This window comes from Lynx rufus, unplaced genomic scaffold (genome assembly GCF_022079265.1).
Source record: "Lynx rufus isolate CCGP_SWC_20201006 ecotype Redwood Valley unplaced genomic scaffold, mLynRuf1.p SCAF_26, whole genome shotgun sequence".
NCBI classification, from domain to species: domain Eukaryota; kingdom Metazoa; phylum Chordata; class Mammalia; order Carnivora; family Felidae; genus Lynx; species Lynx rufus.
The window spans coordinates 6,212,337-6,356,515 of record NW_025814841.1 but is presented as its reverse complement, the minus strand read 5'-3'; the positions used below and the strand labels follow the sequence as shown (position 1 = coordinate 6,356,515).

The 144,179-nt window shown below is 43.8% G+C and overlaps 1 protein-coding gene and 1 pseudogene across 1 annotated transcript; both read right to left on the bottom strand.

The window, feature by feature from the left end:
• Positions 1-70,081: 70,081 nt before the first annotated feature.
• Positions 70,082-94,881, bottom strand: LOC124518967 (60S ribosomal protein L37a-like; annotated as a pseudogene).
• Positions 94,882-109,601: 14,720 nt separating this feature from the next.
• YWHAZ (tyrosine 3-monooxygenase/tryptophan 5-monooxygenase activation protein zeta) lies at positions 109,602-142,361 on the bottom strand. The gene is made up of 6 exons (XM_047088817.1): positions 142,064-142,361; positions 138,785-139,089; positions 115,483-115,606; positions 114,618-114,781; positions 114,444-114,539; positions 109,602-111,644 (listed from the first exon to the last, which is right to left on the bottom strand). The coding sequence occupies exons 2-6, from the start codon at positions 139,076-139,078 to the stop codon at positions 111,585-111,587; spliced, it is 738 nt and encodes a 245-aa protein (XP_046944773.1). The 5' UTR covers positions 139,079-139,089; positions 142,064-142,361; the 3' UTR covers positions 109,602-111,584.
• Positions 142,362-144,179: the final 1,818 nt, after the last annotated feature.

Here is a 144,179-nt window from a genome sequence, read left to right as displayed (position 1 = left end):
TATTTATTTATTTATTTTTGGGACAGAGAGAGACAGAGCATGAACGGGGGAGGGGCAGAGAGAGAGGGAGACACAGAATCGGAAACAGGCTCCAGGCTCCGAGCCATCAGCTCAGAGCCCGACGCGGGGCTCGAACTCACGGACCGCGAGATCGTGACCTGGCTGAAGTCGGACGCTTAACCGACTGCGCCACCCAGGCGCCCCTAACTTGACTATTTTCAACAAGGGATTGATGCAGTTAAAAATAAAAGGCCACATATAGATTCATTTGTAGTAACTCCTGGTGACTCTTAATGATCAACACTGCATTTTTAAGTGCTTACAAACACTGTTAATAACACTGTTATTTCCAAAGTTTTGCTGGAAATCCATATAAAACTGACAATTCTATATTTTCTCAAATCCCCCTTTTTGCCGCCTAATGGCAACCAGTATTTGCCTATCTCCAAGTTTCTAGTGATTCTGCCATTCTCTAGGACGGCTTAAAGATTGATGTTGATGTTTGTATGATCACATCTGCAAGTTATTTTATTCTCCTAAATGAATTCCGTCAGATTTACAGAATTAAACCCATTTGAGGAAGCTGGTACTCTCTTATCATCTCCTCATTTATCTTGGACGTCATTTCCTTATAACTGTTATCGTTCTCTCCATAAGAGTAGTGGTTTAAATCTTTAGAGCATAATCACAATCGCTTGGAGGAAGCAGAGTCTATTAGAAATGCATACTCACAGGCTGTTCCCAGAGATTTAGGCTTAGTACCTCTAAGATGGGATCAGGGAATACACAGTTTAACAAACATTCTGATGCACCACCTTGTAGACACCTTACATAGTGAAAAATTATGGGAAGTTATTCGGTAATTATGATTTTTCTTGTAATGGTCTTACACAATGTTCTTACGTTCTTATATATGTTAGTGTTACATATCTCTCCCAAGAAGTGATCGTAGTTTGTTTGTTTGTTTTTTCTTAAGAGGGGGTAGGGGTGGAAGAAGAGGGAGAGAGAATCTTTTTTTTTTTTTTTTTTTTTTTTTAATTTTTTTTTTTTCAACGTTTATTTATTTTTGGGACAGAGAGAGACAGAGCATGAACGGGGGAGGGGCAGAGAGAGAGGGAGACACAGAATCGGAAACAGGCTCCAGGCTCTGAGCCATCAGCCCAGAGCCTGACGCGGGGCTCGAACTCACGGACCGCGAGATCTTGACCTGGCTGAAGTCGGACGCTTAACCGACTGCGCCACCCAGGCGCCCCGAGGGAGAGAGAACCTTAAACAGACTCCAGGTTCAGCACAGAGCTTGACACATAGCTCAGTCTCACCACCGTGACATCATGGCCTGAGCCGAAATCAAGAGTTGGACGCTTAACCAACTGAGCCACCCAGGTGCCTGAATTGATCATAGTCTTATCTCGTTGGTGGTTTTAATCTAAATATGGCTTGTAAAAAGCCTTTTGTTTAGCATTTCTCATAAACCTCATATTATCCTGGATTTTGATCTTCCTGAACTACTCACAAAGCAGGTGTCTTTTAAAAATTATTCTCTTGTGGGGCGCCTGGGTGGCGCAGTCGGTTACGCGTCCGACTTCAGCCAGGTCACGATCTCGCGGTCCGTGAGTTCGAGCCCCGTGTCGGGCTCTGGGCTGATGGCTCAGAGCCTGGAGCCTGTTTCCGATTCTGTGTCTCCCTCTCTCTCTGCCCCTCCCCCGTTCATGCTCTGTCTCTCTCTGTCCCAAAAATAAATAAACGTTGAAAAAAAAATTTAAAAAAAAAAAAAAAGAAAAATAAAAAAAAATAAAAATTATTCTCTTGTGAATGAATAAAGAAGATGTGGTATGTGTGGATGTGTATATACACACAATGGAATATTACTCAGCCATAAAAAGGAATGAGGTCCTGCCATTTGTGACAACATGGATGAACCTAGAAGGTATTATGTCAAGTGCCAGAGAAAGACAACTCCCATATGATTTCACCTATATATGGAATCTAAAAAGCAAAACAAAATGAACAGACAAAAAATTAAATACAGGGAACAAACTGCTGGTTGTCAGAGGGGAGGTGGATAGGGGGATGGGCAAAATAGATGGAGGGGATTAAGAGCTACAAGCTTCCAGTTATCAAACAAATAAATCATGGAGGTAAAAAGCACAGCATCGGGAATATAGTCAATATACTGTAATAATATTGTATGGTTACAGATGGTGACTACCCTTCTTGTGTTGAGCACTGAGTAATATACAGAATCGTTGAGTCAATATGTCATACACCTGAAACTAATATATCACTGTGTGTTAGTTATACTTCAATAAAAAATTAAAAATAATAAAGTTAATTGTTCTCGGTTATGGGCCATACCTGTCATTGTTAGCATGTGTACTTTAACAGTTTGAGGTCTTTGGGGTACTCTCTGTGCAGTCCAACCTTGACTCCTTCACATGCTCACAGGGCATAGCCTTGTGACATTCGGCCAGTATTCAGTAATAATGAGAGGAAGGCTATGGACAACACAGAGAAGACTGTATGGGCTGCTTATTAGAATGCCTATTGGGGGGCGCCTGGGTGGCGCAGTCGGTTAAGCGTCCGACTTCAGCCAGGTCACGATCTCGCGGTCCGTGGGTTCGAGCCCCGCGTCAGGCTCTGGGCTGATGGCTCAGAGCCTGGAGCCTGTTTCCGATTCTGTGTCTCCCTCTCTCTCTGCCCCTTCCCCGTTCATGCTCTGTCTCTCTCTGTCCCAAAAATAAATAAACGTTGAAAAAAAAAAAATTAAAAAAAAAAAAAAAAAAAAAAAAGAATGCCTATTGGAAGCCTTCCCAGAAACTGGCAATATCCTGGTGGTCTACCATTTGGAAGTGACTGAGGTAAGAAGGGGTACATCCAGACCAAAACTGAGACCATCCAGGCTTCTGAAACTGCTGACATCTGACCTTGCTTTAGACCTCTCCCTTGATGCCCCCATCTCACTTCTTCCTCTCTCCCTGCTGGTACAGTTTCATTATTGGCTATTTCCCACTGTAGTTTCGTTGTTTGTTCATGTGTCTGCCATTTATTACAGCTTTGTAAAGTCAGAAACCATGTCTCCTTTATTGAAAACAAAAGACAATAGAAAACAAATAAAGAACCTGCACCTTACATTCAATGAATATTTGATGAACTAAGCCAAGGATAACAAATATTTGACAGGCATGTTTCAGCCTCTGTCCTGTGTTGGGACAGACATTGATAATGGATCTTAGAACTCTTTCCTCTTGGGCCTGGAAGCAGTTTCAATGTTCTTTAAAACATGGTTTTCCATGGGAATGCAAGCTGGTGCAGCCACTCTGTCAAACAGTATGGAGGTTCCTCAAAAAACTAAAAATAGAACTACCCTATGACCCAGCAGTTACACTATTAGGTATTTATCCAAAGGACACAGGTGTGCTATTTCAAAGGGGCACATGCATCCCCATGTTTATAGCAGCACTATCAACAATAGCCAAAGGATAGAAAGAGCCCAAATGTCCATCGATGGATGAATGGAGAAAGAAGGTGTGGTATATATACACAATGGAGTATTACTCGGCCATCAAAAAGAATGAAATCTTGCCATTTGCAACTACATGGATAGAACTGGAAGGTATTATGCTAAGCGAAATTAGTCAGTCAGAGAAAGACAAATATCATACGATTTCACTCATATGAGTACTTTAAGAGACAAAACAGATGAACATAAGGGAAGGGAAATGAAAATAATATAAAAACAGGGAGGGGACAAAACATAAGAGACTCATAAATATGGAGAACAAACAGAGGGTTACTGGAGGGGTGGTGGGAGGGGGGATGGGCTAAATGGGGAAGGGGCATTAAGGAATCTACTCCTGAAATCACTGTTGTACTATATGCTGACTTGAATGTAAATTAAAAACAAAATTAAAAACAAAACAAAAACAAAAACATGGTTTTCCAGGGGCACCTGGGTGGCTCAGTTCGTTAAGTGGCTGACTCTTTATTTTGGTTCAGGTCGTGATTTCACAGTTTGTGAGATCAAGCCCCAAGCACCATCAGTGCAGAGCCTGCTTGGGATTCTCTCTCTCCTTTCTCTGTCTCTTCCCTACTCACACACACACACACATTCTCTCTCTCAAAATAAATAAATAAACTTAAAAAAAACACACACACATGGTCTTCCATCAAATTGACCAAAACTGGCTTGCAAAATGAAACTTTTGGCCAATTCTAAACAAAACACAAATCCTTTCTACCGCAGTTCAGTTGTTAACCGCCTTTGTGAAATAAAAAAAGAAAACTCACAAATATAAATCAAGTACTTAAAAAGTCAAGAAGGTATGATAAATACTCAGGGAAAATACAGGGCATAACATTGGAAGGATATGAAGTAGCCAGCATCTTGCAAAAAGCTGAGTTTTCCAGCTTCTGAGACCTTAGAATGATACCAATGATACAATAATGAAAATGATACTAAACTCAGGCTCTCATCTCATGGGATCAGCAAAGTCTGAAACCTTTTAAGCAATGATTCTAATACACCACAGAAACAGGGATCTCAGTAGGATCCAAAATCAATGTGTAAATTGAGAGCCCTGCCTTCAATATCAGGAGGCAAGGGCAGCATTCTTTGTGCTAAAAGGGAGGTAAACAAAAGCAAGACCATCTGGGAGAATTTTCTTTCCTTTGACTCCCTTCACTTCCCCTTCCTTATGCACCTTTTGAACCCTGATTATTTTTTTAATGTTTATTTATTTATTTTTGAAAGAGATGGAGAATGAGTGGGAAGGGGCAGAGAGAGAGAGGGAGGCAGAGAATCCCAAGCAGGCTCTGAGCTGTCAACACAGAGTCCGATGCAGGGCTCGAATTCACGAGGATCAGCACCGGGAACATGGATGTTTGTTCACAACGCTGTGAAGAGGTTCAATGAGCCTCCCACGAGCTGTTGTTGAATGTTGGGCTAAATGTCTCCATTGTTCCTTTCCTTGACCTTTTGGACACATTTTATAGTCCTATCTACTCTCTACTCATGGAGCCATCAGATGCCATTCCTGGCTTTTATAAAGAGCCCACCTTTCAAAATGCATGTGTTCTTTCAAGTTATTGCTTCTAAGAGTTTATGGGCTAGAAACCCAGAGAATGAGGTTTCTTTGAATTGTGTAGGAAATAAGAGTTAATCAACACTGAATGAGGCCTTAAGGACTTTCTGATGAATAAATTGAACTATGTAGTCATTTTATATTTACTCTTGGATTCTTGGGTGGCTGTTTGCTGGAAAAGTAACTTCTGGATAAAATGTTGCAATTTTTAAATAATGTAGTAGTGAAAATTTAATTTTGGGGGGGGGGAAACATTTCTTAGAAAATTTTAAATATGTCCCCAAAGAGTTTTATGTAGTTCAATTTTTACAGTCTATTTAAGGGAATCTTGCAGTGATTCTTTTCCTGAAGTATAAAAGACTTAAAAAAACATATGGTTGCTTTTCCATATGTTAACTGTCTTAGAGCAGGTCATGTTAGTTTTTTAGTTTCTAAGCGTGCAGTTCAACCAAACCTAGGAAGATAAGGGAAGGACTTTCATTGCAGGAACAAGACAGGATAGGAATGAAACCAACCTCCTACTAGAAAACAACCCAAACTGCTGACTGGAAAAAAAAAAAATTTAAAAAATGTTTAAAAGCATCAAAGATCTGGCAAGTTAATAAGAAACTCAAATCCAAAATCAAAGGATCTCTGAAAGTTAAGTGGCACCCTAAAGCTATTTTTGAACTAAGGGCATTTGCCAATTTAGGCAAACTTGAACTTAGGTTTTGAGAGCTTCTCAGGGCAAGGGGGACAGGATCAAAGCTCAGGGCCTGCCCTTCCCCTCACTAATAAGGGTCAAACCCTCAGGAGCAGGGTGAAGCTAAATGTAAATGTAACTCCCCCACTAAGGCTCAGGAGATCACAGGACAAGTTGCCTTTATGATGATCAGAACAGGATAGTTGATAATGGTGGGAACATGCTCTAACAAGTGCAAGTTAGTAATTTTACTCCTTCCAAGTCCTTATCACTCTGGTTACCAATAAATAAATAAAAACAAAAAGAAATTATATAACCCTCTCAAGTTGTAAACTTAGTTTAAAGGCAAATGAAAGTTTCCTTTTTTTTCCCTGGAGAAAATTTGTGTCATCCTGGACTTCAAACAATCCCCCTGAAATAAATTTTGAAAGACAATGAGCAGCATATAGTCAAAAGTAGCTAAGCCTACAAGGACAAGCCATAAAGAACAAAAACTGGATATAAAGAGGCCTCTAATCACTTCAGATTTTGGAATTACTAGATAGAATCTATAAAACCAACCATACTCACTAAATTAAAAAAAAAAAGAAAGAGGGGCGCCTGGGTGGTGCAGTCGGTTAAGCGTCCGACTTCAGCCAGGTCACGATCTCGCCGTCCGTGAGCTCGAGCCCCGCGTCGGGCTCTGGGCTGATGGCTCAGAGCCTGGAGCCTGTTTCCGACTCTGTGTCTCCCTCTCTCTCTGCCCCTCCCCCGTTCATGCTCTGTCTCTCTCTGTCCCAAAAATAAATAAAAAACGTTGAAAAAAAATTTTAAAAAAATCATTTAAAAAAAAAAAAGAAAATATATGTGCAGAAAAGGAAACAATATAAACTGACTTAGCAGATTTGAAAAAGAAATAAATAGAACTCAAAGTAAAAAAATATAATAACCAAAGTTAAAACCTCAACAGATATGCTCAAGCAGTTTAGACACAACTGAAGAGAGAATTAGAAAATTAAAATATGGATCAGAAGAAATTATTCAAGAGTATATATAGTATAGAGACACAACAAAGCAAATTTACAAAGAGAGATTAGGAGATATGAAGAACAGAACGAAAAGATGTAGCATTCATTTAATGAGACCCCTAAAAGCAGAGGATAGAAAGGCTTGGATAAAGATAATGTTTAAAGAAATAATTACTCAGAATTTTTCAGAACAGATCAAAGATATAAATCCACAGGTGCAAGAATAAGAATCATGAAAAATAAAATGAAATATACACCTAGACTCATCGTGAGGCTTTAATAAACCAAAGACAGACAAGATCTTAAAATCAACCAGAGAAAAAGATTATCTTCAAAGTAGTGGCAACTAGACAATAACTGATTTCTCAGTAGTAACAAAGGAAGTAACAAAGGAAGCCAAAAGCAAGTGGAAGGAAACCATCAATGCATGTAAATAATTGCCAACCTAGAATTCTATACCCAGCCAAAATGTCTCAGAAATAGGTCAAAATAGAGTCATTTTTAGACAGATAAAAGCTGAGAGAGTTTGCCACCAGCACATTTTAATTTAAGACGGTTCCTTTAGGTAAAATGAAGGTGATCTCACAGGGAAGACCTGAAAAAAAAGAAGAAGGAAAGAGCAAAGAAAATGATAAACATATGGATATATCTAAGCAAACATTAACTTTATAAAATAATGATAATAATGTCTGGAAGGACAAAACTTCTAATAAAAACAAGATAGAATTAAAATATCTGACAACAAAAACACATCTGGGAGGGCAAATGGAATTAAAATGTTTAACAGTCTTTAGGAGTAGCTCCATTGGGTAAGTGTCCGACTTCAGTTCAGGTCATGATCTCATGGTTCATGAGTTTGAGCCCACTGTCAGCTCTGTGCTGACAACTCAGAGCATGGGGCCTGGTTCAGATTCTATGTCTCCGTCTCTCTCTGCCCCTCCCCCACTTATGTTCTCACTGTCTCTCAAAAATAATAAACGTTAAAAAATGCCTTTAAATTATGTGGGAGAAAGGTAAAAGTATTGATTATTTTCAGACTTTAAGTTAAGGATGTATATTAACTTATTGGATAATTGCTAAAAAATAGTATATAATTTTCATACTAGTAGAAGTAAAAGAATGGAATAATTGGTAAAAATAAACAAAAAAACAAAACAAAACAAAGTTTTTGTTTATTTTTACCAATCCAAGAAGAAAGAAAAGACAACACATAATAAATGGGCCAAATATAAATGAGATGGCAGTTTTAAATTCTAGTCTTTAAATAATTATATTAAATGTAAATGGATTACTGAGCAAAGGAATATATACCATATGATTCCATACATACAAAGTTAAAAAACAGACATAACTAAAGGAAATTATTTAGGGGTTGTTTGTGATAAGCTGAATAATGGCCCCCCAAAATGTTCATATCCTAATTCTTGGAACCTGAAAATATGTTGCCTTACATGGCAAAAGGAACTTTGTAGATGTGACTAAGAATCGTGAGATAGGGAGATTATTCTGGATTATCCAAATGAGCCCAATGCAACCACAGGGGTCCTTTTTAAGAGGAAGGTAGGAGAGACAGAGTCATAGACAGATGAAAACAGAGGCAGAGGGCAGAAAGGAGAGAAGATGCCATGCTGTTGTCTTTGAAGGTAGAGGAAGGGGCTACAAGTCAAGCAATGCAGGCAACCTCTAGAAGTTGGAAAAGGCCAGATAACGGATTCTTTCCTAGAGCCTCTAGAAGGAACACAGCCCTGCAGACCCCTGGACTTCGGACTCCTAGAACTCTTAAGATAATTTTAAGCCACTAAATCTGTGGTAATTTGTTATAGCAGCAATAGGAAACTGTTGAAAGATATACTACATGTCTATATCTTCTTTTTTTAATGTTTATTTATTTATTTTTGAGAGAGAAAGAGAGAGCACAAGCAGAGGAGGGGCAGAAAGGCAGGGAGAGGAGGAGACACAGAATCCAAAGCAGGCTCCAGGCTCTGAGCTATCAGCACAGAGCCTGATGCACGGCTCAAACCCACGAACTGTGAGATTGTGACCTGAGCCCAAATTGGTCGTTCAACCAACTGAGTCACCCAGGTGCCCCTATCTATACCTTATCTATACCTATATTTATCTATGTAGCAAAGCAACAAATAAAAGCAAGGAAATAATTCTCACAAAGTCAGGATAATGGTTTCTCCAGTGCTCAGGAAGACAGACAAGAGGCCCTGACAATTCTACTTCTTGACATGGGTGGAAGTTACACATGTAATGATTATTCTGAATCCATACATGTTTTATGTACTTTTTTTTCTGTAATAGCAAATATTTCATAATAAAAAATGTAAAAAGTCAAAATAAAGACCAGGAAGCCTGGAATTAAATATTTACAGAATATTTAATTAATAATGAGTTTCTAATAACTGAGAAACAGATTATCCAATCTGTAGAATCTCCCTGTTCCTTATAGTGCCTTTTAAGGGCTCTTTACATTTGACCTCTCCTCTGCCCATTAATACCCCCACATAGTTGAGAATGGAAGAAATCTAGAGGAACAAAAGCCATTTGTGGGCTGTATCACTTACTGACTATGTAGATTTGGCAAGTTGCTTAAATTCTTGGTTTCTTAATCTATAAAATGAAAGTGATAGTAATATCTTTTTCTATAGAGTTGTCCTAAGAAAGAAGTGAGATAAATCACCTAGGACAATACCTATGTAAAAATGCCACTTCTTTATTTCATTTATCCATCCCCCTGCCCCCAAACTAATGTTTATGGAGCACTGGCCTCATACCAGGCCCTTTGCTAGGTTTTAGGGATACAAAGCCAAATAAATCACAGCCCCATCTTCAAAGGTTCTTAGTTGAGTAGAGGAAGCAGATGAAAAGCACCTAATTATAATGCAAAGAGTTAGCAGTACAATTAAGGTATAAACAATGTGCTGAGGCCTCTCACAGAGGAGTCATTAACAGGGCATGTGGTGGAACGAGGAAGGGGACTAGGCAGAGAAGCCTGCCCAGAGGTAAGGTAACACTTGAACAAGGTCACAAAGGATGAGTAGGAATTTGCCAGCTGGAGAAGATGAAGGAGGAATATTTGCATAAAGAGATTAGTACAGGCTTAGAAGGAGATAATGGTACAGGGAAATGACAAATGGGTGTTAGAGTACTGAGAAGGGAAATGAAGTTGGAGCAGTCAGCTGTGGTCAGAAATCAAAAGGCCACATTTACCATGTTGAACCATCTTCTCCAGGCAGTGAACAGTTGTCACGATCAGGGGCCATCTTACGACAGGATGGTTGGAGCCATACTTGAGAACTGCCACTCTGCCTCTGTGCAGATGGGTGGGAAAGATTCGGAGGACCACTACCTCCAGTCGTCCACGCAAGAGGGCTTGAACTAGACCACAGCCTTGTAATGGATAGAGAGGACATAGATTCCAGAGACACGTAGTAGATAGAACTGAGTAGACTGTAGCCTGTTGACTCAGGGTGGAGGTAATTACCAGATTTCTAGCTTGTGCTAATAATAATAATGATGGTAGATAACAATACCATTAACCAAGTTTGAGGAGACCTACAGAGCAGGTCGTGGGGCAAAGATAATAGGAACTTTGGTTTGTGTTTGTTGAGTTTGAGGTGCCTCTGAGACATCTAGGTGGAGATTTCTAGTAGGGAGTTGGAAATTTCATTCTGAAACTTAGGAGAGAAATGAAATGTGGACATGGTGATTTGGACGCCATAAATATATACACGGGGGTGGAAGCCAGAGGGGTTGTGTGGGATGACCCAAGCAATCAATGTTTGTTGAGTCTGCTTGGAAAGAACAGATAGTATGCTCACCTAAGTGCCTTTTTCCTCAGCATGTATTTTGGGCCTATATTAAGAATATTTCCATAAAATGTCTTCCTTCTACCCAAGATCATATTTATCTCTCCTTATAGTAACTCCTAATGACTTGAGTTCATGTTAAAGCTTTGATTTAGCTTGTTGGGTTTTACCAAAATCATTTAAGGACGTGAGACACGTGGAAAATTCTATTGGAGTATCCTGACAGGCAAATCTCATACCTGGATACTAACTAAGTAAAAAGTTGGGTCAAAATATTTAATGTAATAGCAAGAGTTCTGAGGATGTCAAGAGTTGTACTCTTCCCAGGTGGATATTCGGTAAGCAACGTACAAAAATGTTCAGCATAAATAAAAATTCCTGATGTTTAAACATTTTTCCGTCTACGCTTGTGATTTTAGTAACATACTTCAGAAGTTTCAGACTTTTTGAAGCTAGAGTCATGGCATTTTTGGCCTTGGAAGGGACCTTAGAGGTCATTTAATCTAATGCTTTAAGATTTCAAACAGAGTCTAAAGACAGAGTACCACACCATGGCCACTCGCCTGTTGAGTCTCTTGATCTCTAGATCACTCTCCTCTTCACCTTATCCTTCTCAGTGGAATCCAATCTTGCTAAAGTTTCACGATAAAAATGAACCAAACCTCAGCTGTCCAAGTGAACGGTTTTCATTTATTTATGAATTTAATGCAGATCCGTGACACTTGGAGCTAGATAAGAACAAAAAGCCAAGTGTGATTAAGATTCTTCCTTTGCCTCATTCTGTCTCAGGCTTCTTGGCAGAACGAATTACTGGAGTCCCACAAGGACAGACCTGGAGGATAGAACGATGATGAGAGTCTGATCTCAAGTAGAGTTGCCAGATTTAGCAAATAAAATAAGAGGATGCCTCGCTAAATTTGAATTTCAGATAAATAATGAATCATTTTTCAGCATAAGTATGTGCCACACAATAACTGGGACATACTTACACTAAAAAGGGATTCACTGTTTTTCTGCGATTGGAATTTAGCTGGGAGCTGGGCATCTTATCTGGCAACTCTAATCTTGAGGTCAAGGACAGACTTTCAAGTGCTTGGAGAGGACTTCGGCAGATCGAGTTAGCCCGACTAAAGGTAACATATGTTTCACAAAACGGCAAGTTTCAGATCGCCCTGGAATCTGCTACTCTTTGTGCAAAAGTGAAGGAGGTGTCATGCTGTGCCCCCACCCCCAAACTGTAGTACAACGTGAGACTGACGTTTCATGAGATTAACAGGGAGGGTGGAGGGGTGGGAGGCACAGAGTCTCCATCTCTGTGTGTTCCAAAGCAGCTATATTCTCTCCTGTGTCTTTAACAGTGCAGACGGATTTTGCAGGCACGGAATCAGAATTCATTATATAATCAGTGATTACAAAACCAAAGCTGAAATGTGGAACAATACAATTTTCCACCACAGAAAACCATAAAACAGAACTATTCTGCAAGACGGTGTCTCACCCCAGCCTCCAAGGCCAGGACCCTGCACGTAAGCCTCATTTAACAAAAGGCTGAGCATTAAAGTCTCACCAGGCAGCGGCGAGCCTGGTCAGAAAACGGGGCTGAGTGATAAGGGCAATGAAATGCCAGCCGTGTGTCAGCGGATTAGTGGAGTTTGGCCACACGCTCAGCGGCAGTAAGATGTCATGAAAACACTAACTCTAAGAGTGCTTTTCAAGTTCGGCTGCAGAGGCCACACAAGCAATGCCAAACCTAGGCTGTGAGCCTGGGTATGAAACTACCTCCCCGGGGGGGGGGGGGGGGGGCTCAGGTGTCCTTGGTTGCAAGTGGTGGCAGGGACAGTGGCAGTGGAGGCGGGGAGAGGGTTAGAAGTGATCGGGCAAATCTTGGAAGGGACATGATTGAATTCATCAACAGAATTGCAGTGTAGCTGCAAACATATTGGTCAAGTTGCACCAAGAGCCGCGGTCACGTGCCCCCAGAGCAGCGCTGTGAATCACGTGGTCACTTCAGCTTTCCCTTTTGTTCTAAACGGAAACGTTCTTACAGGATTTTCAAACCTACTATTTTTTAAAAAATTCCTCTTTCAGTTGCCTAGAGTAAAAAAATAAATTTTGAAAACCAGGCCATGGTGGATGAAGAATGCGGTTAGTTGTAAAAATCGTATGTGACCGCCATGGTCACAAATCACATTGAACAACTATGTAATAGTTCTCTTAAAAACTTCAGTGAAGGAGGAAGACGAATGGTATCTGAGGGCCCACTCTGGGCCGGGGCTTTCTGGGAGCTCTGCATTCAGCTCAGCTAATTCTTTCAATTAAAAAAAAAAAAAAGTGCTTATTACATAAGATATGTGAAACATAAAGATTACCACTTTCACCATTTTTCAGTGTATAATTCAGTCTCAGTACATACATTCGTAATGTTGTGCAACCATCAGAGCTCTCCCTCTCCCGAGCTTCACCATCCCAAGAGAAACTCTGTATCCGCTGAGCAGTAAGTCTTCATTTCTCCCTTCCCCCAGGCCCTGGTGATAACCACTATTCTTTCTGCCGCTGTGAATTTGCCCCTTTTAGGTACCTCATGTAAGTGAAATCACGCAATACTGATCCTTGTGCGTCTGGCTTATTTCACTTAATATAATGCTTTCAAGGTCCATCTGTGCTGTACCATAGATTATCTCATCTAATTCCTACAACCTGCAAAACAGGTTCTATTATTACTCCAAGGAAATGACCCTGCCCCCAAGTATGCATGCTGTCTCTGGAATTAAGGTTGAATGGTCTATCCTGGTGCGATTGCCTGACTGACACCATAAAGTATGGCCATGCCCTGGGGGTCAGGAGCCCAAACCCTGAGAACCATCCAGGAAGAGGGTGTGGTAATACAGTAGCAGGTGTTTCTAAGTTCTTTGAGTCTCCAGGGAAGGAAGAAATGGGCTTGGGTAAAGGATAGAACCGCCTGGTGACTTTCTGGGGGAAAAATCAATTTGCCCACAGCAGCATTTCCAGGCCTTGAGCCCAGAAATGAGCTTAGTGCCTCATCTTTCCTCCCCCATCCCCAAGATGGAACTCACAATGGAAATAATGTCAAACGGGGGTGCCTGGGCAGCTCAGTCTGTGAAGCATCCGGCTCTTGACTTCAGCTCGGGTCGTGAGCTCACGGTCGTAGGACTGAGCCCCGAGTCAGGCTCTGTGCTGACAGTGCAGAGCCTGCTTGGGAATTCTCTCTGTCTCCCTCTCTCTCTGCCCCTCCCCTGCTCCCACTCGCTCACATGTTCTCTCCCTCTCTCTCTCTCTCTCTCAAAATAAATAAATAAACATTGTAAAAAGAAAAAAAAAGATATAATACCAAAGCACTCAACAACGTGAGGAGGTCCTACAACAGTCCTGTTACTTTATGCTTCAAAGAAAAAAAAAATTTTGCAATAATGTTTGACTTAGAAGTTGCACAATAATACACAGTCTTCCCCTATGTGCTTCCCCCGGGGCTTCCCTGAATGTTAACATCTAGCAATAACCACTGTATAATGATCAAAATTCACAAACTAAAAGCACTATGTTATTACCTAAACTACTGACTTTGTTCAGATTTCACCAGTTTTCCACAAGTGTCCCCCTCCCGTTCCATTACCCAATCCAGATAATCCCATGCTGCATTTAGTCACCAGGTGTAGTTGGGTCCAATCTATGACGGTCCTTGTCTTTCCTGGTCTCTCACGGCCTCGGCAGTTTTGAAACACTGATCCGTTGTATTGTTGAACGTCCCTCAATTGGTGGTTGTTCAATGTTTTCTCGTGGTTGAGTTAAAATTGCGCATTTTTGGCAAGAAAACTTTTCCCGGTGCAAAATTTCAGGGGGTACATGGGTGTCGATGTGTCTTACTGGTGATGTGAACCTTGGTCACTTGGATAGGGTAGTGTCTGCTGGATTTCCCGACGGTGAAGTGACTCTTTTTGTATTTAATAAATATGATGAGAAAACTACTTTGAGACTACGCATTTATCCTGTTTCTCCTCAGACTTCTGCCTAATTTTAGCATCCATCAGTGGATTGCCTGCAGCAATGATTACCGTGGTGTTCTAACAGTTATTTTCGATTCTCTTCGTTCTTTCTACAGATTACAAGGAATTTTTTATAAGGGGGATATGTCCTTCCTCCTACATGTATTTATTTTTTTCAGTTATTTATTTGTACCAGTATGGACTCATGGCTATTTGTTTTACACTTTGATGCTTTAAGGAATTAATCGAACGTCAAATTATTTCTAAAAAATCCCCTTCCCTAAAAAGTTTCTCTCTCCCGTGTTCGTTTTCCATCCCTTCTGCGGCTGCCCCGGCCTTGTCGGTCATGCTGTCGGTCTGCCTTTTGAGCCATCTTGCTCTCACGTGACAGGAGTGACTTCAGGGTGAGGCGCCATTCGTTGGATGGTTCTGGAAGCCTCTTCACGCTGGGGTGGGGGGACAGGCTCTGCGAAGGTGTGTTCCCAATGCTGCTGTGACTCACCTAGAATGACAAGCTGAGCCCCTGAGGTCCATAGTTGGGTGGGAGAGAGGAAAGTCCTCACCGCCAGCCGAAATGCGCAAGAAAGTGGAAGGTAATTGTGCCGAGGAAAGCCATGAGGCTGAGGGTGTTTCACACCTGACATTTCTCAAGTCCCATGGCTCAGGTCTGAAAGAAATGTGATTACGCAGGTCAAGGTCTCTGACTATAGAAAACCAGCCATTGGCTGGGGGTAATCTCAAGGCCACTCGCTATAACGAGTATCTGTTTGCTTTTTGTATGCTGACTGGGGCATATGAGGACAAGGTAATAATTTGGGTAGATGGTTTCCTTCATGAAAGGATTCACTTTGACAGAAAAAAAAAAAAAACCCTCTTTTCTCCCAAGTACACTTTAAAATTATTCCTTTTATAAGGCTTAGAGTCAAACCGGGATTTAGTAATCCGGCCAAAACCCGGATTCAGGGTGTGAATGAGCTTTGTTGACTACCTGTGTGTCCACAAATCACCTTGAAATCCCCAACCTGATGTGGTGCATTCCTGTCCTGTTGAATCAGAGGTCCCCAAAGACGGCCCCGGGGGGCCAGCTCGTCTTGGCAAAAAGGAACCCAGGCCGAGTTCCCTCCACAGCGGGCTTAGAACTCTTCAAGGATGGAGAGCCCCTTCTGCCTGGCCCTCTTTGCTTCACTTTCGCAGGAGGGATAAGGCTTTAACCTTTCCTCGGGGGAGCCCTGGCCGATTCAGGGCAAGACAGAACCGTATTTGGTAGTGACCTCGGTTTTCCTTGTCACTCAGCCTACGTGGGGTGTGCAGGTGTCCGTCTGCCTGTCATTTGTCGAGCATCTTCTACGTGCCAGGCCCCACGTGGAGTGCTTTACCGCCTTGACAAAACCTTCAGCTGCATATGATTTGCCCATTTTACACATGAAGAAACTGGGACCCAGCAATCCCCGCTAGGGAGGCTGGAGCCAGGACTGAGGTCTCTCTGGCTCCAAAGTTGAGCCTCCTTCCATCAGGCCGCACCAACTTTGGGAGGCAGTATTTCCACTTTCAGGCCTTCTTTCAGTCCCTATTCTTGTCATTCTTGGATGTTGTGCACTTGGAACTTTTTTCTTGGCTTTAGGCTCTTGGTCTTAACTCCACGGTGCCAGCCAGAAAGAACACGGTTTCCCGAATGTTTACAAAGTGCCAGGCGGTGTAACAATCACCTCACACACGTGATTCTCCCTCGGTACTTCCGACAAATCCCAAAGGAACAGGTCTTCAGTCTCTCGTCCAGATTCCATCCAGATCCCCGGCGTGCTTCAGAATTCAGAACCGTTCAGATTTCGGAGAGGCAAGTCTGCGTATAACACATTTTTCGTAACACTCACTCGTACGGTCTGGGGCAGCATCCATCGAAAAACTAACATTTCTGCAGCAAACGTATGGATAATCACGTTCAACGGGATAAATAAAAACCATACAAGAGGTCACATCAATTCAGATCAGGTTTTGCCGTCAAATGAATTTCCCGCAAGCTTTTTAAAAAATCTGTTTTGTCTCTGTCAAAAATAAATAAACATTAAAAAAAATTAAAAAAAAAAAACAGGGGAGCCTGGGTGGCTCAGTCGGTTGAGCGTCCGACTTTGGTTCAGGTCATGATCTCACAGCTCGTGAGTTCGAGCCCCGCGTCGGGCTCTGTGCTGACAGCTCAGAGCTTGGAGCCTGCTTCTGCTTCTGTGTCTCCCTCTCTCTCTGCCCCTGACCCCCTCGCATTCTGTCTCTGTCTCTGTCAAAAATAAATAAACATTAAAAAAAAATTAAAAAATCTGTTTTTCAGCGGCTTTGGGTTTCAAAATTGCTGATACAGGATTATGTATGGGTCTGGGGTATTATTATTCCCACTGTACAGATGAGAAGACTGAGGTTTGAGATATTAAGCGCCTATCTGAAGTCATACCATAAGTGTTGGGACCAGGATTTAGACCCGGTTTGATTGTGCTCATTCTGTTGCCCGTTTTAACCTCTGCTTTAACTTCAAACGTCCACACAGCAGGAGATAAAAGTACTGAGGCTGACCTACGTCACTTCCACATGAGAAACCACTATTGCTGACAGTCAAATACATTTCCCGTGGGAATGACAAATAGATTTTCTTACGAACGGATACACTAGAAAGCATTTCCATATTGGGACACCTTCTTAAAGAGCTTAACGAAGCAAGACCCCAGTCATGCTGGGAAGGAGAGGAGAAGGGCATGTGGCTTTTCCATTCTCACTTAGGAAATACTTTGTCTTTTTCTATTCTTTCCAGCTCCATGCGCTTTCTTCTTTGGTTCCACTCTGCTCTGATTCAGGGGCTAATGGCCTCAGCTTTCTGTTCACACGGGCTACGGAGCCGCTGGAGTTTCCCATCTCCATCCCGGGCTTCTACTGCTGCTGCTTTTCTTCATAGGGCCCCCCTTGGGTCCCTTGACCATGTCATTGGCCCTATTGTTCAAGGGTCTCACCAATTTGTCATCCCCTGTGAGCCCAGGCACAATAGCTACTTGCTAACTAGCAGAGAAGTAGGATAATTTCACATAAACATCCTTAGCCTCATTCTAGAACTTAATTAAAGGTTTGTCATTCCAAGTGAAGTAAACAAGTCTGTTTCAGGGATTTGTAGAGAACCAAAATGAGTGTACGTGTGTGTGTGTGTGTGTGTGTGTGTGTGTGTGTGTTATTGCTGTTTTGCCAAAGCTTCTGCCTCCTCCAAGTCACCAAGAATGTGAATACCTGCCCAGCCACTCAGCAAGATATCAGACTCCAGAAAGCAGAAGAAAAAGCGGGGAGAAACTTACTTTTTGGCACTTGTATCCCTGCATGTCAGTAAGGCTGGGCCTTGACTGACTCATTCTCCTTGGGCACCGGCTCTGGATAACGAGGTCTGAGATGGTGATGAATTGACATCCACTTGGTTGATTTTGTCTTTATATGTATTTTCAATTAAGTATATTGTCCTTATTTGGATATGTCTGAAGCATATCCAAATTTTGGTGGGGCAGAGCAATGGGGATATTTGTTCAGGTTCCTTGGTGAAGACTGAGCATGAGCAAAGTAAAACTGAACAGAAATGGATCTGTCCCTTTTTAAAATTTTGTTTTTCCACAGTGATTTCTCTTCTTGTGAAATTCTGTTTACCCTTGATGATCTTATGAAAGATACTCTTTTGTTCTTCAAGTTATGAGCAAACAAACCATGGAAAGTTAACAGGAACACCACTGATTTTCATTAAGGGCTGATGAATACTTGCGTCAAATCTCTTCATTACAGAGATCAAAGCAGAATAATATATTTTAACTCAAAGTTCTTTTTTCTTCTTCTTCTTCTTCAAAAAAAAAAAGACCTCAATGAAAACAAGCATTTCCTAACCCAATAAAGAAATCTGCAACAATCTGTTTTACCAGCTAATTTACTTAGAGTTGTGTGTTTGTTTAAATGACATGTGGTGTGGTGGGTTTTGCCTTCTCTGAATTTTTTACAACTCAAGCCAGTGAAACACCAACAAGGATTTTCATGGGCACAATTTCTTCCGACAACGAAGCAGCCCTCTCCTTTCTTTCTTGTTTGTGTTCTGACCTAACTACATATACCCAGAGCCACAGTCCCCTCACAGCCTCACAAGTCTTTGACTTCAGCTCAGGTTTTCTGCCCCTGACATTGCAGAGTTGGGGACTCATGGGTTTCTCCTCAGCTTCTCTATTTTCTTACTCTATGCCCTGTCCCTCTGTGATTATCCATTGCTGGGATTTGATGGCTCACGTAGGAGCTGGAAACCCTGATGTTTATCCAGCTCTGTTGAGCTCCAGAGCTAAGAATTCAACTGCCTCTACTTGAACTTCTCTGTTGGGATATTTGATAGGCACCACAAACTCAACATGTCCCCAAATAATGCTTGTTATCCACAGCCATCCTTTTCCAACCACCGCCAACCCTTCCTCTTCTTCCTCAAACCTATTCTTGCTCTTAGACTTCAAGCTCAATTGGGGGGGTCCCGTCATTTGTCCCCATCCTAAGTTGGAGTCAGCCTCAGGTTAGCCTCCATAACTCCTTGGTTCCTCAAATCCATTAGGCATGCTGTTTTGTCAACTCTGCTTCCCAATCAGCTTTGGAAGCCATTCTTCTTGTCCATCCCACAACCAATGTCTTAGTGTAGTTCTTCCTTCTCCCTCACCTGCACTACAAGACAACCCAACACGAACTCCTACAGCCTTGGGTTAACTTCCCTCCCATCCATCCTAACCCTCACCCCAAACCAGCCTTCATAGTGTGCTGTAACTTTCTCAAACACAAATCTCATTCTTTTCACTTTCATAGAACTCGCCAGTCTTCCCCTTTGTTTATAAATAAAGTCCTGCCTCCTTAGCATAATATTCAAGGCCCTCCATGTTCTGGCCACATCATTTGCCTCTTCTTTTGCCATATCTTGCCTTGCCTGTTTAAATAATCTGATCTTGGGGCACCTGGGTGGCTCAGTAGGTTAAGTGTCTGACTTTGGCTCATGAGTTCAAGCCCCATGTAAGCCTCTGTGCTGACAGCTTAGAGCCCGGAGCCTGCTTGGATTCTGTGTCTCCCTCTCTCTCTGCCCCACCCCCGCTCATGCTCTGTCTCTGTTTCTCAAAAGTAAATAGGCAAACATTATAAAAAGGAACGGTGGTATCTTTTTCAAAAATAATAATCTGATACTTCTCACTGATCTTGAACATAACATGTGGCTTCAAATCTTTGGGCCTCTATACATGAAATCCTATCTACCTAGAATGTTCTTTCCTTTTCTCTGCCTAGAAGACACTTACATGGTCATTCACATCAATAAACATTTATCAAGCAAGAGTCTACTGTGTGCCTTAAGATTCTGCTAGGCAGTGGAGACAAAAATGCAAAGGCATGTTATTTTTCCCCAAACATCCAGTTGAAACATCACTTCTTGAAGCTGCCCTTAAATATTCTCCCACCAATCTCACCTATGCATAGCAGACCATTTTTTTTCTTCCTATTTTGTGCATATGTCTTTCATTGCACTTCCATGTATAATTTTTTGTGTGTCTACCTAGGCCCAGAACCAATGTCCATAACTTTGGGCCGAGGAATTGAGTAGTTTAAAGAATGTGGGCATTGACATCTGTAATAGGAGACAGATTTCTAAAATGGTCTTCCAAGATTCCTGCCCCTTGGTATATGTGCCCTCCCCATGAATGTGGGCAGGACTTGAGAATATGATGGGGTTTTACTAGAATAAATGGGTCAGGGTTACACAGCAAAGATGAAGGAGTTTTACAGATGTAATTAAGATTAGCTTGGAGTTTCCTAGAAATATCTAACCTACCAAAACCAAAGCAGGAAGAAACAGAAAATTTGAAGAGACCAGTTGTTGCAATGAAATTGAATCAGTCATTCACCACCTGCCCCCACCCCCCCAAAAAGTCCAGGACCAGGTGGCTTCACAGGCAAATTCTAACAAATATTTAAAGAAGAGTTATACATATCCTTCTCAAACTATTCCAAAGAATAGAAGAGGAAAGAAAACTTCCAAATTCATTCTATGACACCAGTATCATCCTGGTACCAAAAACCAGAATAAGACACCACAAAAAAAGAGAACTACAGGCCAATATCTCTCATGAATATGGGTGCAAAAATCCTCAACAAAATATTAGCAAACTGAATCCAACAATACATTCAAAAAAATCACATAGCATGATCAAATGGGATTTGTTCCTGGGATGCAACAGTGGTTCAAAATAATCAATGTGATATGTCACATCAATAACAGAAGGGATAAACACCAAATGATCATCTCAATAGATATAGAAAAAGCATTTGACAATGGACAACATCCACTCATGATCAAAACCCTCCACGAAGTAGCTCTACAGGGAACATATCTCAACATAAGAAAGACTTTATATGAAAAACTGACAGCCTTCATACTCATACCCAATGGTAAAAAACTGAGAGTTTTTCCCCAAAGTTCAGGAACAAGACAAGGATGTCCACTCTCACCACTTTTATTCAACATAGTACAGGAAGTTCTAGCCACAGCAATTAGAAAGCAAAAAGAAATAAAAGGCATCCAAAATGGTAAGAAAGAAGTAAAACTCTCACTAGTTGCAAATGACATGATACTATATACAGAAAATCCTAAAGACTTCACAAAAAAACTACTAGCACTGACAAATGAACTCAGTTAAGTTGCAGGATATACAATCAATGTATAGAAATCTGTGGCATTCCTATATGCTAATAACGAAGGAGCAGAGAGTGAAATTAAGAAAACAATCCCATTTACAACGGCACCAAAACCAATAAAATATTTAGGAATAAACTTAATCAAAGAGGTGAAAGACCTGTACTCTGAAAAATATAAAACACTGATGAGAGAAAGTCAAGACAACTCAAAGAAATGGAAAGACATTCCATGCTCATGGGTTGGAAGAACAAATATTGCTAAAATGTCAATACTACCCAAAGCAATCTACACATTTAAAGCAATCGCTACCGAAACACCAAAAACATTTTTCAGAAAACTAAAACAAACAATCCTACATGTAGACAGAACCACAAAAGACCCCAGAATAGCCAAAGCAATCTTGAAAAAGAAAAACAAAACTGGAGATATCACAAGTCCATACTTCAAGTTATGTTACAAAACTGTAGTAATCAAAACAGTATGGAACTGGCATAAAAATAGACACATAAATCAGTGGACCAGAACAGAAAACTCAGAAGTAAACCCACAGCCCTATGGTCAATTAATCTTCAACAAAGGAGTAAAGAATATCCAATGGGAAAAAGACAGTCTCTTCAACAAATGGTGTGGGGAAAACTGGACAGCTACATGCAGAAGAATGAAACTGGACCACTTTCTTTCACCATACACAAAAAGAAACTCAAAATGGATTAAAGACCTGAATGTGAGCCCTGAAACCATAAAAATCCTACAAGAGAACTCGGGCAGTAATTTCTCTGACACTGGTGATAGAAACTTTTTTCTAGATATGTCTCCTGAGGCAAGGGAAATAGAAGCAAAAATAAACTATTGAGACTACAACAAAACACAAATCTTCTGTACAGTGAAAGAAACAATCAACAAAACTAAAAGGCAACCTACGAAATGGGAGAAGATATTTGCAAATGACAAAATGTATAAAGAATTGATACAACCACTCAATACCCAAAAACCAAATAATCCAATTTTAAAAGTGGGCAGAAGACAGGAACAGGCCTTCTTCCAAAGGAGACATACGGATGGTCAACAGACCCATGAAAAGATGCTCGATATCACTCATCATCAGGGAAATGCAAATCAAGACTACAGTGAGGTATCACCTCACACCTGTCAGAATGGCTAAAATCAAACAACACAAGAGGGGTGCCTGGTGGCTCAGGTGGTTGAGTGTCCAACTCTTGGTTTCGTTCAGGTCATGATCTCATGGTTTGTGAGACTGAGCCTGTGTCGGGCTCTGAACTGACAGCATGGAGCCTGCTTGGGTTTCTCTCCCTCCCTCTCTCTCTGCCTCTCCCCTCACTAGGGCTCTCTCTCTTTCTCTCTCAAAATACATAAATAACCTTTTTAAAAAAGAAAAAAAATCAACAACACCAGAAGTAACAGGTGTTGGTAAGGATGTAGAGAGAAAGGAACCCTCCTGTAATGTTGGTGGGAATGCAAACTGGTGCAGCCACCGTGGAAAACAGCATGGAGGTTCCTCAAAAAACTAAAAATAGAACACTAACTCAAAAGGACACATGCAACCTTGTGTTTAAAGCAGCATTATTTGGAAGCAGCCCAAGTGTCCATCAATAGATGAATGGATAAATATAATGCAATTATCATGGAATATTATATAATATATAATGGAATATTATTCAGTCATAAAAAAGAATGAAATCCTGGCATTTGCAACAATACGAGTAGAGCCAGAGAGTATAACACTAAGTGAAATAAGTCAGAGAAAGACAAATACCATATGATTTCACTCATATGTGGGATTTAAGAAACAAAACAAGCAAACAGGAGAAAAGAGAGAGAGAGAAACCATGGAATAGACTCTTAACTAGAGAGAACAAGCTGATGGTTATCAGAGGGGAAGTGGGTGGCCACATGGGTGAGTTGGTGATGGAGGTTAAAGAGTACACTTACCGTGATAAAAAAAATAAACATTTTCTTAAAAAGATTGGCTTGGAGTTCATTGAAAGAAAGATTGTCCTGAGTGGGTCTGACCTAATCAGGTGAACACCTCAAAAGAAAATCCAGGCCTTTTCTGGAGGAGAGATTTGAAACAGCGTAGATCTCTCGGTTGGCCATGAAGAAGTAATGTGCTATGTTGTGAAGGGGATGATAAGGCAGGGAACCGAAGGCCCCAGGAACCGAAGGCCCGAGGGGAAGGCCCCAGGAACTGAAGGCCTCAGTTCTACAACCATAATGCACTGAATTCTGCCAACCAGGGAGCTTGGAAGAGGACCCCGGGCCTCACCAGAGACTGCAGTCCTGACTGACATCTCGATATCAGCTTTGTAAGACCCTGAGCAGAAAAGGCAGCAAATCTGTGCTCAAACTTCTGACCTACAGAAACTGTGAGATAATCAATGTGCATTGTTCTAAGCCACTAAGTTTGTGGTCATGTGTTGTGTAGCAAGAATAAACGAATGCAATCTGATAGGCATGTGTTGAATTCCTGCTTTCTTGCTACTATTCATATGATTTGGACTTAACCTCTCCGAACCTCAGTTTTCCCATCTGTAAAATGGGGATAGTAATACCTACCTTATAGTATATCTCAGTTCCTCGAAAGCAGGGATCACGTCTTTTCCTAGTATCTTTGATGCCTAGCACTGTGTCTACACATGGAAGATGCTCAATTTTAGCTGAATGAATAAACAGTGCTCAGAGTGTCATTAAAAGCAAGTATAAACCCAAGCCTTTTCTTCTTGAAATTTTTTTCTAATTTAGTGCTGATACAATCCTAGTTCGCTCATTTGTGAAATTAGGACCCATTTAGATGATCTCTCAGGGGCCATCTAGATGCAAATTCTGTGATGTTGATGAATCTTGAAATAAGGTAACAATCTTAAAGTTGCAAAAATATTAGTACTCTTAGCGAGTATTTCAAAGGAGTGTATTTGTTAGTAAGATGCTCTCTTCTCCCAAGCCTCTCTTCTGAGCCAGTCTCTCTCTCCCACCACAATCAAGTATTAATATCCAGATGTCTGTGTTGAGGGTTTATGGTATTAGTGTAGTGTTTTGCCAGCTGTGAATGCAAAATCTTTTTGATCAAATGATAAAGATAAATTTGGGTCTCTTACTTTGGGTATTAATATACAGTTTAATCTGCCATATTCAAATTCCTCGTAATAGGAGAAATATTATTGCCTAAAAGTAGAAATAAAGAAGCACTTATACTGAACAGGTGCTACAATTTCATTTTATTCACGTTTTGTCCAGAAATGGTATAGGAGATTCAGTCACTGACACTGACAGGGGAAGGCAATAAAGAATCTTGCCAGAGGGGCACCTGGGTGGCTCATTTGGTTGAGTGTCTGACTCTTGATTTCAGCTCCTGTCATGATCTCATGGTTTGTAGGAGCATGGAGGCAACACGGAGCCTGCCTGGGGTTTTCTCTCTCTCCCTGTCTCTCTGCCCCTCCCCTCTCACGTTCTCTCCCTCTCTCTCTCTTTCTCTCTCAAAATAAGTAAGTAAACTTAAAAAAAAAAAAAAAAGGAATCCTGCTGTAACTGTTGTAGCTGTGGTTTGCACAAGTGAGATACATACGCGCACACACATTTTATTATAAACGTGATCATAAATTCTGACTTACCGTCGGGATATTTGGCAGTGGTCTTTGGATTAAGATTTTAGAGAGATGCTGGGTTACTATCCAGGGACCCAACAGAATGTTTGTCCTCAGAGCTACTTTTTAACATCAAGGGATGTCGCTGGCCGATCCTACCTCTTAACAAGAGGAAATAAGGACATGCTTTCTCGAAAGAGCAAGCCCTGTGGGGAGGGCCACGAGGAGCTCTGTATTGGACACAGCACTATCTCTCTCCTGAGCCGTAAGTTTTACATTAAACTGCTCAGTTCAGAACAGAAGGCTGTGGTCCCCGAGAAGCCCCTGATGCCCATACTATCTGAGCAAGTTTGTGGAGAGTGAGGTCCAGGAAGATGACGAGATGACTAGTTAACGCGCGCTCACGTGCGTGCGTGTGTTTGTGCGGTGTTTCCGTGCCTCTTAGGTTAAGGGGTTAGCCGATTACTACTAACCCACTGCTGCTCCCAGCAGACCCTCGGCTGTCCCAGGGGGTAGCAGGCGCAACAGAGGATTTTGACATGATTGCTAGGATCCTGAGGGAGAAAAAGACCCAACGTCCCTCCACACGGCACTGCCTTCCCTCCAAGGGAGGAGGGAAACTTGTAGGCCTGTGCAGGAAGTAGAGAGAGAGAGAGATGTCCAAGATTATCCAGGGGGAGAAAAGAGAGGCTGAATGTTCTTAGGTCTCTAAAGACGTAGGGACCTCACATAGACTGCAAACCCCACTCCTCTGCGGGGGTGACCACAGCCAGAAGAGCCCAGAAAGGTGTCACTCTTTCACTGCCTACCGTTTTTTGTTTTTGTTTTTTTAAAATTTTTTTTTAATGTTTGTTTATTTTTGACAGAGAGATAGAACTGCCTACCGTTTTAACCACCGGGGTCAGAAATCAGACCCAGGCAGAACACCAGCTCCTGGGACATCTTTGATTTATGAGGGGCACTCCCTTCTCCTTCACAGGCAAAAGTGGAGTAGAAAAGGCCCATGCCCCGCGCTCTGGGCACTGAGTCACCAGCAGGTGCTTCACAGTTAACTAAGTACCTTCTTCCCATGCCTGCCCTCACTGAGTTAGCACAATAGCCCCATGGGATAGAAATTGTTATTCCTACTGGGATTATTGTGCTCCACAGGAGGAAATGGAGTCTTAGTGAGATTAGGGGTCTTTTCTAGGAGGACACAGCCAGCAAATGGTCAAAATGACTACTACCTCAGGTCTCTGGAGCTTGACCCTTTCACCCTGTGCTCTGTCTTTCCGACGTTCTGGGCTAGGAAGGAGAAGCAGGGATCATGTCCCTCCCCAGGCAGGGACCTTAAGCCCCTCTTCATCGCCATGCTTGTCTGGGCCACACTCCAAGTCCACGTAGGCAGCGGCTCTTGGGCTCGTCCTCTGCCTAGCCTAGCTGGTTCTGTGGGGTCCCGACTGAAGTCTGGGGGCAGCTTGCACGGTGAGAGAAGGCATAAAGGGGAGGTAAGGGCCTGTGCATGGCAGTGGACGTGAGGCACTCAGTGGGAGCATCACCAGCGAGGCCTGCTGACTCCAGCCAGGTGTGGGGAAGGAGGAGGCAGGCAGGGCCAGGCCGAGAGCATGAACTGTGCAGCGTGGCAGGCCTGGGCCGAGCCCCACCTTGACCGTTACTAGTTATGTGACCTTGAGCAAGTTATTTACTTTTTCTAAGTCTCTGGTTCCTCAACAGTAAAAGTGGGAAAAATAATTGCACCTCCCTCACATTGTTGAAAGGATTACATGAGATCAGGAATGCAAAGCACTTAGCACAGTGCCAGACCCCGTGATAGAATTCCTTCGTGATATATAATACATGCCATGGAGGACTCATTCATCCATTTATTCGGGAAGAAGGTATTAAATGCCCAGTCTATGTCTCGTAGTATGCTAGAAACTCAATACCTGAGGGCTTTATTACTACTAGTATCTTTAGTATAAAATCACACAAAGGGTCCTTTATCCATAAATACTATAGCCTTAGCTGGTTTTGCAAACATGGAACATGGGTTTTGATGCACATGTCATTTTTGCCCTTGACTCTTCCTTTATGTGCAGCATGAGGACGCAGCTGGACGCACCTGGGAAGTAGAGCGGGTGAGGAATATGTGCTTAATGGTGCACACTGGGCCAGCCGCCTCCCTCCTCCGAGTCTGAGCTTCCCGTCTGCAAAATGGGAAGAACCATGCCTTCCCTATAGGATTGTCAAAAGGAGTAAACGGAAAAGGAATCGGGTAAAGCATCTGACTTTGGGCAAAAGCTCAATACATACTGGGTGTCTTCCGACATTGCAAAACGTTTGGATGCTCGGAACTTCCGGTTTCTGGTCTAGCGTGTAAGAAGCTGAGAGGCTACCACACCAACCAAGCAACAAGGAAACAGCTGACCAAATGGAAACATTAGCAACTCTTTTTAGACCCAGAAGAGAAGTGAGGTCACAGGACAAGACGCTGCCCCCTCCCCCCCAAAATTGGAGGGAGTGACAGGCGAACACAGAGAATCACGATTCCCTGCAGCAGAAACCTCCGTGGCACCAGGGGGAACAGTGACAAGGGAGGGAAACCTGAGCCACAATTGAGGCATCGCCGTAGGCTCAGCGTGCACAACACCGAGAGTTAAAAACTCCAGGGGGAACCAGTCACCGGGGACTCCCACACTTTTGTGAGTTTTTGTGAGTTTACTTCTTGGAGCTCTATCGGATTCTCACAGCAAAAACTGGAGGAAAAATCCCTCATGCTCTGGCAGGGGAAGAGGAAAAGGAACCATTTAAAATACTTCAGAGCATTCTGTACTTCTTAACAAACTGTTCTCAAAGAGAAACTGTTTAACCAGAACCTCGCTCGCTAGGGCTTTATCAGACCCTGACTGACCTGAGAGAAGAGAAATACCCACCTGCAGCCCCCTGCAGCCATCCTGCCCCCCTAAAGTGGGGGGAGCACTGAGATGCACCTGTGAAGTCCACAGTTCCTGGGCACAGGCTCACTAAAAGACCAAGACCTGATCACAGGACTACAGACTGCTTCTCCTCCCCGTACACCCACCACATCCCTAAAGCCAATTTATAGCAGTTCCTTTAGCCAGAACATCATGTCTGGCTACCAAGAACAATGTACAAGGCATAGTAAAAGACAAAAACACAGTTTGAAGAGAAAGATCAGGCATAAGAACCAGACTCAGTTATGGCAGAGATGTTGGAATTATCAGAACTGGGAATTTAAAACGACTATCATTAATATGTTGAGGGCTCTAATGGATAAAGTAGTCGGCACTGCAAGAACAGATGGGTAATGTAAGCAGAGAGAGAGAGAGAGAAATTCTAACAAGAGTCTTTTTAAGTGCTAGAGATCTAAAACACTTTAATGGGCAACAAAACAAAAACACTTGACAGAAATGAAGACTGTCTCTGATGAATTTATTAGTAGATTGGCCATGACTGAGGAAAGACTATCTCAGCTTGAGGACATCTCAATGGAAACCTTCCAAACTCAAAGGCAAGCAGAAAAAAAACTGGGAAAGAAAGAAAGAAAGAAAGAAAGAAAGAAAGAAAGAAAGAAAGAGAGGAAGAGAGAAAGAAAGGGAAAGAAAGAAAGAAAGAAAGAGCAAAAGAAAGAGAAAGAAAGAAAGAGAGAGAAAGAGAGAAAGAGAGAAAGAAAGAAAGAAAGAAAGAAAGAAAGAAAGAAGAAATAAAACAAACAAACAAACAAAAAAAAACCCAGAACAGACTATCTGAGAACTCTGGGGACAAGTACAGAAGATGTAACATATGCATAATGGAAATATCAGAAATGAAGAGAAGAAGGAACAGAAGAGATCTTTGAAACAATAATCACTGAGAATTTTCCCCAAATTTAATGGTAGACACCAAACCACAGATCCAAAAAGCTCAGAGAACACCAAGAAGAATAAATAGCAAAAAAAAAAAAAAAAAAAATTATACCTTGGCATATCATTTTCCAACTAGAGAAAATCAAAGATTTTTAAAAATCCTGAAAAAATCCAGAGGGGGAAAAGATAAGAATTATATCTGACATCTCCTCAGAAACCATGCAAAGAAGGGAACAAAGTAAAATATTTAAAATGTTGAAAGAAAAAAAAACCATAATTCTGTACCCTGTGAAATTATCCCTCAGAAGTGAAGGAAAAATGCTTTCCTGGACAAACAAAAATGGAAGGAATTTGTTGCCAGTAGACCTGCCTTGCAAGAAATGTTAAAAGAAGTTTTTTAGAGAAAGAAAATGACATAGATCAGAGACTTGGATCTACATAAAGCAAGAGCATAAGAGAAGGAGAAAGTGAAGGCACGAAACCTTTTCTCTTTCTTATTCTTTTTTTAATTAAAAAAATTTTTTTTAACGCTTATTTTTTGAGAGACAGAGAGAGACAGAGCATGAGTGGGGGAAGGGCAGAGAGAGAGAGAGAGAGAGAGAGAGAGAGTCACAGAATATGAAGCAGGATCCAGGCTCTGAGTTGTCAGCACAGAGCCTGACATGGGGCTCGAACTCACAAACCACGAGATCATGACCTGAGCCGAAGTCAGACGTTTGACCGACTGAGCCACCCAGGTGCCCCATTTATTCTTTTTTTTAGAGTTTATTTATTTATTTTCAGAGAGACACAAAGTAAGAGCGGGGGAGGGGCAGAGAGAGAGGGAGAATCCCAAGCAGGCAATCAGTGTGGAGTCCAACATGGGACAGGAGTCTGGAACCCACATAACTGTGAGATCATGACCTTGACCTGAGCTGAAACCAAGATTTGGGGACACTCAACCACCTGAGCCATCCAGGTGCCCCTCTTTTTCTTATTCTTAACTGATGTAACCGCTAACACTCTCCATACGGCCTCACTACCCTGTCTGGAAAGTTCACTTGGGATTCCCCAGGGATTTGGGAATCCTGCACATCATTGCACTGTAATTCCTGTATGACATGAGCCTCGGTGCCCCTGTTACTCTCAGGAGACACGGAACAACTTGGGAAATCTAGCCCTGGGCCCTCTAGGGCAACAGAGTCCAGAAAAATTCCCTACTAAGGTGGCACCCATGGCCATTTCCCATGGGGTCAGAGGCTCTTGGCAGGGGAGGCAGCAGTGCAGCGAGGCCCAGATGAAAGAAGGCCAGGAAGGAAAGGGATCAACGCTCGCAGAGTCTCTCCCCACTGCCTTCCTCCTGCTCGCCCGCCACGCTCTTACCTCAACATCCTTTACCAGGCTGCTCCACGGGGTATTTCTGAAAATGAAGATGCTTTTCTTCACTCACTCACTGAATGTAAGCTGAACAACTACTCTGTGCCAGGTGCCTGAAATAATAAAATCAACCACCTAGACCAGCGGGAATAATCAGGGAAGGGGTTGGAGAGCAATGGGGAGAGAGGGGAAGGAGGAGAGCGCGTTCCGCTGGGTCTCCTACGCTTCCGCCAATGATGGCATCTTTTTGTAAGAAGTGTCTTCCTGTCCCTTAATTCTGCCTTCCACATGAAAGTGGATTAGAAACCTTAGCATTGCCCTTGGGCAAAGCTGGGCAGTTGGCTATGCCATCAGTAAGTCCCATATATGGCTACCAAAGTATCCTGTGATAAGGGACAATGGTCACACCCCACATTTCAGTGTTTATCCCTGAACTAGGCTCTAGCTGTCTCTTACTGGCTGGTGGGAAAGTCTACACCCAGCAACCTTCTTGCTCCTGTGCTCTCTCCCAATAGTAGTGTGATTCCCGGACCCATCCTTTCAGAATACGCCATAGTCCCCGTGCCGGGTGTCTTCCACTGTAGTCTATGAGAGCCAACGGCTCAGGAACCTTGCTCACCCTTCTGCTGGCCACCAGCAGGTTTATTAACGCGCGGGCACACGCCATCTTAGAACTGACTTAATGGTGGTAGGCGTCCATTTTGACACTTCCTTCTTGTACTTTCAAAGGCAGAGTCTGAGTTGGCAAGAAAGCGCCTGCGTGCGCACACACACGTGTGCACACCTACACGTGTGCCACTTCAGTATAAATTATATTTTGGATCGGTCTCTTAGATCACCCAGAACACAGCCTAATCTACGGCTGCCGTGCAGGTCACACTGAGAAGCAGTGCTCCGGGAGGAAGGACAACCTCGGCGGAAAGTGAACACACCGGGGCTCTTTGGTCCTCAGGAAGGCCGAATCTCAGCTCTCTCGAATGCACGTCTTACCAAAGGATTCTGACAAGCTTTGCTCGGCATCCTTCTATGCCCCATTTATTATTGTAAACAGGTATGTGACATTGCCATCCTCTTCCAGACCCTATTTATAGCAACCCCATACCGAAGAGCTAAGGGATAATGATACTGCCTCGCCCTTTTGAAGAACATCTCACCAAAGATCTCAGGGATTCACCAAACAATCTCACCCTGTCCTCCTCCCATTGGACAGGTGGGGAAGCTGAGGCATAGTGAAGCCAGAAGAACAGAGTCAGAAGATGAGTCAGAAACGGAGCAGGGCTGTACCTCGTGACACCTGCTTCCTCACCTGTGGCTTAACCCCTGCCATCACAGACTTCCTGGAGAGGTGTAGCTTCTGCATGGCTTATCTGTTGAGTAAACATTGCTGTGAGCTCTCAGCTATTTCCCCAGGTCTGAGGCGCTTGTGCTCTGTATGATTAGAAGGGCCTCTTGGCCAACGCTGGCTTTCCTGTGCAGGCTTCTTTGCCTTCAGTAGAAGCAGCCCGCCTCCCGGGTCGCTCTGATGCAACCCCTTTTGACGGTTCATTGGTGAGATTCCCGATTAGGAAGCCTACAAAGTCAACCCCTTTCTCCACCCCAGTTTGTAGCAGCAACACTTCTTGGGGGTGTTGGGATCATCTGTTTCACTTTTAGTTTCCATGAAGGTAAGCTTTAGTAAACCTTCTGCCCCTGCCCCACTGTCCGCTCGCCACCAGCTCTGCACCTGGAATCTCTTTCCCACGGAAGCTTTTTGTTCTACCCTCGTCTGCAGATAGAATTTGGAGCGTTGACACTCCTCCCTCTACTGAGAATGAGATGTAGGTTTCAAGATCCCACAGAATTCAGGATCTTATAGAGTTAGGAGCGAAGGAGAAATGCTCCCAAGGATAAGAAAACAGAGGGACCTTTGATCCCATCAAAATAACCATTACACCAGACTCCAAAGCAACGTCTTCTGTTGCCAGCTGGCTGTGATCATTCCTTTCCATTTTCATAGTAAGCAACTGTATGAATATATTTTTAAAAGGTAGGTGTGAGTGAGAGCAGGTTTGGTTTCCATTTTTCCTTTGGTAGATAATAAGCTATGAATGCTTTCTTTAAGAATATTTGTAAATGTGCCCAGAGGTTAGTGAAAAATGAGAACATTTGATACAGCCAATAATACCAGCTTTGTGTGTTCTCCCGGAAGTTTCCTAAGCTTGAATCCTAAGCTGGAACAATTTTCTCCGATATCCTAAAAGACTGTATAAAATAAAGGGCAGAGAAACTTGGTATAACCTAGAAAAGTAATGTTTACAAGCAAATAAAGGCACTCGTCAATTATCTGTAGATAAACGGACCTTCAGAAAAAAATCACATTCAAAAAAAAAAAAAAATCTCTGAGCAGTTCAAATAGTTGACCAGCCCTAACACTTGAGTAAATCCTGAGAGGACCTTCGATCATTCTTCATGACTTACTCACTCTTCGTTCGTACACATTTCTACAAGACATAGCTGTCTGACTTCTCAGACCTTGGCCAATGGAAACTGGAAATTTTGAAAAAGGGAGATTTGAGCAAACAAGGACCAGGCAACAGAAGGGACAGCTAGAAAAGACACAAAAATGATTTTGTTAAAGCCTAATTTAAAAATTGTTAGCCATAACCATAGTGTGATTCATTAAGAAAAAAGTTAGATCTCATTCGTCATCCTCCCGTGTATATATATACGTCCCTTTCAGGTCTACGGTTGAAAGGTGGTTCCAAGGATGGGCTGGGAGAGGGTGAAACATTCTCCAAGGTGGAATGTGACAGGTGACTTTGTCTTCAAGGAAGGATTCCCCAGTTTACCACTGTCATGCTAATAGGGTGGGCGAGGCACTGGCTTCCTGCCTGATTCACAGTTTTATAGGCAGCCGCTGGCTTCTCGGACCTGCTTCCCCTCCAGTAAAAAGGGGGAAGAAGCTCACAGTACTCGGTGGGGAGCCTTGGAGACCTTTGAAGGCTGGTTCCGAAACAAGGCCCGCCTTTATAATAGGGCAATTATGCTGTAGGCTGATGGGTGCAGAGACGCTGTAAGGGCACTTTTTTGGAATGGAGAGAGAATAGCAGGAGGGTGTTTATGTTTGGGGGTAATGCGACAACCGAGAGGCACAGGAAACCCACAGGAACCCTGTAGATGGGCCCTGGCCCAGCACAGTGCCCCAGTCCTGGCTAAGATGGGACCACCCAGAAGCACAGCTTCTGGTTGACCCCTTGCTTGTTTCTGTGCGCATCTGTACCTGCCCTGGAGAATTGGCACACCCAAGCAGCCTGCCAGACTCCCTGGTAACATGGGGCAAGCGGTCAAAGCACAGGGTCAGGGCCAAGTGCCTGAGCACCCCACCTCCGCCGCTCACCCCCTGCCCACCTGCCATCCCCCTCCCACAGCCACACTGTCTTCCTGGGCCGCGTGTGAGCTTCTGGAGATACCAATGTGAGGGTAGGAGGTGACATTTCAACAATGTCAGCGCAGGCTTCTCCAACCTCTCCTTGCTCTAATCTGCTCTGTCCAATAGGAAGCCACCTGCCTCGGGTGGCCGTTGAACACTTGCAATGTGGCTGGTGCCAACGGATGTGCTGGAACCACAGTTACTTCTCCATTCACCCACTGACGGACACCTTGGCCACGAGTTTTGGCGACCACGAATAGAACGGTTGCGAACATTGCGCGCAGGTTTCGGTGCAGAAATACGTTTTCAACTCCTTTGGGTCAACACCAAGGAACATGGTGGCCGGATCACAAGATAAGGGTATGTTCAGTTTTGTAGGAGACCGTCAAACCACCTTCTAAAGTGGCTTGTACTATTTTCTATTCTCTGCAGCAACGAATGAGGGCTCCTGTTACCGTACATCCCACCCCCACCCACCCCAGCCTGCGGTGTGGTCGGTGTGCCGGACTTCCGTCATTCTAGTAGGAGTGTCGTGTCCTCTCAATCTTTTAATATGTATTTCCCCGATACATATGATGTGGGGCATCTTTTCACATGCTTAGGTGTCGTCCACATATTTTCTCCGGTGAGGTGTCTGTTACGGTCTTTGGCCCACTTTTTTAGTCAAGTTGTTTGTTTTCATATTGTTGAGTTTCAAGAGTTCTTTGTGTACGTTGGATCACAGTCCTCTGTGAGACATTCTTTTGCAGGTATTTTCTCCCCCTCCGTCGCTCGTCTGATGGTTCTCTCGACGGTGTCTTCCACAGAGCACAAGTGTTTAATTCCAGTGAAATCCAGCTTGCCGATTATTTCTTTCTAGAATGTGCCTTTGGTGTTGGGCTGAAAAAGTCATCACCAAACCCAAGTTCATATAGGTTTTCTCCCATGTTCTCTTCTGGGAGTTTTGTACTTTTGTGTTTCACATCTCTGTCGGTGATTCATTTTGAGTTGATTTTTGTGAAGGGTGTAATCTCTGTGTCTAAATTCATTTCTTTTACATGTGGATGTCCAGCTGTTCCAGCACCATTTGTTGAAGAGGACCGTTTATTTATTTATTTTTTAATTTGTTTCACTGATTTGTAAACGTATTTTATTTACTTATATCTTTCAACTTGCGCTTTTGAATGTAATTTCCCCTTGGAGATTTTTACCAACACACCAACCCAGGGAGTCTACCCTTTAAGCTTTAACCAACACTTAGGTTTTCTTGCTATAATTAAAGTTAAAAATGTGTTGTTTAATCTGCCTTGCAGAGAAGCAGGAACCCCGCTGGAATTCTTAAAATGTTTTGTAATAATCTAGTTAGCTTGATACTAGAATTTTCCCTTGTGTTTATAATTCAGGTTTTTCCCTTTAACTTTATTTCATTATGTCTGATTCTATCTGTTACACGGTACTACTTAATTTCTCCGCCGTTCTTTGTGTTTTGAACTAATACATGTTTAACTACTATGTAATTATTCTGCATCTCTCTAACTATATTAGACTGCCCCTGGTCTTCCAGATCTCCACCTTCAGAGCCAGCAGGAACATCTGTGGGCTAAGCTCTGGTCTCTCGTGGGAAGGAACAGGCATTTAGGGCTTTCTTATTAGAAAGTGGAGCCTGTCCCCCGCCAGGGTGCCTACTGCGGGCATGTCCCCAAACATAGAAGGGAGTTAAAATGGCCCCCGGCCTCCACCTGGTAGAGTGTGACTGTCCCCTGTGGTTAAGAAAGCCTCGAACAGGTATAACTTAACGCCTCCGTGACAGGATGGTGAGGGGCCGATGTGTGATCTGTGGTCTTTCTTTTTTACCTCCATCTGCCACTTCTGGGAAGGTAGAAAATGTGCCATTAAGAGTGTGTATACCTCATTGTTTAAGGGAAAGACCTGGAAATGGCAAACATGACTTCTGCGCACAGGCTCACGGGAGGCACTTCGTCACATGACCACTTAGTCATAAGGAAAATGTCATTGGGTGATCATGTACTCAGTTTATCCCTGTCACTGTGGAAAGAAGGGGAGAAGGGACAGCGGGACAACCAGCAGTCAGCCACAGCCATCAAGACCCATTCCCAAAGTCCAGGAGTCAGGAACCCAAGGAGTTAGACACGTTCTCAGAACATCGGCCGCTTCCTTCACCTTGCCTAGTGTCATCTTAAAAACAACAGTTGGGGGGCGCCTGGGTGGCGCAGTCGGTTAAGCGTCCGACTTCAGCCAGGTCACGATCTTGCGGTCCGTGAGTTCGAGCCCCGCGTCGGGCTCTGGGCTGATGGCTCAGAGCCTGGAGCCTGTTTCCGATTCTGTGTCTCCCTCTCTCTCTGCCCCTCCCCCGTTCATGCTCTGTCTCTCTCTGTCCCAAAAATAAATAAACGTTGAAAAAAAAATTAAAAAAAAAAACAAAAAAACAAAAAACAACAGTTGGCCTCTGAGGCTGTGGCCACTGAAGGATTATTTTTAGGAATGGCCAGTGGACATGTTCTCCACCAAGATTTTTTGAGGATTTAATTCTTTGACGTATCTTAGGCATTCTGGCACACCTGATACCTTTTATCTGCTTTTTCCTTTGCCTACAATGACCTTATTTTTAGGAAAACAAGGCACATGCCCCACTGACACGTGGTTTGATACTGGAACAGAATACCTAAAACTGTGAACAGTCCTGAAAAAATTGGCACGTATGGTCACCCTGCCCACACTCAGATATTATGTTACTCCTGTGACAGCCCATTGAGGGGCCTTTGGGAGTCACCTTCTTTCCCAATAGAGTTGTTATCCCCATAACTCCACACACCTTCTTGGCAAGCCATGCTTATGCAAAAACGCGTGGCATGAAAGCATGAAAGAAATAATAGTTGCCTAAAATAGATTGCTATCCAGTTAAAATGTTTGCAAGTCAATATGGAATGCATCCTTTCTAACACAAAGGGAAAAGGAGAGGTTTTGCAACCACAATAGTCATTAAACAATACTGTCTAGAATAAGACAGAGTCAGAAATGTTCAGCAGTAGAGGGCAAAGAAGAGACCCCGACAATTAACTGAAGAGAAAGTCTCATCGTTGGACTGGTTACAGGAAGATTTTTCAAAGGTGGTAAAAATATTGATCAAACCTTCATTGTTCCTCAGCCTTCCTCAGCTAAGAAGTCCTTAGCCTGTCATTCAGGGGACTTCAAAATGAAGGTCCGAATCACACCTACGAGCATAGATGCAAAAATTCTAAATTAAATATTTTTTAAATAACGCATTATGACCAAGTAAGTTCAATTTAGGGACGCAAAATGGTTCAACATCAGGAACTCTATTATATAATTCAATATGTTAAGAGATTAAAGGACGGAAGTCATTTGAGTATCTCAGTAAATGTTGAAAAGCTTCTGACTGAAGCAAATACCTACCGCTATTAAAAACTGGAAACAGCTACTGGGAACACAGAGCAAATGTGATACTTAGGGGTGTGAAGTAATATTTCCACAAAGACAGAGAAGAGATGGTGTTATCTTCTACTTGTGCTACTGTTCACTGGAGCCTACTAAAAGTCTTACTAAATCAGTAAAACCGGGGACGCCTGGCTGGCTCAGCCCGTTAAGCGTCCGACTTCAGCCCAGGTCATGATCTCACAGTTTGTGGGTTCGAGCCCTGCGTCGGGCTCTGTGCTGATGGCTCGGAACCTGGAGCCTGTTTCGGGTTCTGTGTCTCCCTCTCTCTCTGCCCCTCCCGTGCTTGTACTCTGTTTCTCTCTCTCTCAAAAATAAATAACATGAAAATTTATTTTTTTTAAATCAATAAAACTGTACAAGAAAAGTAGCATAAAGACTGAAGAAAAGGATTTGACTGTCGCTATTTGTAAACAGGTTCATTGTCTCGATACAAAGTGCAAGATAATCAAATGAGAAATGTTTAGAAATTATTAGACTAGTAAGAAATATGCAAAGTCACCACCCCAAAATTCCATTCACGATTGTCAGACACACACAAAAGTACTAATCTAGTTAGGCATAAATATTGCCGGAAGTATGCAAGATACTAATAAAATTATAAAAGTTTATCAAAGGGCGTAAAGAAAGACCAAAAGAAGCAGGAACACATTCTGGCTGCTGAATAAGAGTTGTTACTACATAGATGTCAATTGCCCCTCAAATTAATCTATACGGTCAATCCGGGCCTAATCGAATGTTAATTGAATTTTTTTTATAGCACTTAATAAGTTTATCTTAAAGTTCATATATCTGGGCTATTTCTAGAAGGGCAGATAAGAAACTGATAACATCAGTTGTCTCTTGAGGGAGAACCGAATGATAAAATACGGAGGAGGAAGACTTACTCATTCCCTATTTACCCTCCCGTGCCTTTTGTTGTAAATTACCACGTGTGTTTATTCCCTCGACCACAAACCAAAGAAAATTAAAATGTACGGGGAGATCTCATTTTTTTTTCAAAAACATTAAGACGTTTTGAAAAAAAAAAAGTACAATGACACCAAATAGGAAACAGTACAATAATAAAAGGCTTTGGTGTCGAGGTATAGAGAGTTGGACACGCCAATGGAGAGAATAAAGACTTAAAAACAGAGCCTCGTGTATCTGGCAGGTCGCTTTATGATAAAGGAAGCATTTTAAACCAACGGGTAAAAGAATGGACTATTACGTAAATATCGAACTCTTCAGTCCCTTCTCTGTTAACCTTCACGAGGTTCCTGGGAGGATTAATTGAGATGAAGTATGAAGTACTACGCAAAGTGCCCGACTTAACAAATACTACGAGGAGTAGTAACAGTCTTACTGTGATTAGAACTACAAACAAGAATAGTGTAAGAGCCAAACCATGTGATATGTATTATTTCCTTTTATGCACGTAGGCTATTGGAAGGCTACAACAAGCCCCAAATGTTTAATGCAGCCTTGCATTTCTACCGTGATTTTTGTTTTAAGGCACTTTTCTTGCATCATCTCATTTAGTCCTCTTGATGCCTGATCGACCGTGTTTTCGTTTTTTATCCCTCGAAGTATCGTTAACAGGGCACAGACAGCAAATGCTCAGGCTCGGGAGGGCATGGATGTAAGGATGGGATCTAGTACCATACTGAGAAGCCCTTCCCCGTTTTTGCTTAAAGATTTCCCCAGGGAGTCTCTGAAGTTGCTTTTCTAAAGGCGGAGATGGGGTGGAGAAGGGGCTTCTGGGGCGGTCACCTAGAGCAGCATTCGGGCTGCGTCTCTACCGAATGACTGTGGGTCTTGATGGCAAAAATACTGGGGAGGGTGGGCAGGTGGGCAGCAGGCCAGGCCAACCCCCCCCTCTCAGCAAGGTTGCGATTAGCATGTGACGAGGAAGGAGGAGAATGGAGCAGGTGTTTGTCACGACTGCCCTTTTCGTGACACTCCCTTGTATCATCACCTTCTCCTATTATTCAGTTTTCCCTCTGGACACTGAGTTTCTTTGTCAGGGTCTCCGGCACTGAATGAAGAGGAGAAAGCAGACATCTTCACGCAGGTCTTGACCTTTCCCCATGTGTAGGACTGAGTCCATTTCCTACCTCTGGCTTCCTTCTCTAGGCTGCGTGTCAGCTTTCCCATAGCCTACCTCCCACCTGCTAAGCCTTCTGGCCCATGGCCCACCCATACCCAAGGACCCCTCAGACTCTGACGTCCCTCCCGCCGCTCATCGTAGTAGGGTATGAACTCACAAAGGCTCTCTGGCCACATGTGTCCCAGGACCCAAGGAGCTCTGTGGACTGTGGGATTTCCAAAGTGTTTCCCAATCTGAAAGCTGTTGGCTATACTCAATTTACAGAGGGGTAGGGGGTCACAAAATGACTTAAAAAATAATTGCTCTGGCATCTTTTCCTTTGCTAAATGACATTCTCAGCTCTCAGCAGGGAGTTGAACTAAACCCAAAGTAGGAAACTGATATTTTAATTTGAATTGAAACTGAACTCAAATAATAATATTATTCTCTCTTTGAAGTTTGAACTGGATCTGACCTGGACAAAATCCAGAAAATTTCCCACCCTATTCCTCCTCTCCAAAAACAACCCACAAGACAAGCCGGGATCTTTCTGAATTCTAAACCTGCTTCATGTTTTGTTATATTTTTCCAACTGAGTAGAGGAATATGTTAAATAATTTTTTAAAAAGTGTTTTATTACCATGATGGAAGCATGACTTTCTAAAGACAGATTCTATCTTCACTGCTGAAAGAATAATAAAAGGAGTTGGTAAGCTTCAAGAGTTTCTTTTGGTAACCAGAACACTGTTAAACACTTACGTGGAATTTGAGGTTCCGTACTGTTTTCCCAAGTTTTGTGTTTCTTTTTTTAAGTGATGAGTTCAAGCAGTTACACAGAAAATTTTTAACTTGGTGAACATTATATTTGTTGCTAGGTCCTTAAGGAATTTCGGGATGAGAGGGTAAGGCGATAGTAAATGTGGGTTTCTTTTTTTTTTTTTTTATGTTTATTTTTGAGAGAGAGCGTGCATGAGCGTGGGGGAGGGGCAGAAAGGGAGGGAGACAGAGGATCCCAAGCAGACTCTACGCTGACAGCAGAGAGCCTGATGCAGGGCTCAAACTCATGAACTGTGAGAACATGACTTGAGCCGAAGTCGGACCCTTAGCCGACTGAACCACCCAGGCGTCCCGGATCTTACCTTTTTTGAATAACTCTTTATTAGAAGCTTCAACATCATTTTCTCATATGCAGTTGTGGGGTTGTTTTTAAATGCACAAGAATAAAGGGACTATGTATGATTGAAGAAATTTCTTTTTTCTTTAGACACCTAACATAGGCCAGCTCTTAGACTGAGCTCAGATTGACTTCGCACATTTTTGAAATTTATTTCTTCCGTAGTTATCTTTTATCTATGGTTAGCGCCAGTGCCTTCCCTTGGGCATAGCTAACTGGGGCATTTTTCCAAAATCATAGACGGAAACTCTGAAGAGCGGTGAACAGGAAGAGAAGTGACTTCCCCCCCCTCTTCACGCACATACCTTCTGCCTTCAGGTGGCTCTTCCTGACATTTCCTCCCACCTCTTTTTACTCACAGTGCTTTCTCGATTTCTAATACTTCCAATCTTAATTCTAACGACCAGTGCTGCTATAAAATTCACTCCAGTGAGAGCCTACAGGGAAAGCCCAGGTGAGAAAATCTACAAGTGTTCATCTCTTGCACAGCCTCCGTGTCTCCCATCAACCTTCACCGAGACGTTGCCCCCACCCGCTGCCCACAAACTTGTTGGGGCTGTCACTCAAGGGGCCCCACACCCAACCAAAGATGCACATGTGATCTGAAGGAAGCAAATGAGGATCTTGCCCTGTAGAAATTAGAGCTCGAGCTATGTGACACAAGGGCCCCAAATGGCAAAACAGGTTCAGCCCAAAGGGCAGGGTTGCTCATTAGTTCTTAGTCCCTGCATCTCTGGAGCTGCCCTACTTCCTGTCCCTGCTGGGGCTTTTCCCTGTGATTCTCTGGGCTGCTGATAGTCTTTCAAGACACTTCTTTTTGTCTTCAGTTATCCAGAGCTTATCTCTGTTGTTGGCAACCTAAGAGCCACAAGTGATACAAGTGTTTGCAATTATTTGAGAGCTTCCTCTGTTTCTTCATTGTTGTGTGTCATCCAAGATTCTGCTGCTGCCACATAGATCGGTGTGGATCTTTATCCTTGGCCACCAGGGTGCTGGTCTCTTAAGTCTACTTCCACCGGCTCCTTTCCAGACACCTGACCACCCTCCTTCGCTTCTCTTGAGCACCATTTCCTTGGGGAGATGTGGAACTATATCGCTTACATTAAAATCGGCTCTCACCCGGGGATGACGGGCTACATTTCGCTGCCATTTGGAGATCAGTTGGAACTCTAGCTCTGTTTATTGACTTAAAGAAAAACCAGCTAAACCAGAATGAAATGAGCCTACCACAGTCCTTCCCACTTTGCTTTCCACCTGGGCTCCTTCTGACAACAGGTGACCTTCGGGTGAAGTTGACACAAAACAGTGAGAGACAGGATTCCCAGTGGGATGACATTTTTAGCACAGAGCAAGGCTTCGTGAGGCAGCCCTGCGGAGCCCTTTCACAGGGACCGTCAGGCATCTTGTCTGGGACCCGCACTGCCCGCCTTTCCCTCCCTCTTGCCTCTATCCCTCTTCCAGGATCTATTTCTGCCTCTCTGTACTTTTGGACGACTGAGGTCCCCTCTCTGGGAAAGGCTCAGGGACTCCTCAAAGGCCTCAGATCAGAGTCTGCAGAACCCTTCTGCTTGGCTCTTAGCTAGGCCTCATAGACTTCATGGCCTTCAGCAATAATGGTGGTAGTTTTTGTTTTCAATAGTCCCACAGCATCTACCCTGGCCGTCCTGAAGCTTTCAGAGCAAAATGCTCAGTGTAGCTTCGTGTAGCTTCTGGAGGGCAAGGCCTGGGTCTGGTTCCTCTCTCCCCTGCCTGAGGGAATAAACAGTTGGCTGCAGTACAGCAGAGCACGCACACTATTTAACTTTAACCCCTGACCAGCACGGGGACACAAGAATCATCTAAGCAAAGTGGAGACAAAGAACATTCCAGGGCCTTCCAGAGGAGGAAGCGTTTCCCGGCGAGGGGCTAAGAGTGTGAACGCTGCACTCAAACACATCTGTGCATCAAGTTCAGCTCTGCTACTTCACTGTTAATTTAGGTAAATTACTTAGGTTTTCAGAGCCTTGTCTGTCACGGGGAGATAACATGAGTACTTATCTCCTAGATCTCCTGTGATGATTAAATGAGATAGAACCAGTATGGAGACTAGTTCACAGTGAGAGCGCCAGAAACATGAGCTATTATTATTAGTAGGAAAATCATCAGGAACTCACTTCTAGGGAAGGAGCACTCGATGTGCATTTGGCCAGCGCCGGGCCCTTCTGGGAGCAAAGGCCTCCCAGAGAGCTGGGACTAGAGACCGCAGGGGGGGAGGAACCCCCCCATCCCCACCCCACACATCACGACAGAGACCAGCCGCGGACACATCAAACCAACAAGACTTTGCCCTTCGCCACCAACGTCACGCTACTGCACGGGCCCCGAGGGGTAGAACCAATCGCAGGGAGAAGGAAGAGGAGAGGCTGAATCCCGTAGTTGCGTGAAGTTTGTGGGCGGAAGAGAGCCCTGCCTGCTACACCCGCAAAGGTCTGTCCTCGCGGAACGGAAACAGATGCAGAACTATTTGGCCCGTGCAACGAAGCAGCCCGCCCCCACCTCCTCGCCACCCTCCTTTGCCATCATGCTCTCCTCAAGGGAAGAAGGAAGTCTGGTCAGAGGAATAGCAAGGACCTTGCTGCAAGGGTTCACCGCGATTCAGATATAACAGACTGCACTTGATCCTGTAGGTAAAGGACCCCGTCGCTGGTGGGGATGGACAGGAAGACATGGGTTCTGCAGACATTCCTGAGTGAAAGCTGTAGGAGACGCACGGAGGGGAGAAGGTAGAAAAGACCGGGATTTTGAGCGAGATGGCTGAGAAAATGAGGACGGTGGAAACCGAGATGTCAGGGCCAGTAGCACGGACGACTACGCTCTCAAGTCCAGCCGACTTAAGGTGCTGACGGCACGTCCGCGTAGAAATATCGGGAACACTATGGAAAAAGGGATTATGAGTCCCCAGGAGCGTTTCTCAAACGTTCGGTCTCAGGATTCTTTCACGCTCCTAAAAATGATTGAGGGCCTGAAGAACTTTTGAGCCAGTGGGTTTTATCTATCAGGGTTCATTGTATTAGAAGTGAGAACTGGGACATATAAAATATTTAGTTATTTGTTTAAAAGTAACAATGACAAACCCATGCCACCTTAGCATAAGTAACATTACCGTATTTACCTAACCAAAAGAAAAAAAAAAAAGAATAATCGTGGCAATTGCTTCATATTTTTGCAAATCTCTTTAGTGTCCAGCTTACAAGAAGACGGCTGGCCTCTCAGGTCTGCTTCTACGTTCAATTGTTGTGACAAACTGTTTTAGCTCAAGTATATGAAGGGAATCCGCATTCGTGCAGGTGTTTAGCTGCAAAAAAGGAAGGGTCTCCTCCCTCCTCAAGGATCCCGGAATCCTACTTTGAGAACTGCTGGTCTAGAGAGAGGTCAGGGCTTTAGAGGCATGTTTTGAAGGTCTCTGCCCAGAGATACAAATTGCTGATGTCAGAGTTCTGGCCAGGAGAAGAGAGAAAGAGAAAAGCGCCTAAAGCCAGCGTCTGAGCGTTGGGCACGTTTGTGCAGTTGGTCCTTAGTATTTACCAATTCTGTATCTGCAGATTTGCCTATCTGCTATTGGTGACCCCAGAATCAATATGTGTGACACTTTGGGGTCATTCCCAAACACGGTGCAGATAAGAGAAAATTTGAGTCCCCTGATGCACATGTTCCCAGCTGAGGTCACACCAGGCAAATCCTTGCTTTCTTGTTTTCTGTTCTCATCCCGTCCGCAAGTGTCCTTTCTGAGTCTACTTAGTGCCACTTTTTTCACCCTTTTGTGCTTTTTGTTTGTGATCGTGCTGCTTAAATAGCCCTCAAGGGTGGCGCCGAAGGGCTGTCTAGTGATCCCAAGCACAAGAAGATGGCGATGTGCCTTCTGGAGAAAATACTTGTTTTAGACGAGCTTTGTTCAGGCACGAGTTACAGTGCTGTTGGCCCTGAGTTCAGTGTTAACAGTATATTACATGTAATATAAATCAGTGTAAAATAACAGGTCACATGTAAATCAGTATCTTAAATAAGGGGCCTCTGAACAGAAATTAACACATAAAACAAAGTTATTTATTGGCCAGTTGATGAAACTGCTATGACCAGGGGCTGGCAGAGACCTACACTTGAACTTCCCCAGGTGCTACAGTCCTGTATTCCCGGCAGCTTTATGGAACACAGCTACCATGAATGATGAGACCGTCTTGTACTTGGAGGAGAAGGCAAAGCAGTGAAGGACGTGGAGAGCCCACGGAGAGTCGGGTCCTGAGGCGGGTCCTGAGGTTGTGACACTTTTTCCAAGGGCAGGAACTCTTCACTTTCTCAGGGATGGACCGAAGGTGACGGTTTTCGGCCAGAATGCTTTGGGTTACAACGTAGACCTTTAGACCCAGGAATTGCCAGAAGGGCGAACACCTTTTGACGAACTCCAGGTTGGAAACGGCTGAAAGGAAAGGCAGGCAGAGCCGTCCCTAGTTTGAAGGTGAGCTCGGCTCCCCCCCACCCCAACACCACTTAGACTCCACGGTCATGGCACACTTCCACCACCTGGTGACCACACGCTTGAATTGCAAGGCCTGCTTTTAGAAGCCCGAGAAGAATCCCTTGGCAGAATGGAGAAAACCAATGACCTGAGCTTACAGCAAACGGCTTGCTGATTCTTTTTTACCCGAAAGCAATACTTGATCATTCCAGACCACCTGACAGTGATTCGGTGAGTTGTTTCACCAATATCTAGCAGACGCTGAACTGTCCCTGACTTGACAACGGATGTTAAACAAAAGTCAACTGGCTACTCAACGGCAGGGAAGACGTCCAAGCATCTTCTCCTTCCGGGTCCCTGGAGACTTTTAAACCAGGCCCCCAAAGAAGCTGGCACCTGGCTAGCTTCCCCCAAAGACAGAGTTTCATTTTGCCCCCCTGGTGTGATCGGAAAAGCCAAGGTGCCAAGAGCCCTGACATCCCGGTATTAGTAACTAACTCTATTTCCTTTATGAGTCTTCTCTTTGAAAATGTAGATACCCATTGTAAGGTGGGAGCTGTTAAGTCGTTAACACTTTAGTGTGAATAACTGTCTTAGCCATGCTCTTGGGGGGGGGGGATGCCCAAAATGAGGAGGTAAGGGCTTCAATTAAGGTCTCTTGGATGATCCTGGGACCAACAGGGCCAGGGAGGACCCTTGGCAAGAACTTGCTTCACTCCAGCCTTCAGGAACACTGACAGAACCCAGGTTGCCAGCTTACCAGAGGAAGCAGTGTGTGATGTGACAGGGAGGACACTGGGGGAAACGCTAAGGAAACTGACGGCCTGAGGATCCCAAAGAGGGAGTCGGATCTCCTAGCTGGGGGACACCTATTTCTCTAAAGTGTTGTGTGCAAGGCTTGTGGGCCCAGTCCTCTCCACAGACAGGATTGGTTTAATCCTCAGTATTTAAAATTGGAGGATTTCACGCGGAAATCTTGATTTCCAGCTTTTCCTGAAGCAAGGATAAGAAGGAGGAGGAGGAGGAGTCTGGCATTTTTCTGTCACAGGAACTTGCTGGAAGTGCCTGGGGGCTGCTCTGCTGGGAAGGATGTGCACGCTCCATTTTGCCACAGTCCCCATAAAGCCCAGCTGCCTCATTTACCTTCCTGGGCTGGCTCCTAAAAACCTTTAGGGTGCCATCTCTGCCTTCAAATATCAATGATAATAACAAAAACAGTAATAACATTATTAAAAATAATGAACGTATCAGTATGACCAGTTTTTTTTTTTTAATGTTTATTTATTTTTGAGAGAGGGAGAGTGCACACAAGCAGGGGAGGGGCAGACAGAGAGAGAGAGAGAGAGAGAATCGCAAACAGGCTCCGAGCTGCCAGCACAGAGTCTGACACAGGCCTTGAACCCACGTACTGTGAGATCATGACCTGAGCTGAAACCAAGAGTCACACGCGCAATGGACTGAGCCATCCAGGCACGCCAGTAACGACCAGTTATTTAATGCCTACTGCAAACCAGACATTGGGCTAGTGCTATTGCCCACAAATTTCCCTAATTCTCACGGAAACACTGGTGTTTACATTCCCATGTTAGAGAGACGGAAACCAAGGAACAAGGAAGAGTGTTAGACTCGCGCGTTCCTTTTCGTAAATGTGTTAGAGCGATGGCCGCCGTACGTTTTCCTAGCTATCTATTACCTATTTTGTATTTATTTGTCGTTAGTCTCCTGAGAGAGTCACTACATTCCCTTTCAACACTAGCAACCATCTGGCTCTGTCGGTAGCACCAAAATTGCCACCCAACTGCTGTCCTGCCGCCCTCCCCTCTGCTCCGATTCACGATTCTGAGCAAGATCCGTCCAGCCTTCCGACCCGGCCCAGGAGATACTGGCATTTCTGTTTAGCTTACCCAGACTTGTTCTCTAAACTACAAATATTCACGGCTTTCCGTGGTTTGCTAATTCACGAACACCACGCTGTATTTCAGATGATCATGTGCATTTGTGCCAATAGGGGGGGAAAAAGGGGTGTTTCTGTGCATGCCCGCTCATTAACAGTGGAAATCCATTTAAGCTGCTGTTTCTCTGACTATGAGGGGCGATCCCTAGGGAGGCCGGGGAGAGAGCCTCAGAGGGCAGCAGATAAGGTTTTCCTTTGAAGATGGAAATAATCCTAGTCAATTATTTGGAGTCTCCACCCCTTCCCATAATAGAGACAGACCTCCGTGGGCTCTTCTACACGCCATCCTGGAGAGCCATGTACCCAGAGGCATGCATTTCCTCAATCTCTATGCTTTTCTTTCCAGGGAAAAAGCAATGTAGGAGAAAATGAGCCTGTTTTCCCATCACATTAAATTAGTTTGGCCGGGGGCGCCCGGCTGGCGCAATCAGAGTGTGCGATTCTTGATCTCAGGTTTGTGAGTTCAAGCCCCAAGTTGGGTGTAGGGATTGCTTAAAAATAAAAATATATGTATTAATTAATTAGGCCAGCCAATTAGTTTGATCACATATTCTGAGTTTAACTAAAATAATAAATTACCCCAATGACACGTCTTTTGATATTCTGCAAACTTCATAATGCCCTTTCCTTCCTTCCCTTTTTATTTGTGTCAGCCCCAGTGATTTTCTTTTTATCAGTTTTCATTCCTATCAAAGTTATCTACGATCACAAAGAGGCCAATACAAGACTTATCATCATAAAAAACAGTGATGTCTCTCACTCCATTTCCTGATCAGTTTTAGATCTTATTTATCCACTTCCTACTATGGAAGATAAAGGTTCAGTTCTTTTCTCTGTTTCTCTCTCTCTCTCTCTCTCTCTCTCTCTCTTGCACTTGCGCGTGCACGTGCGCACGCACGCGCGCGCGCGCACACACACACACACACTTTCCAATTTCCCCTCCTCCCCAAATAATTGCATCGATTTTGGTTAGATAAATATTCCATGCTGAATTCATCAAGGTCCAGGAGATGGAAACCATGCCGCCATTTGTAGAGGGAAAGTATAAGAATATAATATAAGGAAGTATAATATAGGAACTATTAACACAACATAAGGTTATCTTAGAGGAGAAAGAGAACTCTAAAGAAAGCCCTAGAGATGAGCAAGGCTACTGGAGGAAGGAACACCCCTCCCTGAGGCGGGGCTGGCAGGCCAAGGCTGAGAAGCCAACCACTGCGCTGCTGGCACGATTCGCTGGGAATCCGCTCACCGGAGTGCAGTGGAAACCTGATGGGAGGCTCTCTGTGAGGTGTTGCTGAAACTTAATGGGGGCGAACGCCACCCTGGACGTCTCCCCAACCCACCTGCTGCTGGGAACCAAACAGTGGGAGCAATAAGAAGGAAAAGTGTTCACCTTTTATGATTGGGAACGTCTTACTGACAGCTGAGCCATGCAGCATATATGGCAATCCCCTTCCCCACTTGACTTATGGGTTCCTCTTGAATTAATAATTGACTTTGATGTTTTTATGTCGTTAATTATCATCAGTCCCCAAAACTCTCTCCCTAGTGATTTAAATCTCCCCTCCCACAGGGCAGCAAGAGTCTCAGTCCTAATTCTGGCAACCTTTGGCGCCAGGTTCACAGTTAGGGAAGGGACACATGGCAGCAGAGAGCACTGTTGTGATTTGAGGACGTTTAGGCCTCTTCAGCAGGATTCCCCATAGTGGCCTTGGGGCCAGTTCATGGAGTCTTCTCTGCCAAAGGTCATCTCACAAATGCCGTGCCCTCTTCGTCGTTAACTCACTGCCCTCCTGGCTTCTTGGCATCCCATTTATCAATTAAAACACAACTATAAATATGGGCTGAACCGTGAGGCAACACGTTGTCTTAAAGGAGGGGAACGAATGTGACATCATTCAGGCCCACACCATCCACCTCTAGCTTCTTGAAAAGGTCCCCAAACCTTTCTGAAATTTCCAAAACAGGTCTGTTCTTCGTACTAAACGTTCAGCTTCCTTAAGAACTATCATTCTAGATAAATCAACCAGGTCTTATTTAGTAGTATCGCTTTTCTCTTGTAAGTGCCAGTGTCATATCCGGAAAGTATTTCTCGTAACAAATGTATACAATTTCAACTCCTTCTCATGGAAACCACATATAATTTTAGCCAAACAAAAAACGTCTCTAGTTAGCCTGGCTCTCACCTTTACTTAGAATCTTATTTTTATAGTGACATGATTCCTGACTTTGGAACAACTGATTTAAAAACCAATCTTCCAAATTCAACACACTTGTGGCTCGGAAACTGCTCCTTTTCAAGGTCTGACAGTGAAATACTAAAAATTGCTTTTATAGTGTTAATTAAAATGTATCATGTTAGCATCACAACATATACAAAACACATAAATTTACGTATTAAGTCACCAATTTGTATTGTCTCTCAAACTGCTTTCATCACAAATACTTGTTTTGTGGCCATGCACACTTTTTAGTCCCTCGAAACCCAGGGCAAAGGCACAGAGTAGGGCATACGAAAGATTTTGGATCCAATGGAACTTTTAATCCTGTTGAATATTTCATCATTAAGATTATTTTACACTTGTACTTGTTATATTATTAGTGTCACCGTTTTATAACGATAATTATTAATGTATGATATGCCAGTATTGCATGTAGCTATTAATCGTTGAGTCTGTTTTACAACATTTAGAACTCACTCTTCTGCTGTATGAAGCTTTGCCCCAAACCTTCACTCCCAGGCACAGACATTTCATGCCAGCCTTGTGCAGGACACTGAGTGGCCCTATCAGATGAAGTCCAAGTGTTTTAAAGTCCAAATATCTAGATAGGTTTCTTCCACAGATAGGTTTTTGCCATGGGTTTCGAAGAGCAAATAACTTTAGGATTCAAAGGAATGTGAAAGCCGTAAGTATACGTTCAGATGAGCTGATCGTAAATGACTATACACAGAATGCTGTTCAAGCTTGAAATATTAAGGAAACTCATTGTTTCCTTAAAAAAAAAGTTGGCTTTAGTTGTTGCTCCTTTACCTAATGAATCGATTTTCCAGAGAGACAAAAAATAGTTTTTCTTCAACGAGCACAGAAACGGGAGGAGAAACAAATTTCAACAGGCCAATCTTCGCATAATGGCAAATCCAGAACTCCAGTCTCTGGTCAAAGGCTTATGTGCTTAGAGACTATTTTGAAACTGGATTCAAAGGATAAAATGTTAACCGAAGTACTCTAAGTGGGCAAAAAACAGAGTCAGACCTTACCCCAAACTAGATTCCAGAATGATCAAAATTTGCATGTAAAAGAAGGCAAATCTCTAAAAGTTTAAGAAGCAAGTGTATATAACATGTTTATGGATCCCTGGTGGGAGAGGACTTCCTAAGCTAAACATGCCCCTAAAGCCAAAAAGCCTCAGGAATATGATGGATAGATGTGACCGCATGAAAGTCCAAAATCTTCCTGCTATGGACCAAATGTTTGCACCCCCACAAAAGTCATATGTCGAAGCCCTAACTCTCAGTGTGATGGTATCTGGAGATGGGGCTTTGGGGAGGTAGTCAGGGTTGAATGAGGTCATGAAGGTGAGTCCTCATGATAGAATTAGAGCTTGCTTCCTCCCTGTCATGTGAGGACACAGCAAGAAGGTGGCTGTTTGCAAGCCAGGAAGAAAGCTGTCACGGGAAATTGACCGTGCTGGCACCCTGATCTTGGACTTCTAACCTCCAAAACTCTCAGAAAATAAATTTCTGCTTTTTAAAGCACCCAGTCTATGGTCTTACGTTATGGCAGCCTGAGAAAACTAATAACACAGCCTAAGGAAAATTTAAAAACCAGAAACATGGTGGGGCGTCTGGACGGCTCAGTCAGTTAAGCATTCAACTCTTGATTTCAGCTCAGGTCATGATCTCATGGTTTGGGAGTCCGAGCCCTGCATCAAGCCCTGCTTGGGATTCTCTCTCTCTCTCCCTCTTTCTCTGCCCCTCCCATGTTCGTGCGCTCTCTCTCTCGCAAAATAAACAAGCATTAAAAATTTTAATTAAAAAAACCCAGAAATGTGGGGAAAAAAATTGCAACATATGTAATAGGCAACATGGTTATAGTCTAAAATTTATTTTACCAATCAGATAGAAAAATACAAATATTGTTTCAGCAAAATGAGTAAAGGACACAGAGATAATTTATGAAAGAACGATAAATTGTCCATCAACAAAAGTGATGGCTTTGAAGATGGAGGAAGGGCCCACAAGCCAATGATGCAGGTGGCTTCTAGAAGCTGGATAAGACAAGGAAGTAGATTCTATACCGGAGCTCCCAGAAAGGAACACAGCCCTGCAGCATGTTGACAAGACCCGTGTTGGATTTCTGAGTTCCAGACGTGTAAGATAATAAATCTGTGTTCTTTTAAGCCAACAAGTGGTAATTTGTTACTGCCACAGTAGAAAACTAATACAGCTACTAATCAAAGAAATACAAATTAAAAGAGTGATATTTTTGCCTTTAGAGCCTTATAACTGAGAAGTGTTGCTGTAGGGGAATATAGGCACACATGCTTTTGTAGGAACGTGTTAGGATGCCCTTTTAGGGGAGAAGTCATTTGGCAGTATGTATCAGATCTTTAACATGCATACCCTGGCCTAACAATTTTCTTTTTCTTTGGCTATATCCTAAAGCACTGGGTTTCCAGCTGCATTGAGTGGTGGATCTCTTTCTTCACACCAAAAAGAGCAGAGAGAAGTAAGCCTGTGACTGCTGAAGCAGGGTTAGGGGCTGCAGCCCTGATACTTGGCCTTTACCTCACCCCTGCAGGAGCCCCTCAGGTATTCCCATGGGCTCCATGGAACACACTTGGAGAACCACTGTCCTGGGGGAATAACTACACAAGCAACCCAAAGACCCCAACACACAAGGATGTTTATCACAGCATTGCTTATAATCGCAAAAAAAAATTAGAAACAACCTCCATGCCCCTCCAAAAAGTGGCTAACTTATTATAGTTTATTTATAAATAGTATACAAAACTATGTACCTATTTAAAATGATGACATATAAAGAAATAAAAAAAAAATAAATAAAATGATGACATACATCCGTATTGAAATGTAAAGAGTTATGCAAATTATTGAGTGGGAAAATAATCTATAAATATCTCTGCATGGTAAGATTCATCTCTTATTTACACAGACATGTATAGGAAAGATGTATAAAGGACATAAGAAGATGCTCAGCATCACTCATCGTCAGGAAAATACAAATCGAAACCACAATGAGCTATCACCTCACAGCTGTCAGAATGGCTAAAATCAAAACCACAAGAAACAAGTGCCGGTGAGGATGTAGACCTAAAGGAACTCTCATGCACTGTTGGTGGGAATGCAAACTGGTATAGCCACTGTGGAAGACAGTATAAATGTTCCTTAGAAAGTTAAAAGTCAAGGGGCACCTGGGTGGCTCAGTCGGTTAAGCGTCCGACTTCAGTTCAGGTCATGATCTCACCGTTCTCAAGGTCGAGCCCCGCATCGGGCTCTGTGCTGATGGCTCAGAGCCTGGAGCCTGCTTCAGATTCTGTGTGTGTGTGTCTCTCTCTTACCCGCCCCTGCTCACATTTGGTCTCTCTCTCTCTCTCAAAATAAATATTTTTTAAAAAGTTAAAAATAGAATTACCATATGATCCAGTAATTCCACTACTGGGTATCTACCCAAACAACATAAAAGAACTAATTTGAAAAGATATATGCACCCTTATGTTTACATGATCTACAACAGCCAAATAACGGAAGCAGCCCAAGTGTCCATTTATCGATGGACAGATAAAGAAGATGTGGTATATATACACACACACAATGGAATAATACCCAGCCATGGAAAATAATGAAATCTTGCCATCTGCAACGACATGGTCGGATCTAGAGAGTTATAATGCTACGTGAAGTAAGTCAGCCAGAGAAAGACAAATACCATAGGATTTCACTTATGTGGAATTTAAGAAACAAAACAAATGAACAAAGAAAAAAGAAATAAAACAAATAGCCTCTTACCTATAGAGATATTGTGATGAGGAGTGAATAACATATATAATTGCTTAATTACTGCATTAAATACCTGAACCTAGTGCAACACTATGCATTAATTATACTGGAATTTTAAAAAATTTTCAATACATTTTTTTTTTAATTTTTTTTTTCAACGTTTATTTATTTTTGGGACAGAGAGAGACAGAGCATGAACGGGGGAGGGGCAGAGAGAGAAGGAGACACAGAATCGGAAACAGGCTCCAGGCTCTGAGCCATCAGCCCAGAGCCTGACGCGGGGCTCGAACTCACGGACCGCGAGATCGTGACCTGGCTGAAGTCGGACGCTTAACCGACTGCGCCACCCAGGCGCCCCTCAATACATTTTTTTAAAACATAGAAAATAATATAAAAACCCAGTGACTGTAAAAAAAAGAAGAAAAGAAAAGATGTATAAAGAGATATTAGATGAAAGCATTAACAGAGGCCAATCTCTGTGTGGCGCAATTAGGATGAGTTTTTCTTCTTTATACCTTTATGTATTTTTAAAAATGAATACATATTACTTTTGTAATCAGAAAAAAATCTGGTTATACACTGAAACACAATGAGCAACAAATGAATGAACGGCTAGAAATGTGTGTATGACAGAGAGAGAGAGAGAGAAGAGGGGAGGGAGAGAAAGTGGGGAGGGAGGGGTGGGGTGAGACATAGATATTTTATGTGATGAGGTTTGAACAAAGCCATTAATGTTGGGTATCTCCTATTTGCCCCACTAACTCCACTTTATCCCTTTTTCCTTTCTACTCTGTGCCTGGGGAGGCTGACCGACGTGGATGCTATTGATGATCTCCTTGCACTTGGCTTCCACCTGGGTTTTCCAATGGAAGTGCACTGGCAGAGATTAGGGAGTGGGAGCGTGAGATCAAGGTATATGCCCCAAACTCTTTCCCCGTATCAATGCCCCGTATTAATGCCAGCTCCTGTTTGGATGCCCTGTCCATGCAGCCGTCCCCTCCACGTCTCCCCCTCTACTCCCTTCAAGTGTGGCGGTGGTAAAGTTTCCTGCTTTGGTTAACCCCAGGGTACCGCATGATCCATTGGTTTCTGGGAATTCTACCCATAACTTTGTAAGTTACTCAATTTGAGCGTGCTGCTTCCAGCTGGGATCCTGACGTGTGTGTGTGTGTGTGTGTGTGTGTGTGTAATAGTTTTCTTCCAAATATCCTATAGTCATATCTAAAAGTCCTATTTTGTTCTACAAATATGCAGCCAATACGTAACATACAGCTCAGTCCACAAATACAGATATTAAAAAAAAATATTTTCATCGTTTCCTGTAGCTCAGTTTAATTCCTATTTTGCATCTCCATTCTACTGGGGTGGCAAAATTTAGGGTCACCCAGTTTGGGGCTTGCTCTTCCATCTACTCCCCCCAGTTTCATATCTAAGGAATGGGGAGCTTCCCTGGTGCAGAGGCACTGGTGGGTGACATGTCACGTGGCCACACAGGCAACTGCCGGGACACCCCATGCCCCACGCTATTCTCAGTGAGCAATTCAAGAGTTTTGGTGAGCCCTCCTACCTCCATGCTATCCACACACTTCTATGTTGATTTTGAGTTATTCTGGGGTGTAGGAAACTCTGGGAGGCTGCCCAAGCCCCATCCGTCAGGTCCTGTGTTACAGCCACTTTTTCTCTAGTCCTGCCACTTCCTCCGTGCTCTGCCAGCCAGGGGAGCATGACACAAGTCCCATGGCTGCTTTCACTCTGACACTCTACGGTGTCTCCCCAGGTCTCAGTCTGTGGTCTCTCTGAGACCCAGCAATGCCCACCCTTAAAGTGTTTCCCTTGCAGCGTTATTTCCCCTCCAGCCAGAGAAACTTCTAGTCTCCATCGTGGGGAAGCTTTCTCATGATGTATTCTCCTAAATATTTGGTTTAATAGTTGCTCATGCTATGTAGGTTCAACTGGAAGGCTAATTGGTAATAATTAGGACGTTGGTACAAAACCTCATCACATCAAAGAAGTTGAGCTTTGTGACAGGTGAGTATCTAGAGGATGCTAGAGTCATTATATCCTCATTTTCTCTTTCACAAACTGTACACAATCATGTACATTTAAAACTTTGGGAAGAACAGGCTTAAGGCAGGCGGTACGTTTTATGAAAGGCGGTACAGTACTTTTTATGAAAGACAATACTGTACCTTCCTTTTCTTTCAAAGGAGTTTAATGCAAGGTCTTCCAATTTGGGCATGTACAAAAAATTCACAACTTAGGGCTTTTTAGAAGTCCCTTGCAGAGGCTAGGCCTGCAGATATAATTTTCGGCCACTAGATGTCTCTAAGTCTTAAAGTAGCACAATAATGAGGTTTGTGTCTATTTATATACGCACATCACCTACCCCCCAGTTAGAGTTTCATAATCCTCTTATGTAATGCTGGGTCTTCAGCTACAGTTGATTATCAGTTGGGAAATGGGCGGGGGGGGGATCCCAAAGGCTCTGTGCCCCCAAGACAGGGCCGGAGCTGTTGGGGGGGGGGGGTCTGTGCCTGTATGACCACACAGATCCCCAAGATTCTGAAATTTGCCCATGCATTGGGCAGTGAACGCGTGGGCAGGGAAAGCAAAGAGCTGCCTATGGTATGTGACCAGCTGGCTGGATTCACAGATTAACTCATCCTCTTTCTTACAGTTTGGAACCAGCAGAGGAGCTAGCGGGCCGAGTAATATCTCAGCCCTGCATCTCTCCCCAGGCCGTAGCACTGCTTAAAACCCTCATGTCGGCCACACCTGCCCCCAAACCCCTGACCCACCAGGGAACCCCACGGCCAGCAAATGCCACAGGACTGTCCCCAGACAATGTCCCCCGCCCTGTCGTCAGGGCATCTCATCAGTCTGTTTTCTGTGGTGCTTTCCTGTATGTGTCTGTCTGCCAGCCTCGACAGGCGCTCCCAGAGAGCACGGACCACTCCTGTTCGTCTTTGCAGCCCCCCCCCACCCCCAGCCTCACATCCAGTACTTTCTGCAAAAGGTATACAGTGAATGTCTGTTGCAACCAATGCGCGGTCACAGAGGGTGTGAGAAGGCCGGTGAAATTACTCACCACTGATGAGTTTTTGAATCTTAAAAAAAAAAATCACCCAAAGCCTCTAAGGACAGAAATCACCTTTAATGAATGGCCCTCCCCTGGTTGTTTGGAGGCTGACTTAATGCGGGTCCTTAAACCTATCGTTTCAGTGCGAAGGTTAAGTGTGTGAACCCTACGGTAGGACTGTCTGGCGTAAACCTGAGCCTCCATATTTGCCAGTTCTGTGGCCTTGTGGCAAGAGACACTGGCAATCTCCAGCTCGGTTGTGACTTTCATAAAATATGCATAATGACAGTGTATTTATTCATTTCATAGATTTGTTGTGAAGATTCCAGAAGTCAATTCTTTTTTTTTTTTTTAATTTTTTTTTCAACGTTTATTTATTTTTGGGACAGAGAGAGACAGAGCATGAACAGGGGAGGGGCAGAGAGAGAGGGAGACACAGAATCGGAAACAGGCTCCAGGCTCTGAGCCATCAGCCCAGAGCCTGACGCGGGGCTCGAACTCACGGACCGCGAGATCGTGACCTGGCTGAAGTCGGACGCTTAACCGACTGCGCCACCCAGGCGCCCCCAGAAGTCAATTCTTATCTGTCGCTGACAGCAGTCGCTCAATAGTGGTTAAAAGTTGGGGACCAAAGTGAGAATGCCTCCAGTTCAAACCTGTCTCTGTGGAACTTGGACACATTACATAAACTCTCCAGGCCTAAGTTTCCTGTCTGTAAAGTGGGGATAAAGCTACTTAGCTCAACAGGGGGGAGTTGGTACAGGGAGTAACTGACATAGGAAATTTACCAACACATATTAACTAATATCATCCTCGCACTTCAGCACTTACAACAGTAAGTAAACAGCCTGCGGACTGAGTGGTCAAGGGATTGGGTATCTGCCATTCACTACATTCACAATACTGTCAACTCCTAACTTTTCTTTAACTCCTCGCTTCTGTATAATTTTGTAGAGGCTGTTTATATTTATTATTTTACTTGGATCCTAAAACCCTTCCAGTTTATTTTAATCCAGAGGATGATGGTGATTAGTGAAACACATGGCTCCAGGCTCGTCACACATCAGATGACAAGGAAAAGCCAAGAATGAAGAGAGTTGGGCAGAGGGAAGGGGGTGGGGAAGAGAGGTGAGGCGTTGGGAGCTTCCTCTTAGCCAGTGGGTCCTCCTCTGTTCCAGTTGCTGGGGTCGTTCAAAGCTCTTTTGAAAATGCAACAAAAGCTATGAATACTCACCCAGAAAACTACACGTGAACACAACACTTTCAAGCATTTGCACGGGGTCAGACTGAGATGTGTTGCAAGCGATAATTTCGCATCCCTTTCAAATTAATCTTTTAACAAATACTTGTTGAGTAGTTATTGCTGGCAGCAGAGAAAAACAAACTTTACATTCATAAAACTCATGTTCCTCTTTGAGATTAGAAGTTATCACATCCATGCAGTTTTCTGAACTTCTGGAACCTCTTTAAAAGTTAGTTAAATAAAGGACTAATTTCTGGTAGTCAGTACAACCCCATGGAAAATTCTATTGACTGTGAACAGCGAGCAGCTGCCCGCTGGCTGAGCACCATGCAAAAATGCTCAACAGAAAGACCTCCGGTGAGGGACGTTCTCTTTGTTTGTTTGAGGCTGACAGCAAGGGCAATTCAAGTGTTTCCACTAGGCCAAGTATTGCCTGTGAAAACCTTAATTAGAAGGTACCATCTTTCTGATTTATTCTCATGCTGTCTGGGGCACTTTATAGATAGACACCTCAGCACCTGATGACCTACCCACCCTTTAATCCACAGTTGGGTTCAGGGCTCAGGTTAAGACCCCTGGGACTGACGGTTGGGTTTAAACACCAAGGAGGTCGCGGGGAGCTCTTCCTATATGCAAATACCTCACTCATTACCTGAAGCTCATGGTGATGGGAAGACGGGCTGGGGAGGGGAGAGAACAATAGGAAAATCGCGACCCCGACTGCAAGCCAGGAACAGAGAACTCATTACGCCTCCATGGAGGCTTTGAGAAGGGGACTCATGTCAAGCGGGGCTGCCTCCGAGCTTCCACGCATGCTCTGATGTGCTGCCGTCCCCGGACGCAGGCCTGAGCCACTCTGCTCTGCCAGTCGGTGCACGTGTCTCTTCTTTAAATACTAGGTCAGGGCACAAGCTGTTCAGGGCCAAGGAGGATCATGCTGGGAAAGCGGCGGGGCACACTGAGTCACGGCTCTACTGTGCGGGGTGTGGGGAGCTCCGGCACAGGAGGCAGCCGGTAGACCTCCGGCCCGGCTGGGGAGGATGGCCGAGGGGTGGGTTGGCTGAGGGCGCAGGGGGAGCTTTCGTGTCAGCTTTCAGAGCCAGGAATCCACGGGTCTAACATGATGAAGGTTTGGTTCATCCCCCAAACACAGGGTGGTGCTTGTCAGCAAGTTCACGCCACAGTGAACACTTTGTGTAGACCGTCAGGATCAACAGCCAGAGGGCCGGGGCCTCCTGGGCTGTCTGGCTTCGAGCGTCCAGGTGGTTTTGCTGATGCTGACCAACTCAGTGAGGGGGCTGGGCAGGAAAGACAGCCTCCAGGCTGCTCCCTGGCCGGTGGACAGCAACGATTTGTCAGTACTGGAATGGTGACGTGCCCCGGAGGAGAAGGCGACGCTCAGTAAGGCAGTGGCCCTCCAAGGCGGGGGGGCCTTCCCAGCAGTGGTAGTTGCTTGTATGTATGTATGTATGTATGCTTTCTGGTGGCCCAACTACTCCAAGGTTAAAGGGACAGGGAAGGTGGCCTGACATTTCTGTGACTTCCCGGTGGCTGAGACAGGACTAATGTTCACTGTTAAAGACCCCAGGCTTTTCCAAGACATGGAGGCACCCTGGGCTTCCGCCTATGAGCCAGGGGAATGGTGCTGGGGGCAAAGCAGACTTTCTTAGCTCCTGTCTATACGGCGCAGGCTGCAGACACACTCTCTGGGACTCAGCCCTCAGGAGCCCAGAGCCCGCAGAGAGACAGGAGGAGCACGGAGGGAGCACCCACACTTCCTCCAGAGAGAGCCCACCTCATCCTTCTGAGGGCCGGGCGAGCACTCATGATGCTAAAACAGAGAAATCAAGTGAGAGCAGAATGCAGATTCTCTGAGCAGTCTGTCTTAATCTTGACCCTCTATTTACTGGAACAGATTCCTCAGCGCAAAAAAATTCGACAGAGCATTTCCATTGGGAGAGTCCAAAATAAAAACACAACCAAAGAAGCAATTCCCAACATAAAGTTCTACACCTCACCAGTGTTTCACTCGTAATTACCCATTTGGCCAGAGGGCAACACGATCTTTGCAGAGTGGAATGGTAGAACACACAGACCCCGGAGTCAGACTATCTGGGTTTAAAGCCCAGTTCTGCCGTTTACCAGCTGTGTGACGTTAGGCAGTTTACTTAACCTTTCTGTTCTCGGTTTCGCCCTCTGTAAAATAGGGTCATTAATAACAGCTACCTATAGGGGCATTCTAAAAATGAAATGAGTTAATATACATAAAATGTTTAGAAGAGAAGTTGGTGCATAGCTATGTGTGTGTTATAGGAGCGTTAAATAGATTATGAGTGTTAAATTTCTTTTTTTTTAACATTTATTTATTTTTGAGAGAGAGAGAGAGAGAGCACACGGGGGAGGTGCAGAGAGAGGGGGACAGAGGATCTGAAGCCACCTCTGAGCTGTCAGCACAGAGCCCAATGCAGGGCTCCAACCCACAACCCATGAGATCATGACCTGAGCCAAAGTCAGACCCTTAACCGACCGAGCCACCCAGGCGCCCCTTAAATTAGATTTCAAAGGAAGTTGTGGCCTTCTAATGTGTCCACAGGCTAGGCTGAACCATATTTCCCAGAATTTCCTTTGCTGTACATTTTGGCCACAAGAGAGATTCTTAAGCCAAGACTTGTGTGTGTGTGTGTGGGGGGGTGGGTGGGAAGTGAATCGGCAACCAATTTGCAGCTCAAATTATCTGCTGGCTCTGCACCTGCCCCACTTTCCCTGCATCCTCCTTCAGCTGCTCTGACCCCCGGGCCAGGTGTGTGTTCGGCCCTGCGACCACAGGCAACCTGCACACCGCACCACCAAGGGCAGAGGTTCCGCTCTGTCCCTGGTGGGGGGTGGGGGGGAAGCCCGGCTCGTGCTGTGGTTCCACCGTGTCCTCGCTCTTCCTGACGGCCTGCCCTCTGGACTTCCGGCTCATCGATGAGAGTTCCAAGGTGACCACAGAAAACAGAGTCGAAAGAAATTTTTTTCAATGAACAGAAAATAATTTTCTCAAGCTGAAGAAGGTAAGTCCTCACTGTGAAATATTTACAATGTGCAAAGAACGCTTTCTAACTGATAAGCCCCCAGAAAGGGGGGAAAGTGGGGGGAAGGGACAACTCAGAAAAGAGCAGATCTCAAAAGCAACAAACTTCCAAAAGGATACACACGCTCGCCAGAGAAACCGCAGATTGAACTGACTTTATATCTAGCAGCCTGGAAAAAATTTAGACCCCCAGCAGATGCCTGAAACTGTGTAAAGTGTCGAACCCTATCTACACCATGTTTTTACCTATACACTCATACCTATGATACCGCTTGATTTCTAAATTAGGCACAGTAAGAGATCGACAATAAACAGCAGTTAACTAACAATAAAATGGAGCAATGGTAACAATATGCTGTCAGAGAAGTTATGTGAATGTGGTCTCCCAAAACGCCTTATTGTTCTGTACTCACCCTTCTTGTGATGATGGGAGATGATAAAATACCGGCGTGATGAGACGAGGTGGCGTGAGTGACACACGCGCAGTGACGTAGCGTTAGTTCACCGCTGACCTTCTGACCTTCCAGCAGCAGAAGTGTCATCTGCCTTCAGAGGGCGGTTGATCTCGGGTAACAGAAACCACGGGCAGCGGAACTGCGGATGGGGTGGCGGGGGGGGGGGGGGCGGGCGACTGCAGCTGGAACGGGTTTGTTGGCGGTGATGAAGAGCCACGGGGAGTCTCCTGCATTGTTGCTGGAGCTGCAAATGGTTACGGACGTTTGAGAAAGCTGTGTGACAACATCTATTACAATGAAAGATTTGAAGTTTCGACTTAGCAATTCCACTCCTGGGAATCTACCCCCAGAGAAGCGAACACACCCAAGGCTGATGTACAAGGATGTTAATGGCCGCATAATTTGTAATGGCAGAAACGGGGGGGGGGGGGTGGAGGGGGGAGGCAGGGTCACCGACCGGGCATTTGGTTCATTGGCCTGTTAGACAGAACCATACTTAATCATCGCAGGCTGCTGAGGCTTTGACCCTATCCTGATGGCTGCTGGGAGAGGAGACCCACCACCTTCCTGGGCAGCCCATCCCGTACCTCACAGCCTCCATTTGGACACCAGCTTTTACCGAGACGTCGGCACCGGGAATGTGAGCTGGTTGCCTTTGCTTCTCTTCCCAGGCAAAGGTTTATTTTTAAATAAATCGTTCCTTTCAGAACAAGGCTTGGATCTCGCTGTTTAGTTATTTTATTCCAGAGTGGATACGGTCGTTTACCTTAACTCACCGCAGGACTGTGGGTGCTGGGCACAGAGACTGTGGCCCGGGCCTTACTCAGCCACTGGTGCTCCCTCCTCCTGGAGAATTGTCAGAGCTACGTCACGGTGCCCACCGACCGCACAGACCCTCTGCTTCGTACGAAGACTGAGAAGCAAATAAAAGTCCTTCTGCGAACCAGCCTGTAGTCGCCGGATCTCACCAGACTCGTCACTCTATCGCACAAGTCGAAAGAAAGCACTTCTAGTTCAACTCACTTGTCAGGGAGGGAGATGTTTATTTCATCCCAAAATGAAACCCATGGTTCTGCTAAGAACCAACTCTGCTTTGTGAATGTTTCCAGCATCCCTGAGCTTCTTTTTACTTGGTATTAGACAGCCTGTCTCTCCGCTCCTCCTTGGGGAGACGGTCTGGGATCCAGTCCCAAGTGTTCAAGATGCAGGCATGTGCGGTTCTAATGCAGTGACAGAATCATAGAGTCACTTCCTCTTCCTAGGGTCTCCCGGCCCAGAGGATAGGGAAGGGCTAGCCCGGAACCTACTGTGGCTTCTTAGGTCAGGAAAACGTATTCTCTGTGCACTGCCTCCTCCCCTCCACTGCCCCTCTCCCCCTGCACCCAGACTACTGGTCCAAGCTGTCTAGGCATTGCCCACTGATGAAGCTATTTCCTGGGGCGCCTCGATGCCTCAGTCGGTTAAGCGTCCGACTCCGGCTCAGGTCATGATCTCGAGGTTTGTGGGCTCAAGCCCTGCATCAGTCTGAGCTGTCAGCGCAGAGCCTGCTTCCGATTCTTTCTTTCTCTGCCCCTCCCCCACTTGCACTCTCTCTCAAAATAAATAAATAAACCCTAAAAAAAAAAAAAAAAAAAGCAAGCTACTTTCCTAAGATCACTCTACAGGAAGGGAAACTCGTGGAAGGAGGGGTCTCTTCATGGGAACACAGACCAAACGTGCCTGGGCCCGGGCACGCCTTTCTATGGTTGATGGAAGAATCTGGACTCCCGAGATCCCTCTTCTCTGGTTATCTGTTGTTGTCTGCAAGCTGCCCCTCCCTCTGATGAAGCGTATGCCTTAATCAAGCCACGTTAGTTGCCACATCAGACAGCAGTCCTGTTAGCACAGCAAGGCTTCCTGGGGCAATGGAGCGATGCCGATGGCACCTGGTCCCTCAGCAGACAACCCTCCCTCATATACACCTGCTACCCATGGAACGTCTGGAGGCGGAGCTTATGACCCCTGGTTTATAGAAGGGCAACCTGAGGTCCGGAAAGGTTAAATGACTTATCCCAGGTCACCTGGCTCTTAAGTGACAAGACTGGGCCTGAAATCCAAAGTTATCTGACTGTAAAGCCTTATTGCTTTCCTTCCTTCCACTGCGCTGCTTTACTGAACAAGTGTGACTGGAGAACGGCTTTTAAGGACTTAAGGGCTTTGAGGGGCAGGGAGAACCGAAATGTATTTCTTCTCAGCAGTCGGGGAGGAATATGTCCTCTGGAACTAGAAAATGAAAGTGTGAGTGAGCGAATGAGTGTATTCCCTTTATTACATATAGAACCGTCCTCCACAGCTTTCCTCTCTCCTCTCCTGTGACCCAGTTCAGCCATCCTCGGGGGGGGGGGGGGTGATCAGCCTCCCCCTTTCTTGGGCAGTATGACGGGGGAGCCCCGAGGAGGGGTGAGAAGCCCACACACCGAGCCCCAAGACAGGTCACTGGGACTCTCAGGGCTTCAGGTGCCTCGTCTCTAAGGTGGAGTGAGGGCCACACCTCCAAAGGAGCGGTGGGGTTCAGACGAGCTGAAGTGTCAGAGGACAGCTTGATAAGCATGAGGCGTGGCCTCCAGAGGACTTTGGGAACGATTACTGTTCCTGATTCTACACCTCCTCACAGTTAGAGACCCTGCGGTGCAAGGGACGGTGCTCAGGAGGGCCAGACCCACTCCCTGCCTCCCTGTGTAAAAGCGCCCCCCCACCCCCACCCCGGGCCCGCCGCCCAGTGTGGCCACGTGTACCTTCCACCTTTCCCATTCTGACTCTGCTCAATTACCCCTAGCCGATAGGAGTTTCACAGATGACTCAGAAGTGCAGAAATGCAAGTTTATTTTTCTGAACGTAACTTTGTGCGTACCCTTATTTCTGGGCTAAGTGACCAATTCATCGTCACCTTAATGACTTTCTCCTTTCCCATCAGCCGGTAAGACATCCATCTCCCTTCTCAGAAATGGGGAAACTGCTCTTCATCAACCCCCCCGTCCCCCCCCCCCCCCCCCGTGTTCCTGACTCTGTGGTTTGTAGCAGAGGGTGGCATACTTTTTCTAAGGGCCGGATGTGAAATACTGGTTTTGTGAAACACTCCCTCTCTGTGGCAACTACTCAGCTCTGCCATTGTGACAGGACGGCAGTCCCTGCAATGTGTAAATGAACAGGAACGGCTGTGTTCCAAGAAATATTTACAAAAGCAGGAGACAGGCCCTTGTTTGCCGCACCTTGGTTTATCCTGAACCCTAGGATCTCAGTCTGGGAAACTGCAGCTTCTCCTACTTAGAGCCAAGCTTTGGAAATCTGGAAATCAAGGACCCTTTTCTCCCTCAAGCCCTGGTCCTTGCACTCTTAAGCCAAGGCTTTTAAGGTTATTGCTTCTCTACTGGGATTTAAGAATGCCTCCTTAAAAATCAGAGGACAAGAATCTGACGCCGTGATCTTTAAGTGTCTACCCTGTCTCCTCTGAAATCTGAGTGGTGGCAGGAGGGTCCCTGCTAGAAATGCCAGAAAATAACAATTCCTGGTCCCTCAAATCTTAGCCCACTACAGCCATGGTTCTCAAAGTGTGGACCCCGGACCAGCAGCAGCATCCCCGGGGGGCTTGGGAGAAACGCCAATTATTTCACCCCAAACACACACCTACCGGTCAGAAACCTTGTGGGGCTGCTGACCTGTGTTTTGCCACTCCCTCCAGGTAATCCCGAGGCAGCCTAAGGTTTAGAACCCTGCACCACAGCTCTGCGTCCCGCACCGTGTTTTTTTCTTGCCTTTATAAATTCGTTCGTGCTATTTCCTCCTCTCAGATGCTTCTTTGGGTCTCTGCCACCGTCCTTGAAACCATTCTACCTCTACACCTCATCTAAATATTGTGTAGTGCCTGTGACCTGTCCCAAAGTGTCTTCCTTGTTATTTACTTCTTTCCCCATTAACTTTTTGTGTGTTAATGCTTTGCCTCTGCAATGGACCCAGAAGCATCTCACAAATAAGAATCGTATCGTAAACATCTTTGCAGCTCCCACGACACCTAGCAAACTTTCTGTCTCTGGTCAGTTTCCTAGAAGGTATTTTGAAGAAGGACCTCAGAGTCTGTGATTTTTTTGAGGCGGTGCCCGAAGGGAAGGAAGGACCCAGAGGGAAAAAAGGCTAAGCAAGGATATGGCTCAGGTCAATGCTAGCCATGATTGCGAGGGGCTTAAAGCACACCCCATTTGAGTCAAGGGGTTGGCATCTTGTACTCCCGACCATCAGCCATGGATGGGCCAGCCTGAGGGGTGCCCCTTCCTGGGTGAGGAGGTGCCTGTTGGCCAGGGACGCTACTCCAGAGAGGGTGACAACTGAGAGCCACCTGCAACCACCAAGCATAGAGCAGCTGTGGGATGAGCACCCTGACCCAGGCAGGGGACCGGGGCAGGACTGTAACACTAGCTCCATTTTAGGTGAAACAAATGTTCAATAAAGGTTTGTGACGGACTGACTCCTTCTACTGTTCCCATCTATAAAAGAGAGAATACTGTAAAAGATAACCACCGTGCAAATTCTCTCTCGGGTCCTCATAAAGCATTTTACAGACATGCATTGTTAAACCAGATTCACTTTGTAAACTGAAACAGGAGTGGCCCAGAGAGTCCCGGCCTCCTACACGTGGCGGCGAGCGTGGCCACGGGGGTGCAGAAGAGAAAACGGACCATCTGGAATCACTGAGAAACAGGAGGAAAAGTTACAGCCCAAGTACCACAACCCTTCTTGAATAAGTACCATTTTTGTGTTTCGTCTGGAGGATGAGTCATTTCCCACTTTCTTCCCCTCAGCCTCCCCAAAGTCCAAGCTAACCAAAAAGGATCTCCAGATGGCTCACCCACGATCAGGTCTCCTTTGATTGTTCCGGGAGGTTTAATTTGTCACCACCAGGAGTACGAAGACCAAATCAAGAGGCAATATGGCGGGAGAAGAGAGAGGGAGGGAGATCGTGGCCTGCCCGTGAGAGGACTGGGGAAGGGCGTGTGGGTTATACAGATGGCGCGCCATTCAGGAGCCCTTCTGAGAAACGCCAACGTAGGTTGGCCCAGGTGTATTACAAGTTCAGCTCGATGACTCACAGTCCTGGCCGCACGCTAGAACCACCTGCGGAGCCTTAAAACCCACAGATGCCCAGGCCCTGCCTGAGATACTGATGCAAGCGGTTCATTGGAGCCTGATTTCCACATTCCTTTTTTTTTTTTTTTTTTTAAGCTCCCTGGAGGGGTTCAATGCGCACTTAGTGGTGAAGAGCACTGTTGTAGCATCTGCTCTTCTTCTGAGCTGCAGTCAAGATTTATTGCTTTTCCCCCAAGTATTTCTTATCTATCTGCCCAGTCCCGCATTTCACGCTACAGAGAAACCAAAGAAATGTGCAACTGGAAGGAACGACGGGTCTGGGGAGTCAGATGGTACAGGTCCAACTCTGCCACTCCCAGCCGCGTGACTTTGGGGAAGTCACTGGAGTCCTTTGGCTCTCGGTTTCCTCACCTCTTAGGGATTGGGGCAAAGGCCCAGAGATACAAAAATGAGAAAGCCTGGGGTTTACTCCTTCCTCAGCTCTTAACCATCTCAGAGTGCACATCAAGAACAATGGACTGTTTCTAGAATTTACCATCTTACACTGCACAGGATCTTCCTCCACGTTGGAGCAATGACGTGGGTTTCTTCGGCTTCTCCCGACACTCCGGTGATTTACCAGAGTCTGCTCCCCATAACTCCATGGCTCTGATTCTTCCCCCTCTGCCTCTTTGCTCATGTTATTATCCCCTCCTCATGTAACCTCCACCTCCCCAACCACCATCCATCCCTTAAAATTTCAAGGCAAGTCCCTCCTCCCCTAAACCACTGATCACATTTGTTTCTCCCTCATCTTAGCAGCTCATTGTCTCCTCACTGCCACATACATTGTGTCCCCCTCTACGCTGCCTCCTTAAGGGTCATAAGGACAAGCATTCCCACCCTTCTATTACACTCTACCAATTAGGGAGCACCTACGATGTGCTGGGCACTGGCTAGGTGCTTCACTTCTATCATTTCGAATCCTCAAAGCAACCTGTAACATAGGCTCTCTGTATCACACACATGCAGAAACTGAGGCTCCAAAAGATCACGTGAACTTATCTAAGAAGGCCCTGGTGTGGGAGTCAGCGCTCCACCCCAGATCTGTCTGGCTCCCGAGTCCGTGCTGTTCCCACCACTCGACGCTGCCTTGGCAGTGGAACGTTTGTCCGATGACGGATTGAAGTATCTGCGAGTCAGGAGAAGTAACATATGCCTAAGTGACAACTTGAGGAAAAAGCAGGGAGATCGCTTTGGTTTTTTTCTCTAAACAGCAAACTGACACATCTACCCAACCCCAGCCTGACCATCTGCTCGATGTATTGGCCAATAAGTTTGACAGATTATGTCCAAGCTGACATAGCCACTAAGCTGACACAGAAATTACAGATTCCTTGCGGGGGTGGCATTATGAAGCAGAAAGAGAACAGGACTAAAATGAAGGGCCCTGGGTTCTAATCCCATCCACCTTTGCTGTTAGCTTGCTGTGTGACCTTGGATCAGTCACGCGACTTCTCTGGGCGTCCATTTTTCTGAGGGGACACTACATTAGCAGTTTCAGACTCGGTTTTGAGAGGCAGAACCTTTGCAGTTGGAGCCGTTTGGGTTGAAGGATGGGAAGACAAGGGAACCCATATCCGCAGGGACCCCCACTCATCCTGCCAGGAAATCCCAGAGGTAACTCCAGGGACCTGTTTGAAATCCACTGGGCTAGAAGTTCCCCAAGACCCCTACCAGAACGTCCTGTGATCCCCTCTCTCACTTGCTCTGGACAACCCCTTCAAGCAGTATTTTCTGCACTTAGGTGCTTACTGAATACTTTCAGTTGACAAGTGGGAACTGTCCCTGGATAATGTCCACCAGGCACTGCTGCTGCCTCCTCCTAGCCTTCTGCCTGCACCCTGTCATCGATTAGTTCTACTTGGCAACTTTGCCTTTATTTCCAATCCTCTCTGCCAAGTTCTGCTTCCATCCTAGGATGAGCTGGCCTTGAGGGCAATGATGCATATGTCCACCGGGGATTCTAAAAGAGGGGACTTCCCAAAGCATGCATTTCCGTGATTTGCATGACCTTTCTCTACCAGCAGCCCTTGGGCCACCTCCCTCGGCCCTGAACGGGAAGAGTAGTATTTACTCCCACCAGTGAAGCTGCAGACCCCATTAAAGGAGGAAGAGACGGGGCGAGGTGGGGGGGGGGGTTCGTAATCGATGATTCCTTTATTAAACTTTTATACCTTGCAAGCTGTTACAGGGCCTAAATCAAAACCAGGAGGGAATGGCTACAGGGAGAAATAAAGGGTTGTCTCCAACTCTTCTGTGTCAGGGTGAGTCTCCTGAGAAGCAGACACCAAAATGGGATCAGATGCACCAGCAATATGTTACGGGAACCGCTTCTAAAGGATAAAGGGGAGAAATCAGGAGTAAGCAGGGAGAGGTTTCAGACCACAGTGCCGGTCTGACATCTGAGACAGGAGAGCGAGAGGGAGGGACACGAGACACAATAACCTCAGACTGCAGTGCAGCTCTGAGAAAGTCTTGGCCAGGCAGTGAGGAGCTCCCGAGCAAAGATGGCCCACGGGGCAGGCACTGCCCAACTCCAGAATCTCTGTCATGCTCAGTCACTGGCTGGGAGCAGCCCTGTCCAAGTGTGGTCTCGGCACGAATGCCATGCGGGAGACACAGGTGGACAGCTGGAGGCCGTCCCACCTAAGCACCCCCACGGGTTCTCCCAGCAGGACAGAGGGGAACACACTTGGCTGCCACACCCTCACTCTTGGTTCAACTGATTTCATCCAAGTGACTCCCCACCCCCCCAAAATTACAGCACCCTTGTCACGGGTGATACAGATTCTGTTGGAAGGTAGCCCATTCACTGGCTCTGGGCACAGAGATGATTAGGGTGGCAGCATTTGAGGACCCGGAAGTGCCTGACTCTCTCAAAACATCCCTACATTCACCAGACTTGCTCTCGGACATGTAAGCCATCATGTTGGGTGAAGGTCCTTTTGAAACGCAGATGTAATGATAGCATCTCCCGCACTGAAGAGCACATTTGTGCTTAAATCCACTGAAATTTGATTGCACCAGGACAGCAGCTCTGCAAGAAAGCCTAGGAAGGTATCACTTGTCCCTCTTATAGATGGGAAAATTGGCCCAAAGTCACAGTTAGTAAACGACAGAAGGCTGGCCAGCAAAGTCCTGGCCCCCTTAATTCACTCAACAAACGTTTACTGAGCACCTATTATGTTTCGAGCACTAAGAATACAGCTGTGTCTTGTTGACAGACAAGATCTCTGCCTTAGGGGAGAGATCTTTTGGGAGAGAGAGGCAATAAACATACACACTGATTAATTTCTGATTAATTTCAGATAGGTAAGTGCTACAAAGCAAATAGAGAAACAGGACTAAAAGGGACTGAGAGAGGTGAGAAGTACCCCAGCAAGAGGCCTTGGGGGAGGCTTCTCTGAGAGGAGAGAACGGTCATGGAGAGGACCACACCCTGTGGCAGGAACAGGCTGACCTGGGGGTGGTAAAGGGGGAGTGTGGAGACCGAGGCAACAGGGGCAGGAGATGGGCCCAGAGAACTGGCAGGGGCAATGTAGGTCCCGGTGAGTTTGGTTTTTATTCTAATTTCAGTGGAAGCCAATCTATGAGAGATGGTAAAACAAAGGGCAAATACTGTTAGCTGTCATATTTTCAGTAAGTTCCTACCCTAGGGGTGGCGATCCATCATCTAGAGTGCCTCCAGGTTCAAAGACAATCACTAACCTGTTGTTAGCACACAAATCACTTCACCCAGGGGTTTTGTTCCTGGGGAGAAGGGAGGAAAGGAAAAGCAATACCACCGTCCTTCCTCACTCTCCACCCCTACCCTGCAGAGCACTTAGGCTCTCTCTTGAAATCATGCTTCTTAACCTTGACTCTCATGGGAATCATTTGGAGACTTTAAAAAGTGTGTGTGTGTGTGTGTGTGTGTGTGTGTGTGTGTGTGTGTTTAATTAAGCCTGCTCTCAGCAATTCTGATTCAACTGGTTTAGGTTGAGAGACTGAATATACAAATGGACAACAGCCAGACTTTATATGACAATAGAATTCTGACCCGCTATCTGCAGCAACCAGCCCAGGAAACCAACACAGCCTTTGTAGCAACTGGCCCCAAACACTCAGTACTTAATATCTGCCAGCTTTCCTAATTTTGGCCCCTGCTTCCAACTGAAAACCAACCAGGGAAAGTCAAATATGCACCCCTAACCAATCACATTGCATGCCCCACTTCTGGTCAGCCCCCTTCCAGCTTTCCCATTTCAACAACCCCGAATACGGCATACCTAAAAGCCTTCTTTTTTTGCTCCACTCTTCTGCCTGACTTTGAGTCTCTCTCTCTCTCTCTCTTTTAAATTTTGTTATTTAAATTAACCGGTTTATTATAGGCTAGCAATGTTTCACATGGTGAAGCTTCTACTGGTCTTTCAACGCCTTCAGTCTTCTGATGGCCGACTTGACTGTGACAGCAGAAATGGCGATATAGGTCCAGGCACCACCTGTTACGGTTTTCATGCAGAAACCACAATGCCAGATCCCCACAGCTTGTCTTTTCATTTTGGTTTTGCCACAGAAGGAGCAAGTGTACTTGGCATGCTGGCTTATCTCATTTTCCGGAGGGAGGCACCATAACGGGTCCCGCATTTACCCACAATCTGAACCTTCTTGGTGCGTTTAGCCGTGTCGCTGCAAACTGGGTCTGAGCCCAGAGAGCCTGCCTCTGAGTCTCTACCAAATGCAGAGGATGGTAACGTTTGATTCTCCTGCTAGGGCAAGCTCCAAAGAAATAGCCTTTGGCCTCACTTGATTGCTCTTCACTTATTTCCAGAGGATACAGCTCAGAAATCGGTTGTTTTTAAAAGTTCTCTGAGTGGTTCTCGAGGCATCTGAGTGGCTCAGGCAGTTAAGCATCTGCCTTCGGCTCAGGTCATGATCTCACAGCTCAGCTCGTGGGTTCGAGCCCCACGTTGGGCTCTGTGCTGTCAGCGCAGAGACCGCTTGGGATCTCCCCTCTCTCTGCCTGCCCCTGCTTGTGCTCTCACTCTCAAAATAAATAAATAAACTTCAAAAAAAAAAAAGTTCTCTGAGTGCTTCTGATGTACAACCAAGGTTGTGAACCCTGGCTGTAAATAAGTGGTTCTTTTCTTCTTCTTCTTCCACGATTTTATTTAAATTCAAGTTAGTTAACATAGTATGTAGTATTGGTTTCAGGACTAGAATTTAGTGATTCATCACTTACATGTAACACTCAGTGCTCATCACAAGTTCCCTTCTTAATGCCTGTCACCAATTGAGCCCATCCCCCCACCTCCCCTCCAGCAGTTTAGTTTGTTCTCTCCAATTAAGAGTCTTTTATGGTTTGCCTCCCTCTTTTATGGTATCTTATTTTAGTTTTCCTCCCCTTCCCCTATGTCCGTCTGTTTTGTTTCTTAAATTCTACATGAGTGAAATCATATGGTATTTGTCCTTCTCTGAATGACTTATTTCACTTAGCATAATATACTCTAGTTTCATCCACATCATTGCAAATGGCAAGATTTCATTCTCTTTGATGGCTGAGTAATATTCCATTGTGTGTGTGTGTGTGTGTGTGTGTGTGTGCGTGTGCGCGTGTGCACATGTACACCACATCTTCTTTATCCATTCACCAGTTGATGGACATTCGGGCTCTTTCCATAATTTGACTATTGTTGATAGTGCTGCTAGAAACATCCGGGTGCACGTGACCCTTGAATCAGTATTTTTGTATCCTTTGGATAAATACCTAGTAGTGCAATTGCTAGGTCATAGGTAGTTCTATTTTTAACTTTTTGAAGAACCTCCATATTGTTTTCCAGAGTGGCTACACCAGTTTGCGTTCCCACCGGCAGCGTAAGAGGGCTCCTCTTTCCGTATCCTCACCAACTGTTGTTACCTGTGTTGTTAGTTTTAGCCCTAAAAAAGTGGTTCTTAAAGTTTAGTCCCCAGACCAGCAAATCAGCATCATCTGGTAACTTGTTACAAATGCAAATCCTATATAACTTGTGTTATTTTCAGGCAATTTCCTTCTATGCTCAGTTTCTTGGGAGTTTTTATCATAAAAGGACATAATTCAAATACTGTTTCTGCATCTGTTGAGATCATGATGTGGTTTTTAGCCTTCAATCGTTAATGTGAAGTATCATATTAATTGATTTTCATATATTGAACCATTGTCGCAGCCCAGAAATAAATCCAACTTAAGTATGGTGCATGATCTTTTTAACGTGCTGTTAAATTCACTTTGCTGGTATTTTACTGAGGATTTTTGCATCTGTATTCATCAGAGCTAATATCATACTCAATGGTGAAAAACTGAAAGCTTTTTCTCTAAGACCAGGAAACAAAGCAATGAGGCTGGCTCTTTGCTACTTCTATTCAGTATAGTACTAGAAGTTTTAGCCAGAGCAATTAGGCAAGAAAAAGAAATAAAAGATATCCAAATAGGAAATAGGAAATGAAAATGTCTGTTAGCAGATGACATGATATTACATATAGAAAACCCTAAAGACCACACACACACACACACACACACACACACACACGTTAGAATAAATGAATTCCGTAAAGTTGCAGGACACAAAATCAAGATACAAAAATCAGTTGCATTTCTATACACTAAAAATGAACTATCTGAAAAAGGAAATTAATAAAATAATTCCATTTATAATAGCAGTAAAAAGGAAAAAATACTTAGGAATAAACTTAACAAAGGAGGTAAAAGACTTCTATTTTGAAAACTATAAAACACTGATGAAAGACATTAAAGAAGATACAAGAAAGACATCCTCTGTTCATAGACTAGAAGACTTAGTATTGTTAAAACGTCCATACTATCCTAAGCAATCTACAGATTCAATGCAATCCCTATCAAAATCCCAATGGCATTTTTTACAAAAATAAACAAATACTAAAATTCATACGGAACCACAAAAGACCAAGAATTGCCCAAACAATCTTACACACAAAGAACAAAGCTGAAAGTATCACACTCCCTGACTTCAAAATATGTTACAATGTTACAATAACCAAAAAGTATGGACTGGCATGAAAACAGACATAGAGACCAATGGAACAGAATAGAGAAGCCAGAAATCACACATAATATCACACGTATCCACACATATACAGTCAACTAATCTTTAACAAGAACGCCAAGAACATACAATGGAGAAATGACAGTTTCTTAAACAATGAGGAACAGGCAAATAAGCCCACAATGAGGTATGAGCTGACACCTGTTAAGACGCCTATTAGAAAAAAATAAAAGGCATCAAGTGTTGGCCGAAGACGTGAAGACACTGGAACCCTTGTACACGGGTGGTGGGAATGCAAAACTGGTGCAGCCACTCTGGAAAACAGTTTGGAGCTTCCTCAGAAAATTAAAAAGAGAACTGCCCTATGACCCAGCAATCCCACTTTTTAGTATTTGTCCAAAAGAATTGAAATCAGGATCTCAAAAGATATTAATTAGGACTCCAGTGTTGATGGCAGCACTATCCACAACAGCCAAGGTGTGGAAATGTGGAAATGACCTAAATTGATGGTCATTTCCTAAAATGACCATCCCCTGATGGATGAATGGATAAAGAGTATGTGGTCTATACATGCAATGAGATTATCTGGCCTTAAAAAAAAAAAAAAAAGGAGGCAATCCTGCAATTTGTGACAACGTGGATGAACCTTGAGGACCTTATGCTAACTGAAGTCAGTAGTCATAGAAAGACAAATATTGCATCATTCCACTTATATGAGGTATCTGAAATGGTCAAACTCATAGAATGAGAGTAGAATTGTGGTTATTTACCAGGAGCAGGGAAGAGGGGGAAATGGGGAGTTGCTAATCAATGGGCATAAAGTCTCCGCATGCAAGATGCATAAACTCTAGAGATCTGCTCTACAACACTGTGCCTATAATTAACATATAACATGGGGCGTCTGGGTGGCTCGGTCGGTCGGTCAAGCATCTGACTCTTGGTGTGGAGCCTGCTTGGGATTCTCTCTCTCCCTCTCTCTCTCTGCCCCTCCCCTGCTTGTGCTCTCTCTCTCAAAATAAATAAATAAACATAAAAAATTTAAAGATGTGTAATACGTTATACTATGATGCTAAAATAATACTGTATTCTACACTTTGTTGTGAGGGTAGATCTCATCTCACGTTAAGTGTTCTTACAACAATAAAATAACTAGCAACTTAAACATAAAATAAAAAAGAAATGTAAACCCATAGGCAGTACAAGACCTACTGAATCAGACACTTTGGGGGTGAGGCCCAGCTGTCCTTAAAGCCCTCCAGATGATTCTGGTGTGTGCAAAAGGTTGCAAACCACTGCCTAAATAAAGTTTGAACAGATATTTAACAATATCGGTTTGAAGGGTCACCATATCATTTAGCTTCCTTGGGATGCCCATGTGTCTTCAAGTTGGAGGAATGTTATCTTTACCCACGAGTAAGAACTTATTGAGCACTTACTGTATGCTTGGTGCTCTTCTGAGTGCCTCACGCGCATTAAATTTTATAACAGTACCCTGAGGTAGAAACCACTATTTATTTATTTATTAAAACAATTTTTAATGTTTTTATTTATTTTTGAGAGAGGGATAGAGAAAGCGTGAGCGGAGGAGGGGCAGATAGAGAGGGAGGCACGGAATCCGAAGCATGCTCTAGGTTCTGAGCTGTCAGCATAGAGCCCGGTGTGGGGCTCGAACTCATGGACCACAAAATCATAACCTGAGCCAAAGCCAGACGCCCAACCAACTCAACCACCCAGGGCCCCCTAGAAACCATTAGTAATCCTATTCCTAGCAGAATCCAAGCCCAGGGAATCGGACACCAGAGCCGGGTACACAATGTCCCCCTTCCGGCTCAAACTCTCTGGGAGCATGTAGCTCACTGCCTGGCACAGTAAATAATAAATTCTCATTCGTTCATAAAGTGAAATGTCAAAGATACGGGTCCTAAAAGAATTCTGATAGAGTGGCATGTCCAGGGGTAGAGGTGGGAGATAGCAGTGGAGGGGAGAGGAGAGAAGAGGAAGGGAAAGGATAGGCAGAAGGAAATGTGGGCCTATCAGGTGCCTGAGAGAGGATCTGAAAGGAGGAAACAGAAACAACAATGTCAAATGTTCATTCATTGCCAAGTTTTGGGGTGCCCAAGGTCAGCCATGGGGCCCTAATATTCTGGGGCCACGTTAAATTACTGACCAGAAAGGAAGCAAGGTCCAGCCAGAGCCTATGGGGTGCTTTGAGGGAAGTCCAGAATGAGGGAGTACAGGTTTCATTCCTTGAGGCTCCCTATCTTTCCCTTTCTGCAATAGTCCCATCTTGGGGCTCCTTCTGAAGGCATCTCTACCCCCCCACCCATGTACCATGTCTATGCCAAGAACTTTGAGCCACAGACCCTCCTTTGGCCAACATATGTAAGAAATTCTACAAGTTGAGCTACAGACAGTAGGATTGAGAAAATGAGGAAGACTGCATCCTGCCCGCAGGGAGCTTACAGTCTAATGGGGAGGCAGGCATATAAACACGAAGTCAAGAGGGCAAGCTCCAGAACAGGGTATGAACAAAGCCTTGAGACCCCAGGAAGGACTAACACAAAGCTTCATGAGGGAAGTAGCATAGGAACAGAGCCTTAAAGGGTAAGTAAGAGTATCTGAGACCAAATAAGATAGGGAAGGGGATTCCAAGCAGAAGGAAGAGCATGACCTAAGGCGGCGTAACGAAAGCGGAGCAAACGGTAAGGAATTGAATGCTTTCATGGCTGATGCAAAAGAAGAAAGCACAGAAAGGACAGAGGGAAGGTGGAAGAGCTGGTGGGAGATGTGGGGAGGAAAGGCGGGGTCAGATTAGCTGGGTCTTTAATAGCATGTAAATACCCACTGAAGCTGGCTTAAGCTAAGGAGAAAACTTTACTATAAAGAAACAGGAAATCTCTCACGACCCAAAGGCAGGGGCACACCAGGATGCCAGGAAGAACTCAAACTTGGAGGTAGAAGGTCAGGGTGAGTCCAGGCAGTGTTCACTCTCCATCTTTTTCTCTGCTTCTCTCTGTAGACGGGCATCTCTTTCCTTCTCTCTCTCTCCAGACAAGCATTCTGCACAATCCAGTTCACGTCACAGAACACCTGTCCTGCTCATAGCTCTAGAGTTTACATGAGACAGACTCAGGCACAGAGAAAGTAATTCTGTGGTTCCAAATCCAATTTCTTGGGGAGAGAACTCTGACTGGTACGGCTCCAGTCATGGGACTACCCCTGGTCGAATCTACTATGGCTAAGAGGTAAGGTCACATTTTTGCAAATATGGTGACTGGCAGCCCAACTCTGCATGGAAGAGGGAACAGTTCCCAGAGGAGGGGGAATCTGTGGCTCATTTTGGGGCGAATATCCTGGAAACTCCAGACCATGGCCTTGTAAGCCACAATAAAGAGTTCAGACGTTCAGACTTTATCCTACAGGCAACTGGAGGAACTAAAAGGAATGATAAACATCGCTTCTTGGCCTTTTGGCTAAGGTCAAGTGTAAAGGAATGATAAGCCCGAATTTGTCTTTAGAAATGTTGCAGACTACATGAAGGATGGATCACAGCGGGAGAGACTGAAAGCTGGGAGTCCACTGGGGAAGTGTTGAGATCATCCAGGCCATAAAACAATGAGACCCAAACTAGGGCAAAGGCGGTGAGCATGGAGAGGCCTTTTAAGGACTGAAATGTGAGGACTTGGTAACTGCATGAGAATAAAGGCTGATGGTGAAGGAGCCAGGAGACCCCCCGGTTTCCCGCCTGGGAAGACGGGCAAGACAGCGGATGACGCTAAGTGGGACAAGGGCTGCAGAAGAGGAAGAATTGGAGTAGGGGCGCACAGAATACGGAGTGTGGGAAAGGGAGGCGAGTTGAGAGCACACTGAATTTGAGAAGTGATGAAGAAACCGATGGTTCCCATCCCGTCTTCCTTCCCCAGGTCTCCTGAAAGAAGCCGCATTGCTAACATAGGAAAATCGGGTGGCGTCATAAAGTGATTCTCATTTTGCTTGATAATTGTGAAATCAGAAGGAAGCTGAGTGTTTGGAGTCGGTCAACGTGTATGCCAGTCAGCTGTGTGAGCTTGAGAAAATTACTCAGCCTGGGGTTCCATTTTCCCATGTGTGAAATGGCATATCCGGCTGACCTCAAAGAATTATCGTGAAGAATCAGTGTGATAAAATCTGTAGAGTCCTTACGATATGGATGGCCCTCGGGAGGTGGTCGTTAAGATCAGACTGTTTTCCTCCATCGCATGAACTGGAACTTTGCCCTGTGCCAGGCAGAAATGCGGCACCCACCGCCTCAGGCCTGAAGCTGGCTTTCCCTGGTAAACAAGCCCATCCACTCCCCGCCATAAATGGCTCCGGAAATCAAATTAATCGAACCTACCTACTATTTCACTGATGAACTCGTCTCTACATAGCTGCTGAATCCTAAATGGATTCCAAATTTGGGTCTGTGCTGACCATCAATGGACTCTGATGAATCTATGTCGATCAAACTGATGGTGAAGACAATAACACAGCCACCTATGTTGCCTACTGCCTGTTGAGCACCGTTCTGGGGCTGGACGGAGCATAAACTCATGAAATCCTCACCACCAACTCAATGCAGTCAGAACTCATTACTAGCGTCCCCATTTTGCAGAGGAGGAGACTGAGCTCACAGGCGTATCCAGTCACAAATACCGCATAATTCACCCTCTTGTTTTTCACTGTTCTCCAGAAGACGTCTCACTGCATTGCTTCCCAAGCCTGCCTCAGCCCAGCGTGACAAACGTCGAGCACGACTTCAGGGAGGACTGATTCCCTCTTAAAAACAAAACAGAGCAGGGGCGCCTGGGTGGCGCAGTCGGTTAAGCGTCCGACTTCAGCCAGGTCACGATCTCGCGCTCCGTGAGTTCGAGCCCCGCGTCGGGCTCTGGGCCGATGGCTCAGAGCCTGGAGCCTGTTTCCGATTCTGTGTCTCCCTCTCTCTCTGCCCCTCCCCCGTTCATGCTCTGTCTCTCTCTGTCCCCAAAATAAATAAACGTTGAAAAAAAAATTTAAAAAAAACAGAGCAGTCAGCTCCTTCGCCAATCTTCACGTGTATTTGAATATTCTCTTTTGAGGAGGAAAGGGACTCCTGCTAGGGAAGCAGAGGTAGTCATGGCACGTTTGAGCCATCCTGGGGCTCTACTTCCTGTCACAATTTAGGGTGGGGGCAGGGGGCTATAAAAATCTGAACACACCCATAAGGCATCACCCCTCAGGTGGAGGCTGCCTACAGTACTTGTCTCAGGAGACCCGGTCTCAGAATTGCTTAACTCCATCAAGATTCTTAACCTTTGAGAGGTCAAGGGCCCCCTTGAGAATCCAGGGAAAGCTGCTGCCTCTGTCCTCATTAAAATGCACGAGGAGGACGTTACACAAAACCCCATGAAGTTTGGGGAGTGCAGGGATGCCCTGAAGCCCAGCCCTGAACCCCAAGTGAAGCGGCTCTGCCACAGGAGACGGACAAGCCAAGGTACTTTAATCATCCCTCCAAATTCAGTCTCAGCTTATTAACTTGTACTGTAGCTCCCTGGAAATTTCTCTGTAACACTCAAGTTTTTATGCTCACTTAGCGTGCTCTGCCCTTGAGACACTTGGGAAACTAGCTGCAGAGACCGATTCGGATGGGCAGGCACAATTTCTCACCCGACGTGGCATTATATCGGGAATCATGCCCTGCCTTGCCAGCCTGGGGTACAGACTAATGTTGTATCTCTTTGAAAATTTCAGTTAAGGGACTCTGAATCTTCATCTTGATTGTAATGGAAACTCTCTGTTCTTATTGAAAGGTTGTCCTACCCTAAATAATTTCTGAAACCTCTGAGAAACGGTTACATAGTCTGTGACTAATCCATCTAGCTGCTCCCGAAGCCCACCCTACCACCTTCTGGACGGACGTTGTGCGGGTCAGTATATGAAATGCTCCGTGCCCTTGAGCGAGCCAGTAGCTCAAGAAGGAGTTCTCTTCAAGCTCCTTAATTTGAACGGTCACCAATATTATCCCACCCTATGAAATGGCATATGTGAAATGGCATATCCAGCTGACGTGGCTGGATGGTGGCAGCGGTGATGTGGGGGGGGGGGTCTTAATAGTTTCCATGGAGGGGCGCCTGGGTGGCGCAGTCGGTTAAGCGTCCGACTTCAGCCAGGTCACGATCTCGCGGTCCGTGAGTTCGAGCCCCGCGTCAGGCTCTGGGCTGATTGCTCAGAGCCTGGAGCCTGTTTCCGATTCTGTGTCTCCCTCTCTCTCTGCCCCTCCCCCGTTCATGCTCTGTCTCTCTCTGTCCCAAAAATAAATAAACGTTGAAAAAAAAAATAGTTTCCATGGACCAGTTCTTCCAGCTAACACATTGCTTCATGTATTGCTCACATGGTAGATGGTAAAGACGTTCCATTGAATCGAGAGCTACGGAATATAATTGCTCATAAACCCACTAGTCCAGTAACATAGGTATATAAATGCAATGTATTTATTTATGCATTAAACCATTCAAGTGGGAAATTACCTGTAATGGATTCCAAGCCAGCGTACATTTGGGTACCCTTCCTCCAGCTCCTCCCAGCAGGACAATTCTAGTCCACAGATTTAAGGAGGCAGGAGTCAGGGGTCGGGATAGGAAAGGTCTGGTCCAAAGACATCTCCCTTCTATGCTTCCCCAGGGCCTGAGTTTAATAAACGCAGCACACATGTACCCTAAGAGAGGGTAGTAACTAGCTGGCTAACATTCTCACTCTCTCTTGTGAATGTGTTTAACTAGACAGCTATCCTCTCAGGGGCTCACAGGTCATTCACAGCTGAGAGTAGAAAGACTAATTGGAGGGTTGAAAGCAAGACCTAAAGCAAAGTTGGGAAACCACAGCAGGATGTTCAGGGCAGCCAGAGAGCAGTGAGTATCCCGAGGGCAAGACTCCCATCAGATGGGAATGATGGAGAGAGGAGAGAGACAGGATGTCTAAGACGAATTTCACCTCATTCATAATTAGGCCCAAGGCCGGTACGTCTCTTCCCAGACTCACCCAAGACGTGCCGAAGATAATAATTTAATGCCTATTTCTACAAGGGTCAGATGAAACGTCTTTCCGCAGTGCTTGATGTCACTTAGGTCCTGCCTGATTTCTTCTTCCCATTGGACCTGTGATAAATGCTGATTTCCAAAGTCATTCTACAATCCCTTGCAAAACAAACCACCCCAAACTTAGTGGTGAAAACACCAACCATAGCTACCTTGAGTAATGTTTGAACCAAGTATTTGAGCCGTCTATTCTGAAGCTAGACACGAAAATTATCTGTAAACATTGAACTTTGCTTTTTTTTTTCCTTTTCCTGCAGAGGTATGGGTTAACAATTTTGACACTACTTTATGTATATCCTAAGATTAAGAAAATAGAACAATATATCATGGTTCATAGGAACCAGGTTTTTCACTTCTGGAAAAGGAAGTCATAAGTATGGAGAAGGAGAGAGTTAAAGTGAAGCTCTGTGGTGTTGGATCGGAATTAGAGAAATCAGTATAAACTTATGGTTTGAACCAATGGTTTTTAATACAAAGGGAGAGATAGAAAATAAAGTGTGGGTGTATATGTGTGTGTGTGCATGTGTATACAGACATATACTTCCTAGATCTGGCCAGTAACAAAGCCAAAAAGCAAGGACACTCTGGTAGCAATAGGCATCCCAGGAAGCCCGATTTTGGTTTCTAAATACTTTCCCTCTAAAAGGAAAGAGGGCTCCTTAGGAAAATGGTTGATTCCAAGGCCAGGGCAGGGGCAGTACAAGATGTACTGGGAACATCTCGTGTCAGAAAGGTACGAAAGTGCCCAAAGAATGACGGGAACATATCAAAGATCATAAGAGCCCCAAAGGCCAAATCTAGGACAACTTAAGCATCAGAATAATTCATAATAGTAACAGATTATAACCTATTGAATCAAATAATTAGTTAAAACTGATTTTTATAAATAAATGAGGAAGAAGGAAATCTCTTTCAGTAGAATACTAATAAATGCAGAAGGAAGGATGAAATCAAAAGTCAGCCATCATGGTTCATCAATTGAATCATCAATGGATACTAAAACGAGGGGATCAAAGTGTCATGAGAGACAGGATATTCACATGATCTCAACATATCACTCTGTGAGATACTTATTAATCACAAAGAAAACGATAGTAACTTTATATGGACACAACTTTCAGACACCATCATAACCCCATTCAAGTTTAACATCACCTGATCCCTTCTATCATATTTCGGCCAGAAAATTTATAACCTGAATGTAATCATGAGGAAACACCGCATAAACCCAAATTGACAGACATTCTACAAACTAAATGGCCAGTAAGTATTCTTTGCAAGTGTCAAGGTCATGAAAGACAAAGAAGGGAGAGGAACAGGATGGGTCCAGGTTAAAAGAGATTACAGAGAAAGGACAACTGGATGCAGTGTGCGAACCAGGATTTTCTTCTGCTAAAAAGGATGCCTGGGGGGCAACTGGCAAAACGTGAACAAGGTGTGGAGATCACATGATGGCATTTATTAAAATGTTGACTTTTTGATATTATAATTATACTAAGTTTAAGGAAGATAGTGTTCTTGTTCTTAGGAGATACGACTGAATCGTGTAGGGGTGAAGAGATATTGTGACTTCCTCTCAAACAACTGAGAACGCCGGGTGGTGGGGTGGGAGGAAATGTTAACATCTGGGTGAAAGGGATAGGAGATTTGGGGGGGTACTATTTTTAGATCTTTTCTGTAAGCCTGTAATTACGTCACAACAGAAAGGGTTTAAAAACAACCATTTGCTTATTCCTCCTGCTTCTGTGGATTGTCTGGGTTTAGCTGGTCAGTTTTCCTTCTGGACTTACTTGGGCTCACTTGTCTCTACAGTCGGATGTCAGCTGAGACAGGAATGTCCAAGATGCCCCTGCCCTCATCCTCTCTCATCTTCTCTGGTGACAGTGACTGGGGGGCCAGGCTCGGAGGGGCAGTGGGGTCAGGGTCTCAGCCTCAGGGCTTTTCCACATGGCCTCTCCAGCTAGGTAGCTTGACTTCCTTGCTCGGGATTTGGGGCACCTATGAGTGTGCAAGCAGCAGTCACCGTCCCCTTGAGTCATAGGGCCAGAGGAGGCCTGTGCCATTTCCACTGAATTCTGGTGATTCAAGAGACCCAGGGAGCCATCCAGGCTCCACGTGGAGGGACTTCACAAAAAGGTGTCGATCCAGGTGGTTCCCTAGGCCAGACCTGGAGACCAGCCACAGTAACTGTAACAGAGTTCGATGAGGGAAGCGGAATCAAGCAGAATTTCTATATGTGCTACAGAACAAGGGGTTTGTTAAATGAGCAAGACCTTATACAACTGAGGGACAAGTTGGAGCTTGCAGGGAACCTGAGAAGACACGCACTTCAGCGGGGGAAGGACGACGCACAGAAGGCTACTAGAGAAGACCGGGGAGGCTGTCGCCTGCGTCTGGGAGTGAGTTGCTATTGGTCAGCAGAGCTAATGGTCAGGAAAATGAGCGGATCACAGAGTCAGGAAGGGCGAGGACAAGCTCGAGTCTTCCGGCACCTCTGCTCGGTCTCTTTCAGCATTTAAAACACCACAGTGGGGGCGCCTGGGTGGCGCAGTCGGTTAAGCGTCCGACTTCAGCCAGGTCACGATCTCGCGGTCCGTGAGTTCGAGCCCCGCGTCAGGCTCTGGGCTGATGGCTCGGAGCCTGGAGCCTGTTTCCGATTCTGTGTCTTCTTCTCTCTCTCTGCCCCTCCCCCGTTCATGCTCTATCTCTCTGTCCCAAAAATAAATATAAACGTTGAAAAAAAAATTTTTTTTTAAATAAAAAAAAAAAATAAAACACCACAGTGTTCAGAGAATGTTGGTCACTGTTTCCCTTCTGCCTTCCAGATCTCATACAAATTTCTCTTTGGCCAAGTCGAAGCTGGAACCACAGAGGGAAGGAGACTGTGACAAACATGGCTCTAGCTTAGCCATGTGATGTGTGAAACCACCGTAAGAGAAAAAGAGAAAGGACCATAACTGAGGGTTTAAAACTTGGTGGGATTCTGTGAGCACATTTCTTGGAGCCAGAAAAGGACTCCCAATGGAAAGGTCATAATTAAGAACCCTCAATAAGCTTCATAAATATAATAAAAGCATAATGAAGCACACCATTTTTCTATGGATTGCATCAAACTGTATCTCCTAGGTACCAACAGTCTCCAACAAAACCTCAATTAACCAGAAACATGGCTGAAGTTTAAAGCTTAGGCTAAATTCTTTCGAGAGGGCAAAAGCAACGCAAACTCGTATCAGAGATTTATCCCAAGCAGTTTTCTGGCTGGAGCGCACAATTCTTATTTTTATACTCATTGGTACTTACAAGGCACTGCTCTAAGGGCTTCGTGTGCGGGAATTCATTTAATCCTTGCCACAGCCCTGTAAAATAGACATTATGATCACCCCCATTTTATAGGTGAAGACACTGAGAGGTTAGACGCTTGCATGCTAGTAAGTAGCAAAGCCAGGTTTGGACCCCCGTGCAGTGCTCGAGGCTGCTCCGAGCCAGTGGTCGAAAGTGTCATGCTCAGCCTCCTCTACCATCCACACTCAGGGACTGGGCAATAAGGACGTGTTTTCGGAGTAACAGCCTTGGGCAGGGTCCAATACTCTCGTTTGTAATAAACTTGTGTATTCCTCAATCAGCCAAGACTCACAGCTTGCCATGTGCCCGGCACCACGATAGGCTCTGCGATTACCACACCAAGCAAACGCCGACTCAGACCTTGGCCCGTGGAGCTTCCAGTCCAGGGGGCTCACGAGTGAGAGCATCAGCGCAGGCTGCGGTAGGTATCCTTAGGACGAGTCGGCCATCAGTGACGGCATAAGTGGCTGCATTTTCCCTGTACTACAGCAGGGAAGCATACATCTCCTGGAGAACTTTCTACTAAAAGCGTTAAAGTCGTTTTTAAATCTCACTTTCCCCGAAAAGCCCACTACTCCAAACATCTCTGCTCCCAGCCTGCCCCCACCTGGTCCCTCCCCTGGAGCCCCAAGGCTCAGGCAGCGCTGGGTCCGCCCACCTCCCTGCCTCCCTCTGATTGGCTAATTTTCCCTTCTCTTCCGAACGCTGCTTTCGCCTGTTGGGTTTGTTGGGCTCCCAGCCCTCCTGCCTCAGTTACAAAAAAAGGTGATTACCCAGATTAAGGGAAAGCAAGTGGTTGGCTAATTACGAAGTAGCCTTCCCTGAGAACACCGAAGTCGTTTTAAAATTGTACACAGCTGTCTCCCCATTAGGTCACGCGGGCCTGGAAACTAGTCAGGGGTTTTAAATCTCTCCAAAGCGAACAAGCGTGGGAAATGTATAATTTAAACCAAAACAACCCCTCTTGCGCCCTAAGAGCTTGAGGTGGTTGGAATGTGCCTCCGTCCTAGGGAAAATTGAAGGTACTGGCTCTCCACCTAAACACAAGGAAGGGGCTTCTTAGGAGCCTCTTCTGGCCTTTCAGAGTAAAGGACACAGTGCTCTGTCTGGGTTATTGTTTTGTCTCGGGGGTTGAAGTCGGATGGGGTGAAAACATAGGGAAGCAAAACAAACATTGGAATGGACTTTGTGCGTTGTTTGAAGCCATTGTGTCTATTCGTTTCACACACATAGAATTTCTGTGTTTTTAAATTGAAGACTTAAGAGTCTCAACTCCTTACGGATAAGCATGTGGTGAGGTCTCGAAATGCTTGTGTCACCGCAAAATTTATACGTTGAAATCCTAACCCCCACGGTGATGGTATTAGGAGGTGGAGCCACAGGAAGTAAGTGGTTCATGAGGGTGGAACCCTCATAAGTGAGATTAGTGCTCTTATGAAAGAGACCCCAGAGACCTTGCTTGCTCCTTCTGCCCTGAGAGGTTACAGTGAGAAGACAAGGGTCTCTGAGGAAACAAATGCTCAACAGACGCCGAATCTGTTGATGCCTTGATCTTGGACTTGCAGCCTCCAGAATGGTGAAAAATACATTTCTGTTGCTTATAAGCCACCTAGTCTATGGCATTTTATTATAGCAACCGGACTGAATTAAGACAACATGGAAACTCCAAAACCTGTAGTAACTCATGACTCACCAGTAAAGTTGTCTCCCTAAGGCTGGAGGGCAGGGGTTAATTGTCACAGACTACCAGTCTGGACATCTCTCTTGTCCAGCAAGGGAGAGGACACAGAATTGAATACTAAGAGAGGCTAATGTCTGGGAGGAGACAAAAGCCCCAAACAGGGGTTTCATCTCCGTATTTGTTGAGCTTTCAAGATCTTACACACGTGGTGAACGTGGAGAAGACAATCAGACAGTCATCATCAACTTGTAAGAAGCAAAGGGTCTGGGGGGCAAGTGGAGTTTGTGATCAAAGTACAATAGTACATTGGCGTCAGATGGAAAGTAATTTCCTGCAGGTGATATAACAAGTTACTCATGATCTCATTACAATATTTCGCTAGCTAAATTTGGGCATTTTTGCCCCGTGGTGGCGGCTTTCTGCCCTAACCCATTTATGAAAGTAGAACCTATTTCCCCACAGTTAGTCACTTAGTGTTGAGTGGTACTAACTAGCCTCCGAATGGTCCCTTCTCAGTGTGGTTGTGTGGTTCCCAGTTATAATGGGATTTCATTCAATCCTCACATCTCCCTCTGGAGGAACGAAGTGACGTCACTGCTGCTTACCCATATGCCAGGTTCTCCTGTCTTTCTGGCTTCGTTGTGCTTCGTTGCCCCCTTGAAATAAGTTTTGGCCACTTAACTTGCTTTGGCCAATGAAATGTGAGTGAAAAGGACACATTTCACTTTTGCGTGGAAGCATGTGAATTTGTCTTCCTACAGTGATCTTGGAAACACATGCTGATACAGGGGTGCCTTAAGACCAAAGCGCCCTGGGGGTGCCTGGGTAGCTAAGTTGGTTAAACATCGATTCTTGGTTTTGGCTCAGGTCATGATCTTGTGCTGCATGAGCTCAAGCTCTGCATCGGGCTCTGTGCTGACTGTGCAGAACTTGCTTGGGATTCTCTCTCTCCCTCTCTCTCTGCCCTCCCCCTGCTTGCTCTCTCTGTTTCTCTCGAAATGAATAAATAAACTTAAAAAAAAATTTTTTTTTTTAAAGACCAAAGTGCCCTGGAAAGATGAACCATCCTATGGAGAACAGCAGTCCTGAAGAATGATTGTGTCCGCCGTGGACTTTTTGCATGAGTAAGAAATAAACTTTAGCAGTATTGAGCAACTGGGATCTGGGGGGGTCCTGTTACTGCAGCATAAAACAGCCTTCGATCAATATTACATGGTAGAAATGACTCAACGCTGGTTCTTGTTACAGCCCTTGGATGGTCTTGTTTTTTCCACCTTCTCGGATGCTAGCCATCACGTAAGAAATGCAGCCTTCCTGGGGCACCCGGGTGGCTCACTCGGTTGGGCGTCCGACTTCAGCTCAGGTCATGATCTCATGGTTCGTGGGTTCGAGCCCCACGTCGGGCTCTGTGGTGACACCTCAGAGCCTGGAGCCTGCTTCAGATTCTGTGTCTCCCTGTCTCTCTGCCCCTCCCCCAAACTCTCTCTCCCTCCCTCTCTCTCAAAAATAAATCAGCATTAAAAAAAAATTTTTTTTTTTAAAGAAAAAGAAATGCAGCCTTCCTGGGACCACCATGCTGTGAGAATGTCAGGCTGCGTGACAGGCCCTGGAGGATACGACACTACCTGGGAAGAAAGAGACCAAGGAATGTTAAATGTGCCGGACATTTGAGTACAAAGTCCTTTGGGTAGTGGGTCCTCCGTCTAGAACAGAGATAAACCATTCAGCCAAGCCCTCCACACATTCCTCACCTGCAAAATCATGAGCAAAATAAATGGTGGTTTGAAACCATTCGGTATTGGGGCATTTTGTTTCCTAGCTACAGATCACCAGAACACTGAATAATAAATATTTTACAGTGACCAACAATTGTTTTTTGTTTTTTTTTTAATTTTTTTTTAACGTTTATTTATTTTTGAGACAGAGAGAGACAGAGCATGAACAGGGGAGGGGCAGAGAGAGAGGGAGACACAGAATCGGAAACAGGCTCCAGGCTCTGAGCAGTCAGCACAGAGCCCCACGCGGGGCTCGAACTCACGGACGGTGAGATCATGACCTGAGCCGAAGTCGGACGCCCAACCGACCAAGCCACCCAGGTGCCCCAACAATTGTTTTTTTAAATTGCCCTGTCTTTAGTATATAAGTCATATATTGCAAGCTTCTATAGGCTATGAGTTCCACATTAGATTAACATCAATGTCAAAATACAATCGCTCTGAGTCTCCAGCCCCTTGGTTGCAACCACATAGACCCTGCTGTCATCCTTACTCTTCAGTTCCCCCCGTCACTCCGAGGAGCCCATATGTGCTCTCAAAATAGTGGCAACGACCATGGGGTGTTCAAGGCTACTTCTCTTGTGCTCCAAATCCCACTCATTCCTGTCCACTGCCTGAGACGCCACCAAAAACTGTCTCACCGCCGCTGCTGCTCACTGGCCTTGTCACACGTGCTGTCCCTGTGTGCTGTCTCTCTAGTGGCCGCGACGCAATGCACAGCCACCCACCTGCTCCCCCCCTCTCCTACCACGCACAAGACCAGTAGCTTCCAGACAACTAGTGGGTGCAAAGCAGCCATCAGAAGGAACACTGCGATCCTTCTCCCAGCTGTCTAGCCAAGATGCCCTGTTTGCACAATTCATGAGCATCCTGGAAAAAAAAAAAAAAAGCAACAAACGAACGAAAACCTATGTGTTCCTACACGCAAAAGCTTTTTAAGCATGGCAGAGAACTAAAAGATTCTTAAACCCATCTTTCACCTTAGACTTTTGCATCTCTGCCCATGCTGGACAGCAAGTTAGAGACGTGGGAGACCGCAAACTCGGGAAGGTATCCACACCAGAGGACAGGAAGCAGCCTCAGAGAAAGAGCAGACAAAGAAAATGAAAATGAAAGGCAGAGGTGGGGAGGGGAAGGGCGTGAAGGGGAAGGCATCCAGCCTGGAACAGGATTCTCCAGCACTCAGGAACAAGGCTGTAAGTGCCAGCTTAATAATGAATGGACCTAGTCAGCTCCCCGGGGAGCCCCTGGAGCCTCTATTCCTGAGGCAGTTGAATTATTGATGGAAAATATGTGATGTTCTGGCCTGCGCTGACAGCTGCAAGACAAGCTGACAGCAATTTAAATTGATTCTGCCCCCAATAAAGTGGAGGCCACTTTCTGATTTTCAGAGACGCTCAAGGCCCCTGTGGGCGGAGATGGCGAGGGACGCCAGGTTTCCCAAGGGTCCATGCCTCTCCCTCAGGTCTGGAGGCAGCAGGAGATCCTCGCCAGAATCATGGGCTTACCCAGTGCTGTTTCTTACTTTTGTGTGAGTCCCCGGAGACCCCGGATAGCTTTTCCACCTCTCTGAGCATTTCTCAACAGTCCCGTGTCCCACTATGATCGCTCGGTCAAGCTCACTTCCGGATGGAGCTGGGCTTCGCTAACAAAGCACCACAACCTGGGTGGCTCAACAACACAGCTTTATTGTCTCAGCTCGGGAGGCTGGAGATCTGAGATGGGGTTGGTTCCCTCTGAGAGAGGCGCTCTTCCAGGCCTTCGTCCTGACGCTGGTGGTTTGTTGGCAATCGTTGGTGTTTCTTGACTTGAACCTGAATCGTCTCAGTCCGTACCTTCATCTTCACATGGCATTCTCCCAGCGTGTGGGTCTGTCTCCATGTCCAAATTTCCCCTTCTCATAAGAACACAGCCATGTTGGATTAGGGCCCACCTCAGTGGTCTCACCTTAACCTGGCCAGGTGTTCGATGATCCTGTTTTCAAGTTAGTGTCCCCCTAAGGGTCCAAAAGATTCTATTGCTTCATTTTGCCTTATATAAGCATACCACATCAACACATTGTTCACCTTAACTTTACACGATGTTATATATCAATTAGATCTCAATAAAGATGGGGAGGGGGGGCAGAAGCAGTGGGGGAAAAAAAGTCCCTATTACCAAGCAAGGTCACATTTGCAGGTCCTGGGGCTTAGGGCCTCAACATCTTTTGTGGGGGACACAATTCAACCTGTAACCAAGTCCTTTACACCAGACCTGGCTTTCTTTCCTCTGCACTGACTCCTGACCACCATCAATGTAGAAGACTCTGAAGTCACCTATCTCTTAGGCCCAACCCAGGGCATCCTGGCTCAATCCTGGAGCTCTGTGCCTCATCTGTGCCCAGCTCTGGCTTCAGAGCACCCATTCAGGTGAGTGTTCCAATCCTAGAAGGCCCAGGACCTTGGGACAATATAGTGCTAAGTGTCACCGTCATCAATCTTGCCAGCTTCTCAAGGGCTCACACCATTCCTGTACACCTACTGTGTGCAGGAACCAGTCGAGCCAAGCTGCTAAACCACACAGAGGGTCTAAAGGGTGACAGTCAACATCATGGAAGTATATTTGCTACACTATTCATGTTATCTCAAAGGCTAGCAAAAATATCGGATTTTCTCCACCCCTGAGGTCACCGCCAGAGCACAGAGCAAGCCCTCAAAGGACTTGGTACTAATCCCAGCTTCCACTGAAGATCATCTGAGTGACTTTGAGCAAATCACATAAGCTCTCTGGAACTTTCTTCCCTCACCTATAAAGCACATGCACTGATCTAGGTATTTCTAAGCTCTCCAGCACTAAGACTCGGGACAGGAGGGCAGAAATCAGGCAGGAAGTAGTGTGATGTATGGTGATATCTATTTCCCCTAGAAGCGACATGGGGCAGGTTCATCGATGTAAACTTAGGGTCCAGCATACCACCTGGAGTATGAAAAGTGTTCGACCGATATTTGTCGACTAAATAGAAGGATCAAGGAATTAATGAATGTCATGGCAATGCAATTTTTTTTCCCATAAGTTCTAATGTTTTTACCTGATCTGAGACAAGCTTGAGGAGCGGGATTTCCTGCAGGCATGTTGACCCCCCCCCCAACTAGACAGACACAGCTGCAGCACTGGGGGGCCTCGGTATCCCCACACCAGAGAGCAGGGACCCTGGTAAGGAGACCGCCACTGAAGGCTTTTCTGGAACAAATTTTGTCTTCCCATTCTTCACATCCTCTTTTCCCAGCTACTGCTCACTTGTTCTCTTGTGGACACGCTCACTCTCTCTGACATCCACTCAATAGCTAACGCACAGGAAACTCTAACATTTGACCATGGCCCCATCCCAGGGAAATTTCCCGAGGAAGGGTAAAAACACCAGGAGGGAGTAAAAAGTAGGGCATGGCTTCAGTGTGCTTGTGTGTAGGGGGCAGAATTCAAGAGAACAAAAAAAATCCCTCTGGGATTAAAAAAAAAAAATGCGTAAGATTTTCTTTCTCTCTCTAGAACTGCTCTCGTTGTCCTTCTCTCACCTTCCAGAAGTGGCTCCCGCTCCTCTGCTCAGGAACAGAAAAATGAGAAGGTGGCATATGCACAGGAGAGATAGAGGCAGAGGGGAAGGAGTGGCCCAGAGAATGATGAACAGAGTTCTGGGGGGGGGGCGGTTTCCTTTTTACCAGAAAAAGGAGAAAATTATGGACAACTGGCATCTCAGCAAAAGAGAACTTGAACACTCTAGCCTCTCCCTGCCCTGCCAAGGCCTTGCACAACTGCCTTTCAGACTCTCTGCCTTTCAGAATTGCTTCATCCGGCCCTGGGTCCCATGACCTCCCTCGTTATCTGGATAACTGCCTAGGGCTGGCCCGGGGGGGACAGGGTACAGCTTCATTTGGGGAGCAGGCTTTGGAAGCCAAGGGGTGGTGTGGTGCTGGGTATTGGGGATGCACAGATGGGAAGACACGGTCTCTGCCTTCCAGCACAGGCTGTAACAGAGGTTCCACGGCCACTCTGGGACCCACGGAAATGAATTCTGAAGTCTACACGAGAGCCTCAGAAAGCTTTCACAGAGGAGCTGAGGCTTTAAGGATAGATAGGCGTTTGTCAAGTAGAAAAACAAGGAGGGCCTTCCAATCAAAGGGAACAGCATGTGCAAAGGCACAGAGGTGCAGAGGAACCCTGGATGCTCTGTCGGCCAGAAACAGTTAAGTATTGTTGGATTGCACCGCTCAGGGTGGGAAGGGGCAGGAAATGAGGTCGGGCTGAGAGCTTTGGACTGTTACTTGAGGATACAAAAAAGGGACACGGTGAGGTTTGTAATCCAGGTAGAGCACTACCCAAGACGATGCAATCTGGAAGAGAAGGAGGCTCTATAGCCTGAATGTTTGTGTCTCCCCCACCCCCCAGACTCGTATGTTGAATCCTATTGCCCAACGTGATGGTATTAGGAGGCGCTTAGGGCATAAAGGTGGAGCCCTCGTAAGTGGGATTAGTGTGAAAGACCCTACAGAGCTCCCTTGCCCCTTCCACCAAATAAAGACACAAGGAGAAATCTGCCACCCAGAAGAAGGCCCTCACCCGATCATGCCGGCACCCCGATCTAAGACTTCCAGCTTCCAGAACCGTGAGAAATGAACTTCTGTTGTTTCTAATCTACCCAGCATATAGTATTTTATTGTAGCAACCCAATTGGACTGAGACAAGAGCCAAGAAGAGAATGCAGATCTAGAAGCGGCATGGCAAGGTGGAGGTCAGGGGCTTGGTGGTACCTGGTCACTGGACAAGTTCCTCAGTCTCTCTGGGTCTCTCCTGTGAAATGGGCATAATAGAATCTGCACTTCAAGGTGAAGTCATTAGGGGAAATCACGCAGGTGCCTGGCTTATAGGAGGCCCTCGATGCACAGAAGCCATGACTAGCTGGGCAGGGGAGACCCACTTAGTCACCCGGAGATTAAGTTCAACGATCTGTGCGCAGCCTCTCCCACCAAAAAAAAAGCACAAGAGGAAAAAAGGATTGGAGTTTACTTATCGTGGTGTTTTAAGGATGGCCACATATTCTTGGACACTTCTCCCATAGGTGGGTGGGTTCTGGGTCCCCTCCCCCTTGAGTTTCGCAGGCTCTGCGCATCCACACAATGGAATGTCGTTCAGCCTAAAAGGAGCGAAGCATTGACACATGCTACATGTGGATGGACCTTGAAGACATCATTCGACGTGGAAGAAGCCAGACAGAAACGGCCACATGTTCTAGGATTCCACATACACGTGATTTCCGGAGTAGGCAAATCCCCAGGGACGAAAAGCAGGTTGGTGGTTACCAAGGGAAACGGAGACAACGGCTTGATGGGCTTGCGATTTGTTTTGGGGGTGATGAGAACGCTTCAGAACTCCATAGAGGTGGTATTTGCACATCACTGTAAATGTACTCAACGCCACTGGGCTGTTCGCTTCAAACACTGAGCTGTTCATTTAAAAATGGTTGATTCCATGTTACGCGAATTTCACGCCAACCACAAAAGGTAAATGTAGTTGCTTTTGTGGAGCGTGACAAAGTTCTTCTCATAATTCGGGGATCTTCTCTCCCCTCATCCAGGGCTTCCAAAAACATTTTGCATTTGTCAAAAATGACACTTGCCGGCCCGTCACAGGACTGAGTGAAGAATAAGAGAATAAGCCATGTTGTTGGACAAACTCAATAGCTTTCTAAGTGTTACCAAAATGCTAAAAATGATTTTTATCATATTCATTATTGGGAGGTACTCAGAATAATATTGGTTATATATATATATACATATATAGTCCCAGTAGTTTTAAGTATCTTATATGTGGGGGCGCCTGGGTGGCTCAGGTGGTTAGGCGACCGACTTCGGCTCAGGTCATGATCTCACGGTCTGTGAGTTCGAGCCCCACGTCAGGCTCTGTGCTGACAGCTTAGAGCCTGGAGCCTGCTTCTCTGTGTCTCCCCCTCTCTCTGCCCCCTCTCTCTATGCCCCCTCCCCTGCATCTTTCTGTCTCTCAATAATAAATAAACGTTAAAAAACTATTAAAAAACAGTATCTCAAACATAGAAAAAATCCATTCTTTGTGAACACTTAGAATTTGGGGATTCCACTTATAGTTCTGCAGAGAATTGTTCTCTTATTAGGAGCCTAGGATAACATTTTGAGGAGGAGACATCTCACACGTTAATGCTTTGTGCAGACAAGTGGCTAATAGAAGCAGGGAAGGAACGAAGTTTGCTTCTGGGGACTGCATGTTGCATTCAGCGTCTGCGGCGGTGCTAAGAAATTGTGAGTTGGGGGGAGTCACTGGGAATGCTTTCGTGAGCTGAGGGGAAATTCTAGGGAATGAGGACACCGTGGAGTTCTGAGGCCCGGCCCCATGGTTTTGTGAGGGGATACAGGCCCGGGGAGAGCAGCAGAGAGCCAAGGGCTGGTGCAAAGCTTTGAGAGGACAGTGCTGCCCTAATTCCAGAGAGCCGATGTCCTTTAAAACCTTGCCCTAGATTCGCTGATCAGTCCCTAGAGTGAGGCGAGGGCTCTCAGAGGTGGGACCAAAAGTCTTCTTTGAGGATTGCCTTGGTATTTTGGGGATCACGCAACCTAATTCATAAAGGCGGAGGTAAATGCAAGGATACAGGCTCTGGGTCCAGGAATATGCGAGCTCAGGGTCAGGGGACCTGACTCACAGCCCCAGCAAGGTCACCAACCGTTCAATGTCAGGCAAGTCACTGACCTTCTCCACTGCTCACTTCTGTCAAGCGAGGGCAGCCCCCAAAAGCCCTCACCGGCAGCCAGTGCCACGTTCGTACCGTTCCAACAAGCAGACGGCGAGGGTGTTCGGGTCATCTATAAGCTAGAAGCCTGGGGATGAGCATGTTTCACAAGCTAGAAAATACATGCAAAGGGAAGGCGTTTTTACTGGAGCTTGAAAACTCGGTCAGTCAACCATCACGTATGAGGCAACAGACGTTTAGCGAGACGGGTGCTGGGTGCTGAGGGTACAAAGAAATGAGGACAAGCCCCCTCCTTGGAGGAGCCTGGAACTGAGAGAGGGAGACAAGTGCCGTGACAGCTGGAATCTCACGGAACCCAAGCTCAGGAAGTGAGTTAGGGAGCCCCGGGTTATTGAACTCCAACAGGACGCTGGAAAGACTAGAGGCTCAGTGGCCCCCCCAGCCCTCCTTCTCCTCCTTCCCCTCCTCTCTCTTTTCTCCTCTCTGTGTCTCCTCCTTTTTCTTTGCACATCAGCTTCTTCCACCCATTCATCAGCTTGTAAAGGACCCACAGACTTCAAGCCTAGACTCCAGATACACTTCTAGTACCGTTTTCCGTTTTGCTTTGTCTTTGTTTTATCACTGCCTGGCCACAATTTACAGAATCAGTTCCACTGCCAGAAAGAAACAGCCGCCCGATTGATCCAGCCGAGCTCTTCAGTCCAGGGCCCCCAAGTCACTCGCCAGCGGGTGGCTCGCATTTGGGGGCTCAGTCACCGCCTGGAGTGCCACTGGCGGAGTGACGTCGTCTTGGGGGCTCCCGCTTCCAAGGGCCGTGAGCCAGGCGGGCTACAGAGGCGTGCGCGGCTGGTCTGTCACTTAATCTGGTTCTCCACCAGGGACAAGAAGAGAGTCGGAAAGGGAGGGAGGCATGCCTGGCGAGAAAGTAGCAGGCGGGAAAGCCTAGAAGAGGAGGGAGAGTTCATGGCTGCTGGAGGCGCCTGGAGAGGCTCCAACGGGGGCCGCCTTCATCCCGGGGTGCGATCCCAACCAGGAGCCTACGCCTCAACTGGTCCAGCAGGGGCGCCCGCCGAGCCCAACGGGCACCGGCTGTGAACATCTGGGGTGACAGAAATGCCTCAAGGTCAGGCCTGCCTGGACGATAAAACCTCCTCGTGTGTGTTTTTACTGGAGGCTGCGGCCTCACTTCCTCCTTTACCCAACGCACGGCTCTACGACGGGGCCAAGCGTGAGCTCTGCGGGGCTCTCGTCCAGGGCCCTGTGTCACCTCCAGGTCGCCCGTGGAGTGGTCGGCGCGGCTGTGCCTTCTGGCTGCTGCCGGGGTCTGTCCCCGGGAGTTCAGAAGCCGCTCTTCCCGTTCTCGGCCTTTCCGGGAAGAAAGAGGAGGAGGAAGCTGGTGTTGGAGTCACACTGGAGGCTGCAGGGAGTTGTGCGTTGTGCGTGAGGAAGGACCACACGCGTGGGAAGATTCTGATGAGGCTTCTCGGCGTCTAGCCCCGCCTGGGGGTGAGTCACTGCCATTCTGCGTGTACAGATGACTCATCAGAGCGCCTCCCTGCCAACTGGGGCAGCGGGGGGGGGGGGGGGGGGGGGGGAGGGGGCTGCCTCTCTGCCGCGGTGTGAAGAGGGGTGGGGGCGAGGGGAGAGGCAAAGGGTACCTGCGGAGCATTTCCTATGCTCCAGACACCGTGTGAGCTGCAAAGTGCATCAGCTTATTCGACCAAACACCCAGTGAGGACTCGGGTCCGATGCTCTGGCCCCACAGCCCACATTCAGATCCACGACACGAAATCTTCCATTCCTAACATTCCCAGAGCCCACCTAATTCACAGGGGGCTCTGGGGACTGTCAGAAAAAACATCCAACGCCTGGAAACGAGGCAGAAAAGGCGGACGGCACATCCTTTCCATATCATAGCGGGTAAAAGACCATCGGAGGATTATCTAGAACTGTGCCGTCCTGTGCAATAACCCTGTGTGGCTATCGAGCTCCTAAAATGTGGCTGGTCTGAATTGAGATGTAGTGAAAACTCTATACTGGATTTCAGAGACTTAGAATGGAAAAAAAATTGTAATATATCTGAGTAAGAATGTTATGCTGATGACATGTTGAAGCGATAATATTTTGGATATATTGGGCGAGATAAGATACATTATTAAAATTAATTTCACCTGTTTCTCAGAACGGCTAACATGAACAACTCAGGCAACAACAGATGTTGGCGAGGATGCGGGGTAAGAGGATCTCTTTTGCATTGTGAGTGGCAATGCAAGCTGGTGCTGCCACTCTGGAAAACAGGATGGAGTTTCCTCGAAAAACTAGACATCGAACTACCTTACGACCCAGCAATTGCACTACTAGGCATTTATCCACAGGATACAGGTGTGCTGTTTCGAAGGGACACAGGCACCCCCATGTTTATAGCAGCACTATCGACAATAGCCAAAGTATGGAAAGAGCCCAAATGTCCATCGATGGATGAATGGATAAAGACAATGTGACACACACACACACACACACACACACAATGGAGTATTACTCGGCAATCAAAAAGAATGAAATCTTGCCATTTGCAACTACGTGGATGGAACTGGAGGGTATTATGCTAAGTGAAATTAGTCTGAGAAAGACAAAAATCCTATGACTTCACTCATATGAGGACTTTAAGACACAGAATAGATGAACACAAGGGAAGGGAAGCAAAAATAATATAAAAAACAGGGAGGGGGACAAAGCATAAGAGACTTTGAAATATGGAGAACAAACAGGGTTACTGCAGGGGGTTGGGGAGGGGGGATGGGCTAAATGGGGAAGGGGCACTAAGGAATCTCCTCCTGAAATCATTGTTGCACTATATGCTAACTAACTTGGATGTAAATTTTAAAAAGTGTATAAAAATTTTTTTAAAAAGGATAAAAAAATTAATTTCACCTGTTTCTTTTTATTTCTTTTTTACAATGTGGCTATTAGAAAATCTAACATTCCAGTGTGGCTTGCATTATATTCTATTGGAAACACTGGTCCAATGGAATGTACCTAGTACATCTCATTGTTTCCTATTGACCCAAAAGTCCCAGCCTTAGAGTGATGTCACTTGTTAATTTGTGTATGTTTTTTTAATTTTTTTTTAACGTTTATTTATTTTTGAGACAGAGAGACAGAGCATGAACGGGGGAGGGGCAGAGAGAGAGGGAGACACAGAATCTGAAACAGGCTCCAGGCTCTGAGCTGTCAGCACAGAGCCCGACGCGGGGCTCGAACTCACAGACTGTGAGATCATGACCTGAGCCGAAGTCGGACGCTTAACCGACTGAGCCACCGAGGCGCCCCAATTTGTATATGTTTGTCCACTAAAGATGCAGATCATTTCTGTTGACAGGAACAGAAAACCCCTAAGATTTATAGCCTGTTGGATTAATCAGTTTCATATCTAACCAAGCAAATGTATTTGAATATATTGTTGTTAATTTGCCCCTAAATATCTTAGCTTCTCACATGTTCCTTGTACTGGTCATAATATCTTACTGGTTCCTTCATTAATTGAGTCTTCAAAACTTCTTGATACATGTTCGCTTTCCATTCATCTGAGATTTGTGATTTTTACCTTTTAGAACAGCATCAATAGAAACAGAATGCAAGCTACACATGTAACTCAAACTTTTCTAGGAGTCACATTAAAATGTAAAATTACGGGTGCCTGGCTGGCTCAGTGGGTAAGGCATGTGACTCTTGATTTCAGGGTTGTGAGTTCGAGCCCCACGTTGGGTGTGGAGCCTACTTAAAATAAATTTTTTTTTTAGTTTTTGTAAGTGAAATTAATTTTAAAAGTGTATGTTGTCTATCTCGATATGCCCCAAATATTATCATTTCTACATGTAATCAAAATTAAAACATTATGAATGAAATGTTTTACATTCTTTTTGCATTCTCCAAAAATCTAGCACGTCTCAGTTTGGACCAGCTACATTTCAAGTTTTAGAAGTCACTCGTGGTGAGTGGCTGCCGTATTAAACAGTTGTGATATTAATATTAAACATATTAAACACAACAGAGAGGTTGTGACTCTCTCCTTAGAAGTAAAGGAATATGACCAAGAAATGAAGGCAGCTCAAGACATCTAGGGTTCGTGTGTGAGCTGGAAGGCAGTTGTCTTCACAAAGACAACATAGGCCTAGGGGGAGCGGGAATATACCTGAAACTATATTCCAGTCCTCAGAAAATTCTCATCTCACCTTTGGATACTTTCTCCCACTCTGTCCATCAGCGGCATGGCCCTGAGCAAATCACCTCCATTCTCTGGTTCTCAGTTTCCTCATTTGTAGAATGAAGGGGTTGAACTTGAAGATCTCTGAGGTCCCTTCCGTCCATTGACGGGCCATCATTCTCTGAAATGTACTCGTGTAGCACATTGTGGGGAAGGCAGCTGTTGGACGTTTTCAGGTACTTTTGAGAGTCTTTTTCCTCTTCTTAGGTTTGCATTCCACAGTCTCTATAATGTGTGGTGTTGAGAGGCTGGCAACCAGATCTGGAGCTGTCTGCTTAACGGAGAAGTGGCTGCTTCCTTTGGGCAGGTTGTTGGGGGACAAGAGTTAAGACATGTAGGATTTGAGGTCCTCATGCAGCCAATTATCTTCCTCTTTGGCCTAAAAGTGTATTTTGTGGGGTGGGGGTGGGGGGTCTCTTGCTTTGTGGAGTTCTATTGTCAATCTTAAGCAATAGGAGATAAAGGAAGTTAATTCCCTTCGGAGGATCCCCAGGAGATGTGAAGGAAATTAGAAGCCAGACTATAACAAAGAAAAGAGAAACTGCGTACTGATGGCTCACTTAAGGAGCTGTTAACTAAGTCTCGATTTCTGTAGGTAAAAGTTACGGGAGCCTTAGATTAAGACAAGGGATTAATCTTTGGATGTTCCTTTTAGATAAATTAACGAGGGGAAACCAAACTGGATATGCCTTCCCCAACCCAGCAAAATGTATGTCCTGTGGGGACCCCACAACTAAATAGCAAAGAGAGCTTCCCCCCGGTGTAATCTGAGACTGGCCCCACGCACCAACGAAAGAACAAACAAAGGACACAGAGAGAAGACGAGAGGCAGGCCACTGCAGGTTGGTGGCTGGCAGCATTAATAAGCAAAGGGAACTTACATTTAAGGAGTGTCTTGGGTAGCAGCCTGAAGAGTAGATTCCCACACCTGCCACCTAAGTTTCCAAGTTTATATAGAAGCTTTAGGTTCAGTCACGTATACCTGCAGGTGTTCTCAATATCACAGCACTATCTCAAGGCTATGTCCTTGAAGCATCCTCTGGGAGTGGATAAAGGCAAGAGGAGCCCGCATTCCAGCGACAGGGGAGGGAGTGAGGAGCCCCTGATGGCCAGGGTCCAGCTCCCGGGTTAACTGGAGGTCATGTCTTCTCGAAGACCTCTCACAACAACGAGGGCAGTAGAAAATCACTCATGATTTGTGAGATGCTAGGGAGGTCCCCAAATACCTCCTCCACCACTGCCTAATGCACCTTTGGGGTGCATTAATAATTCCTTTGTGTCTTGGGGCACCCGGGTGGCTCAGTAGGTTAGGCGTCTGACTTCAGCTCAGGTCACGATCTCAGGGTTCAGGAGTTCGAACCCCGCGTTGGGCTCTGTGCTGACAGCTTGGGAGCTGCTTGGGATTCTGTGTCTCCCTCTTTCTCTGCCCCTCCCCCACTTGTGTGTATGCTCTCCCTCTCTCCCTCTCTGAAAAAATTAATTAATTAATTAACATTGGAAAAAAAAAAGAATTCCTTTGTGTCTTGAAGGGCAGTCTAATTTCAGGAGTTCTCTATGACAGTGCCTAGAGGTCTGGGGACACAGGTGTCCTCAGTCTTCTCAGTTGGCACATGGAAGCCGCTCACGCCTCCCGGCCCTAAAGGAAGGAACCACAGCAAGAGGTGCCCGCGATAAACAGCTGTGTCTGTCCCTTGATGCTGCGGAACACGGGGCCCTGCCTTCCCTGGAGCTTGAGGGTATTTGTGATGCCCCCCGGAATACCCAATGCCCTACACGTCTTCTGGCGTCTGTTCCCGCGTCTCCGTGCCCATCGCTTGCCCTCTGCCTCCACGCACAGACCTTGGTTTCTCCAGACCTGCCTTCCACATGCCGCTCCCCGACTGTCTGTTCATGCTTTTCCCTTCACCCGGCCTACTCTCCCCCTTCAAATCTGGGCTCCAGCTCCGCTCGGCCAGCCGGGATGTCTGATGTGGGGAAGGTCAGTTAATTCCTCTAAACGGCTTCTTCAGTGTCAAGACGCAGAAACTGATACCAGCCCTGTTAACCTCATAAAGTTGGTTTTCCAGTTCCCAACTCTAAAAATGGTTTAAAATCTCAAAGCATCACACAAATGTCAAGGGTTACCAGAATACTGATGTGAAAGGAGCAGCAAACACAGGCACAGAGGGAATCTTGAGGTTTAAAGTCTGTTGTGATGTTTTAGAAGGAATTGCATTCGCGGATTGCTAGCTCTGTAAAGGTGCGCCTGTGTTAAACGTGCCGCGTCACTTTCTTGTGAGGCAGGCGTGTTAAATGCGAAGTTACATTCGGTACTTGTTCTCTGTTCCATTTTTATCATGAAAACCTAATAATAGTTCCTCTGGACTTCGGTGGCTAAACCCACAGCGGATTGTTTTTTCTTCCTTCCAGGCAGGGAGTCTTTGATGTGGAAAATATGGCACTCTGAAGTTCTAGAGAGAGAACATGAATAAGCAATGACTTCTTCCCTCTCCTTTTATTTGGATCTCCAGCTTGTCCACCTGAAGGACAACAGAGGCTCAAAGCAGCAATAGCGAAAGCCGTTACTTGCCTGAGACCCCCAGCCCTACCTGTGGAATCCCAGCTTCTTGCAAACCCCTTTCCTTTTCTGGGGGGGATGTCTGATCCCAAGGCCCAGCGTTTGAATCCTTTTAACAGATGAGGAAACTGAGCTCAGAAGCAAGAAAGTTGTCACTGGCACAAAACTCACAAACAAGCTGTGGAAGGAGGGGCTGAGCCCTGACTCCCCCAGTGGCCCGTGATGGATGCTGAACACCAGACAAATGCTTTTCAAAGGCTGTTTTGGTCCCTTATAATTAGACAAATGAGAGCTTAAAAGAATACCTGTATCCTACCCCAGATACTGATATGCAGTAGGTCTTGAGTCCTGTTGGGGTGATTCTAATGGGCAGTGTTTAGGAACCATCATTCTAGAGTTTTTATTTCTTGAGGCTCATTGTCAGCATGGAACATGGCTTCCCCCCCCCACATCCGAAACTGCTTTTTCCAAATCAGAGCTGGCAAATTTGCACTGGGTCTAGTATCTCCTTCTGTCTCTGTCTCACATACGCTTGGGCCCTAGAAGTTTTGTTCGTGCCACTGTACGTCACCAGGTAAATGTGGCTCTCGTCGCAGCCTGACCAGGTCATACCTAAACGTCAGACAGATGAGCTCTACATTCTCAAAGAGGACTCAAGTCACAACAGAATCCGGGGAACACAAACGACCATCAGAATTTCAGGTATGTGAAGGCAGATACAACATGCTGGTTGTAGGTTGAAAAGAGCAAAAAACAGATCCGTGGAGATTAGGGAGCAGAAAAGGTTCTGTGCCTCCCTGTGAATAAGAGCCCCACCAATGCAGAGGATGGTTATTGTAATAAAGCTGACCTTGGGCTAGAAGCCAAGTGCATTTCTTTAAAGTCTTTTCCAAATTAACCGATAACTCAAAGGGATACTTCTGTTACCAATATCCCTATGACACTATTTTTTTTTTTTTTTTGTATTAAAAACCAGGCATCTATGAAGTCCAAAACAAACTTTATTCTGGAAATAAGGTCTTAGGAGAAGATTACCACACAAGAGTCATTCTCTCCAACCCAACAGTTTTTTAGCACCTATTGGGAGTAAGTCACTATGTTAGCTATTTACCAATTTAAAAAAGGGAAACCTTTTTTCTTAGCACAGAGGTCAGAAGGAGGGTTAAGTATCTATTCTGTATCTTTTGCTAAGTATCTATTCTGTGCCAGCTTCTGTGCCGAGTGCCGAGAACACAAAGATCAACAGGACATAGTTGCTGCCCTCTAGAAGCTTCGCTCGCAGGCTGTATTAGGTAGAGGACTTGGCTGGAGGGCTTCCAGAATGCCTCCCCTGATAGGCAGTACACACTTCCTCCTGGGATCCTCTGGTACATGCAGGTTCTAGCTGAGGACAGTTAAGGACAGGTATTGCCATCAGGAATTCCTGCCATCAGGAATAATTGCTGCTGGCAGAAGTGGTCTCCTGTTAACAAGGGTTTAGCGAGTTCGCAGTTTCTTTTACTTGTATAATTTTAAACCAGAGAAACTGTCGAATAAATAGTGTTCTCCATTTTCTTAACCTGAGAAGCTCTTTTTCTTTAGTCGCGTCGGTAATGGGACAAAGAGAGATCACGTGCCTCCTGTTACAACGCCCTAAGGATCCGACAGCACCTCAGTAAGATTCCTGAAACAAAGTGCATAGCCTGAAACTAATGGAAAAACATCGGGATAAACCAACACAACGACAAAAAAGAAGGCCATCCTACAAATTATTTGGTCATGAAAGACAAAACTGAGAAATTGTTCCAGATCAGTGGAGACGAAAGAGACCTAGCAATTATATACAACTGAAGATCTTGGACTGGACCTTAGTAGACCCAGGGAGAGTTTTCTTTCTTTAGCCACAAAGGACATTAGTAGGACAACTGCAGGTTTGAGTAAGGTCTGTAGATCAGATGTTAGCATCACATCAGTGTAAATTTTCTGGTTTTTATAATTACAGTAAAACCTTGGATTGCGAGTAGCTCGTTTTGCGAGCGTTCTGCAAGACAAGCAAACATTTCTATTAATTTGTAACTTGATAAACGAGTGATGTCTTGCCATACGAGTAGAAAGCACGTGACACCGAACGTCACATGGTCACAACTGAGCCAATGGTTCTTGAAATTCGCTTTGAGATACAAATGCTTTGGATTCCAAGCATGTTTCTGAAACACAGTATGCTCACAAACCAAGGTTTTACTGTGTATGGTTTTATATGAAACTATCTCGTTTTTAAGAAATAAACACTGCAGCGGTGGCCGGGTGGCTCAGGCAGTTAAGCGTCCGACTCTTGGTTTCAACTCAGGTCGTGATCTCGCGGTTTGTGCGTTCAAGCCCTCCATCGGGCTCTGTGCTGAGGGTGAAGAGCCTACTTGGGATTCTCTCTCTCTCTGCCCCTCCCCCACTCATTTTCTCTCTCTCTCTCTCTCTCTCTCTCAAAAAAAAAAGTGAAGTATATAGAGGTAAAGAGGCCTCATATCTACAATTTACTCTCAAATGATTCAGAAAAAAATATATAAACAGTAATAGGTTGTGATTTGGAAAATCTGGATAAAATTCTTTGTACTATTTTTGCAACTTTTCTATGGACCTAAAATTTTTAAAAAATGTTTATTTATTTTGAGAGAGAGCACACCAGCAGAGGAGGGGTCGAGAGAGGAGAGAGAGAGAATCCCAAGCAGGCTCCACACTATCAGCTCATAGAGCCTGACTCGGGGCTCGAACTCACTGTGACATAATGACCCGAGCCGAAGTCAAGATTGGGATGTTTAACCGACTGAGCCACAGAGGTGTCCCTAGGTCTAAAATTGTTTAAAATAAAAAAGAGTATTTAATGCTATCGTCATTTAGAATATGCAACCAAAGAAGGCCTTTAACTGCAAATCACCTAAAATTCCACAACATTGAACATACTTCTTTTGGAGAGGAGACACTCTCAGGTATTCACTAAATGATACAATCAAATTATTTAAAATAAGATACCCAGAATATTAATATCGTAAAATATGGATGTTTGGTTTTTGAACATTTTTTTAATGTTTTTATTTATATTTGAGAGAGAGAGAGAGAGAGAGAGAGAGAGAAAGCAGGGGAGGGGTGGAGAGGGAGACAGAATCTGAAGCAGGCTCTAGGCTCCCACGTGGGGCTCGAACTCACCAGTGGTGAGATCATGACCTGAGCCGAAGTCTGACACTTAACCAACGGAGCCACCCAGGTGACCCGAATTTTTGTCTCTTAAGAGAATAATGACAAGACTTTATTCTCGGGATAAAGCTGTTTTGTATCATTAGGCAGAAGAGTTTATTCCCCGAGATATGTATAATTCCTCATGGTTAGTGTTTTTGCTTTAAAGTCCTTTCAAAGAGGGGCGCCTGTGTGGCTCTGTCAGTTAAGCTCCAACTTCCGCTCAAGTCATAATCTCGTAGTTCCTGAGTTCAAGCCCCACATCGGGCTCTGTGCTGATAGCTTGGAGCCTGGAGCCTGCTCTGGATTCTTTGCCCCCTTCTCTCTCTGCCCCCTCCCCCGCTCATGCTCTCTGTCTCTCAAAAAGAAACATTAAAAAAAATAAATAAATAATAAAGTCCCTTGAAAGAAAAAAAAAATAGCGGGGAGCAGGAATAGGTTTTCTTAGTTTATAGAACTGGGTTCTAGTTCTAAACCAGATTACCTGCCAGATTATTCGATTACCTAGTGTCACTTCATTTTTTTCAGTTTCCATTTTTTTTTTTTTCATTTGGGTTTCCGTTCTTTCGTCTTCTTCATATCAAACGCATTTGCTTTGTGGTGTCTTTCCAACGGCTCTTTCACTCAGAGTTCTCAAGAGCGCGAATCTCTTCAGTTCATCCTTTGCACTGGCCTTTGTCACTCTCCACCGGGAGCTGACATTGTAAGTGAGGCGGAAGACCTAAGTGGCTTCCCGCTAAAGCCTCTCCTCTCTGTGGCCCACTCCTCTTCATCCACTGGCTGCATGGCTTAGCCGGGGCTACACTCTGTAGGGGCAGGGAGGGTCTCACGTGACCGGAAGACAACTAGACATTGCCCTCCTCTGCCCAGGACAGACGCTAAAGCCAACTTTCAGAGTCACCCACGGATCCTTTCGGGACCGGTCACCAATTATCTCTTGAGCGTGCTCTCTGCCAGCTGCTGCTTGACCACCACTCAGACTCCACCATGGGGATTCCACCCAGGCAGCCCTTTCAAGCCAAGTTTCTGGTCTTGACCCTGGCTGGCTAGAAACAGATCCACATTCTTTGCCTCCACAAACCTTGGGAGAGCAGGCCATTTCTAATGCAGTTACGTCTCCCCCACTCTGCCCTCAGCATGGCAAGCTAGACTCCATCTTTTGACTTCAGAGTGCCCAGGGAGCCTAGTGTCACTCCGTGCCACATGGATTCGATCCCAGGATAGTCTGTGAGGTGGCCCCGTTGGAGCACCCCTTCTCTCCTTCACTGAGCACTCCAAAGCTTTCTCCAAATTCTCCCATTTCCAATTTTTTTCGTTCTTCAAATTTGACCCCTTAGGAAGTTCTCCAAGAATGGGCTAAGGCCCGTAAAAATGACTTCCTGGGGGCGCCTGGGCGGCTCAGTCACTTAAGCGTCTGACTTCGGCTCAGGTCATGATCTCGTGGTTCACGAGTTCAAGCCCTGCGTCAGGCTCTGTGCTGACAGCTCAGAGCCCAGAGCCTGCTTCAGATTCTGTGTCTCCCTCTCTCTGCCCCATACTGCTCACAATCTCTCTCAAAAATAAACATTAAAAAAAACTTTTTAATGACTTTCTGGACAGCTCCCTTGCAAATCCTGGTAAAGAAAAAAAAAAATAACCAGCAGCCATATTTATATTTTACCTAGTACTATTTATGGGTTAGAAATAGATTCGGTACCCTGAACTCTCATCGTCATTAGACTTTTCCTACAGAAACCAGTAAGACTCGAAGAATCGCAGAGGGACATGAGAAAAAAAAAGTTGAAAATCTTAAGACTTGGCTATCCACGGGGCGTGACAGACGCCTCAGGGACTCAGGACTGAGTGCGGGGCATTTCCTCTAAAGATGGGGAAGCGCAGAACCTTAGGACAGTCTGAATTCGCTGAATTGGCTGAAGTGGTTTAGGACAAAAACTTCTTCAGGCCCTACAAGGACACGCTATGTGCTACTAAAAGTTCTTAGAGACTTTACTGCTCCTTCATTTTGGAGACAGTACTTTTCATTTGTTCCAGTGTTTCCTGGTACAGCCTTGCCAACTCAGTCCTTCCTCTGACCAAATCTCCAGTTCTTGCTTCCTGCTCCTCCAGAGTAGGTAGGACGATTTTAGGGTGTAATGAATAGGACAGCAATTGACCATTTTGTATGCTCTTTCACCAAACTTGGTGGCTATTTTTCAGATTTTCTTTGCTTAATCTTACCACCATCAGGCAAGCCTTTGACTACTGAATGTACTGGCCTACTGTACTGTTTCCCTTTCTTCTCCTTTGTGACCTCTAGTGCCCAGAGCTGGATTAATCGTATCCCTTGTTTTATCCCTGTTCTTGAATGGATCGCTTTCTAATGAGTATTTGTGAACCCGCCACCCCGTCCTCAAGCCGGTAATGTTACAAATTACTTACATTTACCTATGTCCTTCTGCCCTAGCCTGTGCCCCCCCTTATCCACAGGCAACCTCCATCCTAAATTTTGTTATTCATATTTTTGGTAGAGGAAAGAGAAATCCTATCACATAGGTGTATGCCTAAGCAAAAGGTTTGTTCATTTTTGAACTTTATGTCGTATTGTTTTTCACAGAATATTGTTATTAAAATTCAGTCATGTTACCTGCTGGGCTGCAGTTATTTTCACTAATGAAGACTGCCATTGGATAAAATAACTCTAACCATTCTCTGTCCAATGGGCATTTGGATCGTCTATTTTGCTTGTTCAGAAAGTGCAGCAGTTTTTGGTGCACACATGCAAGTGTTCCAGGACATACCCAGGGGCAAGTTGCTGGATTATAGCGATGTGAAAGTCACCTTTGAGATAATGCCAAATTATTTTCCAGAGGGATGTAACTCCCATCAGCAATGTGTAAGAGGTCTCAAACCACATCATCTCCAATATTTGGCATTACCAGACTTCCAAATTGTATTAAGTGGGGGGTAAGACGGTGGTATCTAATTGTGGTCCTGGTTCACATTTCCCTTGTTAAACTTCTCTTCATATAATTATTGGTCCTCTATTTCCTCTTCCATGAAAATGTTCAAAATCTTTGCCCACTTTCCTATTTTCTTGTTGTTTGTATTATTCATACTGATTCTTTGTCAGTTATATGTTGTCTCAGTTACTTTCCACTTCCACCTAAATTTCTATGTAGTTGAATTTAAAGTTCATATATACACGGAGTCTGAGTTTACATATAACTTTCTTAGTTATACATGTTGTGTCCATTTTGAGATGTTTCCTTACAAACTGCAAAGTCACCAAGTTATCACCTCTGTCTTACGAACATTGTTCACCTGTTAACTCCTTCATTCTTCTGGATTTGATTTTTGTGCATGGCATGATTTACAAGTGCAAATGGCATTTTCTTAAAATACACAAAATTGTAAGTTACTTATTTCCTCTCGACACAGTGAAAGTTCCAAAATAGTACCTGTTTCCACACCAAACCAGTCATTAATGTGGAGAACCTGTTATAGCAGGTAACTTTATCCTTAATCTCCTTGCTTTGGGAATCATCTGCTGAGCAGATCCACAACCTTGTTTTATAGACTGTGGTTTTAGAACTAGCCTTTTTTGACTCAAAATGTAGTCTTCCCAATTATGTGTTCCCCATCCCCCTGTAGACTTTAGCAGTAAGGAGACTCAATCATTAAAGCCCATGGGAGCTTTGCCAAAAATGCATATTACTGGACTCCAACCTAAGAACTTACAATCCTTGAGACTGGTTGCTGGGAACAGACATTTTTAAGCTCCTCAGGTGATCAAAAGCATTGAAAGTGAAAACCACAAGCCTGTTATTCAGAAAACAGAATGTTCACCTATTTCTTCCCTAGACAGAGTCCCTTGCTTGTGGGAGCATGGAAATTGTCTTTTAAGTTCTCGTAACTTGAAGCCTTTGCACATGCTGTTAACCTCCACCCGCACCCCGTTCGTTCTGCAAGTCCTGACTCAAACGTAAATCTTGTACTGATAGGTTTTGAGGTCTGGATTTGGAAATTAATACTTAAGTCTTTTATGCACATTTGACGGGTTAAGTTTGTGCTTTCAGAAATTTCATGGAATGGGCTCAAATATGGAAAAAAGTACTCCTTATCAACTGAGTCTCTGGCATCACTCGGGGTTGAAAAGAGCTGTGCCTAAATCCACCCACTTTCAACTTGGTTTCTATAGCCAAGACACATGTTTGTTTGTCCAGCATGATAGACATTCTTATCAACTGAGTAAGGGGCACCTGGGTGGCTCGGTCAGTTAAACACCTGACTCTTGATTTCAGCTCAGGTCATATCTCAGGATCGTGAGATTGAGCTCCACGTCTTGGGATTCTCTCTCCTGCTCTCGGCCCCTCCACCACCCATGCATGCCCTCTATCAAAATAAACAAATTGAGTAATTAGGGTAATACAGGGCAGGTGCAGATGTCTTCCAGAAAGCTCGCAGGTCAAAAGTCTTGCTATTCCAGGAACTACTTGGGGGTTGACAGTCATATATAAATTAAGACTTTGAAGAATCCAGGTGGGCAGTGTCGGATTTGGATGGATACTGCAACACTTTTGTGGTTAGTTTTCAAGTTAAAGCAGATCTACCGTGATGAGCTCTCTCCAAGACGATTTCGTCATCCAAGAGTATCATTTTCCTTAAAGGTCTGTTTGTGAAGTTTCTTTAAAAAAACAAAACACAACAACCTACACAGATCCAGCAATACCTTATTTTTAGGCCTTTAATCTTTAGGAGAACTAGAATTAACCAAGAAGATTGTGACTGCCACGTCACACTAAAGAGAATTTTATGGACATACTTTCACATTTAGCATAAGATCCAAGTCTAGCCATCTTCCAAGTGCCTGGTTTCAGCCACCACCTCAGAACTGTAGATGTTTCCATTCCACCACTAGAATTTCCTACATACAACAAAACAAAGCAAAAAATTATGGTTTCTTGCTCTTCCCCTCCAGGAATGTGTTAAGACTGTCTCTGAGAAGATAGCACCAGTTAGAAAGTTCCTAACACACTGCAGGTTCTCATGCAAGGACTATCGCGTCCGTGCATCCAAATGAAGTGCCCTTTTCCCCTAACGTAAAGGACATTAAACTGTTTTAATGATGCTGTCACTACTGCAAAGTCTCCAAAATTCTCAGATTTGCACCAAGAGGCCACGTAAGACTTTTCAACATCTCATTGTTGGTTAAGAGTTCCCCAATTACTCAATGAAGGTTTTACTCTCAAACTGAGGTCTAACCACAAATAGTCTTGAGACTACACATTCCATATTGGCCTTGACTAGTTTTAAATAGGATTTGGGCCATGGGGCAGGATTGACTGCAGGGAAGCCAGAATGGAAAACAACTTGAGGCCTTAGTGAAGCCACTTCACATTCTTTTAATTCTCCTAGTCCTCCCTCCCCGACGCCATCTGTACGATCTTTATAGCATGAAGCAGCAGCGGACCTATGAAATGCAAAAGCTAGAACCAGAGGCCAGAGCTGCAGCCGAGTCCATCCTTTCAACTGATCGCACTGCTGGTTCTTCTCTCAAAGGACAACTGTGAAGTGGAATCTAGCTTTTCTTTGTTTTAAACAACTCCAAGACTACACACATGCAAAATACACTGTTGGGTTCTCCAAATTCCTGGAAATACGTTACATTGACAAAAACAGACATGAAGCCTGGATTTGGGACAATTGAAGAAATGTTATAAAAATTTATTATTCAAATCCCAAGGCAAAAAATCTCAGGTTGGAATCTTCCTTCATCTATTGGGCACTAGTGCGTAGAAACATTAAATTAACAGCTAATATTAATGAAGTATTATCACAATTTATTTCAATATCAAACTAATTTAGATGACTAATGCACATAAATAGGCAAATGTGACAAGCTTTAGATTTTATTTATAGTTTACTTGAATGAGAATCAAGTCTAGCTTAATGTTCCTTAGCTATAAATGATTACTTCATGTCCTTGGCCTGGGGGTCAGGAGAAATCGTAAAAAAAGAGCCATGAAGAGGATTATCTTACCCCAATGCATAAAAGATCTTTTCTCCTTGAAAGAAAGACCCCAAGGCCTCCATTGCACTTTTATTTGAATGTAGTATTTGGGACAACTGTCCCAAAGGGCTGATATTTCCCAATTTAATCTGAGGTCATAATAAAACAAGCAACAAAACAGTATTTGGGATTTCAGTTTCTCACCCTTATCACCAAGACTCACTGCCTCCCATCATCAATATTTATTGAGCATTTACAGTGTACTAGGCACAATAGAACATACAGAAAACATTGTCCCTGCTCTTGAGGAGCTTACATTCTAAAAGAAAAAAAAAATACACCTCTTTTAAAATGGTATTTTTGTTTGGTGTCTTCTGCAAGGTACTGAGGAAATAGTCTGTAGGGTGAGCTTTGGGTATAACTTAGCCCCATCATTATTTAAAGAGAGGAAGAGGAAGGATTTTAAAGGCAGACAATGACAGACCATTCAGGAAAGATAGGGTTTACAAGGAGATAAACACAATCTCATCAACTAAGGAGAGATTTGCTGCAGTAAATAGGATGAGGGAAATAGTTTGTGGGATGCAAGCAAAGGAAGCAAGGTATCCTTAGACATTGAGTGGAGCCAGAAAAATCATGCGGCCTTTTTTCCAAGTACACGGCCACCAAAGTAGGAATGGTTGGTGACAAGACAGAAGGCTAAAAAAGGTAATCCTGTACACCTGACAAATAGAAAGAATAAAGATCAAAATTGAAGGCAGGCTATAACAAGATCAAGAAATCCTTAAAAACAAAAGTGATTTGGAAGCACAAAACTTAATGCTACCCAATGTCATGATGGGCCAAGAACAAAAACATTGTGGCTTCCTAAGTCAGAAAATGCCATATACCAAAATTTTAAATGGAACACATTACTTTTTTTCCAATCAATCTCCCGTCTGGAAAAAAAAAAACACAAGGAGAAATATGGGACATGGTGGTTGGGAACAGTAGTAGTTATAGTAGTAGTATTTTGTTGTTAGGATAACCTTTGTACTTAAACTTGGTAAAAGCCCATTAGCTGCCAACAGGGAATAAGGAATAAATTTCCAAAAATGTACAATTTCCTTTAGAGAAGTTTCAGAACCAAAAGACTAATTTACATGAAAAGCTGTATAGAAAGTAGTTGAAAAGTCCATTCATAAAACTTTTATTCCACTTACATGAACTTAATACACGTGTTCTTAACAATTATGCTTGGATTGTTCATGAAAATTTCATAAGACATTAAACAAAGCTAGCCGTCATCTCAAGTTATTTCCCTGTTAACTATTTTTACAGCACATGCATGTTAGGCAAGTATCAAAAAAAAAAAAAAATCACAAAAGCAAAAAAAAAACCAAAAACAGAAACCAAAAAAAAAAAAAAAACAAAACCCTAAAAAAAGTTAAATACATGGGATTTTTGTTTTGCTGCTGTGCTTGATATACATAAAGTAATGGATATCAAGCAATTCGTTTTACTGCATCTTTACTTGCACATTTGTTCTTAGGTTGCCTAAAACATTTAAATACAAATAAAATGAGTGTAGCAAAAATAATGAAAGCAAACAGCAGGTAACTTTACAAATAATGGAATGTGAACCGTTTCTGCCCTTATCCAGAGTAAATTGGGTCACAACTAAAGGATCACTTCTGTAACTGTAGTCAAAGGTGTGCACATTGAGAATGAGTACGCCACAGATACACATGGTTCAACATGTAATATCTACGGGACGCCCATTTCTACTACAGCCCTGTAAGTGCTCCAAACCTTAAAGTACCCACAAAAACTACACCTGTATCTGGAACCAATTATCCCTTTTATTCCCCACCAGGACAAACCAATATGTAGGCAGTTTTCTTTGCTTAGACATGGAAGCAGTTTTAACACTGGCCCTTGTGAAGCCACAATGTACCAAAAGTACTATGCCAAACGTTTATACTAGTATAAAAATTCCACATCCCCATATTGGCCACCTCAAGATGAAAACAGATAACTCCCTAAATGTTAACTGGCTCTACTCCCCTAATATTAAACATAAAAACCACATGGGAAATATAGAAATTCAAATAGAAGTAACATAAACCTGTCATAAATCGTAAACAAAAAACTATTTGTGGGACAGCATGAATGACAAATGGTCTACTGTGTAAATTTTAGAATGAGGCAGACAAAAGTTGGAAGGCCGGTTAATTTTCCCCTCCTTCTCCTGCTTCAGCTTCATCTCCTTGGGTATCCGATGTCCACAACTGGTTAAAAAAAAAAAAAAAAAAGGGAAAAAAAAAAAAAAGATTTTTCAGCACAGTTCAGAAAAAAAAAAAAAAAAATCTTAATATACTTATCAAGGTACCAAAGCGTAACCACAGCTTTTGCGGAAAGGCTTTCTTTAGAAAATAGCAGCAATGAAGAGAACAATGAAGATGGAAAACATCCTTATTTTCTCCCTAACCACTGCGTAAACATTTTAAGTACAAAGAGTTGTCTTCAAATAACAAGGTCAGATACAAGAAATTCTTGATTATTCATATGAGAGAAAACAAAATAAACATCACAGAAGAGCCACAAAATACTAAGTATTAATAGCTACGAGAATATCAGACTGCCCTGAATACCCCCAATATGAGAGATCCTCTTAATCCAACCCATGTTCAAGCTCAGGTCGACTACTTTCCCTTGGTAAAACTTAAGACTCCCCACTCGAAAGGGAATCCCACACTCCATGAAATTCAAGAGTGAGGATATCAAGTCTGAATTAAATTACAAATTTAGCTTTCTAATGTTTTTAGCTTAGAGAAACATACCTTTGTCAATCTGTAGGATTCAAAATAAATAGCTGAATACAAAACACTGGTCACAACCCAACCTTCTGAGAGGTAATTAAGTAATTAAGACTATGGATTCTATTAATTTTTCATTAAGTTTATCAGCAAGTTAAAAAAATGATTTCAAAATTAGTTCAGCGGCTTCAAATATTAACTTTTGCAAATCTAAATAGTTCATAATGACTTTTAGAGATAATTACAAAAGGCCTAATTCAAGATGATCTTAAATTTTATATTGCTTATACAATGAAAACACCTCAATATTTTCCTAACTCCCAAATCACCCACTAGCTTTATTTATTAACCAAATAGATCTCTGGCCTGGAAAGGAGACTTCTTCCAAGGTCATATTTAAATTAAATGACCTCTGGAAGCCTGTGTGTTCCTATTAAACAGGGGTTTATAAGATGAAATTGTCTTCTAACACCTCTTCCCAGTTTTGAACTTCAAAGATTCTTGAATTTTCCATAAATGCCTTAAAAAACTTGACACATTTTTTCTACTAGGGTTATGCGTTAGCAATTATTAGTCAACCAGATCCAGACTCAAATACTAGGTAGTTTTGACAAAATTTCTTTACTTAACAGATAAATGATCTAACCAACTAATAATGATACCCAGTGATACCACCAAGGCTCAGAGAAGCCACAGTAACTAGTGACAGAATCAGAATATAATCCTTCCTTTTCTTCTTACTCAGTTGTTCCAGGATGCTCTTCATGCTATACTAATATCCAAAATTTAGCTGGAAGTACATGTATCAGATCACGCCCTCTCAAAAAGTGATGACACTGTAACAGTAAGCAGGCCCCAATTTCTACCTTATAGGAATGACAAGGTTCATCACTTCAAACCTTTAGAAAATATGAAAATTCTTAATATTAAAAAGAGGTAACAAATTGAAGTGCTTCTTTCATTTGTTGTAAGAAATTCATTCTTGGGGCACTGGGTGGCTCAGTCAATTAAGTGGCCAACTTCGGCTCAGGTCATGATCTCATGGTTTTTGAGTTCAAGCCCAGCATCAGGCTCTGTGCTGACAGCTCAGAGGCTGGAGCCTGCTTTGGATTCTGTGTCTTCCTCTCTCTCTGCCCCTCCCCTGCTTGCGTGTGGGCGCTCTAAGATAAATAAGCATTAGAAAAAAATTTTAAAAAAATTAAAAAAAAAAAAAAAAGAAATTCATTCTTTACGAAATTACAGGTTATTCTCTTGACTAAAAAATCCCACAAGTTTCTGGTAGCCCCCAGTTACACTTTCTAAAATAATTTTGTTTATAGTAATAATAAAGAACATGATGCAGTTCAAAAACCTTTGCTGAGAGTATTCAATACTAGAATATTGAACAGGTTCAGAAAACCGGCAGTGAACTGGAATAAAGCTTAGAAGTAAAATATATGAAATGATGATATACAGTCCTCAAGCTCTACACTGACTGCAATCTTCACTCCTAGTTCATTACCTGCCACAGCAGAATTTGATAATTTTGTCACTTAAGCCTCAAAACTTCAAATTTAATATTTATCTGAAGGAGAATGGAAAAACCTATGGGACTAAAAAGACGATACAACCACTTTGTAAGGTGTAGACTTTATCTGGATCCCAATTCAAATAAAAAACTGTTTTAAAAAGGCATTGTACTTCTTTCAGTCTGGAGCATCCTAAGAAGGGATAAGCATGACATCCCATAAAAAGCCTTTTTTTTTTTTCTTTAAACAAAAGGCTAGCTAGGCAAAATACAGTTCCATTTAGATTCCACAGAATATCTGCAATTTTGTAACTGAACTTACTGATGGAGTACATATGGAAGCAACTTTAAGAAAACTATTTTTTTTTAAAGAAAATCATTTTTAACGGAACTTAAACATAAAACTTTACTATACTTTTGATACTAAAAACTAAATTCTGTGACTAAAATGGAACAAATGGAAACACTCAGATTGGAACAGAAAATAAAACAGTCTATGTGATTAAAAGTTGAAAACCATGGGTTAAAAAATGATTTTTAAGAACTAAAATTGTAACAACAGATATGTAACTAATCAAAGTATACATTTTTGGTCCTTGACCTATTTATTATTTGTTTCTGCAAAGGTGGTTTTTCTTCACAGCTCTAAATAGCAGATAGTATTTTGCATTCAATAAGGAGGTGAGAAAATATTCCTGTATTTATCAATGAAACAACAGAATTTCAACCACAGTGGCCATTAATGATGTTTGTTATGTACTTACTGTCAAGTTGTCTCTCAGTAATTGCATTATTAGCGTGCTGTCTTTGTAGGACTCTTCACTTAATGTATCGAGTTCAGCAATGGCTTCATCAAAAGCCTATGATCGAAAAAAGTACATTTAAGTGCTCAAATAATAAGGATTACTAAATTTCCACAAAACAGGTAAAATACCTACTGTCTTTGCAAGAGAGCAGGCTTTCTCCGGGGAGTTCAGAATCTCATAATAGAACACAGAGAAGTTAAGGGCCAGACCCAATCTGATAGGGTGTGTTGGTTGCATTTCCTTTTTGCTGATCTCAAAAGCTTCCTGGTATGCTTGTTGTGACTGATCCACAATCCCTGGGTAATAAAACACACCAAAATGTACTGACAAAGTTTGCACTTCATCTTCCTCCTTCAAACCAAACCTTTAATATCCAATGATATCCTCTGAAATATTAAGCTGTAGCAACCTTAACTGAATGAGGCTTATAAATTAAAAACAAACAAAAACCTTCTCCAGGAACATACTAGCCACTGGTCAACGTCAAGACAAAAACAAATCACCTCAGAATTATTACATTTTTAGTAATTAGTCTGTACTGCTCTACAGTTATACTGTGATCATGATTTCTTAAAATTTTAAGGAAACATTCTTATGCACAAAATTGGCTTTTCAGCAAGTGAACATTTTAGAACACCAATATTAGGCAGTAGATGTACCTTCTCAGGACTTTAAAAAAATTAATTACTGCTCTTCATTTCGTGCTCTAAGCAATTAAAAAACACAACCCGCGATATCCCAGAGGCGCCTGTGTGGCTCAGATGGTTAAGTGTCTGAGTCTTGATTTCGGCTCAGGTCATGATTTCACGGTTTAGGAGTTCAAGCCCTGTGTTGGGCTCTGTGCGGACAGCATGGAGCCTGCTTGGGATTCTCTCTCTCCCCCTCTCTCTACCCCTCCCCGCTGCTCACTCTCTCTCAAAAAAATAAAAAAAAAGACTATTTCCATACTGTGTTATATTATACAAACTCAACAAACACATTGAAAAACACAGTATACCTTTCTTGTCATCACCAGCAGCAACCTCAGCCAAGTAACGATAGTAGTCTCCTTTCATTTTCAAATAGAAGACTTTGCTCTCTGCTTGTGAAGCATTGGGGATCAAAAACTTTTCCAAAAGAGACTTTAGAAGAAAAGAAACAGTCATAATAAGAATAAAATCATTATAAGACTAAAAAAATATCTGCATTTCTTAAGAGCATACTGTATGTAGCTTAAGTGACAAAATTTTAATACCGTTATTGCCAATAATACAATTGTTAATGTAGTAGGCCCAGGAATTCGTGGTTTAAAAGAAGGATGCTTTGGACAGCAATACTTAAAATCTGAAGTTAGTGTTGAATTTATTACTTAAGGATGATACATTTTGAATATGTACCTCCCTCACATTTTGCTATCTATATACATGCTGATAAAAATGACAATGTTTCAGTGAATGTGAAAGCAGCACAGCTCCCAACAAGCTTTTTCTAACAGGCTGTCAAACTTTCCATTTTCAAGGTAGTCATTAGAAGGAAAAGAATGTAAGAGATGAACCTTTTGGGACTCTGGAGGATTATGACACAAGCAAAAACCAATAATGTAACGGACACTCTTAGAATGCATAAAGAGAAAGCAGAACAAAATTAATTTCATTTAGAAGAACACAATTCAAGCAAGACCTCACAACAGGCAGAAAGTTGTTCAAAGTCAAAAGTTTAACTTTCTAATTAGGACAGTAGGTAGATAGGATTATGAGAATTAAAGATCTGAAGAGTAAACCTGTAAATTCATTAAAGTGATGTTTAGCTAATAAAATACATGTTTACAGATGACACCAGACAATAGATAAAACTTCATCCTATAATTTTGTTTTTTATTAACAATTTAAATTAATTTAAACCCTAACATGCTAATAATAATTACATTCTGTAATTGATACAAAGCAAAAAATTAGATGGCTGGATTCAGGGGAGAAGGCACAACAAACTAGTGATTTTTTTTTTCTTTTAAAGGGGAGAAAGAGAATTCCAGTAGTACAATTAGGCAAAAGTTAATAATCAAAAACCAAAATCATCTCACCACCCCCAATTTTCCTAACTAAAAATACCCTAGGAATCAAGGGAAGTCAATTTTCAACGAGGCTTAGTCCCAAACTAGTCAGTTTTTACAAGGAAAAGAGTTAATTCTTGGTTTCTATTCTTCTGGCAGTCACCCAGTATTTCAGTCTAATAACACCTACTTATATGCAAAACAGTTAGAAGCTACAGATACCCAGATGAAGTGGGTAGTGGCCAACACAGCAGTAGGGCCAAGCTGCACAGCATTATGGGAAGGAGTTGAAGGTGAGAAGTCAATCTAAAATGTTTCCTGTTATTATTAACCAATATTTGAAACTACTAGCCTGAAATCAGATGAACACTTCGATTAGGAAACAAAAACTATATTACAACCACACCCATAACCCTTGTGTTCAAAGATCTCTCAGTTCCAAGTGTTTTGTCCTTTGAATACCATGTTCTGTAGGACATGAGCACTCTTTGAACCCTAACTATGGCAGCTCTTTTGGGATCTACTTCCAAAAACCACTGCTCCATTTAATATAATCAGTGGATTTTTCACTGATGTGAATGTGATTTTTAAAAATGTCACTTAGAAACAAATGATTAGGCCTTTTCAAGTTTTATAAAAATACATTATTCGTTCAACTATGGAAGGTGGCATAGCAGAGTGGCTTTGAAGTCAGTCTAGGTTTAAACGGTGGCAACTCTACACTTAGAAGGGTAAATTCTATTTCTGACAGACTAGGCTAAGGATTAGACTATGATGTCTAATTAAAGAAAAATATGTGATTAACCAGAATTCACAAATAATTTCAGATCAAATAGCAAAAGAAAAATATGCAAATTTAAAGAAGGCTCCGTGTATATATACAAGTCAACTGTGAACTGTTCTCTGGCTCATTTACATATGTAACATTACATTAAGAATATTTTTAGGTGCCTGGGGGCCTCAGTTATGTGTCTGACTCTTGATTTTGGCTCAGGTCATGATCTCATGGTTGTAAGACCAAGGCCCACATTGTGCTCCATACTGGAAGTGGAGCCTGCCTTAGATTCTCTCTCTCCCACTCCCTCTGTTCTCTCACATATTCTCTCAAAAAAAGAAAAAGAAAAAAAAAGTATTTTCAAGTAAAAGAAGTGACAATAACTAAGCTCAATCATGAAAGTAATTTGTCACCTATGCATTTATATTTCAAATTTTACTGCTTCAGTATTTTTCACATTCACCTAATTCCACTGTGCTAAAAACACTAAGAATACAATGACGGGCAAGATAGTCTCTAAGTTTGTGGACAACTGTTCTGGCAAAGAATACAAATGAAACTAAGAATAATACGGCCCAGGGGCGCCTGGGTGGCTCAGTCGGCTGAGCATCTGACTTCGGCTCAGGTCGTGATCTCGGGTTTGTGAGTTTGAACCCCGCATCGGGCTCTGTGCTGACAGCTCAGAGCCTAGAGCCTGGAGCCTGGAACCTGCTTCGGATTCTGTGTCTGGCTGTCTCTCTGTCCCTCCCCTGCTCACGCTCCGTCTCTGTCTCAAAAATGAATAAAACATTAAAAAGAAAATTAAAAAAAGAATAATACGGCCCAGTCATGACCTTCACTTTTCAAAGACTTTAACCCATTCTAGGTCAAGATGAGGGCCACAAACACGTGCAGTTAAGAGTGAATCACTTAAGATGTACGTAAAACTTTAAAGTATATAATTTGTGGAAGTTACTTATGCAAGGTGTCAAGAAATTAGTAACCCATCTTTTAGGAGTATTAACTTCTGTATCCCCAAAAACGCTGTTTTATGTTGGAGTGAAAATTTCATATGGGATTTTTTTTAAACTGCAATTAAGCACCTCTTCCTCCAAAGTGAATGCCAAATTAGCCATAGTATCTGACTAAAACAGTAACAACAACAAAAAAAAACTTTAAAAGACATTAATCAGAAAGCACAAGTAATAGGAAGGCAAGACAACAGTAGTCAAGCAGTTTACTGGCCTAATGATTGACCAAAAGAACCAAATTAAGTTAATCAACAGTGACAAGTATTTCTGGTGAATGAAATGCTGACTACAAGTTGAGAAAGCAAGCTCATCAAACTGTACACTATGAAAATGTGCAGTTCTTTGTCAGTTACACCTCAATAAAGCTGTTACAAGTAAAAAGCTGAAAAAGCAGTAAGTGGCAAATAAACAGCAATCATATCTTCCAATGACATAAAGCTAAGAACCATTAAAACTTAAACAAGAAGACTGGATATTAAAGATTAATAAATAAAGGGGCCGGCTAACATTTGGTTCGATAAGCTAACTATAATATAAAAAAACCAGAATTGTGGTAGACACTCTCTAAAGATGCCCACCACTAATTCCCCTCCATTCCTGTCCACATATGCCATTCTTCCTCCTGCTGAGGTGTGGAATTTATTCCCTTTCTCTTGAGTTCGGACTAACTTTGATGACTTGCTTTGAACAAGAGAATGCAGTGGAAGTGACTGAGTTCCATTTCTGAGCCTAACGCTTAAGAGGACTGGCAGCTTTCCATTTTGCTCTTGGAACCCATATCCAGCCCGTAAAGAGTCAAACCACCTTGCTGGAGAGAAGGGACAAGACAAGTTAGCCCAAGGAATGGGACATGTTAAGTAAGTCATTTGGATATGTCAGCTCCAGCCAAATGCAGCAATGAGTGACTCCAGCCAATATACCATGTGAAGAGCTTCAGTTGAGGCAAGCCACAGAATCACAAGAAAGAAAAAAATCACTGTTTTAAAAGTCACTATAAAGTTAAATGGTGACACATTAAACAACTAAGAAAAAAGATCATGAAGTTGACATTTCTGACACTTAAATTATTTAATTTGATCCTTCCAAAAGTTACCCGTGAGATAGATAAAAACTAAATTATCCCTATCCTACAAAAGACAATGGGGCCCAGCTATGCTATGTGCTCAAAACCACAACTAACTTGTGAACTCCAACTAGGAAATCTGACCTGTACTACTAAAATTATGCTCCATTTTTTTCCTGCCTCAATAGGGTGATACACCTACCAAAAAGGATGTGATTCCAAGATATTAATAGAATGAGGAATCAAAATTAAGGAAAATGATTAAGTTCTATAAGGTATTAATGACACCAAATCTAGAATATATTGCTTCTTAAAAAAAAAAGTATCAAAACAGACACTGACAAACTGGAGAATATCCAGGAAAGCAAGAGTGGTCAAGAAACTAGAAACCATCACGAAGGTTTAAAGAATTATGACAAGAATGGCTCTAGACGAGACTAGTTAAATTTAGCAAGAGGCAGATTTCTGCTCAGTAAGAGAGATTTGTATGAGTGGTCCAAACTTGGAATAGGCCATCTAGTCAGACAGCTCCATCTACTCTTCCAGAGATTTTTAAGGAAAAATAAGATGATTATTTGGCTATTTTATAGAGGAGATTCATAAATCAGATGTGGTTTCATTCAACTCTAATGTTAGATACTGAAGATACAGAATTCATTCAATTAATTTTGACACTAAAGAGGCAATTAAGTATATTCATTTCTTAAACTGATGAATGGGAAATAAAAGGTATATTTTCCAGACTAAGAAGCCAGAGGAAAGAGGCAAACATAGGGAGAAGACCAAGATGGAAAGAGTAAGAACAGGGGGCACTTGGGTGGCTCTACTGGTTAAGTTTCCAACACTTGGTTTCTGGTTTCGGCTCAGGTCATGATCTCACAGTCATGGGGATACGGGATAGAGCCTGCATCCAGCTCTGTGCTAGGCTGGCCGTGGAGCCCACAGGAGATTCTCTCTCCCTACCCCCCACCCCCACCCCCCACTCCAGCACACACGAGTGCTCGCTCTCTCAAAAAAGAGTAAGAAAAGGAAAAACAACAAAGCAGCACTGATCAGAAAGCAGCAGTGACAAGGAAAAGAAAATTGTGGAGGTGAGCAAATTAAAAAAATGGAAGGGAGGAAAGGACTAACAGCTTTTTGCAAAACATACTAAAAAAACTTCAGAGAATATCCTACTAAATATACAGTGCAACCTCCTAAATTTCATTCATCTACTGTAGTACAATATAAGTGATAATGCTGGGACACTGTTAAGAATCTGAATTCAAAGGGGAAACATAGCATTATTTAAGAGGCAGGTGAGACATCACAACTTCCAACTATGAGACAAAGATTGACTACTGACATACCTGCATTTATAAAATTCTTCTATAGCATAGTACATTGTTTTTAATACAAATGTAATTAAAATGGAAAAGGATATTTAAGTCAAACACGAAATTAAAAAACATCTTAAACTCAAGCACTGAGGCTACATAATCCATATGAACCTTGCTGAAATATAATTTGATTTAAAAATTCACAGTATTGGGGCACGTGGGTAGCTCAGTCGCTTAAATGTCCGACTTTGCCTCAGGTCATTATTTCGCAGTTCCTGAGTTCAAGCCCTGTGTCAGGCTCTCGGCTGAGAGATCAGAGCCTGGAGGCTGCTTCAGATTCCGTGTTTCTCTCTCTTCCTCTCACCCATTCACACACACACACTCTCTCTCTCATTCCAAAGTAAACACACATTAAAAATTCACACTGTTTTCTCTAGCAATTTAAAAACCTGCTTTTGATGACAACCACTGTCTCTTAATGTTAAGTGGGACAGAAAGCAGCAAGATACCACTAGAAGCCCACATCCAACACCTCTCTGTAAATGTTCATTATCCAGTGCTAAGTGATATGGCTCTCTTTTTTTTAACGTTTATTCATTTTTTGAGAGAGCGAGCACACCAGCATGGGTGGGGGAGGGGAAGAGAGAGAGGGAGACACAGAATCTGAAGCAGGCTCCAGGTTCTGAGCTGTCAGCAAAGAGCCCGATGTGGGGCTCAAACTCACAAACCGGGAGATCATGACCCGAGCTGAAGTTGGACGCTTAAGCAACTGAAACACCCAGGCGCCCCAGAAATGGTATCATTCTTAAGATGAGGCACTGAACCTTAATCTAGTCAATGGATAGATTATGTGGCCCTTGAGGGTAGAGATAAAAGATTTTTCTCCATCTACAAATACAATTAAGCTCTTAGGTTGTGAAAACACTTAAGATACACATATGGGGGTCAAGCAATGACTTTTTCCCCCAAACCAGTCAATCTACCACAGCAGGATACATTAGTAATAGTTTCTAACACATGCTTTGATCCAAGAATGATCTAATACCATCAATGCTTTGACTTGGAAGTGCATTAAAATTAAGGAACCACATAAACCGACATGTCATGTAGTCTTGGCTGCCCTTCCTGGGGTAGGCTCAACTTGCCTCCACTAATAGGAACTTAAAACATTCAATCCTGACTGTGGTCAAATACTTGGTCTTCTTTTATTTATTTTTTATATTTTTGGGAGAGCGCAAGTGGGGGAGGGGCAGAGAGAGTGGGACAGAGGATCCAAAGCAGGCTCGGTGCTGACAGCAGGGAGCCCTGATATGGGGCTCGAACTCACAAACCCAACTTATAAACTGAAATCATGACCTGAGCCGAAGTCCGACGCTCAACTGACTGAACCACCCAGGTGCCTCTGTGGTCAAACATTTCTAAAGAAAGGTTTATAAACTGAAAATCTATCGCCATTCTACGGACATACCACTATCACTGGTCCTTTAGTATGATTATAGTATGAAATTAAGAGGAAGAGTAAAACATCAAACCTTTAGGCAACAATTAGACCAGAAACCACCTACAACACCAAAACTACTACCTGAACCAGTGGCAAGACTCTAATCTCTGGGTATCCAAGCACTTCTTGGAACAAAAGCTCGGTAATAAAGCAAACACTCCAAAATCAGGCAGACTTTGAAAGCTCCTCTTGTCATTAATTTGGTATCTCAAGCCAATTAATCTCAGCTCTAATCTATAAAATTAAATCAAAATCTACTTCTATAAAACGATCAAAATGAAAATCTACTTCAAAGGCTGCTATGAGGTCTAAATGAGACTATAAATAGGAAAGCGGCAATCTCCGTTTCTGACAGAGCAGGCACTCTATTCTGATATAAGGTAGGAGGATCCCAACATTCAAAAATCTGCTTTAGTGCTCTTGTAATCTTGTTTTTAATACTTTACTTTGAATTCAGGAATCTAAAATTTGTGTAACTATTAAGAGGTTGAAATAGTGTGCAAAAAGCTTTAATTTTAAAACACAGGATGGTCCTATCAAAGGAAAGTAACATTTTCCTTTATTCTTTTCACAGCAGATTTGTAAAGCCATAATCTATGGAAATAGACTGCCAACTGCCTAAATTCAAATCCCAGTTCACCGCTTACTAGCTGCATCACCTTGACAAAGTTCTGAAATCTCCCTGAAATCTCAAGGTTTCTCATCTGTAAAAGGGAGATTATTATTAGTAGATGTAACACACAAGATGGTTGAGGATTAAATGAATTAATACATGGAAAGCATTTAGTACACAAGGTTACCCTTTGGAAGATAAAACAATTTAATCTGAACCAACAGTTCTCCAACCAACTATTCTTTCAAGTACTGTTTAAACTAATCAAGTAAACAAATTACCATAGGAAATATTTGCACTATAGATAGTAACTTAAATACCTTAACCAACCAATCCACCACTCTCCCAGAAATCCACCTTATTAAGTCCAGACTCCCCTCTTATGTGATCTAATTTCCTCATGTTTAAAAAATGCTAACTTATTCCTCCCAACCATGGTACTTATTATTTCTCTCTGAACAGATACACTTTGTAGGAAAAAACTAAGTAGTGACAATAAATGCCCTGTATTTACGGCTTCAAGATTTTTGGTCTTGAGATCTCTTCATACTCGTTAAAAAAAACTGGGGGGCGCCTGGGTGGCTCGGTCGGTTAAGTGTCCAACTTCAGCTCTGGTCATGATCTGGCGGATCATGAGTTTGAGCCCTGTGTCAGGCTTCTGTGCTGACAGCTCGGGGCCTGGAGCCTGCTTCTGATTCTGTGTCTCCCTCTCTCTCTGTTCCTCCCCCACTTGTGCTGTCTCTCAAAAATAAACATTTAAAAAAATTTGAAAAGCTGTCAAGATCATGGAAGTGGATATAAGTTTTCCAAAATTCTCGTTTGTGCTTCAAAGCTTAAACTGTATCATTGGTCACAAATACCAATTGTTTTCCTTACTGACAAGCTCACTTTCTTCATTTTCAAGATGATGTCTGCCAAATACCCAAGTTTGAAAAACCATAGCCTGCCTGTCTGTCATTCTTTTGAAGTAAAGAGTGCTCTGTGGGTGGAAATGAGGAGGCAGCTAATTCAGCTCACAATTCAAATAATCACAAAAACTTCTGGAAGTAACTGCTATACTTCCCATTATGCCTCAAAGAATACTAAAAAGATGTCTACATAAAGGCTATTAATGATTTTACAGGTTCAAGGACATTAAGTTAAGCGGGTCTTTCCCCACTCCCAAAAAGTGGATGTGTGATGGTAAGGATTATATAAATTACTAACACAATATGGTACTACTATCTTTATTAGTATTGGAACCAGCAGTTTCAGCCACCACCGTTTTTGCATAAGTGCTAATGACCAGAGTGAAGAGTCAATGGTGACTTAGTATTATCATGAACATAGTTGTGACCTCATGGAGCCCCTCCAAAAACAATCCACAGATCACTTTTAAGAACTATTGACTTAAAGTAATCTGTGCTGGCGCACGTGGGTGGCTCAGTCAGTTAAGCATCCAACTCTTGGTTTCAGCTCAGGTCATGATTTCATGGTTGGTGAGACTGAGCCCCATGTCAGCACGGAGCCTGCTTGGGTTTCTCGCTCTCCCTCTGCCCCTCCCTTGCTCACTCTCTCTCAAAATAAACCTTAAAAAAAAATAAATAACAGGGGCGCCTGGTGGCTCAGTTGGTTAAGCATCCGACTTTGGCTCAGGTCATGATCGCTCAGCTCTCAGGTTCTTAAGTTCGACCCCCACATTAGGGTCTCTGCTACCAGCAAAGCCTGCTTTGGATCCTCTGTCTCCCTCTTTGCCCCTCACCTGCTCTTCTCTTTCAAAAGTAAATAAAACATTTAAAAACAATAAGTAAATAATAAAGTAATCTGTGCTAAATACCATCTGTCTTTCAGTATCTAGCTCTAATCCTATGTTCTCCCTAAAGCTAATTCTCAAAACTATTCTGCTTAGGCCTACATTTTCTGTACTTCTAGTGTTTAGTGAAGAGCTTTTAATTAAAGGAAATATCTTAGCTTTTTTTTTATTACACCCATATAACACTACAAACCATTAAAAAAAAAAAAAAAAGAGGCATGTGTCAATATAGAATGAAGCCCAAGACAAACACCAAAGTCTAGGTGTGTGTAGGCCTGCGTGTGCACAATTTACAGAATACTTTAGGGCTTTTTTTGGTTGTTGTTTTTTTTTTTTAAAGATTTTATTTTTAAGTAATCTCTACACCCAACGTGGGGATTGAACTTACAACCCCGAGATCAAGAGTCATGTGCTCTAGTAAACAGAGCCAGCGAGGCGCCCCCAGAATAGTTTGTATATGATCCTACTCATGTGTCTTCGTTAAGCTTTAAGGACACAAGTGTTTACACGGGCACCATAAATTCTCAGAAGGATACAAAAAGGACTAGGACTAATAGAGATTACCTCTGAGGAGGTAGGATAAAATCAGGTTTTCATTCATTCATTTATTTTTTACTTCATATCCTATGTTCTAGAACATCTAAATTATTATCCAGAGCAATAATTTAAAATAAAATTATGATTTTGTACCTTTAACTTCACACATACCTCCATATTCTTAACCTGCTTACAGGCTCTTTAAAAACACATATTTTGTACATATTAGGCCCTTAAGTATTAAATCCTCAGGCTGAATTATTACATATGTGTAATTTCAATAACTTCATTTTAATATAACAGAAGAAACTTAGAATAATCTTAAAAGAGAGTCAAGGAGGAAATAATCATAGCTCAGCAACCTGAAGACTCTCAAGAGTTCATCATCTTACCAAACCTCTAGTTAAGACAAAACAGGACAAATTCTTAAGCTTGCTACTGTAGGTCAGATAATGATTATTCTACAAAGAAACGTTCTGTTTCTCTAAAGACCTAAGAAACTCCTCAAAAATGACAAGCGTTTGGGTGCTGGAAGCACATATACAGTTGATTCTTCAATAACATAGATTTGAAGCATGTGGGCCCTCCTATTAAGTGGATTTTTCACAGTACTGTACGTTTATTTTCCATGATTTCCTTAATAACATTTTTTTCACTAATTTTAATATAGTGTACAACACATATAACATAAAAATATGTGTTAACAGACTGTTTACAGTACTGGTAAGAAGTTTTTGGGTACAGTCAACAGTTGTACAATTTTCAACTGTGTGGGGAGTCCATGCCCCAACCCCCACATTGTTCAAGGGTCAACTATATTCAGCAGCCAAGGGCCAGGCTAGGTACATATATAACCTAATATGCTTCCAGGACCTCTGGATAAGCTCCAAGTTTGTATGTAATAACCCTGAAGTAGGCTAAGAGACAAAAATCCACCAGAGATAGGGTCTTCCTGTGTTTCACCGCAGCATTAATTTCAAAACCTCTCCCTTCCAATTTTATCCCAGGAAAACTTCTCTAATGCTGAATACTGAATACTTCCCACACCACCACTATTCCTTAGATTTCCTTAGATTTTCTTTAAATTCAAGGTCACTATTTCCTATCTTAAATGAGAGTCAATTTATAGACTATGGGTCCTTAGAATAAACTCTAAAAAATGAACAAGAACCCATTATAAAATGTTTATATATTTATTTCAGCATTAAAGAATGGCCACTACGCACTTAAATTACATTGCTGTGATATAGACTTGCCAATACATAAAGCCAACTAATAAACAATCTAGTTCAAAGGAAAATTACAAGTTGCAGAACTGAGATATCTTCCCCCTTTCAAAGAGTAATCCATTCATGAGAAAACTGACATAACCCATTTAGAAAGTACTTCAGCAAAATACATTCAGTTCATAACCTCTGACAAAACAATCACATTATGGGGCATCTATCTTAAAAAAAATTCTACTGCTTGATACTCTTGTATCATAGGGTGTTTCTAGAAGTCCTTGGTGCTGTTTAAATTAATGCCCTATGTAACTATAATTGGTTAAGTAAAGGACAACATCATGTTATCTCCAGAGGGGACTATCACTTCCAGGAATTCTTCTCTAAAATGCACAATCTGCATAATAAGAACTCACTAGACAAATCCAAACTGAGGGACAGTCAACAAAATAACAGGAACAGTAGTCTTAAAAAAAGTGGCAAAATCATGAAAGGGAAAGAGTGAAAAACTGATCCAGATTAAAGGAGAGTAAGAAGGGGCACCTGGGTGGCTCAGTTGATTAAGCATCTGACTCTTGATTTTGGCTCAGGCCACAATCTCTAGGTTTTGAGATGGGTTGAGATAATCCTTGGTGGGAGTGGAGCCTAGTTAAGATTCTGCCCCCCCCCCCAAAAAAAACAAAAAAACAAAAAAACGAGAGTAAGAAGACATGACAATAAAATGCAAAGTGTGATCCTGGATTAAATTCTGGAAAAGAATTAGAAGGTTATAGTGGTACTATTTGTGAATAAATTCTATAAGTTCTTTCATCAGTTATTTTATAAAATACTGATTTTGGTAATGATACTGTGGTCATAGGACATGTTAACATATGGGGAAATCAGGTAAAGGATATATGGGAAATATATCATACTCGTTTTCCATTTTTTTCCTCCAGGTTTGAAATTATTTCAAAATTGAAGTTAAAAAATAAGATAACTGGTCAGAAAGACAATTTAACTACCATATGTAGATAAGATCATTTTCTCTTTTAGCTACTTAATACTGTAATTATTACATAAAAGTAAGTTTTAAAGGAAAAATTCTTTTTAATAGTGACTATTTCTAGAACATGACAATACCAGTGAGTTTGCTCTCCATCCACATACCGTTCTTTTACTCAATTATGTTTTTCAAATTTTATTATTGGGTTGGTAAAATTTCTATCTAGGAGAGAAACAGCAAGAAACAAGTGATGATGCATTTGTAAATAAAAATATAAAGGGTGGGAAAGGGTCCCACTTTTTCTTTGAGTATCCCAACAGAGCTAAATTTAATTTCCCTTGATAACTATACATAAAATGGCATTTGCAACTAGTAAAATAGCCCCAGAATATCAAAGCAAAAGAACTTTTAATAAGATACTTATGGACTGCAATTTGAAAATATACGTGGAGTAAGCCTCCTTTGACTTGACTTCACCAAATATGTGAATGGGAAAGACCCACTCCTCTGTTGCAAATTGTACTACCATGGCCCTCTTCCATGAAAACAAATGAAGACATTAAGATACAAATTTTCTGTTTTCATACAAATCATGAATGAAAAATGCCAGTGGTTAAAAGGGAAAAGGGCAGGAAATTGAGGCACAAAGGACTCCGAATGTGATTCTCATTATTTGCAGCTAAGTACAGAGCCCTAAAATACAGTCTAAAACTGAAGTCATTGTTTTTAACGAAACAAAGCACAGTGGTAATTTTTCCTTTATTCTGACAATCCCCAATCCCTCTTAAAAATTCATACATTTATGACAGAGTAAACATCATGTCTCAATCTACAACTAAGGTGATATACAATGATAAGACAAAAAATATTGGGAGCCTGGGTGGCTCGTTGGTTTACTCTTGGTTTCAGCTCAAGTCATGATTTCATGGCTTCGTGGGTTCCATGCTAATGGCACAGAGCCTGCTTGGGATTCTTTCTCCCTCTCTCCCCCCACCTCCCACTCATGCTATCTCTCTCTCGCTCTCCCTCAAAAAAAAAAAAAAAAAAAAAAAAAAAAAAAAAAAAAGAGAGAAAGACAAAAAATATTAATGCTTATGGTGTAACCTAACCTCTGACCTTCAGTTTCTAATCTGCGAAAATAAAAAAAGCTAGGCTGGATGCTCCTCCAAGCCTAAAATCCAATGATTCTAAAGTTCAACTTCCAATTTATTTTATTATTTAATTACAAGCCTCATAACACCCTGCAAAAGTCATTTTTAATAACATCTTCAATAGGAAATTTAACTCCAATTTTACAGCACACTGTGTAAGTTCAAATTTCTAGTCTTGCACAATTCGCTTGTGGAGAGTCTTCCCAAAACTTTCACTTTATTTTGCAGAGCAAATGAGCCTTTTATCATTCCTAGATCTAAAATTTTAAAAAGAAAGCAAGATTGTTTTGTTGCAATAGGGGCCCATCGATTTGGAAATTAGTCTCTTACTCCCCCTTGTGGCTGGAATGGCGTCTTTTCTCTCAACTGCAATTTCCATTAGTTGCTTCCAACCAATTAGTTAAGTGCCCCACCAAAACTGCTAACTAATCAGGTGGTGTCAAGAACTAATTTGCAGACATTTCTACTTAAGTCCACTTTTCTATGCAATGTTGGCCTATGAATAAGGTCATATGGTATGAAAAAAACAAGAGCTGCTTCACTTAAGGATGGGGATCACAGAGGATTCTGACCACTTAACTGAATACATTTTCCATTAATAAATACATGCCAAATCTTCACCATTTAACTTCTAGAAAATCAACAACTAAATTTGAGAAAACCAAGATATATTATCCCTGGTGTTTAAAGAATGTCAAAGCCAGCCTGAAACTTCATTCTAATTCCTGTCGAAAGCTACAACAGTTGCTCCCTGATTTTTTCCCTCCAAATGAATCAACAGATAATTTGCAGAAAACTTAAGTGATAGAAAGCCTGGTGTTCTAAAACAGTTTGCATGTATGTTTTGAAATATTAACTGGGTGAAAAGACTCACAATAAGTGGTATGAAAAAATGCTAAGTTAAATCAGATTCAGAGAACTGTCTGCCTTTGGATCCTTAATACCAGCAAAATAATCTTAGGATAATCAATGTTTTACCTCATATTCAAAATGTAGCTCCTAATGATCAAAAGTAAATGGTGGAAAGTACCAAAAAGAATTTATAGACCATTACGTGGTAACTAGTAAAACTGTCCTGCTATGCTTGGGGGGGCTTTCCTTCTTCTCCCTCGCTAGCTGGTGTCAACCTTGACCTGGGCGGTCACCAATCAAGGCCCCATTTCTCAATATTTCCATCACAAAACACTTTTTGTTTAAAACACCTAATTTGACAGTGTTTAATTTGCACATACACAGATTTATAGTACGTATAAACTCCCTAGTGGGACTGTATTTTATTAGTTTTTTAAAAAAGGTGAAGACCAGTTCTTTCATATTCAAACATGAAGTACTTCCCCTCTCTCATATTATTTGTGTCTATTTTCCTAAGTTGTCAAGATTTTTTAAGAGCAAAGGACTTAACATCCTAAAGGTAGATACTATCATCATTTCCATTTTGAAGATGTAGAAATAGTCACAGGAATGTAATAACTTGCCCAAAATCATTAAAAAAAAAAAAAAAAAAAAAGCAACGCCTAAAAGTCTGCATAGCCTGTTAGATTCTATCACCCTTTAAAGGTTGTATACGCTTTCCTTTATTTTTAGAAAAATTACACAAGATTATTCTTCAAGTCTTATTCTTGTGATCCAATTAAATTAACACTCTGATGATAATCCCCTCTATCAGATGAAAACAACCAAAGGGGGAACTGGAAGGAAAAGTCATTATTCGTAACAAAGCGCTTGATCACTTTGGGATGTCATATTTCCAAACCTCTTCCAAACACAGCAGTACAATTCAAATCACTGAATTGAGAACTTACTTGTTCTAAGTATACTCCAGCCTGCCTATACATAACGCTGCCCTCAACTGTCAATTCCACAGAATCACATTTTAGAAGTAATGCATTTGGGGTAGGATTTTCATTAAATGTCCCTCTGTTAAATGCGGTCCAAGTAGGTCTATGTCCTTCTAAACTCTGGGAATGGTGTTTATTATATGTGTTAAGAAGCAAAAAAAAAAAAAGGAAAAAAAGGTTTTTTTCAAAAAAGCATTTGTAATTAATCAATTAAGATGAGAAACCCTCAGTTCAGACTGGTTTGGGTTCCTTAGTAATACTGCTAATTAAAAAAAAACTCCTAGATCCCAAAAGCTATTTTCAAGAAGGCAATTAACCTCCCCTGAAAAGCGTTTTTAACTTCTCATTAAACAATTCAAATAAATGAAATCCCAATATAACAAAAATTGGGCACTCCTTACAAATTAAATGCAACAGGGTCTTTCTTAGATTAAAAACAAAACAAAACAGGGGCGCCTGGGTGGCGCAGTCGGTTAAGCGTCCGACTTCAGCCAGGTCACGATCTCGCGGTCCGTGAATTCGAGCCCCGCGTCAGGCTCTGGGCTGATGGCTCAGAGCCTGGAGCCTGTTTCCGATTCTGTGTCTCCCTCTCTCTCTGCCCCTCCCCCGTTCATGCTCTGTCTCTGTCTGTCCCAAAAATAAACAAACGTTGAAAAAAAAAAAAAACTAAAAAAAAAAAAAAAAAGAACAGGCATACAGGAGATCAACCGTCTTCTTTTGGTCTACTTAACTCTACATACTAACATTTGACTGTCCTTACATTCTCACCTTGCCATCCTGCCTATGGCTAACCCCACTGTAAGCATATTTTCATTTAGGGGAGAAGGAAAGAATGCTCACAACAAATTCTGTCAAAAGAAACTGACAAAAGTTTTTATGCTGAAATCTTTTAGTTATCTATCTCAATGTAAACAAATGTGCATGTGCATACCACAGGACCATGCTAATAAATTAATCAGCTAGCTATAAATTCATGCTTTGTTGCCCCAAGAGCCAACTGTAGCTATAAACAAATAGGCAAGCCACTAGAAAGTAACTAGTGAATTCTGACAAGATGTACTTATGTCACACATTGTATCTTACCAAAAAATGCAAAACTAAATCGACCACAAATGACAACTGGTACCACATTTTCATTCAGAGAGAACAAATGAAGAATGACCTGTTGCACAGCAATGTACCAAATACACTGGGAACTGCTGAGACACAGTGGCTAAGCACACCATTCCTCCCAAGCCAGTTCAAATCTGTGCTACCTAAAAAATATTGGTAAACTTAGTATCTAATTAAATACCATAAACATCAATGGTCTATCCTGTTTTCAAGGAGAATGAAGGAATGGAGCCAATCCTCTTTAGTTGAAAAAAAAAAAAAAAAAAGAACAGGATAAAAGTAAATTCTAAATCATAATGAAGCAGAAATCATCAGGCCATAAAGATGGGAATTAGCAATGGTTTGTAACAGGAACAGTGAGTGGTTAAGACCAAACTAGACCCAAAGGCTTTGTGTATGGGATTTTGACAAAGAGCAGTCAGAGAGAAGGAAACCAGTGTTTTACAGATATAGAAGAGCTGTATGCAGCACAGAACTGCTAAAATTAGGCAGACAAAAGGACAGGTAATTTCAAAAGAAAGATGAACTCTAGCTTTTGACATATTGAAACTGACAGCAATCCTAAATCTCCTACAGAGCAGTGTTTACTCTCAATGTAAAACCATCATAATAAAGAGCCGCAAGAATGAGGATGAAATCACAATAGGGATCTCTGAATTTCTAGGAAAAACAATACTCTTGATACCTATTATAATTTCAGTGGATTACAGTAAGTTTTCTAAAACATGGTTGACATCTGAACATCTATAATTTAAACTTAAAAAAATTTTTTTTCATACATAGACACATTCTTCAATGTGAATGCACCAAAGACTGCCTACTTTTGGGATCAAAAATACATAAATTAATCTCAATAGCCCAATAACATTTAATTCAATATTATAAAGGCCAAACTATTTCATATACTGGGCTCCCTTTATGTGCCCAAACCACTATAGATATATAGAAAATATAGAAAGAGTATCTATATAGAACGTAGATACTATATTCACGGGGTAAAAAAGTCTTTCATAGGTTAGAGCCTCAATTATAAAAACAAGATAGATGTATAAATAATGATTAACTATAAAATGGAAGGCAGTGAGAATCTATTCTGGTATTAGTAAAAGGAGAAAATGAGTCCAAAGAAAAGAACCAGACCGTCAAAGATCAAATCTTCAAAGAATCTGCCACATTATAAAAGCTCTGATTTTCTTTTTCGCCTACCAACCCACCTTCTAAGAGGCAAAATTTGGTGTCATTTTTAAAAATTTTTTGAGAGAGAGAGAGAGAGAGAGAGAGAGACAGAACAAGGGGGGTGGAGGGGGGAGGTGCAGAGAGAAGGAGAGACAGAATCCCAAGCAGGCTCCGCACCATCAGCACATAGCCTGATGCAGGGCTCAACCTCACAAACTTCTTGAGATGATGACCTGAGCCAGATCAAGAGTCAGATGCTTAACCGACTGTTCCAACCATATGCCCCTGGTGTCATTTTCTTTGCTGAAATTTTTTCCTGTCCTTTGAAGTCACCCATTCCTTAGTTTACAGCACTATACTAGGTGTATATACAGTAGGTATAGTAGTGTAGTATGATCTAACCAGTACCCATCTCTCCCAGTCTCTTCTCTTGCAATATTACTGAAAAAGCATTTTAAAGGAACCGATGTTCTCTCCACCCAATGTTCTGACAGAATGATCCTGAATGCAACAACTCTTCTACAAAACCGTAATGTGCTGGATTAACCAAATTTCACTTAATTGACAACCTAAATTATACTACATTTTTCACTCCTAGCTAAGCAAACAGGGCAATGACCATGACTTGGACTAAATGCCTGAGGATAGTAGGTTTTTCAGATATTCTCTGGAATCCCCCTCAGCTTGTACCAGCAGTTACTGGTATCTGTTTAAGATATCCAATGAACAATCCAATATTTGTTTCCAAACCACGCTAAACTGGCTATTAATTACTTAAATTGTTATGCTACCTAAATATTAGGAAATACGAGTGTGAAAAGGTAGGTTACTATGAAAACTAAATTGAGAGCTTTGGAACAACTAGTTTTTAAAGGAGAGTCACACACAGAAAAACCACCTGGGTTCAACAACTGAAAGATTAGAAACAATTACACATTTCTAGGATTCTGTACTGACTGCTTATCAAACATTTATGTTCTCACTCTACTATGCAAACCCAAAATGTATTTATAAAGGATTCATCTGTAGGAGTAGTTAGCAAAGTATTTGAAAAGGTTATGGGGAGCACCTGGGTGGCTCAGTTGGTTAAGTGTCCAACTCTAGGCTTCGGCTCAGGTCATGATCTCACAGTTCTCACAGTGTGGAGCCTACTTGCGATTTTCTCTCTCCCTCTCTCTACCCCTCCCCGCACTCACACTCTGTCTCTCCCAAAATAAATAAATAAAAACTTAAAAAAATAGTCTTGGTCTCACATTAAAAACAGACAACAGAACACATATAAACATCTACATTTTCATTTAAAACAAAGGTTTAAAACAAGTATGATTGCACAGACTACTTTTCAATTAACCAACTAATTAGGATGCCTCTACTGTACCACTACTGAGGTATTACCAGTAGGATTTCTTTAACAAAAAAGCTGAGTGTTCTTAAAAAATGAAAAGCAAAATTATTCTTGGTAAGCTATTATAAATAACTCTAAAGTAGCTTATTTTCCACCTAATTCAAAATGCCTCTGCTGGGGCTGCAAACAATTTCTTCCTTTCTCTTCGGTAGATTCTAAGAGTTGTATCATTATTTTAGAAGTATGCCTGTCCTTCCTATACTTTTGGGATTTTAACTCAGGTGTTTTTCACTCTAATCCCAACTTTAAGTCCTTTAATCATTTCCTCAGTTTGCTTTTAACACACTAATAATAATAATCTTCACGGCTCATCTTATGACTAAAACTAAACATCTCCATGTCTCTTACTAGAACAGGTAGAAAGCACCCCATTCTTTTTTAAGTTTATTTGAGAGAGGGGGAGAAGGAGAGAAAGAGCACTCACATGCAAGTGAGTCGGGAGGAGCAGGGAGAGAGAGCTCGAGAGAATCTTAAGCAGTGCAAAGCCTGATCCCACAAACCCTGAGATCATGACCTGAGCCTGAAATCAAGAGTCAGATGTTTAACAGACTGAGCCACCCAGGTGCCCTGAACATACTCCATTCTTACTGAAGTACTGCTATACTGGAAAAGGATAGGTAGCCTGGTGCTCTTAAGTTGTTGATTATTCTTCCCCTTCCCACCAGACAGCAAACACCTGCCTTTCTATTCTCCTTCTTTTATTTTCTTTCATTTCCCTATCATACACCTCAGACTTCCCAACTGTACAAAACACCTTACCAGGTGCAATACTTACTGCTTATCACGATTAACTCTTCAAAAAATATTGTATTATCAAAAAGACTCTGTCCAGTGTATTCCTCTCTAGAAGAGACTGTAGGTATCTACTATGCCACAGAAAGTCTTTGTATTTTGAAACATACCAAAAGCCTTTTGACAAAAACATGTAAATATATTAAGTGGTAAAGAGGAGTATAACTGTAGAATTCTTTTGAGAAGCACTTATTCCAATAAATGAGCTGCGTAGTGATTTTCAGCCTACAATTGCATACAGCGGTTTTCAAAGTCCAAGGCACATATTAAGATATTCAGACCAGGAAAGCCCCCAAAGCTACCTGGTTTCTTAGCTGCTTAATAGCAGTTCTGTAGCCTGGAGATAAAAACCAATGCCCAGCAACCACACCTTAAAAGTGCCCTGGGCAAATAAAAATGTAGAAAAACTTAATAAAATTGAATTCAGTCAAATTAACTGAGTTAACTATTACTGTTACTCTCCTACTGTTGCCAACTGTTACAAATGCTAGATTCAAGATTTTACTGCTTCACCTCCTCCTATAAGCTGTTGTCTTACTCCTGTGGCTTTCAAATTTTGTAATACAACTTCGGAAAATTTACTGGTCAGTATGGACCCTCTGCCCCACAAAAATACAGTTTTTAAGGCTTCTTGGATTTAAATCCCATTCCTAGACTCTTGAGTTAAGAGACTCCTGATTTCATTCTCCATCACAATCTTACAGGGTAGACATTATTGTAACTGAACTCCATTTTCTCAGAGGGACCGCATGATTTCCTTAGGCCTTGCAACTATTAGATGGTTAAAAGTTGGTCTGACTCAACCGGGAGCCTGAGTGGCTCAGTCGGTTAAGCGTCCAACTTCAGCTCAGGTCATGATCTTGTGGTTCGTGAGTTTGAGCCCTGTGTTGGGTTCTGTGCTGACAGCTCCGAGCCTGGAGCCTGCTTCAGATTCCGTGTCTCCCTCTCTCTCTGCCCCTCCCCTGCTCACACTCTGTCTCTCTCTGTTTCTCAAAAATGAATAAACAAAAAAAAAAAAATTTTTTTTAGGTTGGTCTGACTCAAAACCTGGCATTCTTTTTACACCACTACATTCTTCTTTGAACTTGAACTGGGTTTTCTAGTATGTATTTCCTCATTTTGTCATTTCACGTTCAAGACAAAATTGTCCAATTTTTAGCTTCTTCTTGTGGGTTTATGCAGAGGAGGTATTAGAGATCACTAGTGTTGGGTCCCTGCCTGACTACCAAGAGAGCTTTTGGTCTAAGATCTGGCAGGAAAAGGCAGACTGCATTAGTTCACATATTGCAAACTTCAAATTAACAACACAAGGAATAACCCCAAGTTCTCTAGCATAAAGAGAACTCCATGCTGTCAAGAATATGCCTGTGACCATTTTCCACAGTAATGTTCTACAATTCTTGCACAAAGTGACAAGGCTACTCTTTGTTTAGTAAATGGCATAAATTAAACAAACACTTGATAAATGCACATAACCAGAATGGAAGTCACCATTTTATAACAACTAAAAAGCTCTTTAGAAAAACTTAGCTCCTTTTTATGAGAAAAGATCTTAGCCAGTATCATATAGGTGCTTGACAGAACAATGAAGTCTGGTTCATCACTGATGCAACCGCAACAAAAACACTAAATTCTGAAAAGGGATTACCTGCTTATTTTTCTCAAATGAAAAAAAAACAAAAACAAAAACAAAATCAAAGTTCAGAAAAAGCTAGAATAAAAATTATGATTACTTTTTACCATGTAAGTGAGACCTTAAAATATAATTAAAACAACCTTTCACTAATCATCAAGTACATCAAAAATTTTTTTCTCTACGAGAAATGGCAGTTCTTCCGTATTTTATTCTTCCATTTTATTTGAAGGGGAAAAAGGAATTTTATGTAAGCTATTTCCAGAGCCAACATGACCTGTTTGAAAAAAGATGATAGGCCTACTTGTAAAGAACCACAATATCTGTAAATACTGAATTTTCCCAAGATGAAACAGAAAAGGCCTTGGAAAATTAGCAGTGCTGCTGACCTAGTTCTACTACCCTCTTTTCCAAAAGAAGCCTTTTTGTTCGTTTACTTAGCAAATACTTGAGTACATACTATATGTTAGGAAGCATGAACCACGCAAAGACCACTAACAGAGCAGAGCTGAAAGATCTACTTTTAGATCACCAAAAGACCAAGGATGGAAGCAAAACTTTGTTTAGCTTTTGTATAGTGAAGGAATTAAACTTTGATTTATCTATATGCTCAAGGTGGAAATTTCACTCAGGCTTGGTGAGAGGCCAGTACTATTCTGAAGGATAACATGGGTAGTCACCAATACCAAACCCCATTAATAATCGACAAACAGAAGGTATTTACAGATTAATCTAGTTATTCTCATCCACTGATCCTTTGCAGTATTTTTTTTTCTTGGTAAGGAAACAAAAGGAAAACAAAATTAAAACTGCTAGTCTTTTCCTAGGAAAATCCTCACAATGACAGGAGCTTTTAGACCTTGTATGGGGAAAACATGCAAATACCTACCTGAAATAGCAAAGAAGCTTGTTAGTAAAAAGTAAAATGTTACTACATCCTCTTTTAGTCCTAAGATTCCTAAGCCAACAAACTCTCTGAAACCAAAATAAAAATTATCCAATCTATCAGGTATAATAATTGGGGGGAAACCACCAGAGCTACAAAATTCAGTATCATGTATGCAGGTACTAGTCAGTAAAGAGAGTAAGGGGGGAAAACACCCAACACATTTTTTATTACAGAAAAACATATTTTTGTATTTTAAATATTCTTATTACCTTAGCAAACCACAAGATAAACAAGTTATTTAGCCTTAATAAAAACATGGAATTCCTTTCCCATCTTAAAAATAAATGACACCTACCAATGTGAAGATTTTAAATAAAAAACAAAAAAGCACCGAAGAAAGATAATACATGAGAAGATTTTATGAGCCCATGTTAACTAAGATAAAAAATATTGTTCTTTAAGACAGCACTGGGGCACCTGGGTGGCTCAGTCGGTTAAGCATCCGACTTTGGCTCAGGTCATGATCTTGCAGTTTGTGGGTTCGAGCCCCGCATGGGGCTCTGTGCTGACAGCTCAGAGCCTAGAGCCTATTTCGGATTCTGTGTCTCCTCTCTGGGCCCGCCACCCCTCCTCCATCCTCATGCTCTTTTTCTGTCTCTCAATAAAAAATAAACGTTTAAAAAAAAAAATTAAAAAAAAAAATAAAAGACAGCATGAAGAAAGTACCATTTCAGGAAAATATTCATAATTTAGGATGTAAAGCTATTCTACTAGTAATTAAAGACTTGTGTGTAAAGGAATATTGCTATGTTCTATTCTTTTAAGCTTCTTAGAGAAGCAGTGCTTCAAAACAATAGGTACTGAATTCTAAAACGACCTCTTAACTGAACCTGAAAAAATCAGGTTTGAGTTATTCATGATTTTTTACTCTAGTTGTCAAAGTTGACCTCTAACACTTAAATGCAAGAGGCAAAAAGCAACTCTGAAGCCATAATTTTTGGCATAGCTAATTCATTACATTATACTGGCTAAACCAAGGAAGGGTATTAAGTCTGTAATGAGTCTTCTATTACATCTCTCATACATAAAACAAGATATGCAAAAGTCCTGTATCCACAGATGTACATTTAAGAAAATGAGTTCTAGAACTACTACAAACACCCTGACCACAACAGAAATACTTTTATCTTTTCAATTAGTATAAAATATACTACCAGTCTTTTTTAGTCTACTTGAAGTGACTGATAATCAGTATTCCATTTAATTTACACAAGCTTAACTACAACTGTTTTAATAACCTTTTAGTAATGACACCCTGAAGACTTCCAAATTGAGAACGCTCAATTTTATAAAGGAAAAGAAAAACCAAAGAAAGAAAAAGTTGAGACCAACACCTGATATTCATTATAGGAATCCTATATCATAGTGAAGCTAGACTGAATGTTTGATTCTCACCAGTACATCATTGCAGATATCTCTGAGCTCGGTCTCAATTTTCTCTCTGTATTCTCGAGCCATCTGCTGTTTTTTCTCAGCACCTTCCGTCTTTTGCTCAATACTTGAGACGACCCTCCAAGATGACCTACGGGCTCCTACAACATTTTTATAAGCAACTGAGAGAAGATTCCTCTCCTCATTGGATAATTCAGCTCCTTGCTCAGTTACAGACTTCATGCAGGCTGCCATGTCATCATATCGCTCAGCCTGCTCGGCCAGCTTGGCCTTCTGCACCAGCTCATTTTTATCCATGACTGGATGTTCTGCAGGGAAAAAAAGTAACATTCAGATATTTTTTTCCATGAAAATAAAGACTCAGTATTATACCTTTTGTAAATGTTAGATTAACACCTCAAACCTAATTGCCTGTGGAAGAGTCTTCACGTGAGGAATTTAATGCAGCCCTACAAAAGGATGACAATGGGAAGAAAAAAAAAAAAAGGGAAGGGAGAAGGGAGAATGCCCTCAGCCTTCAGGGGGCAAATTTAAAGCCATTAACATAAATGTAGCAAAACTAAAATTGCATTACATCATCTTTGCTCAGAAGATTCTAATTTCACATAAAGTCAAAGCACATTTGATCAAAAGGCTACCTTAAAATCCATCCCTTACCTTACTTGGCCAAAATCTCAATTCCAATTTCCAATATCCTAAGTAATCCAAAAGTCAGCAGTTTTTCTTTAGTGAAAGCAGTGCCAATGAAGAACGTTACAACCTCTAGCATTTTTCCAGAACCATGATTCAAGTCAGCTTAATGTAATTCGTGTCTGTTCATTTTAATAATACCTACTGTTATAGTCAGAAGCATTTAAGTTTCATTTTATTGGTATTACTCCCACCCCAAACCCAGTGATCTCTGCAACACTTGACAGCTGATCTTGGCATGATAATTTTCTGGAAGAACGGGCCAAACTGCTTGATTTAAGGCATTCTGAATACAAAACAAACAACCGCGCCTTTGCCATCTAACAGACCCTAACACCTCATCTACCTGCACCTTGTTATACACATACATGCTTTAAAAACACATCGATGAGTCCTGACTCTTACCTTCATGTGAGCACTAAGATGTATTTATTAAGTGCTTCTAGTGTGATTGGTGTTATCTTATGTCACTGCTCTAGTTTAAATGCAGAGTTATTGCATTGTTTCCAGTAGTCAAAATTTAACTGGTTATATGATCACTCAAGCTGCCCTTACCATAACTTCCCACCTAATTCTCTCTCATCTTCAAGTTCCCTAGACCTTTTTTAACTTACCCGTTATACTTTTCCTTAAAGATATCCTTTTGAAAGGTGCTAAAACAGCACAAAAAGATGCTAAACCATACCCTGATCCCACAGCAAGTGGTAAATATAGAGCCTGAAGTGCACTATTAAAAGGTGAACAGAAGAGCCACTGTCACTAGAAGAATTGACACCCGGTATCAGATCCTTCACCTTCTCAGGAAAATCCCACAATACTTCTCTTTTAAAGCCAAATCGGAACAAGGTGAACAAGTAATCACCTAGCTTGGGTGCAAGGGATACCGTGTCAAAGCGAAACTATTTAAAATTTATGATTACATACCCCCCACACCCCTCAAAATTACTAATTTTCCCCCTAGGATCTCAAGAACGCTCTTAGGTTAATGCTGCTTCTAACGAAAAATTATCAAAAACCAGTACAAAGGTTCTCTCCCCAACCCCTCTGGTACAAGGGGAAGTGGATCGGGCTTCTCACACAGTAACTAGTACTCCAAGGCCTCGCCTCTGTACTGCGGAGACTAGCCGCACCCATTTAACCCTTAACCGACGTAAGACGTCGAGTGAGGTGAAAGACCTCACTGGCAGACCTTGACTTTAAAGTGCAAATCCTTCCGTCCGCGCTATCCGCAACCACCCCTCCTTGGCTCCGCCCAAGTCCCCGATTCTCCCTCTTTGTCATGGCGGATCTGTGTCAAGGAGCCCAACCTACCGCCGAGTGTTAATTCCCCCCACCAGAGCAAGAGGGAGGAGCAGCGCGCCCCCGCCCGAGCCGGGGAAGGGGGGGAGCAGCCCGCCCGCCCCGGGGGCAGAGACGCCAGCGCCGCCCGCAGAAGCGGAACCACGACCGGCCGGGCGGCGGACACACCCCACTCTCCCACCCGCGTCTCCTCCGCCACCGGACACCGCTGGTGCTCATTTAGTCTATAAGGACCCGACAGCTGCAGCAGGTGGGGGAGGGGGCAAGAGCCACACCCAGGCGAGCGGGGCCACAGCCGGCTGTTACGCTCAGCCTCACCCGCCCCAAGAGGAGGTCACCATCTAAAAAGCGAGCACAGGGACCCTCGGTTCAAGCCCACCAGACAGACGAGCGAGACGCCGGCCCACCGTCTTCCCCATTCTCTTCTCTATCCTCCGCCCTGGGCGCACAGCCCCCATGCACCCGAAGGAAAAACAAAAAAACAAACCAACAAACAAAAAAAACCCAGCCCCATCCCCCACCCTACCGCGGAACCCAGGAAATTCGGCCCCGGGTCCCAAGCCAGCCCCACCCCGGAGCCGGCTCCCGCCCGTGCCAGAAGGGAGGCCTCGCCCTCGTGTACCTGGCGGGCGCCTCCGGCCCAGCCTCGGCTCGCGGCCCGGTCCCCGGGCCCGGCCCTGCCGCCGCGCCGCCGCCCGGGTGGGGGAGGGCTGGGTGCCGTCGCCGCAGCGCGGGGCGCGGAGGCTGCGCCGAGGAGCGGGCGGGAGAGGCAGGGGGAGGGGAGGGCGGCAAGGGGAGGGGGCGGCCTCACCTGCGCCACTGCAATGCCCGCAGCCGCCGAGTCATTATCTCGGGCGGAAGCGGGAGGCTGGGCGGCGACGAGGAAGGGGCTTTGGCGGGGGGGGGGGGGGGGGGGGGCGGCAAGGGTGGGAACGGATCGCGCCCAGCGGAGCCTCGGTCACCCCCGGGAGCCGGAGGCCGGGCGGGTCCCTGGGGATCTCGCGTGTGGGCGCCCATTCCACCCGGGGGACGGGGACCGGGAACCGGAGCTTATCGGGGCCAAGGCGTCGATCCGGAAGCAAGCAGCCCGAGGCGGCCGCGAGCCGCCCGCCCGAACCCAGCGGAAAAGCCGCCGCCCGTCTCCGCCTGAGGAGACTCCGCCTCAGCCCAGCGCCGCTACCGCCGGACGAGCGGGGCTGAAGGGCTGTGGAGCGGGGACGGCCCCCGCGCTTTCCGAAGGCTGGTCTGGGAAAGGAAGGAGTAGGACGAGGCGGCGGCGGCCGGGTCTCTTACCTGTGCCCGGAGTGGGTGGCGGCGGACGGACGGACGGGGGCTCAGCAGTCTCTGGGCGGCAGCGGCGAGGCTGAGACTCTGTCCCTGGATCTCGCTGCTCACAGGCTACAGCCGCTCCGCAGACACGGGGTTTCCTCCAATCACCAGCCCCGGCAGCAGGGGCACCACACGCACGATGACGTCAAACGCTGCTATGGCAACCGTTGATTGGTGCCCACAGCTCTGGGGGCCCAGTGCAACCGCCGCTCCCTAGCGCGCGCGTCCTGCCCGCCCGCGCTAGAGGGCGAGCGGCGGAGCGCACCACCTCTCCCGCTACCAACACTCCTCCCCAGCCCGCTCAGCTCCCAACTTCTCTGCTCTTGAGAGAGCCTGGGCAGGAAGCTCCTTCCTTTTTCTTTTCCCCCTCCCCCCACCACTACCTTCCTACCTCGCCTTCCCCTCGGATCCCCCGCAATCTTCCCAGGCTCACTCTTCCTCAAAACCAGCAAGAAGGAAATTCCTCCCCACCCCCACCTTGGTTTTCCGTGCGGCCCTTCTGCGCCTGCGCCAGTCACTCCCCCTAGAAGGGGCTCCGGTTCAGCAACATCCGGGACCTTTCACATCCCCCCCCCCCCATCCCGTTCCAGGCGCCCTGGTCCGCCCCGCCCTCCGTGCCCCGCGGTGGTTAACTGCCTCCTGGGCCGGCCGGGGGCTGGATTACGCGAGTGGCTCCGCCGCTCTGGCATTGTGATCAGGCCTTGGGGGTGGCGGGGGAGGGCGCGGTCAGACGGTCGGGGAGGGGCGGTGTGGCGCGCTACCCCCTCAGCCCGCCGCACCCTGTCGCCAGGCGGGGCCAACCTGAGCGCGCAGCCCCTCCCTTCCTCCCTTCCGCCGCCGCGGCTCTACCTGCTGGCTCGCGGAAAGCGGCCTTAGACCTTTTAAGGCTCGGAATAGGGAGTGAGGCGTCCGGCCCCGGAGTGTGGGCTGAGTGACGGGAAGGTTTTCCAATCGGGGCCTCGGGATGTGCGCGCTGTGACAGCTGCGAGGGGACAATGGGGGCGCGAAGCGGGGGTGAGGTGGGTCGGGCGGGGCGGAGCTGGCGGGAGGTGAGGCCTGGAAGGAGAGGCCGCCGCTTTCAGAAAGCCTACAACTCCCGAGAGGAGACGGCAGCCCTCTTAGATGGAGGGTTCGGGTGATCCTGGAAACCGTAACACGAAGAGAGGCAAAGAGCGGAGGTTGGACCGTACTGACTCGTTTCTCGTAGATCAGATTTTTCCATCCAAATCATGCGTCCAATTGAAGACTTCATGTTGCAGTGATTTAAAACCTAAAGATCATTCATTACCTGTTTTCTCCTGAAGCAAGGTTTGCGGGACGTGGTAGTTCCCAGGGACCCCGCGGGTAGTGGAAGGGGGCCGCAGGCAGGGCCAGGAGCGAGGACCTGGAGCCAGGAAGAGGGTAAAGTGAGGAGCGGAAATTGCAGGTGCCGCACAAACGGGCGGACCTAAAACGGTAGAGCCTCCGCCCAGTCAACTTAAGGAAGTTCAAAGAGATACATCGACGGTGTAAAATGCCTCTGCCTCTTACTCCCTTTAAATGTGTTAGAGCTAAGAAAAGATTAGCGCTTGGATGAGCTGCAAAACCAGTTGCAAAAGTCCTCTAAGTTTATAGTTGCAGTGAGAACTCGGAAATCTTCCTACTACCTTTTGCACACTCCATCCTGGCCTTACAGATTTTTCCAACCTATCCTTTTTTTTTTCCTCCTCATAAATGTACTCTTTAACCCCCATCCCCTATTTCCCCCATCTCCCTCCCCTCTCTCCCTCCACTCTGGTAACCATCAGTTTGTTCTCTATCGTTCAGTCTTTCTTGGGCTGTCTCTTTTTCTTCCCAACATACCTTTATTGAGCACCTACTAGGAGGCCTGCCTTGAGGCACAGCTGACAAAGGAGCCTCTGAAGAGTTCAGCCTCAAGTTGTCCAGAGGATTGAATTTGTCAATAGCAGACACGTAAAATCTTTCCTCGCTCTTGCGGCGCCTTGTCTGTTCTGTATGTTGGATACAGTGTTTCTAACACAGACTGGTCTGCAAATTACGTTTTGCCTGGAGTTCCCGCTGGCATTTAGACAGTAAAGCA

What these genes read in the sequence shown, in the direction of transcription:
- YWHAZ (XM_047088817.1), bottom strand. Translation starts at nt 139,078, where the DNA reads ATGGATAAAAATGAGCTGGTGCAGAAGGCCAAGCTGGCCGAGCAGGCT. An exon ending in CCTGCTCTCTTGCAAAGACA is followed by an intron (nt 114,540 to 114,617) that starts GTAGGTATTTTA and finishes TTTCGATCATAG; the next exon opens with GCTTTTGATGAAGCCATTGC. An exon ending in TACTGAGAGACAACTTGACA is followed by an intron (nt 111,645 to 114,443) that starts GTAAGTACATAA and finishes TTTTTTAACCAG; the next exon opens with TTGTGGACATCGGATACCCA.